Source organism: Antennarius striatus, chromosome 3 (genome assembly GCF_040054535.1).
Source record: "Antennarius striatus isolate MH-2024 chromosome 3, ASM4005453v1, whole genome shotgun sequence".
Lineage (NCBI taxonomy): Eukaryota > Metazoa > Chordata > Actinopteri > Lophiiformes > Antennariidae > Antennarius > Antennarius striatus.
This window is the reverse complement of record NC_090778.1, coordinates 10,809,818-10,953,996: the sequence shown is the minus strand read 5'-3', so window position 1 is coordinate 10,953,996 and position 144,179 is coordinate 10,809,818. Positions and strand designations below refer to the sequence as shown.

Sequence of the window (144,179 nt, the reverse complement as noted above, 5' to 3'; positions counted from 1 at the left end):
TAGTTTATTATTAGCCGTGAATTGAAAAGACTGAAAGTAAAAAAAAACAAGAAAAAGAAAAAGAATTGATATTGCCAGGTTTTTTTTTTTTAAGTTAGGTGTAATTTTCTTATGAATACTTAAAAAATGACTTGAGACATACTCAAGGAAATGCGGCCGCAGGAACATTCTGATTCTTGACTCGACTCTGTACTGAGAGGACATGCTCAGTTATGACTTACTGCTCTTCTATTGTGTCTTAATTTGTTTCTGTTGATTTTACATTCCTGTAATCTAAGTGACATAATTAGTTCACCATCTTCACTTCCGACGACCTGCTGCTCCTTCAGCAGAAATATGGGCATGTGCATTGTCACAAACTAAGTATTTCAGGCTATAGGAGTAAACAACAGTGTTTACATTCATTCATAAGTTTCCAGTGTAAATATGTTCCACTTGTGTGTTGTTTTGTTTCGACAGACTATCACCAAAGTGTTGCTGCAGTACTGTGCCCTGTTGGCCAAGAGCTTCCCCTCCTACTGTGATAAGGAAAAGATAGTGAGTCCTGCTGCTTCGCTCTGCTGCCGCTTCACTCTGAGCTCATCTTTGATTTAGAGAGGCTTTGAAATGTAGCGCAATCTGTGCACACCAGATTAATATTTTATTTGCTGCTGTCCTGTTCCTTGTCTCTTTAACGTCTATCTCTATTGTTTTCTCTTTGCTTCTTTCATCTTCCTGTTGTCTGCATTTTTTCCCTTGACCATTTTCTTGACCTCTTTCTTTCACTCTTGCTCTTGTCTTTTCATTTTATTTGACTTTCCTGACTTTCTCTTCTTGAAATAACTTTATTTTTCTGCCCTTTCCTTGACTTGTGTCTACCTGTGGTCTCTCTCATCCACCTTCCTCCAGCCTTGCGTGCTGATGAACAACATCCAGCAGATGAGGGTCCTGTTGGAGAAGATGTTTGAGTCCATGGGAGCTAAACAGGTGGGTAACAACATGTGCACACATACTGGACTAACCCTAACCCTGGATTCATGTCTTTAATACACTCACAGATGAGTGTTTTCCATGCCAGCATGCTGGTATAGATCTCACTGCTGAGGTCTTTGTCTGTGACTCAATAAAAACATGTTTGAGTTTTTATTCTTTACTATTATTATTGTTATCCCCGTATCCATTTTCTTGAACATTGAGACGACAGTAATCGTCTCGTCTTCAGCCACTTATCCGCTGTGCGGTCACGGGTATTGCTGGAGCCTATCCCAGCATACTACGGGTGAGAGGCGGAGTGCACCCTGACTGTGTCGCCAGCACATTGCGGGCGTTATTATTAGTAGTAGTGTTGCTGTTGTCTAAACATATAACCTGTTTGGTCCAACCCATCATTCTCCATGGAATTATTACATACATATTTTTTAGGGGTCCGTGTTGAAGTCAGAGAACTAGAGTTGAAAGGATGCAGGTGTATTTCATATTTATTTTGCTTGAGCAATCAGAATAAGTGGGTGTCTTCCTGTCGACAGCTTGCTGCTGAAGAGGAGAGGGTATGTGGAGGTTTCCCCCACTCCCCTTTCCCCCGTTGCCCCCTAGAACACAAACATTGACAGTAAACATGTTCATCAAACCCGCTCTTCCCTCCTGTCAACTGTAAAGACATTTCCCTCCAATAGCGTGTCTAGTTTCATGTTGATCCCAATCTACTCACAGATTAACTGCTTCACCTCCTCCCTAGACTCCCATTTTTCACTCCCATGTTTCCATTGAATGTGTGATGTTTAAGGAAAAAAACCCACTGTGCTTTCTGCTACTGTGCTGCTTCTCATCAAAAGCTTGAGAATGAAGAGGAGCCTGAGGAGTTTGATGAAGAGGTGGGTCAGCAACCTCTAACCTCATTGATTGGCTTGAATACAATGACTTCAGTCATTTTATTCACACAGGAAGCACATGGCTTTCTGTTTTACGTTTCATCATACCTGCTACCTGGGCTTTTCCTGCAGTCCAGTACAAACATTTGTTCTAATCAGGATTTAGTTGAATATCAGGCTTTTTGTGTTCTGAGTCTGTTTGTAAATCGCAACAAATCTCACAATCTGACATTATGACAGAACTGCTACCGTCTCCTTCCTCCTGTGCGGCTGAGAGACGTCAAGAACGCCTTCATTTTGAAATCTTGGTTCCACTAGGAATACCGTGTATTTCGAAAAGAGAATTTCAACAGTATTATGGAGTACCTGTTGTAATGTTTTTCTATGATGTTCAGTGAGATGAAATGTTGCCAAATATCAGTGTCACAAGAGTGTGATGGGCTGTGAACTGTCATTAATATTGATAAGATGTGAGCGTTTGTGGTAGAGTACAGAGAGATTTTTTTATCAGTATTCATATGCATTACAACATAGCAAAATGCATTTTTGTTAACTTGCTTGGCTAAGAACAAGGCCTTTGCATGTCGTACTTGGGCTTTTGTTTTTACTCTAAGACACATCCAAAGCCAGTTTTTATCCCCTGTTAATCCAGAACATGTCCTGCTACGGTAGTAGTAATATTAGTAGGAATCAAATCATGATCTCTTTTTTGTTCAGATTTTCTTTTGATTATAGTTTTTATGATTAGTTTTCATTTTCTTATCGTCTCCATCAGGCAATCAGTGACAATGAAGGAGAGGATGGCATGGTGGGTAGACTGCGTCAGCAGAAACATGATGAACTTATTAACAACTGTTAAATACCCTTGTTTTTATATTTTAAAATAACTGCTGTTTATTCGGGGGTTTTGTGGTCATTTTAATGGCTGCAGTCAGAGGAGACAAAGGTGAGAGGAGTTCTAGAGGTCATTTCCTCCAACATTTCAATCCATGATTTATTATTTCTAAACATTTTCTTGTCTTTTTTGTCCATTCCGTCACCAGTCTGGTTGTTCAGACTCAGATGGATGCGAGGTAAGACAAAATTAGGAAAGGGTGAACAATTTAGGCAAAAATTCTTTAAATCCATGACATCTATTATTATCAGCTGTACTGTTACTGTGAACTATTAATGTTAATATTTGGTATGAAGATAAAGAACATTTCTCAACTTTCTCATAATTAATTCGCCAAATGGCGATCTTTCTATATATCTCTGTATGTATGTATGGTCAGAGGTTACAGGACAGGTTTCTCTTATGTGCACTTTTGCACTAACTGTGATTGTAAGTATGTAAATTCAGATTTGGAATGGACTTCAACAACATTTTTACTCTCTAAATTGGAATTAGTTATTTTTTTTTGCTTTCATGCAAGCTTATGGCTTTAGTATAATAAAAACATAAATAAATGATCCACCTATACTACTTTGAAATTTCTATCTGCACATCCCCAAACACAGATGCTTAATCACAACATGCCAAAATGTCTATGAAGGCTCTGGTACCACATGCCAGCAACCTTCTTAACACTTTTACAGCTGTGTGCTTCCACAGCCTCCAGTGAGTGCTTAATAGACTTGACAGTGGGTTCCCAGATAATTGAATCCGATGATGCAGAAAGATGTTGCATTTAGCTGTCATTAAGAGACGTCTTCTTATGGCTCAGTTTGCCAGCCGACTGTTGGGGGTCAGAGAACATGTGGTACAGTCAGATTTGGAGCGAATCAGGAAAGCGTTGCAGAGTATCGAGCGTTGTGTTAATGGACGGAGTTATGATTCACCTTAACAGATGCTAAATGGGATGTTATACTGAGAATTCACATACTGTTAGGAGCTAGCTGAAGGTGCTGCTCCTTTGCTTTGGAAGATACGTCCTGTCTGAGGGTGTGTGTTTATAGACCATTTTGTGTGTGTTTTATTACAGCTATGGCAGAAATGTGGAAGCAGACAATTAATTTTGGCCAAAACTGATTTCCTCTCTTTAAGATCTTTTCCTAAATGTAGGGCAGTGTAAGCAAACACAACAATTAGAAATCTAAGATCAGTCATGCTCCTTAATTGATTGATTTTTTTAGCTTGTGGATAAATGTAAATCATCAGTGTGGGACTTTGGAGGTCTGTTTCAAATAATATTCCCTGAAAAGTTGTATGGACACAATTATTTTTGCACAAAGCCGTTGCTAATGCTCCCTGCCTTTCCCGTCCTCTCTGCTCCCGTCCTGAACTACCTGGTTTGTTCTTAGGTTGACAACAAAGACAAGGAAATAAAGGTCAGTTGTTCCATTAGTGACAGTTTGTTTTGTTCTAGACATCAAGCCTTTTCATGCAATCAGGACTTTGTTATTGGTATATTAGGCTGTATTTCTGAACTGCTCTCTGTCATAGAAAAAATAGTAAACTGCACACTTCACAGACTCGGTGTTGAATATAAGTTAAGATACTGTTTATGTTGCATTGAATTGTAATGAAGGCTGCACATTGCTGCTCATTGTGATCACATATTGTGATCAAAGGAAACAGTTTAATGAAATTGACATCCTCATGAGTCAAGTTAGTCTGATCACAAGTCAGAACCAAACTGAATTTAAAGGGCTGAACTTCAGTGTTCTGATATATTCTCGTATTTTTCTTTTCTTTTTTTTTACATGCACTGTTTTCTCTGGAAATATTGCCTGTTGAAGCTTTAGTTATTGGTTTTGCAGGATATGTAGTTGATTTATTACATCGGCCTCACACTGCTTTCATTCCAGGGGTCTGTCACTCAGTCTGTTAGCTCGCATCATTAAAAAGATGTTTCAGGGAGGTTCTAGGTGCCACATCGCTCCTGCTGTTACTCTGGGAAGATAAGAAATGTTAGACTAACAGACACACTAGTATACCAGATATTCTGAGAAAACGAAGGTGGCTCAAACATACAATTGAAAAATTGAAAAAAATATTATTCGAAGCAGGAATAATATCTCTGTTAATGTAAATGTTGCTACAAGTAATCCGTATAAAGTAGATGTTTTATTTTGTTTCAAGCTTTGTTTCAGCTGTTTAGTGTTTGTACTCCTGAAGTCTTCAGACAACAATGACAGTCAGGAGAAGAGGAGAATTACATTGAGGTTCATTTCTAAACCTAACCTCTCCTCTACTGCTGGCTGTCATCTCTGGACTGACTGAAATCTTTAAATGTTACCATGTTCACAATTTGTGTCTAAGTTTTTGCATCTGTGCTTTAATACTGTTTTTTCTGTCATTACTAAGACCAGTATGTTATGTTTCCCCACCTTCTTTCAATTTTTTTCTGTGTTTTATGTCTTAAAATCTTTCCAAAAGCTTGATCAGGAAAAGGTAGGCCCTCAGTCAACTTGTAATTCCTTTGAACTTAAGAATTTAACTTGCATTTACTTTATGTATTATCAGTGATTTGATTTGTCTTTTTTTCCTTTTCTGTCTCTCAATCACCATACTTCAGGCCAAGAGTGAGAAGGTGTGTTTCTGTCCAAGCTGTGTGTGTGTGTGTGTGTGTGTGTGTGTGTGTGTGTGTGTGTGTGTGTGTGTGTGTGTGTGTGTGTGTGTGTGTGCGTGTGCGTGTGTGTGTGTTCAAACTAGTTTTACTTATAAACATACTGTGTTGATGGATGAAGGTATGAAGTGATCATTTTCAAACAAGGTGATGAACTTAGAGAAACCTCAACTCAACATATAATTTCAACTCATTATTTGGTGTCTGAGCGTCAGCTTTGCTGTTTTTACGATCTTGTTTTCAGCAGCAGGTATTTTTCTCTAACCAAAAAAGGTCCAAGAGCCTACTGTGCACTCCCTGCTGAGAAGCAAATAACAGACAGACACAAGTAGAGACTAACTGCTAAACACAACAGAGCATTCAAAACCAGACATGGAAATAAGAAATTCAGTGTGAACAAGTTTGTCAAAACTATTAAAAAAGTGCTATTTGAAGAAAACTAAACTTGACTAAAATAAAGGCTGACTTTTCGTGCAGGATGTGATCTGAAATTTGCAGTCATATTAGAGTTGTTGGAGAAAGCAGCAGCTTGTCTGCTCCCTCCTCAGAGTGGCTGTTAGAGTTTGTAATAAAAAAGACCCAACTGTGAGAAGCAATGCTGTTCAAAAATGGACGAGGAAGGGAAAACTACTGCCCCAAAAATCATCAGGAGTCAGAGAAGCATAGAGCTACAGTGAAAAATGGATAGATATTAAGTATTTAATCTAAATAAAAGGAGCCCCCCCTTTAAAAAGTTTTCTTATTCCCAAAGGAGTTCTCAGTCAGATATTTGTCTCAGAGGAACAGGCATATTGCAGAAAGTCCTGTTAGCTGTTTTTACATTACCTTATGGTAAAAACACCAAAGATGCGCGCCAACTGTGAACGGACTGGTGAGTAGACACACAGGTGTAGCCCCAAAATATATCTCATTTATATTCGTTAATATCCCAGGGGTGCTGGGAGTGTGCTTCAAAGTACACTGAGTAGTAGCTGAAATTACACACGTCTTAGCCTAATGCGCGTCCGGACACTGTCTGCTTTACACAGAGATATGTCCACCCTGTTAATGTCAAGGTTTTATTTTAGTTAAGTTTTACGTCTCCTCAGAGGACGATGTGAACCTCCAACCCAGAAATAAAAGCTGAGTATAATCAAAACTGGACCTACAGGGCTCTCATTTTAAAGCACAAATATGCTTTTATATTATATTAGAAACTGTTAAGAGCAACTAAAGCCTGACAGATGGTGAACCTAAAAAGTGTGCCATGAATAGTACAGCTGTTACAAAAAGTGACAATCGTGAAGTTGTGTTTGCCCTCATGCTTCTCACATTGCTCGTAGCACTTACACGTGTGTGTGTGTGTGTGTGTGTGTGTGTGTGTGTGTGTGTGTGTGTGTGTGTGTGTGTGTGTGTGTGTGTGTGTGTGTGTGTGTGTGTGTGTGTGTGTGTGTGTGTGTGTGTGTGTGTGTGTGTGTTCTTGCAGGCTGAAAAGAAAGATAAAGAGAAGCAGGTTGGTTTATTGTCTCTGACATCCCTCTTGCTATTTTCTGCTTGTCAGTTTCTGTTGTTTATCAGTCAAAATGAAGAGAAATATCTCTTTCACTACCTTCACTATACACTCCGTGATTACAATTCAGTTAGTGCTTTTCTTAAGATGTATTAAAAGGAAAGGATTGTTAGAGTTTGTTAACATTAATGGGGTTGCCTTTCTATTGAAATTTTTCTTGTGTTCCTTTGTCCCAAGGAGGACAATCCGAGCAAACAGGTGGGTACAGAATCACTGTCACATTGAAAAGCTTATGATCAGCGTAGATGATTGCAAATAGAGGTTGGTAAACCTCTACAAAATCTCAGTGGCAGCTTAAATTAAAACCCTTGTATTTATCTTTTTTCAACTTCATCCTCTGTGTGTATGCATCGAGTAATTGTTGAAATTCTAGCAGAGCAAAAGGAAGTTTAGAAATAACATCAATAATCTAGGAAGCAGTGATTCATGTATAATAATCAGATTGTATATAGCTTTTAAAAGCGTTTCGGGCACGGGTTTCAAACTCACCAAGGGCCGTATCAGCATAATGGCTGTCCTCAAAGGGCCAGATCTAACTTATAAATGTAACTAAATACAACTCAATGTAATGTAAAATAAATGTAACTACTCCGTAATGTTAAGTAACTGAATTTAATACTTATTCAAGTTCCAAACATGACAGTAGCACAGAAATATGTAGACTTGTTGCTCTGTTATAAAAGAAATCATTTTAACTTGTCGGGCAATGAAAACCCCCCACAGAACTCCATCAATCAACGATCAAACCATCCAAGTGAATTAAGAAAAACAACATCAAACTAAGTTAGGACTTTTTTCAAAACTTTTTTTGTCCGAGTTAAAATGGGTTTAATTACTGCTTTGTGGGAAATTTAGCTTCGGTCAAAACACAATTTTGACCTATTTGGGGGCAGCAGTGGCTCAGTGGTAAAGTGGGCGGCAGAGCAGGTCGTCCAATGCTCTGTGATCGGCGGTTCGATTCCCGCTCCCGCCCAAAAATGACACCCGGAGGTGAGCTGACAGTGGGAGGTGTCAGCTCACCTCCGGAGCACTGCCGAGGCGCCCTTGAGCGAGGCGCCCTTGAGCAAGGCACCGTCCCCCCTCACAAGCTGCTCATTTGGACACTCCACAAAAGGGGCTGCCCGCCACCCCACCTCCCTTGCATGCCTACAGGCCCCCTTGTGTGTGGTTGTGTGAATTACAGGGGCCTGTACACACTAATATGCATGTGATTGATAAGACTAACAAAAAACTAGAGTGTGCATTCTTAATTTCCCTTTGGGGATTATAACAGTATATAAAATTAAATTAAAAAATTAAAATTATTTTTAGACTCTTTAATGCTCTTGCAGGCCACATAAAACGATGTGGCGGGCCACATTTGGCCCACGGGCCTTGAGTTGGACACATGTGATTTACAGTCTCTTCTTTATCATTTTACCCTCTCAGAGTTCAGGTACATGAGGGGAATAGCAGTCAGTATGACAAAATTTAGTTAAATAAATGCCAGAAATTTTTTAGAAAAATTCTGGTTACAAAAATTGAGATGAAAAACATGCAGTGCTTGTATTCAGTGGCACATTAACCTCCGTTTAACTTCTCCTCTCTGTCTGCTGCTGCTGTTGACTCACACTTTTCCCAGAAGCTAATTTGGAATAATTCCCTTTTATCAAAATGCTTAAAACAGACATATTACCCCTAAATTCAAGTTAATGTGTGTTTTTTTCTCTACTGTAAAACTTTTTTGTTCTTTTTTTTTGTTACATTTGTTATATTTGATTTAAAATCTTCTCAAATTAAATTGCCAGCTTTTCCCTTTCCTTGGCGCATTGAGTTGAGAAAGAAAAAAAATAAAGTACAAAATCTCACCAGGGAGCAGCTGTCTAATTTATATATTTTGTTTTTCTCTCCAGTCAAAGGAGGAAGTAAATAAGGTTTGTTTGTTCAGTCATCATCATTTCTCTTTTTCCCTGTTGAGATTTTCCCACTGATCCATTTTGAAATCCTAATCCTGATTGTAGATTGATAGCATGATAGCATAACGCTCAGGTTAGTACATAATATTATACATAATATTATGTGTACTGTAATAATGTACATAAACCTCTGTTTAGTTCAATATTATGCACACAGTAGTTTTAGGTTGGTAGAATCTGTCTTGTTAACGTGAACTGACTTTGGTAATGCAAAACAAAAGGAAAATTAGAAAACATAGCAATTGTGCTGAGAGCAGTGATATTAGATTTTGACTTCATTCTCAAGTATTTTATTGCACATTTACATATGCAGGTGCTACTAGAATACAAACAGCAACAGTAATAATTCTAAGCTTAAATAAAAGGATTTTCTCTGTATTTGTCCAATGATTAAACTGAGATTTTGTCAAGTCAGTGTGCAGCAGTGTTATATTAGACAGCACAGTCAATCAATTCAGGTGATTTCCTTATTTTTTACACATAGCATCCATATAAATTAAGATACAGTGCACCCTCATTCTTCGCGGTTAATGCGTTCCAAGAACCACATGTGATTAACAATATCCACGATAGAGTGACAAAATATTTATCTCATTATTTATGGTAATTTAAATGTTTATGAACCCTTCCAATACTGATATTAAACCACCTACTGTATCTGTATTACCTTTTCTCACACTCTTATTGACGGTTTAAAGCACTTTTGTGTCTCACGTAAGTCCGAGACTCACGGAATGGAGCGCACTTCCGAATGCCAATAGAATGCGCATACAGTATCATGTGACTGCCAATCAAAAATTCACAATAAGGTGAAGTCGCGAGCATTGATGCGCGAATGCCCGAGATCCCACTGCAATATAAAGCAAAGACAATAAACAAAAGATTTCATCCAGGTAACCTAGTCCTCAACTCATCAGACAATATCACAAAAACCTACCCAAAATAAACTATCATATTATTTTACTTGCTGTACACCATAATACCCATCCCCATGTCCTTCCATTTTCCAGTTTGTTTTAATCATTGGTATCCTTCCCAGTACTGTTTGACTTCTCTTTTTCTTTTGTGCCCTCGCCCATCTCTTCTGTCAGACTGAAGCTGTTGTTGCCACAAAGAAGATACAGTTTGATGCTATAGAGAAGAGAAACTTAGAAAAAAACTGATTAATTAAAGGGCACTTCTAATTTTCAAGTGAGGAGAGAGTGTACTCGCAGGCTTTATTTTGTGTCCTTTTCTGTCTTGTTTTTCGACACTTTGCTGGCATTCTCCTCCAAAGTCTTGAAAAATGACTGAACCAAAAAATTTGTATTGTCTATGAAGGTCATATTATAAAGTATCTACACGTACACATGAATGAGTAATGCCTAGTACCATCTTAGTGTTTAGGATGAAGTTATTGGATCCAAACTATGGAGGCTGACAAAAACACAATATACAATACTACAAAATGTCATGTCAATACACAACATAATGCAAAACGTTATGTTGTGTATTTAATGTGGATGTTTAAGTCATGGTTTAAAACTGAAGCTTTGCTTATAGTCAAAGGAACCATCTTGGCAGGAAAATGTGATGGAAAACTTTTCTCATATTCAACAAGATGTAATGTTTACCAGTAAATTATCACCGAGTTTCTCAAGGGTCCAACTGGGACCCCCAAAAGTGAAACCCCAAACTTGTGTTCACGTAACACATGTAATTGTTGTCTTCTTCTTTTCCTTTTGGCTTTTCCTTCAGGGATTGCCACATCAAATCAGTTGCCTCCATCTAACCCTGTCTTCTGCATCCTCTTCTCTCACACCAACTACCTTCATGTCCTCTTTCACTACATCCATAAACCTCCTCTTTGGTCTTCCTCTAGGCCTCCTGCCTGGCAGTTCAAAACACAGCATCCTTCTACCAATATATTCACTATCTCTCCTCTGGACATGTCCAAACCATCTCAGTCTGGCCTCTCTGCCTTTATCTCCAAAACCTCTAACATGTGCTGTCCCTCTGATGTACTCATTCAGGACAAACGTCCACCTCTCTAGCTTCTCCTCCACCTGTTCCCTGCTCTCACTACAGATCACAATGTCATCTGCAAACACAATAGTCCATGGTAATTCATGTCTAACCTCGTCTGTCAGCCTGTCCATCACCATAGCGAACAAGAAGGGGCTCAGAGCTGATCCCTGATGCAGTCCCACCTCCACCTTGAACTCCTCTGTCACACCTACAGCACACCTCACCACTGTCTTACAGTCCTCATACATGTCCTGCACCGTTCTAACATACTTCTCTGCCACTCCAGACTTCCTCATACAATACCACAGTTCCTTCTGGGTACCCTGTCATAAGCTTTCTCCAGATCTACAAAAACACAATGCAGCTCCCTCTGGCCTTCTCTGTACTTCTCTGTCAGCATCCTCAAAGCAAATACTGCATCTGTAGTACTCTTGTTTGGCATTAAGCCATACTGCTGCTCACAAATGCTCACTTCTTAGTCTAGCTTCAACTACTCTGTCCCATAACTTCATTGTATGGCTCATCAGCTTTATTCCTCTGTAGTTACCACAACTCTACACATCTCCCTTGTTCTTAAAAATGGGCACCAGCACACTTCTCCTCCATTCCTCAGGCATTTTCTCACTATCTAAGATCCTGTTGAACAACCCAGTCAGAAACTCTACTGCCACCTCTCCTAGACACTTCCAAACCTCTACAGGTATATCATCAGGACCGAGTACCTTTCCACTCTTCATCCTCTTCAATGCCCTCTTCACTTCATCCTGACTAATCTTTGCTACATCCTGGTCCACAACAGTCACCTGTTCTAGTCTTTGTTCCCTCTCATTTTCCACGTTCATCAACTCTTCAAAGTACTCTTTCCATCTTCCCATCACACTACTGGCACCTGTCAATAGACTTCCATCCCTATCCTTAATCACCCTAACCTGCTGCACGTCCTTTCCATCTCTGTCTCTCTGTCTTGCCAACCTGTATAGGTCAATCTCTCCCTCCTTACTGTCCAACCTAGCATACAAGTCATCATAAGCCCCTTGTTTGGCCTTTGCTACCTCTACCTTCACCTTACGCTGCATCTCCCTGTACTCCTGTCTACTCTCCTCAGTCCTCTCAGTGTCCCACTTCTTCTTAGCTTGTCTTCATTTCCTTATCTACTTTCCTTCCAGATGACACACCGAGTACTCTCTTACCTGTCTCCCTGATTACATTAGCTGTAGTTGTCCAGTCATCTGGAAGCACCTCCTGACCACCCAGAGCTTGTCTTAATTCCTACCTAAAAGTCATGCAACACTCTTCCTTTTTCAGCTTCCACCATTTCGTCCTCTGCTCTGTCTTTGCCCTCTTCATCTTCCTCACCACCAGAGTCATCCTACACACAACCATCCTATGCAGTTTGGCTACACTCTCACCTACCACTATGCAGTCAGTGATCTTCTTCAGATTACAAGATGTAGTCTACCTGTGTGCTCCTACCTCAACTCTTATACAGTAGGTCACCCTATGTCCCTGCCTCCTCTTGGAAGAAAGTATTCACTATAACCATTTCCACCGTTTTTGCAAAGTCAACTAACATCTGTCCTTCTGCGTTCCTCTCCTGGATACCAAACCTGACCATCACCTCCTCATCACCTCTGTTACCTGCACCAACATGTCCATTGAAGTCTGCACCAATGACAAATCTCTCACTTGTAGGTATGCTCTGCATCACTTCATCAAAGTCCAACCAGAATTTCTCCTTCTCCTCCAGCTCACATCCTACCTGTGGAGCATACCCACTAACAACATTGAACATCACACCTTCAATTTCTAGCTTCAGACTCATCACTCTATCTGACACTCTTATTACCTCCAGGACATTCCTAACAAACTCCTCCTTCAAGATAACTCCTTCTCCATTACTCTTCCTATCTACACCATGGTAGAACAACTTCAACCCTGCTCCTAAACTTCTAGCCTTGCTACCTTTCCACCTGGTCTCCTGGACACACAGTATGTCTACCTTCCTCCTCTGCATCATGTCAACCAACTCTCTACCATTTCCTGTCATATTTCCAACATTCAACATCCCTACTCTCAGTCCCATACTCTTGGTGTTCCTCTGCTCTCTCTTCCTATGAACACACTTTCCTCCTATACTTCTTCGACCAACAGTAGTCCAATTTCCATCAGCACCCTGTAGGTGAACAGCACCGATGGCGGTCATTGTTAACCCGGGCCTCGATGGATCCGGTATGGAAGTCATAGATTTGATTCGCATATTTAATTTGGCAAAAGTTTTACATCGGATATCCTTCCTGACACAAATTTCTGTATTTATCCAGGCTTGGGACTGGAAATATTTAAAGTGAAAAGTTTTGTTGATGCTGTAAAATATGCTTACAATGCTGGAAACAAAACAGTAAGAAACTAGTATTTTTGAATGTTAAGCATAGAGAACTATGATAAATGTAATTGTTTAGTGCAATAGATTGTATTTGATAATTATTATGTCAAAATGTCTTTTACACTTGTAGACCAGTGATTAAATTAAAATAGTAAAAAATAAAATAAAATAAAATAGTAGATTAAGTTATATCTAAACCAGTGGTTCTTAACCTTGTTGGAGGTACGGAACCCACCGGTTTCATTTGCTCACTCACCGAACCCCTCTTTAGTAAAAAAAAAAAAAAAAAAAACTTTTTTTTTTTTCAAATTTAAGACATAGTTATATTTTTTTCTGGTGTATTTAATGAATTGTGCATTAACGTCACCTTTTTCAAAGAACAAAACCAAGACAGTGTATCAACTCACATGTTATGACCTACCTGCAAATCAGTGTGACTTCTGCTGTTGTTATTGAGAGACCAGCTCAGACATGCGTGGTTTCACCTTGGCAAGTGCTATTCTTATGTCATTTTCACAGCAAAGTCTGTTTCTGTTGTTTTTCATGCAGCTTAAGGAAGTGTTCCTTTATTTTTGCGAGACTAGAGTTGCTCAACTTGACATTCAAATCATGCAGAACGCTGACTCCCATCACGTTCCATGATACAGTACATGTAAATTCTCGTTGCACATATTCGTCAGACCATTTTCTTTTTTTAAAAAGGGCTAGAGGAAGGCCAAAGAGAGGGTGGATGGATGTAGTGAGGAAGATATGAGGGCAGTTGGTGTTAGAGAGGAGGATGAAGAAGATAGGCTGACATGGAAAAGAATGCTGTGACACGCTGTGGTGACCACTAACAGAAAGTCGAAAGGAAAAGAAGTAGCCGGTTTGGATATCAGATATTAAATCATGTCACAGGGCTCTTATTCATCTTCCTGTCAATTTTCTAGAGAAGAGTTTCTCCCAGATTTCTACTTATCTCCCAAGGACACACCACACACTTGAACATTGCTCTCTAAATTTTGATGAAGATCTGCAACATTTCCAGTTCCCATAAACAGAGCTATACATTTCATTCTTGGATTCAGACCAAAAGCAGACATGGTCTGAAAGGGTGGAGTGGCCAATCCAATCTTTCACTTCACCCACTGCAACATTTCCCAATTAAATTCCAAGATATTAAAACACAGTCACTTGAAAGTCATGGCCCTCCATTAGTACAATTATATGTTGTGGCTGTTTGCCCAGTGTCCTCTATTTAATGCCATAGTTGCACACTTATCAATGGCATACTTTCTGCAAACCCTGATCATTCAGTTGTCTAGCCACTTGACTGGTGTAACGTGTGGTCCCACATACTAATGAGCTTCATATTTATTGGATGTCTGTTACCTTGCTGCTCAAGGCCAGTTCATCCTGTGGAGTTCACAACTAAAAACTGCACTTTGTTGCTTTAATGCTTTTTTACTTGGGTGATTTAATGTCTATGAGAGATATGTATATCATATAGTTGAGCTCCTCCTAGTGACAAAAGGAGCATTGCTGGCATTTAAATCCCATAAAATCCACCAAAACAGTCAAATTATCCACAAAGCACTAATTCTTGGTCTTATCAAATATTACATAAATGCAACTTATTAGTTATGCTGTCATTCTGCTTGATTGGCGCATTAAACTGTATTTTGAAATGTTTTTTACTTCTAGTTACAAAATTCAAGGCATGAGTTGACTGGGGTCAAGATGTTGATGTAATTTCTTCATAGATTCTCTAAGTCATGTGACACTGAATACAGACAATTCAAAGTGAAGTAAAACTAAATTCGTCAGAAGCTTACTGAAACATTGTTATAAGAAACATTTATAAACAACAAATTTGTACTTGAAACATTTTCTCAGACCTATCAAAGTCACAAAACCAAAAACTTTAACGTTCGTTCATTTAGTGTGTCCAAAACCAACAGAGGCCCTAGTTCAAACAACACTGCAGTTCAAAACCCAATCAAGCCATTGAAATTATAACACAAAGGCAGCCTGTTGCATGTTTGGGCTGAGGGCGTTAGCCATTGTAGTCAGATGCTGAAGCAAAACTGAGAAGTACTTCTACTGCCTGATAGATCAAGAGCTGTGCTGCACCTGATCCCGAACTCTCATCCTAGTTTAGACTTCTCTGTCAACTTTGCTCATAGAAAAAAACCCAAAAACAATTTAAGTTCTAACTAAATTTCAAAACACCAGGATCTTGACATGCCTCCAGATATAAATTCCCTTAAAATCATTCATTTGTAAGCAATGGCTATCTTTAGATCACGTTTTGCAAAACTTCACTACGACATCTACGTTCAACATCCGCTTCCTTTCGGGGGTTATTGCCCAAAATTATACTTTTTACTCGCAGATGTATATTAAGAATGGGTGCAGGGATAAATCTTTGGGTTGTCAAATTAGTTTCAATTAATATGAATAAACGTCGACTTCAGCCTATTGAGGTCTGTCACTAAAATGTGGAGCTTCATCTTTAAGCTATTGTGTGGTTAGAACTTCTCTTTTCAGACACAGCTGAACGGTTTAGGAGATGCATGAATGGTTTTGTCACCTGTTTACTCTTCGTATAATCTTCTGTAGTTACGACCTTTGCAATCTGCGTCTAAATCTGCTTTTCTATCCTGTTCACTCATCTTTGTGCATTCATCATCCTGCAGCTTCATCACACAAAGCAAATGTTTGTGACTCACACTCATTGTATTCACGATATCTCATTCATTGACCCTGGCAGATGAATCTCATGTTACAAACTCTCATTTTGTCTAAGTGTCAAAATATCATCGTGCTCGGGAGTTGTGCTCAAGTACTGAGTAAGATTTTCCTTTTCAGGCACCATTCACATTTGCTTCTTACATATTAATTCTGCTGGGAACTCTCTGCACCGTTCCGCTTCATCTGAAATGCACTGAGAAGCGCTAACAAGATGTTGCTATTGATTTGGCCACTTCAGTGAGATTTTATGTGGGAGTTTTCTATCCACAATACAAAAATGTATCCCATGAAAAGACAACACCTCTGGCTTTGGTTATTTATATTTACTGTGAATACTACTAAGAGTGTGCAATACTTTCATCACCCTGAGTCTAGGTGTTTATTTGCCCTGGTCCATAGAGACGCACCTAATGTCTCATGACTTTTACTACAATGGTGGTGCTGTTATCTGCTGAAGTCCAATGGAAACATTTTTGTCATGCACTCCAGTGAGAAAAAGTCACACCATGTCCCAGTGTGAATCAGGACACTATCGCCTTCTGTTCTCTGATGTGATACGTTCAGACAGCCCCTGCCTCATTTAGCAAAGCATGTCCCTGTGCACAGGAAGATATGCACATTCACACCTACGGTGAATTTAGAGCCACCTCTACTAAATGCCTTCTCTGGCAAGAATCAACATTGACACAGGAAGAAATCAACCCCCCAAGTCCCAGGTGCTCAAGTGGAATTGAACCGCTGTAGTGCAGCCCATGGAATTATCGTTAGCTCAAATGTGTATAGTAAATGAAATATGTTATTTTCGGTAAAACCAACCTAAATCAGCCTTAATAAATAATTTCCTACTCAAACAGGTGAATGTCTTTAACAGATCCTCCTCACAGCCTACATACAGTTAAGAAAATACACTCTTGCTCTGCTATTTTCTGTCTTTTCATTTATGTAAATATCTCTCTTTATTCACATTTGAATTTAAAAAAAACTATCAAGCACTAGAAAAACTGAAGGTACCAAACATCAGTGAGGCAACATTTCTGTATGTAAGCAGTAGTTGAATAATTATCGGTAAATGCTGGTAGTAGCCTGACGTCCCCTTTGTCCTCCTGTTCGTTCATGTGTGTGTTTCAGCTGGATACAGAAGCAGCCAGCATCCTTAATGAGCTGCAGGTGAAGCTCAATACCATCCTTGACAACTTCAGCACCGTGTTTGCCAAGAGGTAACACACACACACACACACATGCACAGAGAACGCCAGTCATCCAGTGTGTTCTGGGAACAATCCTCCAGCAACCTTGCAGAAGTTGCTTGTCAAAATTTTCCCCTTCCTCCATCTCCCTCCAGTTTCCAGACTCGTATTAACGGCTGCATGCGTCAGATGGCTGAGACCCTCTACCAGATCAAAGGCCCACCCAACCACAACACTGCAGAGGCAGATGCTGACAACATGCTGAGACCCCTCATGGAGTTCCTGGATAAAAAGTAAGCCAACGACTCCTCTGTTGTTTTATTTTAACATTTGCCCAGAATAAAGATGGTGTGACTATTGTTCTGTACTGTAGCTATATATAATAGTTAAGATACTTAAGCCAACAGTATCATATTAAAGAGAAACACTGAACTCGTATGAAAATAACCCATTGGATCTGTGTAGAGGTGGTATATACTGTAAGCTCAGGATGGATCAATACATTAGCTTGGAAATATTGAATCATTTATTAGAAATTTTCTTCAGAGATGAGGTTCAGAATGCTGAACAGTGATGCAATAAGACAAATGAACACACCAGGAAACCCACGGGCCGACATCATGAGCCTTCTGACACACGCATCCCAGACTTTGTCTGGTGTCTATTGGTTCTCGGCTGCAGAGGCTGCAAATTTCATTATTATTTCCTCTGACAAGGAGGTTATGATTTCAGACATGTTTGTTTGTTTGTTTGTTTACTTGTTGGGTGACGCACCAGCAGGATTACCCAAAATCCAATGAACAAATTTCTTTAAAAAAACCTGGTGGAAAGACAGGACCTCTTTGGAAAGAACAAATCAAACCTTAATGCAGACTCATTTTTTGTTTTTTGTTGTTTTTGTTTTCCCCTTTTTGTTCTTAGGTGTTTTTAAATGCTTAAATCTGGCCTCTACAATGACTTCTACTTTACAGGAGATAAAGTTCACTGTTTTGATGTTTGTACTTGATCCAGTCTCAGTATCTTTGCTGACATCTGTGAGAAGACAGTCCTGAAGAGGATCCTGAAGGATCTGTGGAAAATCGTCCTGAGCAGCCTGGAGAAGACCATCATCCTGCCTCAAAACCACGACAGCCTGGTTTGTCAGAGAAATAAAGAGAAAGCCCCAGTTCAAAGAGTGCTGTTCTGATTTAGCGTCATGATAACATTATATTATTCTAACATGATAATAGTGGTGGGGAGCTACAGTGGTCAACAACCCCTGATTTTTAAAAATCTGTAACCATAAGGCCAAAACAACCCTGATTCAAGCAACTTGGGGCAATTTTACCTGATCAGGTAATTTTTACCTGATCAGATTTACCAAAGGTCTTTAAAACTTCATTTGATATACAGTATTCATAGATAGATAAACATCTTAACATTGGCTGCCAAACATCAAGATGATGCAATGAAACAAGTGACTGAATTCAAATCCATATGTATTTATATTTAACATTTATTTGTGTGTTTTGTGTCTCTGATTGAGCCTTGGAGCAGCAAAGATGATGAAGTTAGACTGTGCAGCAATCAGAGTCTCTTAAATTTACTAAAATAATTTGTAACTGCATTAAGTGTGACTAATCTATTGTTTAGATTAATTATAAACTTGAACAAAGTCTCACGAAGTTGGTCATGACAGCTGAAATAATATAATTCAGGGTGTTTTAGACGAGCAGATATCCTGTGCTGCCATCTAGTGGTGAATGTCAGCTAATGAATTCACCACTAGATAATAAAATGGTGAAGACGTCTTCTCAAGAATTTGTTCTAGTTTGATTTTATCCTGTGGTTTATTTTATCAAGTTAAATTAATGTGTTGTTTTCAGAGTATCAAAACATAATATCAGATTAAGAAATTTAACCTCTGTTAATCTCCTTCCCTTCCTACCCCTTAGGGCTCCCAGCTCCTAACAGCAGCTAAAGGACTGTCTAATCTCAAGGTAACAAACAACATTGTTTCTTTTAAAAATCTGAATTCTGGTTTACTGAAAGAAGGTCAGAGACTGAATGCTAAAAAATACATTTTACTTCAGTGGTCAAACATTATGTGAAAGCTGACACCATACAGTAGAAAAAATCTAGAAATTTTGCCACAAGCAGCCAATAACAATCCACAAACTGCTTTTTAATCTGTGATAGAAAGAAGCTAATGATAAAGTTCCTGGGTAGTATCAATGTAACGGTTAAAATGATTAATAATAATGTAGGATTCACTTAATTTGAGCATATACAACTAACAAACATGAAGACTGCAGCTATGAAACAGGACAGGATTCAGGATTATCCCAGACTCTGTTTTGTGTTTATTCACTATTTTTGACTGCTGGTCTTTTCAGGAGGATGTGTCTCATGTCATTTCACTGTGGTTGTTGTAGGGAGGTGGTGAAGCCAAAACATTGACGCCCAAACAGTGTATAATTATTGATGCAGGGCTGGAGTCCATCAAGGTGGGTGAAGACATAAACATTCACGTCTGAGTCTTACCAGTTGAGAAGCAGCCCGTCATTTCTAATTCATTTATAACATTCTTGTATTTTAAATTGTTAATTTACGACTTTTAGGCTGAAGAATTTTGTTTTATTCCGAGGTTACACAGGAATCTCCATAGACTATGATGTTTGCAGATGACATAGTGATCTCTAGTGAGAGCAGGGAACAGGTGGAGGAGAAGCTAGAGAGGTGGAGGTTTGTCCAGGATGGATAGGATCAGGAATGAGTACATCAGAGGGACAGCACTTGTTAGAGGTTTTGGAGATAAAGTCAGAGAGGCCAGACTGAGATGGTTTGGACATGTCCAGAGGAGAGATAGTGAATATATTGGTAGAAGGATGCTGAGTTTTGAACTGCCAGGCAGGAGGACTAGAGGAAGACCAAAGAGGAGGTTTATGGATGTAATGAGGGAAGACATGAAGGTAGTTGGTGTGAGAGAAGAGGATTCAAAGGACAGGGCTAGATGGAGGCAATTGATTCGCTGTGGCGACCCCTGAAGGGGAAAGCTGAAAGGAGAAGGAGGCAGAAGAATTTGTTTTAGATGTTTCTCTATACTGATGTGTGATAACCTGGACTAAATAAGAAGATAGCCGAGACAAACTCTTACTGACTTAGTTCTTTTTTTTTTTTTTTTTACTTTGGCTCAAAATTAGAAAGTCTAATTTATTAGTGTGAATTTTGAATGCCCATGTTTGCATTTTCTCAGCAGAATCTCAATAATAACTGGATTTATTGGAATAAATGTTTTTAATTAAATCAAAAAAAGAAATTAAACAATATAAATGACTCCAAACAATCAACACAACAAATATAAAGATTCTCTCACAATCCAAAACCACACATATTATATCTTTGTTATGAGTGTCATCCACTAATAATCAAGAAAAGAACAAACGCTGCCAGACAACATAGCATTAGGACAACTTACTGAGTCCACCTATGAACAAAAACAGGGCTGTTATCAGTGGTAAACAAGGACGGAAGTTTTCATTCATTGCTTTTTTGGTTTCTCTAAGTTGTGTTTGTTGTTATTGTGTATGGATAGTATGGAAATATCTCTCTGGCATCAATGAAGAACTCTTAAGTATGTCGAAGGATTTATTTCCCACCTTCATTAATTCTTTTAGCAATACTTCCACGCTGGAGGAAATGGATTGAAGAAGGCGTTCGTCGAGAAAAGTCCTCAACTGGCTTCGTTACGTTACGCCCTGTCCCTCTACTCCCAGAGCACCGACGCGCTCATCAAGACGTTTGTTACCACACAGCACTCCCAAGGTGATCCGTCTCACACACACACACACACACACACACACACACACACACGCACACACACGCACACACACACGCACACACTCACACATACACTTACATATATATTTCTCATGGTTTCCTGAGCCGCTCTCATCTTTTCTTAGTGCACGATGGAATGGGAATCAGAATCACTGGGAATGAGAAGATTCAACCTGACAGAGGTGAGTTTGATCTGGGAGGTTTTGTTCTCTTTCCACAGGGACTCTTTTAAATGAGTCACAGTATATTTGTCATTATTTGTTTGTGGATGAAAACAGGCATGACATGGTGATGTTATTAATCAGTTATTTCTTAAAGCATTCTCTGGTTCCAAGTTTTCTGTTCTCAGAACTTTGTACACCATCGTTTGGAAAATTAGACCAAATTTAATTCAACATAAGAGCACACACCTCATTCTGTGTTACAGCACAGATTTCTCTTCTGAAATTACTGTCATCAGTCTAATGATAAGAAAAATACAGCAAGGAAAATTAATTACTCTAGCAAAAGTAAGGCCGTTGTGTTATCTGTTATGTTTTTATGCTCTGCAGGTTCAGGGATAGAGAAGTCGATTGGAGAGGCTGTTTTGCAGATCGACATGATGCTCGGCAAAGAACGTAAAGTCAGCGTCAGAGGTGCGACGACAGACGTTAACATGCAGCACAGTGTTTCAGATTTGACCTCTTCTTCATTTAACCCAAGGCCAGATTTTGAATCAAGCCTTTAAATGACCCTACAAGCAATTTTGGAAGTTTCCGTCCATTAATATTAGTTCATACGTACAAATGACCCATTACTCATCATATTATCACGCTTGTTCCAAGTTAATTTATACTGATGTTTGTCATAATTTAGCTTGCTGTTGACTTTAAAACCAACAAGGTAGTCTGTTATATTAGTTTGTTTGAATTCCTCATTTGTAATGGTATTACCATAAATTAAGATAAAGGTGAGTAAATGTGGTGATGAAGTGTCAAGGATTTGAAAGTATTTCCATGAACCATAAATAAAAATAGTCATGGACAATGTTTTGTGATTGTATGCTAGACTTTTGCACAAAGTCAGCGACGCTGAGCGTTGTCTCACATGCTCTCTCCCTCCTACTCCTCTTGTCGTCTTGCAATCCTCCATACAGTCATTGCAGTGAACGACATGAAGTGGCAGACATCGGGGATGTTCAGGCCCTTCGTTGAGGTCTGCATGGTTGGCCCCTTCCTGACTGACAAGAAGCGCAAGTTCACCACAAAGTCTAAGAACAACTGTTGGTCAGCAAAATTCAACGAAGCATTCCAGTTGTGAGTCTGAAAACTGAACCTTTTACTGATTTATTTTCTGATCTTTGTGGTTGTGCTGATATGTGTGGATCTGTTTCTGCCCTCTAGTGTCCTGGGGAAGGAGTCTCCCGACTGCTATGAGCTCCAGGTGACGGTGAAGGATTACTGTTTCGGACGGGCGGACCGGGTGGTCGGCATGGCCGTGGTTCAGCTCCGTGATGTCGCTGATCGCAAGACCTGCGTGTGCTGGTGCCCGATCGGGCCCCGCATTCAGACCGATGAGACGGGCATGACGGTGATGCGGATTCTGTCCCAGCGTCCTGCCGATGAGGTGGCAAAAGAGTTTGTCAAGATGAAATCGGAAGTTCGTCCAGTTGAAGAGGGAAGATGAGGAGACACGTTTACTCAGGACTAGAGATTTTTAGAAAAGATCAAAACGATCTCTTTTTTTTTTTTAAATTTGGAGTCAAAGCTTTGTGTCGTTCACGACTTTGTCTGACGCTTATTTGTGAACAATGTCATCTTCATTCCAAGTGAACACACACTATCACAATAATCTGCATGGAGAACATCCAATACTTACGAGATACATGCAAGTTGACTGTCAGTCACACTAAAATACTGTCAAAAACATGAAAAAAGAGAACTTAGTTATAACAGCCCCTGCATCGAGCAACTCATTCATCCCACTGGACGCAGTGGACAAAGGTTTAATTAATCACTTGAGCTTATGATTCTAATAAGTCCCAGTTTGGTTGTCTATGGAAGATGGAATCTGGGAAAAATGAAACATACATGTCATCTGTTTGCTATTAACAACACTAGCCATCAGTGTATGAATGCAAAAAAGGAACTAGTTTTAAAAACTTATATGAAATGAAAAATGCCGACTGCTACTAGGTTGCTGTTTAAGGTAATAATTTATCACATGGTGAGGGTGCACTGGAAGGAAATGATCTATGAGGGCTTTTGACTGCCACCAAACATCCTGTGATTTTGCCCCTCCAACCCCCACACCAAAAACACAAACGAACAAAAAAACGAACACAACATATGTACCAGCATGAACAAAATAGCAAGTCTGTTGGTGGGTGAGCAGTGTTTCATGTAACACAGAGACAGACTAACAGAAATCTCACTGGCCTCGTCACATGGTCATATTTTGATGAACTGAACCAGGAAGTGTGCGAAAATGCTGCTTGTGTGTTATTTTAAACAGATTTAACATAAATGCCTTGAAAGAAGAAGGTGAAGCATCGTAAAAAATTCAGCAAGCTGACCGCAGGTATTCGAAGTCAGAGGGATACAAAACATGAATGTTATGACAGCAATGACTGTTTATGTCAGAGGCAAAGGGTTTTGGGAATTGTAGTGTGAGTCCTGTGTCGGACTGATCTTTGACCTGTCTGCTGAACAAAATGCAGCGATTCCACACAAAGTTTTAAATTCAGCACTTTTATTTTTATCATCCATCAAACTAAGACTGTTAACAATGTTTACATATCTGCCTGCTCTGAGGGGAAACAACAAAGAGCCAACAAAACGTATCAACACCTTTCTGGGCACCAGAAACATTTACTTTAACAGTTTGGAACAGGAGAACAAATGTCTTACAGACATGCCAGCGCACCAGAAACCTGAATTGGAAAGAAACCGTGTTGGCAGGTTGCTCAATTATTTGAAGTGAGTTTGGGTTAGATCCAAACTCTTGCGTGTTTACTTTTGTGCCAAGGAACACAACAAGCCCTCTTCACTTGTGCCCTACAAAGGCAAAGTGCAGTATCTGCAGTTTTTGTGATTCCTTTTTTACCCCCTAATCTAAAGTGCCGTAACTTATCTCCAGTCTGTCAGTGTTGTTGTTCTACTGCCACATTTTCCAGACATATTAGTGCTTATATTTATATTCTGATGCTCATACCAATAGATAGAAAACTATAAAAGGCTTTTTGCAGGTATTACACTTTGGCTTTGCAGAGCAGACCTATTTTTGTTTGTCTGCTGAGATGTGGCCATTGTAGATGGCCAGGCTTTATCTGCATGTCTGCCAAAATCAGATAGACTTTAGCTCTTAAGAAAAATAGGATCTGCTGGATTAAATGTAGATGAGATTTTCTACTAATTAGTTTTGTCCTTTGGTTGTACTATTAACGTGAACAAACATTTGTCTGTAAGCAGGCTATAAGTGTGTGGGTCTTTTACAATGGCCACAGCTGCTGTGCTGACTGAACTCTTTCACTGTTTAAAAATAAATGTAAGTTTGTAAGAAAAAGAAAAGAAAATGAAAGCCTATGACCAGAGCATGTATTTATTGTACACAAATATAGTTAGACTTGTGACTTTTTTCATGTATGTATGTGAAATATGAGGACTGATCAGATGTATGTAGTTATTCTCATGTGACATATGTTAAATATAATTCTAACAAATTTTGTATATAAAATATTTATTCATCAAAACATTGGGTTGTGTCCTCATTGTAATTAATTTGTATCTGTGCTTTTAACAGAGACAAAAAACTAACCATCAGGGTGAAGACGTTCCTGCATTCACTGAAGGTTAAACTTATTTTTGCCAAAGTAAGTTGATGATACTCAACAATATTAAAGCATTACTTTTATTGTTGAAGTATAAGATCTAAGTTGTTTATGCAATCAAAAGGCTTGATTTCCTCAAATTTATTTCCCAAGTTCACAGATTTTCAAATTGTGAGCAAGCTAAGAGTAGAGCCACTGCATTGGTCAGAAATGAGTGAGATGTGGTTCTTGCAGGACACCTCCAAACCAGGCAGGTCCAACTATGGGGAGGCCCTGGAATACATGGAGAATTACTGGAGGGATTGCATGTCTAGTCTGCTCAGGTATCCCCCCCGATGAACTGGGGAAGGACAGCTTTTCAGCCTGCTGCAACCTTGGATAAGAAGAGCAAGTTTTCAGGAAAGAAATATGTCATCTGAAAGCATAATGAGTTTACACTCTTAGGATGGAAGCTGAATGAGTCCGTAAAAACATGGGAAATTTATTCCTTATGTCAAAACCAATAGAAACAGGACTTTGAAAAAAATAATAAAAGTCCAATTTAGAAAAGGTTTGGATAAAGATAATCCAATAGACTGGCAGGACGTCCAACATACAAAAGGCTAATAGGAAGTCTAGCTAGAGCAACTTACAGCTTACCAGGGGCCAGAACAAACTTTTCCCCTCGATTTCTGAAGGGCCTCATATTTGACAACATTGTCAATGACAAAGATTATCTTTTGGCCCTTAAATCAGTGGTCCACAAACCCCAGGCCATGGACCGGTACCGGTCTGTGGGTCATTTGGTACCAGGCCGCACAGAAAGAAAAAAAAGAATTTACATCACTTTTATTTACTTCGGAGTTTGAAAGATGTTTTATTTTGAAAAGTGACGTTTATGCAGAATGACGCACAGACGAACGCGTGCGTCTGTCCTGCTTCACAGGTCTCGGTCACGTGACAGGTTACCAGCTTTTACCCCTAAATTAAGCGCCCACAACTGCACCAGTGTTCTGGATTGAAGTCAAGGCAGATTATCCTGAGATCACCCAAAGAGTATTGAAAACCCAACCTCCTGTCTTTGTGAATCGGGATTTTCTGCAGTGACCATAAAGAAAACCAAACTGGGAGTAGACCGGACGTCCAGAACACACTACAGGTGTCATCTTCTCCCATTACCCCTAGATCAGCGGTCCCCAACCACTAATTCTCATTATTGTAATTATTATTTTATTTACTTGTTCTCTCTTTTATTGGAAATGATCAGTATTTCTCCTACGTTGAATGCACTGATGGTAAGTCTCTATATTTCAAAATACACCTCATCAGTGCAGTCACTTGAATCGAGTTTTTATATATTTATTTCTTACAATTATTTCGTTTACAGAGATGTTGATTATCATTTTATGAAAAAAAGATTGTTTATTGTATGTTCATGTCTACGTTTTACATAAAACCACTGTGGATAATTTACAGTATTTTCCGCACTATTAGGCGCACTGGGCTATAAGGCGCACCTTCAAGGCGCACCTTGTATTATTAGACTAAAGCCGTCCTGGCATCAATATTGATTATCAAGCAAATGAAGGCCGGTCTGTGAAAATACTGTCTTAGATGAAACCGGTCCATGGCGCATAAAAGATTGGGTATTGCTGCCTTAAATAACTTGTAATAACTTGTAACTTGTATCTTAAATGTATAATGGTACAACTGTGAATGAAGCTGCCGCCTGTGTCGCATGAGTTTATCACCCCACCCCACCCCACCCCACCACCTCCACCACCCCCATAACATAAAATCCAAATTTCAGAATTCCAGTGGTACATTTCTTTCAATATACAGTGATACCTCTACTTACGAATGTCTCTACTTACGAAATTTTCTACTTACGAAATTTCTCAGCAGGAAAATATTGCCTCTACTTACGAAAGAAATTTCGACTTACATAATGTAAAAACACAGTATCACTGATACTCAAAACTCCCACAGGTTCCTGAACGCAACATTCTCATAGCTGCTCTGCCATTGGCTATTACCTATTATGTATCTTCGTGGCATCCCATTGGCTAAGAGGGATGCCACTCCACCTCTGTGTGGAGCTGGATCAGTGTTTATGCAGCTTATGCAGTTTCTTCGGCATTCGGCACTCGACCCATGAGGTAGTCTGATAGTTTTGAACAAATATAATAACTTTGTCAGTACGTATTCGCTATGGACCCCAAGAAAGGAGAAAAGAGGAAAAGAAAAGACGAAGAAAAGAGTTTTTTTTGTCCGTACAAACAAAGCAAGAGATCATAGAAAAGCATGAGAAAGAGATGCGTTTGGTTGATCTCGCCAAAGAATCTGGCCATAATGCATCTACAATCACCACGTTATTAAAACAAACGGAAGTTTAAGGAGTTTAAGGCATCGCGTGGGTGGTTGGAGAAGTTCAAAAGGAGGACTGGAATTCACTCTGTTGTTCGGCATTGTGAGATAGGAGCGCATGAACCAAAGAGGGCAAAAAAACAATGGGGACAGCAGTTAAAAGGTAAATGACCGTCATTATTATTCTTTACTATGTTCTTTGTTTTTTACGTTATGCACAACTCTCATTTATTGTGTAATAATCTAATCGTAACATGTATTTGTTACATGTTTTGATGCATTTTTATGCTTTATAAAACATTTAGGTCGGAATTGTTGTGGGCTTGGAATGAATTAGGGCATTTGCATGGAAAATGCGTCTCTACTTAGTAATTTTCTACTTACGTAATTTCTTCCGGAACCAATTAATTTCCTAAGTAGAGGTACCACTGTATTAAATTACATTTTAAAACTCTAACTGCACACTAATTCTTTGGACATCAAAAAGGTTCAAACAAATGATCACATATTCCAAACAGCTACATTCTCTATGTCACAGATATTTATCATCCTTACAGTCAAAGCTTTCACCGTGTCACATGACAATTCAGGCAACACAGGCCTGTACGATCCTCCCAGCCTCTGCAGGAACACCTGACAGGCACAGGAGGATTTTTAACGCTGCTGTAAGACTTAAAGTGGTGCAACATTCACATCTCTCCTCGTCATCAATGTCATCTTTAAGAGCACTGGCAGAAATGATTAGCTTCACACGTCTGAGAATGAATACCTGACGTCATTTGAGGGTGCTGATTGTCTGTGTTTGGAGGCATATATGTCTGATACATTCCCACAGGAGTTAAATATTTTCAAGTTTTTGCAGCATAAATTTGCTTCCTGATACAATCAGGTTTCTCAGGCTGTGCTCGACCTGATACATTGACTCCTTATGTTTGTTACCATCAACTTCCACATGGTTCTCCACCCCCCCTATTGGTCTGTAAGTGGTCAGGGAGCAGGACTTCAACTGTAAAGCTGATTCTTTTGGCCTGGAAGATGCTGTAAGTGTTGTCAAATCTCAGAACATCTGGGGAAGAAGGAAAAGAAAATATTTTCTCTGCTGCTAGAATCTGATCTCACGTTGTACATAATCAACATTTTCTGAGTACTGTTATAACTGCAGCATAAAGCCCTATGAACACACGGCTGAGGTGTACTCACAGACTCCGGGTCGCTCACAGGTCAGAGATCCGTCCTCAGGCACCAGGTGAGCATTGTAGCGCTGGCTGGGCACAACTTCTCGCATTTCAGCTGCCTTCTTCCATTCACCCTTTCTATCCTTCAGAAACACCCCAAAACCAATGTCTGCGCCCTCAGTGGCAAATTGCCACCTGTAAAGATGGGAAAAAAAGATGAAATAACTTGGAAAATTTACTAATTTTTTAGGATCTTTTTTCTTTCTATAGTACCAGAAATTTGTTCATATAAAAAGCTTTGTGAATATTCAGTATATGGGATAAATCTATATAGGATTAGAAATATTTTGTTAACAGTATTGCTGTGATTTTCACTGTGCATTACTCTATCAGTTAATACTCTTACTATAACTTGCTATTTTAATTTTAATTTACTTTTCCAAAGTCATATTTTATAATTGTTTGGTTAGCCTAGCCAACATTGATATACATCCTCTTGAACCTGACCTTAGAACGCAGCCCGGGAACAGAATCTCATAGTCAAACTGTTGGGAAGAACCTCGTTTGACAATCATACACCGCTCGTAGTCCACCTTAACATGGTCCCGCACATAGTAGGAGGGGGGAACTGGTCCAACATGGTTTATCTGCAGCCAAGATCGTGCATGAACATGATTAGGATACTTGTGTTGAAAATCGACAACAAATATATGAAATATTCAAGTCGGGGTCAGGAGAAAGGAAAAGAAGAGAAAGCAATCACTTAACTGTGACATTCTCTGAAGACTTGTAATTTTTTGTCATTTGCAAATAAAAGTTCATCCTTTTACATCATTCCATTTCATTTATCATATAAATAAAAAATAAAATAACACTCAGTACATGAACCAACAAACAAAGCGGACTGATTTCTTCACAGAAAAAAGAGTTTACAGTGGGATGAGTGGCTTATCAACAAATATCACAAGGTCAAATACTGGAGCCGCCAGTTCCAGAAAGACTCGTCTCAGACTTAAACACATCTATAAGGAAAGCGAAAGCCATCTGAAGCCACACCCCTGGAAAGAATCTGACACTGAATCTGATGGAACCTGATGGAAATCCCACCCTCTTTTACATGTATGATGTTGGGACAGAAATTAAAAAAGGAATTGGGAGTACTCTTTTTTCATATCACGTCTTTCACAGATTCCACCATGTTACAGCTCCTTGACTTTTCAGTCGTTCAAAACATTCTTGACTCAGAAGCCTTTTGAAGGTTAGATATTCTAGCTGCTGAAGCTGTTCAGCTGGTTACATTCTGCATCTGTACTGACTTTCAAAAGACCTGTCCGTCGAGTCAAACAAGATTGATATTTTCATGGAGTGCATACAGCCATCTTCATGCTGCTCCATTGTAGCCAGGCATTATCCACACATTGTTCCCACATTTTATTCTGATATCACCCATTTAAATTATGAAATGCTGTTTTCTTGTTTACAAATTAAAAGTATATTAACACTCAACAACAGGATGAAATGTCACACAGTTTATAATCAAACTTCAGAACATCATAAGAACATCATAAGGGAAAAATTACTAGTACAGAATAGAATAGAATAGAATAGAATAGAATAGAATAGAATAGAATAGAATAGAATAGAATAGAATAGAAACATGTTACATGTTTCTACAGTTGAGTGGACAAAGGGAACAATGACTCTCGAGAAGTGCTTTCACTGTTTTTGTGTTTTTAAAGCCTCCACATGGGAGCATAAGGAAGAGGAACAAGCTGGTTCCGCAACTAATGCAGTGCATGAAGAAGCAATCAATGCATTTGAGGAAGAAAGATTTGGACGTATGCAGATGCAGAGCCTTGTTTCTCTGAATTCTATCAAACTCTTTCATGAGCACACTATTCAAACAAACTATTGTATGTATACTGATAAACAAGTCTTTATAAAGGATACGTTAAATTACAATTTGACATTTTGGGAATTCTTGATATGATACAAATTAGGTCATAGACTGGAAACTGGGGGAAAAAGCTAGGGTGACTTTTAAGTAAAATCCATGCGCCAACAAGCAAAAGTCTAACAATGGATTAATGGTGAAACAGTGAGACATCGCTGGGCAGGTTCTTGTCCTGGCTAAGTGACAGCTCTTGAGGCTAGTTGTTATTCCCTGCACCCCACACTTGTGCAAAGCTAAGCTAGTTGCTACCGGGCTTTAGTTTCTTATACAGTATAATGTTCTGTGTTATCAACCTTTCATCCATCAAGTCATTTATGCAATAAATATTTCATCCAGTCAGGTCTTAATGGCCAAAAAATGGATAATTGCCTCGGAAAAGTATCACACCCAGCTTTGCACACACCTATTAAAATTTCAGTTATATTTGCATAACCAAACAGCAAACAGAAAAACGGTGCAAAAAAACACTGGAATTTTTTCTTTTTAAAACTCTAGATTTAGATTTTAAAATCTAGGAACACCAACATCCACCCTAATATATATACCACAGTGTTTTCACACATTTTTGGCGATCGGTGTATATTTGGATAATTTATTGCCTTTTGCAATAATCAATACTGAGTGATTGCAGAATATTTTTCAAAATACTGTACTCTACATAAATTTTTCAAAATACAGACCTCAAAATAAAAATGTCAAACTGCCTCTTTAATAAGACAACTCAGTTCCTACAAACTTTAAAAAAAAGTCAAAAACACATAGCCAGCTAGCTAACAAATGTGTACTTTTTAAAAAAGTAGAAAAAATGCACTCTTTTGATTAAGAATCTCAATTCCTTGAAACTTGAATTTCTCTTCCTGTTCATCATGTGTCCCGGGGCCAATTATTTATCTACAGAAAAATGACAAAAACAGGGTCAGTCTAGCATTTTATCCGCAATTACAACTACTCTGGCACCTATGTTGCTCGACTCTACAAAAGCATTTCAGGTCTGACTACTTTTTGAGGCCATTTCTACAAAGCGAGGTGCGTTTGCAGCGGGTACAAGGTGGCAGCTTTTTAAAGGAATTAATTTCCTTCAATTTGTGTGTTTGTGTTCACGTTCTTTTTACCTCAATTTAACACACAACCATCTGATGATTGCGACACACAGGCTGCATCAATTAACATCAGTTCTTGTTAGTACAATTATGTTCATAATAATAGCAGTGTGTTTAACAAGGTGAGTAAACCTCAAAATTCTTCAAGTACACAAATGCACTGGGGACACTGCACATTTAATTTCAATTCAAGAAAACTGTAAAAAGTAACGAATTTGATAATATCTTACTGAAAGTCATGAAATATTTATTTACAAACTCAAAAATGTGCTGTATAAACTAAGAAATGCTTGAAGATTCAACTTTTCCTGAGAATCACAAATATTTATTAAATATATGCATAGCTGAATAAATAGTTTTCAAAATTATTCGATATTGAATAAATATTATTCAATATTACTGTGGTTATGCTAATATTTATTTGCATTACCACAGTTTCTGATAACTGCTTCACGTCTGTGGTGCATGGAGTCGACCAACTTCTGGCACCGGTCAAAAGGAACTCCAGCCCAGGACAATTGTACTACGCTCCACAATTCCTCTGGATTCCTTGGTTTTGCCTCATGAGCAGCATTTTTTATGTTAGCTCACAAGTTTTCTATGGGATTCAGGTCCAGGGATTTGTTGGTCGCTTCATTACTTGAATTATGTTTGTCTGGAAACATGATTTTGCTCACTCACTGGTGTGTTTGGGGTCATTCTCTTGTTGAAACACACATTTCAAGAGCATCTCCAGTCCAGCATACAGTAACATGACTACTTCCAGTAATTTGATGTACTCAAACTGATCCATGATCCCTGGTATGCAATAAGGCCCCGTCCACACGATGCCGGAATTTTTTGAAAACGCAACGCATTGAAAACAATTTGCGTCCACACGACAGCGTTTTCAAAAAAATCTCCGTCCACACGTAAACACATCAGTGCATTTATCAAAACGTGTATTAGCGGTCCACTCCGAGAACGACAGGAGAAAGGACCGGGACGTGTGGAAATTCACGGTGTTCCTCCTGGAGGACGACCTCCATCAGAGTTCTCCCACCAGACAGCACGTCCCGGTCTGACCCAGAACTGGCGTCGGCGTCTTTGGTGAGAAACGTGAATGAATGAATGAATAAATAAATACATATATAAACTTTATGACACATAAATAAAGAAACAGGTGATCAAATATAATAAGTGCAAAGCATGTTTACTGACGCATCTCCGACGTAGAGCTGTTATACATCAGAAAATAGCCGGTTTTAGCTCCGTCTGTACATGTAGACACGGGTCACATGCATGATGTCACAGCGGTTTTGATCCCAGGGACACGCCCCCCGGATAAAAAAAGTTGCAAATAAACCGTCCACATGACAACGCAGACCCAGCGTTTTCGAAAAAATCCACCCTGGCCAGCGTTTTCAAAAAAGTTCCGTCATCAAGTAGGAGGACCAACACTATAGTATGAGAAACCTCCCCATATAATGATGCACCATGATATAGGGAGGTTGAAATTTAAGTTGAAATTTTAACAAAAGCTGTGATTTATCTTGCTAATGATATGAGACTGCTATTATTTCGTATTCATCTGTATATGTATGCAGAGAGAAACAGTACCCAGGATGATTGGAGTTGTATTGATTCATTCCGCGACAGACACCCAGTCCAGAGCTGTCCTTCAACTCTCATTGACCTTGTGCTGATTCATATGTAGCAGAATCCTCAGTGAGCCACGCTTACAGCCTTAATGTTTCCTGATCCAGTCTTTTAGATTCATCTCATTCATTGTGTTTTGTTTTTAACCAGAATATGGCATTAAATCATTCCTGTTAAGAGAAATTATTTCTCCCTGGAAAAACTGGTCAGCTCGCATAGTTTGACATTCAAATTAAAAAACCCTCGATGTAATAAGTGCGCTGTGTGCAAATTAGCCAGCAAAAGCCAAGCCCTACGCTCTAAACCCAAATGAAGGCTACTGCAAACTGTTGTAGGAGCAGCAGAGCAGGAGAACTGCATGAATAGATCACACACAAGCTGCTGCAGGTCTAACCGTACAGAGGCGACTGTTGTTGGAATCAGACTGTTATCCATTGCAGGACTGTTGGTACTTCTGTCTGACTGGTCCATTCATCAAAATTGGAAAATTCATCAAAACAATCCCGGTGTAGTGAAAAATAATTATATTATTATCATTACATTATTATAGATTTCCTATGAAAGGACTAGCTACCGGTTTTGTCCACTTAATAACTTTCGAACACATTTTAATCGCATTGGATATTAGGATTATCATGTTATGTGATTTTTCATACATGTTTAAAATCACAGCATTTATCAATAGTGGAAAATTATCTTGATTAATTATTATCGTGACACTGATTTCAACCATGTCATTGAAAGAATGTGTCTGCAAATCGGGTTTTTATCTGGTTGGTGGTGGGAGTCAAAGAAATCATATTTCGGGTTAGGTAAACATGGCTTTGTAACACTGAGCTCAGGCAATAATTAGCAGCTAAAAATGAATAATGTAGAAATGGTAGTGATCCAACTGCTCAACACGTGGAGTGTGTGAGGATTTGCAAAGACACAAATAACTATGAAAATGATGTCTGACAGTATTCAAAGTTAGAAAGAAAGATTTGATATTATAAACATCTGATGGTAGATGTGTGTTCGTCTACCAGGGCTGTCTTTAATCATTACAAATTCGATATGGTACAATAAACCCAAGGGAGCACTGCTGTGAATTTGTCATCTGCAACAGAGAAATGTCTGTCCCAAGTCATCATCAGCCTACTTTTAGCATCACAGCACCTACAAGTCTACGTTTGGATGCCGACTAACTCACCTTGGTGCGACAGCGAGGATCTCCATCAGGATCGGTCATCTTACCCCCGTATATCACCGGTAGCTGCTCAGCATCAATGTACTTCAGTAAGACCTCCTGCCAGTTAGCTGTGAAACCACAGAAACAGCAACTCACTTCATGAGAACAATGACAGAAGGAGAAAATGAGCACACTTTAACAAACTAGCAGGGCTCTTTAGCACCCATAACTTCAAAAAGTCTCAAAAGTCCTGCTTCACCAAATAGCAATCTTATCTAAATTTTTACATTATACCCGTGTATAATCAAAGTGATTAAATTAAAGTCATGGGGTGAAAAAAAAAAGATGGAATTATCCCGTCATCAAGATTTACTCTTCATTCAACCCATCTACTACGTAGGAAAGACTGTAGTGTCATCCTGCTAATGGTGACACGAACAAATCAAACCAATCTCTACGCCTCCTGGGTGAAGGTAAGAAAAAGACACCAATGAAAACAATCAACTCCTTCACGGTGTTAACAAGACAAACCAATGTGTGGCCTCTCACCCCCGAGGATGTGGATCTTTTGTCTCGTGTTCTCACATAGAAAGTGCTTCACTAGGTTGTAGGCCACAGGATAGAGTTTGGGAGCTGTAGGAGAAGTCAAAACTCTGATGTTTCAACAGCATGATACAATCATTCAGAAAAGCAAAGATGACCATAGCAGAGCAAGTAAAATTGTTAAATAACCTGTCTGAACCAACATTGATTTACATGTAAATAAAGGATTAAATTCACCTTTAATGACAAACAGTCTTTTCAAGGCTTCTGGATAGTTGTCTTCAAACATCTGGAGGATCTGGTGACAAACAGAACGTTGCGTCAAGATGTCGATCAGTCCAAGTCATTGTGTGGGCTGTATAGAATGTGAGCCTCCGTACCTCTCCAAATGTTTCTATAGCAGGCTTCCATATATGCTTCAGACCCAGACCTTCGACATCGTAGACCATGGTGATCGACTCCACGTTTCTCCCCATCTGATGGAAAGAAAAATAATCTGTTAAATTAATAATCTGTGATGGAGCAGGCTGGTCATTTTTTGGAGGGTTGATGACTCATTCTTGGTTCCTCAGGTCAACTAAGTGCCAGTTCATCACCCGAGCACCGCCGAGGCACCTCTGAGCAAGGCGCCATCCTCTTTATAGGCTACTCATTAAGGCCGCACCACGAAGGAGCTGCCCAACGCTCATCTGCCCCATCACTTGCTGCCTACAGGCACCTTGTGTGTGTGCGTGTGTGTGTGTGTGTGTGTGTGTTTGTGTGTGTGTGTGTTAGTGTGTGTGTACTCGCATGCAACTAATTACCAGTGTGTGCAAGAGTGGACTAATAATTTCCCTACGGAGATCAATAGTTAATTATAATTAAAATAAATTTTAAAAAGTGAAATCCAGAATGTTCCTGGATGCAAAGTTGTTCAACAAATATAAGTCACTTTGTCAAAATGTTTTAAGTGATGGATTCATATGACATCTGTGACATTTAATATTACAAGGTTTTTAGCTCTTAGGACTTGTTTATCAGTAGAACGCAGATATCCCACCTCGCTAAACAAACACATTTGTACAAATGTGTATTTTTGAGTTTGTTCACTCAACCTGAGGAGAGTAGATAAAGATTCATCAATGAGGGGAATTAGCTTGTTGGACGTCGTCTAACAAACTAATCGTCATCTGAGTAATTTTTAAAAACAAGAAGTAAAACAATATACGGTATTTCACTAAACAATCTATAACAAAGGTTTGCTAGCTTAGGCGTTAATTCTTTTTTTCCTAGCCCATTGATAAATACTAGGGCTGTCAGTTTAACGTTTTAATTAGAATGATTTATTACACTGCAAATTAACGCGCTATAAAAAATAACGCAATTAATCGTGAGTGGCAAGTCAATGCGCAAGCATTTTAAATTTGGCCCATTGAGGGACCCGTAGGCTGCAGTGACGTCACTTCCTACCTGCGCCACTAGTCAAAAGCAGAGTGACTGACAACAGAGATGGACGCGACACAGGAGAGCGAGGCAAGCCCACTCGGACCTTTGGAGGGAAAGTTTATTTATGAAAAGAACAAAGACGGGACTATCAACAATAACGCCGTGATTTGTACCTTTTGTAAAAGCGAATTTTCATATCACCGAAGCAGCTCCAGCCTAACGTATCATTTAAATGCAAAACATGTCAAGGACATAGTGTTGAACGTTAGTTGAACGTTCCTTTTAAAGGAAAAGCCTGTTGGCATCTTGCTATTGATGCTGCCTTATTTAGAGGAATGTTATACTATTCATTTTGAATTGCTGTATTGAGTCAGCTTTAGTATTCATTCTGATTGAGAGTCTGCTTATGTGCCTATTTGAGACTCAGCCTTATCTTATTTCTGAATTTTATTTATTTTATTTAACTATTCGTAATGCATTTTTGAGAAATTCCCCTGGCCTCATTGGTTTGCTGATGTGCTTGGCCTTTTTTCTTTCGAGATTCATTTATAAAGCACACTTAACCAATAAAAATGTGGATTTCAAATCTTCTCTTCTTGGTGTATTCTATTGATTAGTCATGCACTACGATTTTGTAATGTCCTAGAATTCAAATTCTTATTTGGGGGCCTTTAGCAGGTATGAGATTAAAATGTGATTAATTAGATTAATTTATTACAAATTCTGTCATTAATTTGATTCATTTTTTTAATCGCCTGACAGCACTACTAAATAGGGATAAATATCTGGCTTTGATAAACCTTCAGGCCAAGGCGGTCTTTCAGTGTGAGTAGGTCCACAGGACGTCTGTCCTACCGGTGTCTCTGCTCTTACCCTCTGTGACTGCAGGACACACTCCTGCTGCAGGACCTCACAGTCTCTGATCTTTGACTTGATGAAGTCTTGTTTGGAGGCGGACAGAAAGAGGCCCTTCGGATCCACGGGTCCGATGACATCGTACCAGATGGGACTGCCCTCACGGTCATAGCCACACATCCCTCCTGACAGATACTTCTCTATCACCTGAAAACAGCAGTTCTTCACATGTCAAACCCCTTGTTCCAGCAGTACACAACAGTTATTTTTCTGTGTTTATTTCAAGTATTATCATTAAAAAAAAGTAAAAATGAAACCCTTGCCTTTGCTAGAAATGCAGCAACGGAACAACAATACTCAACCAGACTAAAGAGAAGCTTCTGCACATTGCTTTTGTCAGGTAGATTTGTCGACCAGAGAAATCAGGAGGCATTTTTAACCTGAACCTCTCGTAGGCTTTTACCTCTGGTGGACGCCAGTCGGAGACGATCGTGTCCACTTTCATCTGTTTCCTGAACTCCAAATGCTGAAAGAAAATAGAGATTCGTGTTAACATATAAATATTGATATATTGTCAGTAGCTCTAGATTAGCTTTACAATTAATCAGTGTCAGACTGTTTGGCTAAACTCATTGTAATAATAATTTAAGTGGTTTAAGATTTTTGATATAGATGATGATGTAAAGCCTGTCCCGTCTACTAGAAGGGGGTCAGTTCTTTACTAGTGTGTGCACGTGTGGTGAAAACAGAAGCACCTCAACAAACAGGAAATGGTCATAACCGCCTCGAAAGACACTTTGACACACATCATGAGTGTGTTTTTTCTTTCGCCTAATTAATTTAAAGGCATTGGTAGAACAACGGGATATCTACAATTAATTGGAATTAGAAGAACTATTCAAAGAGTTGCAGCAATAGCACTTATTTAGTGACTTTGCTACATCGCATCACATGACTGATCCATGCCATCAGTGTGTAAACACTTCCCTGTCAAGCTTTTTTCCAACTCATTTATGTTGTCAGTCTCCAGCACATGATCTGACTCAGCGTCATCTCTGTCTCAGCTAAGCTCCCACAAACATTGTGTTTCATAGGGGAAACAATGACTCCTCCGTCCACCTTCCCTCTCTGAATTTCTTCTTAATTCTTAATAATGAGTGGAAACTACAGAATGTAATGAATTAATAACTACTTAATTTGACTGCATCCTAGGCTACAATCGCCCAAACTTACTTTCAATTTTGTCCAATGGTAACAAATTTCTAAGGACACCTTGAACTCTAAAAGTAAACAGTTATGACTCTTTGGATTCAGAATGTTAGACCCATGGATGTTTTATTTTCATTATAATATGAAGTGTATATGTCAAATTTGGACCTCCGTGGCGGGGCCAGCGGGACAACTACCTATCTTATCTCCTCAGGCTGTTATGAAAAGTCGTTGCCCCCTAAATGAACTGTAAGCACAGAGCTCCTATCTAATCATCATCCAGTCTGAGCTGATGGGCTGAATAGTCTGCACTGGAGCTAACATCTCTCTCACACACACCATAGATTAGCCCTTGAAAACAGGAACCATTGTGGTTGGCTTTCAAACCTGGATTACAAGAATATGTAGCAAATAGGAACAACAGAAAGGACCCGAAGCGGAACATATTACCTTTCTCAACATGGCCTCAGACTTCTGGACATTGAAGTTTCTGGCTGAGAAAGTAAAATAAAGAAAAGTTAGAAAGAATAATGATGAATACAGACATCCATGGCTCATAAATGTTAAATGCAAACTGATTTTAACCAGAATGCACACAGGGACGATTAGAGTGTGATATCACATTTACCAGCATATTATATATAGATATTATAGTAAGACCTGTTATAAAGAAGCACACTTTCTTCATGAGGCATTTTTCTTGACTTAAGTGTATCAGAGAGGCAGAAAGGGAGACAAATTCACCATTGATTAATAATCAATTAATAACCAAATCAATTTTATTATTATTATATTTATTATTATATTTATTATTATATTTATTATTATCATCATCATCATCATCATCATTATTATTATTATTATTATTATTATTATTATGAATAAAATAATAATATAAATATGTAAACACAATATAAAGAATCCAAACTTGCTTTTAAAATCAGGAACAAAATAAATTAACACTTTATTATATAACTTTCAAAATTCATTCATCTTCTTGTTGATGAGACAACCAGAATCATCACGTCTTCAGACACTTATCCGCAGTTGCTGATCACGGTCTGCTCAAGCCTATCCAGTAGACCCCTGGATGAGACTTCAGCTCATCACAACTACGGAAAATTTAGAGTCATCAATTCACCTAAATTGCATGTTTGATGAGGTGGGAGGAAGAACCCATACAGACACAGAGAAAACACACCAGCTCTGCACAGAGAGGAATCAAACTCAAAAGCGTCTTGCTGTGAGGCAACAGGGTTACCCACCACCACTGTGCTGCCCTACATTCACAATCATCTATCTCTGTCTGTCAATAAAAGTTATAGGACAATCAGAATAACCGTGAACCATCACAGCTGTGATAAAACATGTTCTGTACACACAGGGTTCCGCAGAGAAATCATAATTGATGTGTTAACAACTCTTTGGACGTTTTTATAGGATAAAAATGATCACAGATAAGATCACAGGTTGGATACTGGAGGAGGAATACCTGAAACACCAACAATACTGCAGAAAATAACAACAGGTATTTGAGGGATGAAGTTTGAGTAAAATAGCTGTAAGTAAAGCTTTTAAGAAACAACTGCAATAAATGAATAATGCAATAAAATCTGCTCTTTTTGTTGAATAAGAGTGCTGATTTTAATTTCAAAAATATTACACAATGGTTTAAATCCACAAATAACAGAAGTATAAATAAATTTAGAGAAACCTAAAAATACAAACAATATAAAATAATCCTTAGCTTGAGGGAATAAACGTGCATAACATCTTATCCAAGCCCACACATTCAGTCTAAAACAGAGTTCACACACACACACACACACACACACACACACACACACACACACACACACACACACACACACACACACACACACACACACACTGTAATACTATAAATCTGAGGTGATTAGCTCTGCTAATGACAGTCCAGTGGACAGGCTCAACAGCGTTGTTCCTGTGAAGTGAGTCTTAACTTAAACCTCAACAGTGGATTACGCTTTATGTCAGGCTCCATCCTGGAAACACAACTAGAACAAGCACAGATTTAACATTCCAAAAGCAGAAGGCAGAGTGTGGAACATGATCAGACAATGATTACTGTCAATTTTCATGATGAGGTTGCCTCACCTTAGTAGGCTTTATATATGTTTGAAAAATAATAAGCAGCGCTATACGGTTAGAAGAAAGGCTCTTCCTCTCAACATGCTGGTATAATGTGATTACACTTGATTGCTGGTTGGAGAGTGTAGGATGATTTTAAGAAACAAACCAAAAGAACAGTGTTTATGATACAATCTGAAGGATGTTTCAGGATGTTTCAGGATGGATGTTTCTGTCTGCTGCACTGAACCCTGTCAGCACATAATTCAGTACATCTGATACTGTATGTCAGTTGTGTGCCACAGACATTGACCCATCTCCATCGTCTTTAAGGTGGAGCTCCTCAGAGATAATCAATGTACAGCATGTATCCTGTCAGCGAGTGGCTCATCTGAGACTATCTGTCATCTGATCTACTACACAATATAACGTTTTAAACTGTAATTTTGTATTTGTAATTCCTGTTTGAACGCCCTCTTCTAAAAGCTAATCTACAAGTAGTTGGATCTCAATGGAACATTTTTATACCTCTCGAATAAACAGAAGAACAATTCACAAGGAGACCACAACCAACTGCATTTACACCAATCCACCAAACTCTGTTTTAGTTTATATCTAATTTAACTTCAACATCATTTTAAACCAAACTCAAAGTGGTTCTGGTTATGAAACCAAACTGTTCATTCTGTGTCACCTCAGGGTAATTGATTCCATTCCAATTTTTAGACTGTATTGAGTTATTGCAAGCACTTGAATCTCAGTGATCTTTTCATCCAGGATTAAAGGAACCTAACTTGAACCATTCAAAACTTACACCGACCTAACAGACTCTCTTTCTCCACATCCAGATCCAGATTTGTTCAGATGGAGCAGAAATAATGACTGCAACCCTTACTTAGTATCACTGTGACAAAGATGCTTTGAATTCTTGTTATGAAAGGACTTTTTGAATAACTTGAAGAAAAGGACCAGAAACCCAGCTGGAGAGTGTCTGCTGGCAGACAGGCTGTCGTCCCTCGCAGTGTGCCTTTAATGCGATTACACAGGATTAGTCCGATACACCGAGTGCCAGACTGGTGCTCTAGGACAAGTCAGTACAAGAGATCCACAAAGCACTGCTTCCCTTTTCTTGAGCATCCGAATTTGTAGCTCCAAGCAGGCTATTATTCACCCATCTGGATCTAAGACATTTGGTGACCAAAATTACACCTATTAAAATTCAATACCTGAATTATGGTTCACATGATTAAGTGTGACTATTTAGAGGAAGATCAAAGGAAAATTAAAAAAAATTGCTGACTAGCACGTCTGATTTTTCAAACATCAGCGTGTTTGGATGTATTATACATCCTTAAATATAAAAATCTGCTGGGTCTGTGAGTCCTCAATTGCACTGTAAAGATTTATCTACAAATGGAAACATCCGCAAGCAAATAACTTACAATAATATAGAGGGAAGATGGGAAAGGGTTTGCATTGCAAGAAAACTGACTAGCGTGTGCCGTCAGATATTTCGCTCACCTCTGAGCCATCGTAACAGGAAATGGTCGTGCTGTGCTGGAAGTTGCGTAAGGATGTCTTTTATCCTCTCTCGAAACTTTAGACAGAATAAGGAATGAAGAAAGATGTCATCAATGTGCTGAAGCAAAATTTTATACTGATGTTTACAGTTAAAATTCATGCCTGGAGGTTTAAAAACAATACAGTGATTAGAAATACAATACATGTCTTTGTCTACAAGGATTTAAAATTTCACTGATCCATTTCAAATGTGTTTATTTCTTTCCCTAATCCTATCAAAACTTGTGACATGACCACTAATTTGCACACATTAAATGGTTTAAACAAGGAGTGTATTCAATAAATTATGAAAGGGTGGCATAACTCAGATTTCCAGGTCAAAGACCTCTGGTTTCAGTTGTTTATTTAGTTCACAACAAAACAGATAAATTACTTCTATGATCTGACATAAAGACAATTTCTGCCCATATTAACCCTGTTCTACTTTGAAGTTTGAAAGATGCCACACTTTCAGATTATTTTGAACAGGTTCACAGGATTTGGGGTTTAGCACACCACTCATAATCCTATTATTGAAACACACTTATAAAAACCTTCAGTAATGGGTGCATAAGAACCTGTTTTGCTTCAAAACTTGAAAGTGAGTAAGCTGATGCAAAAGTAAATTCTTACGTCAGTTTGATCATTTAAGTTCAATTAAATCTAGAAATGCAAAAGTAAACAATCTGAAGAAACCAACAAGGCAGTCAGAGACTGCAACATCCCACATCATCACATTTTTGTGGCTCAGGCTTCCTGAAAATGTTGCTTTATGTTTTGTGATTATATCTCATCAGGTTTCTGAGAGGTGTAACTAAAAAGGTATAAAAGTGAAATTTTGACCTTAACCTAGATTTTCAAGGTCAAGGTTGTGAACTAATTTTCATCCCCTTGCCTTCCTGAATATAAGGCCTTTTGTTTCGTATTTCTATCTTATCCGGTTCCTGAGATATGTGCAAATTTTTTTACAAAAGTTGAAATTTGACCTTGAACTAGTTTTCTCAAGGTCAAGGTCATCATATCATTTTCATCCCTTTTGTCACCCGAGTAATGTGCTTTTTTTCTCATCTTTCTATCTGCTAAGGTTGTGAAGATATTTGGTGGACGGAAACACACAAACACTGAAAATGACAATACATCACCGCTTTGCAGAATGTAACTATGAAATGCTCACCTTTATGACCCCATCAAAGTATATATGAAATTTTGTATGGCGCCCAACATCTTTGGGAGGAGATCTGGATATACTGTACTATTACCTGATGTGTAAATATGTATTTGGTCATATGGACAAGGACTAAAGTGAAGGTGTGGACCCCCACAGTCTAAAATCACCTCTGGATCCCAGCACAAATTTACAGTATGAAAAGCTAGATTATTTTCCTTTGATTGCTGGACAGAGAAGAAAGTCTGATTGTAAAAAGCTTTTTAAATTGATTCTGAAATTTTAGAGAAAGCCATGAAGCTGATAAAGACTTTCATTATTGACTGAAGATGAAGGTCAGTTGCATCCCTAAATTTTTTAATGAAGTGGCAAAACAAAAAATTGTCATTATATGTGTTCCGCAAACTCATCTGCAAAACATTACGAAACTATTCAGAAAGCATAAGGCATTGTCATCATTTTTTAAATTGTGGGTTATTTGACGTGACAGCTGACACCATGCCATTACACTGTAATCCCAGGGATGCTCCAGTGCAGCGCGCAGGACCATTACAGAAAGCGTATCATCATCTTTCTGATGCTAAACTTACGTGATCCAGTGCCTCGGCCTGTTTAGGACTGAGGTCTCCGACTCTCCCGCTCATGTCTGCACCACGAAATGCAGCACAGATAGGTGCTGATCGCCAGGTGTTCAGCCTCCGACGCCGCACCGTTACGTGACCGCGAAGCCCCGCCGCCCTCTCAGCCTCTCTGTCAGGCGCCTGCTGCTGAAACGATAGTCTGCCGGGGAGAGTGTGCGCGCGACGTCGCCCCGCCCATTAGAGGACCCGCCCATTAGAGGACCCGCCCACTCGACCAAAGATATTAGACAAGAGGATTACCCGCCATCAAAACGTTTTAAACTTCAGGCTAATTAAAATCTGTGAAAACAAATGAGTTTCAACATTTCCTCAACATGAATGTAGTAGTAAATACATTATAACAGGACGCGGCAGCAATGGTTTGAACGCGGTATATATCGGCTACCGAAAGTACACTGGTACTTATTATTTATTATATAGGGATTAGTTTGAGTCACAGGTTTAAGCGAAAGAGGAAGTACTAAAATTACAATCTTAATATTCTCTGGTTGTATGGTTGTAAGGAAATAAATAAAGAATTTACTGTTGAAGTGTAGTTTATTCTACGATAATTGTCCGAAATAATAATAATCTCTCCTCTTCCGGTTGGGGACGGAAGTTGTCTGCAGTTGTTTACATTCTCCGGGAGGTCCAGCTGACTGGAGAGCTGGAACGCTAGCGCTTTTCTCAAATAATGGTGATTGGGTTTGTGTGTCTAGAACCGTTTGAAGTGCACACCAGCCTGGTGCTGTCCGGGCCATGACTGCTGCTCGCTGCTGGTTCTTTGTGTGGGTAACGCTCCCCCTCCTGCTGCTGCGGTGGCCGTGGCTGCTGCCGGTCGAGGCGGAGCAGGTCGCTCTGGTGGAGGTTTTCCTGGAGCAGCGGTCGGGTGTCAGCTCTCTGCTCCAGGGGGAGGTGGTGGAGTCCAGTCGGGGCAGCAGAAGAAAAGACCACCGGGACGCGGATCGAGAGCAGCTGGAGGGAGAGCTGGTGCTGGTGAGGAGCTCCGACGGCGTTTTGCTCATTTATGATTAAAATGACATGTTTGATGAGTGGATCATGAAGGAAAGAGAAGGTTTTTTTAGTAGACGTGAGTAATTACTAAAAAAAAATTAAATATTACATTTAAAAAAACGACAGTTGCCAAAAAGAGCAAGCAAAAATATTTTGTCTGACAAACAGCGTTCCAATCAAAGTTATCAGATGACAGAAATGATGATAGAAATCTTTCTATACATGTAAAGTAAATGGTATTTGCAATTCTGTTATAATAAGCAACTGTTAAAATATAACTCACTACAGACCTCTATGGTAGTATATAAACATGATTTACATTGAGAAATAAAAAAACAGCGATGAAGTATGGCGTTTTGTTTAATAATAATACTGTCAGAATTTTTATGCTGATTAGACTCATTTTTTCATCCATCCATCCATCCTTCCATCTCCTCGTTGACAAGATGATCGCAGTAATCTTATCCACAGCTTCTTATCCACCTTAATGGTCACGGGTCTGCTGGAGCCTAACTCAGCTAGCTATGGACAAGAGGTGGGAACACCCCAGACAAGATGCCAGCTCATTGTGGAACAACACAAAAGACAAACAACAACTCACGCTCACTCACAAGCACCTACCGATGATTTGGTGTGACCAAATCACATGAGCATGAGGGGTTCTCTGTATTTGTGTGGCTCTACGATGATCTGGCTTTGAGCATGAGGTGTACCCCACCTCTTGCCCAAAGCCAGCCTTTTTCCCTTCAGGGAAGATTTCATTCACCTGACAGTGAATGTTAACACCCTCCTACAGTGGGACAATTGACTTCTAACAGTATTTAGTATGATTGTATAATTTTCCAGGCCAGTGTCTGATGTTTTATCTGTTTCTGTCCTCAGGTTCAGGATGAGGAACTGCAGATAAGCAGGGGAAAAGGAAAAGAAGATACCAAAGAGCAGAAGGTATGGATTGGGGTGGTGCCTGTAGAGATGGATGACAGCAAAGCCTCAACCGCAAACCAGGAGTCCTTTGCTGATGCAGTGGTCAATAAAGTAAGAAGTTCACTTGTCTCTGAATATATACAGAATTGTCTTCATACTGGCATTGACTGAAACCATGCATCCCCTTTTGTTGAAGATGAAGCGAGCACTGGTCCTCGGAGCATCTGCACTGATCATTCTGGCTCTCAACCAAAACGCACTCAGTGAGGTAAATCTGCACAAAGCTTATCGCCAACATGACCCTTGATAAATAATAAATTGTCTCTTTTTGTAATGCTTGTAACCTGAAAATCCTTCACTTTCTGTCATAGACCGATCTGTCTCAGGTGCTGTCCAAGCCCATCATTGTGATCCAGACATCTGAAAATGTCACCAAGTTAATTGGAGCTCTGCTTAGGTAGAGAACATTTTATTACAGATACTGACATCATGGGAAGAGATGTTTTCCCATGTGTAGCCGTTCGTACTTTGCATTGTGTTTCTTTTTACTCTTTGGATGATGAGTCAGCTCATGTGTCATCAACCTCCAGCAGTTTATCCATACCTGGCAATACACAAACCCTGTGCAAACGGAGATCATTATCTTCATACAAATAACCTATTGAAGGAAAAGACTAAATTAAACAGTCGTGGTGAAGCATAATGCTAGCCAAGCCATCACGACTGCCACTGATATTTTTCTAGCCTTATTAAGAAAGATTCTGATCCCACCTGCTACGAGCATGCAGCTCTCTCAGTCACAGACTGATGAGAGGTTCAGGTATGCACCCCATCACCACCAGGGTCCCATAGGGGGATCGCTAATAAACTAACAACCAATGACAAGTGGAAATAACAAACTCATGCATCTTTTATTTATGCAGTTTATGCATCAAAAGATTCATAAAACTTTCCACATGTTCAATCAGTTTTAGGCTTTTTCAAAAAATTATAGAACCTTCATTTATTCATTCATTCATCTTCGGAATGGCTTTATCCGCCGTAGCGGGTCAAGGGAATCTGGAGCTTATCCCAGCTGTCTTAGGGCGTGAGGCGACACCAGTGCGCGGCGAAGCCACACAGACAACCATGTACACACACACTCACTCCTACGGTCATTTGGAACTGCCAATTAACCTGAAGCACGTGTTTTTGGAGGTGGGAGGAAGCCAGAGAACCCGGAGAGAACCCGCGCAAACACAGGGAGAACATGCAATAAAAAAGTCTGTATTACCAGTGTATAACAAGAAAAAAGCTTAAAATATATTGAACTCTGACAGTTTTTGAATTTCAAAAGGTCCATTGCCTGTTTGTTGGATTTAAAACACAGGGAACATAATTATGAATATTTTATTCTATTTGTGCCTCTAGATCAACACACTGAGCCTTTTGAGTTCAGAAAGTCAGCTTTAAGTAAGATCCTTATTCTTGTTTACACATTCTTTCATATCAAACATACAGAGAGAGAGAGACACACACACACACACACACAGCAGCAAAATAGGAGTGCTGTTTGAATTTATATATTATACATACGATACATTTATTAATGTAGTGTTGGCACCAGAATTGTTCAGTGGTAGAGATATATATATAGATTGAATCAATTTGAAAATAAAATCCACCAATCCTTGCAAATTTATGTTATATTGTGATATTAACATGTTGCTTGTTGTCTCATCGTTAACAGTACAGCAAACGTGTAAAGTTTATTCTAAGTATTTCATGGCATGTCTACCTCCTGCTGGTTACTGACAGTATCAGGGTAGTGTGTGACTCAGTGTGGTGATGGAAGGTGCATTTGCGCTGAATGACTCTTTCTCTCTGTAGGGGCCTTCAAGCTACAGCAAAAATCACATACAGGACGATTCTACAGGGCAACCTGGTGAGCTCTTCGCTCAATCAGCTGACAGTGTGTTTCTCACTTGTTAGCACTCTGTGGTGAGTGAACAGATGACTGAGCTGACAGTGAGTGCATGCTGCTGTGTGTTCGGGCAGGGAGCCACACTCACACTGTGGTCCAGCTGCGGTCGATCTAGAGGAGGTCGCTACGGAGAGTGGCAAGGGGTCATCTGCACGGGGGAGACAAATTCTCAAGTCCAGGTAAGCCCACACCTGATAACACAGGATTCATGTGTTTCTCTAAAGCTTTAATCAAGTGATAGTGAACTTTTTTTTTTTTTGTAGGCATCACAGTGCGTTCACAAACAAGATTCTTTTTTTCTGAAAAACACTGCATAAAGTCGGATTAATTATCACAAGACTACTACTAACAGGAAAATTAGAAACATAAAAATCTCATTCCCTCAGAGTAAGGGAATTATTAATTATTAGTATTATTATTATTAATTATAAATACACCAAACATTCATTGGATTATATTTAGAGATTATTCATCAATGATTATCAATGGCAAAAATCGAGCAAAATTTTATACAATGGAAAAATAAGAGCAAGCCTTCAATTGAAAATGGACATTTTCCTGCAGAGGGGTTTACGCGATAAATGGTGGTCTTTATCCACTAGCTGTGTTTGTGTTTTTGTTGTTGTATTATGTATTTTGTTTTTTTAAGATCTAATGTGTCAGGTTATGTCCTACTCAGTAACATAATGGAAACTAAATAAAAAGTTTAAAAGAAATCTAACTACATCTAGTTAAAGTACATTATGAAGCTTAATTTGCTGCTTAGTGCTTATGTACATTTTCTCCTCTACAAAGGGAAGCATGTTTCATGTGTGATGCAGACTGATGATCAGTATTGTTTACTCTCGTACTGTCTAGAAGTACCTGCAGCAGCTGTGGGACACCGTCCTGCTCGTGGCTCTGATCCTCAGCACCGGTGTCATCGTTCAGGCTCGCTGGCAGTACCAGGACCAGCAGCTGAACGACGCCTTAGAGGTAGAGTACACCCGGGTTGTAGAGTTGTACAGTTGTAGATACTTTCACAAAGTATTTAAATTTTCTGCTTTACTTTATCTCATATTGTACATTTTACCACAATTTCTCCTCCTTACTCTGCAATTTCAGATTTGTATTTTAAAAGAATTTCCAGTTTATGGTGTTTACGAATTATATGCCAAGATGAAATGAAACAAATAACTTTACTTAGTCAGGGAGGACCCCTGCCCCATGATGTTGTTACTGCTTTTGCTTAAGTAGAGAATATGAGTACTTCTCCATTACTGCTTGGGATTCGTCTCAGTATTCCTCCTATCATGTCTTGTACTATCATAATGTTCATCCACAGATGTGGTGGGAAACCACGTACAGTGTATGACATGTTATGTAACGTTGTGCTGTGTTGTATTCCTCAGCTACTTCCTAAACAAGTTGTTCTGAAGAGAATGTCGTCTCTGAAGACAAAAAGATACCGTCAGCCTGAACTGTGGTGCGACCCGTCCCAGTCGGGAGAGACGGACAACTGTGCCGTCTGTTTGGAGCCGTTCAACAACAACCAAGTCAGCCAGCGCTCTTACCGGTGACGTATTTAAAGCAGTTACGAAGGCAGTGATTTGATCCAGACTGTCTGTGTGTGCCTCAGTGTCTGCGGGTGCTGCCGTGTCTCCATGAGTACCACAGAGACTGCATCGATCCCTGGCTTCTGCTGCGGCACACCTGTCCTCTGTGCAAACGCAGCATCCTTAGTGAGTTCACACAACCAGGAACAGTTACACAACCCTGTCTGTTGATGTTTGACTCGAGATTGATAAGTTAACACCGGACTGAATCACAGTAATCAGATTACTTCACAGCAAGGGGGTGATGGTTGGATGTTAATACCAGGAGTTGTGTATGTAAGCTGTCATGTAGTTAATCGTTTATATTTTAATTTATTTATTTTATTTCCATGCAGCTACAAACATCATTGGTAATTCCTTCATCTCATTCAATGAGTTGATGGAATTTTATCCATTTTATCTAAAATGAAAAGCTAAAATGCAATAAAAAGAAAAATGATTCAACCCCTGTTTTCAATGAACAGATCAAACAAGAATAATTTAAATAGGTACATTTAATATAACAGTTATTAGACTGGGTTTTTGAATTATAACATGCATGAAATTTTACTACTAGTGTCTGCAGTCTCAAAGTTTGTTAACCTCTCTTGAAGGGAAACTTTTGCTCATGATATGTGGCTTTTTACCAGCCTCTGGCAGCAACCCAAAGGGATCTTAGCTTATTCTTAACCCACAAAGGCCTCCAGTTCTTTAACATTGTTGGGTTTATGTACAGCAACTGCATTCTTCAAATCTCACTTGAAAATGTCTATGGGAGTAGAGTTAAAAAACTGTGACAGCCTCTCAGAAAAGTTCCATGGCTTCCTGTGGAACCAAACCGTGGTACACACTGCAATCTGAATGAGATCATTGTTCTTTATGAATGCCCAATCACAGCCAAGCTTCAGCTTCCTCACAGATATTCAGATGGTTTCTTCTCGGATTTCCCGATACTTAATGGAATCCATCATTCCCTTTACTCACTGCAGATTTCCAATGATCGAGGAATCAAAACAGCCTCCAACCACAAAAGAATCATAGCCAGAATCCACTGTCACTGTGTTCTTTTCAGCATACATGTCATTCTTTCTGCTCCAGAAATGCTGCTGATCCATTGGCCCAAACAGTTTGGATATTATTTCCTTGGTCCACAGAACAGCATCACTAATTTTCTGTCATATCTAGATTCGAGCCATGAGCCGTGTGTGTGTAATTAAAAAAAATTTTTGAATTTCTTTCCAGGTAATGTGTGCAAAGACAGTTAACAGTTGCCTCCTTTTCTGGGACAGCGGGTCTGGAAATCAAGTTTCATCTCTTCCTCAGTGACACAATAAGCTGTTCTTACTGACCTCATGCTTCCACCTGCCAGCACTGCATTGTGGGACGTATATAAACTTCTCACAGCAGCTAGCTGGCTGTCTGGGATGTGGAGCCGTAAGATTTTTACAAGTACAGTAATGGTACTGTCTTGCGTGTGAACAGTATTTCTTCCTGGGATCATGTTACTGTACAATTATGGAAGTGGTTGTTAGTATATGTTATATTCAGCAGTGAATATGTGACCAATGACAATTCTGCTCAATTTGACTTTTCACTCCTGCTTTTGTGGGGGGGGCAACAGTGAGGAAACGAGACCTTTGTTTTTTAAGCAGCAAACACTCCTGAGTGAGCAGAAAGTCAGTCATTGCTTTTAGTAGCATGTAGGTCCAAATGATGTCAGTAATTCTCTTACTGGATTAGCAGAGTATAAATGTGACCAATTTCAACCAGTGTCAAATGTCATACTTGTTATTTATTAGTTGTGGAGGTTTTGTACTTGTGGTCCAGATTTAGCTGCATTGGTCGTTATCAGCTGTGGAGTGTTTACGCTTGGCCTTACAGTAATAATGAAGAGTGAAAGAAAATTATATCACAGAAAAACTCAAAAATTATACTTGAGAGCACAGTTGAATGATTGTCCTTTGATTGTTTTTATGTTCTTCCTTATAGCTCTGTGAAGTCGAAATCAGTTATATTAGTTTCATATAAAACAAGAATTTATTTATGTCAGCTAATTCCACATCCTGTGATAAAACACGTCTTTATACTTCGACTTACTTCCTGCTCTTATATTATTGTATCGAAGCACAATTGATTACAATCTTATTTGGGTTGCAAGAAAACGATACCATTCTCATGTTTGTGTGGTAGAACGCAAACCACCAGCCAGGGATAAATTAGGTCATCTTTGTATTAAGACTGAAAATGGACAAACAGCTAGTCAAACTGTCCAAACCTAATAACATAACAAGACTCAATAATGAATAAAATGGTGGGTAGTAGTTGAAGGGCGTAGGTCCCAGGTTCTCCCTGTAGACGGACAACCTCCTAGGGTCTGTTTCGGTCAGTATTTTTATAGCCAATGTGTCCCAACATTAGGTGAAAATAATTCTCAACACTGATGAAAATAATTTTATTCAAATTTTGAATCCAAGCAGTGCAGACGTACATACAAGCATCTCCACTTAATAATATGAAACTAAAGTCAGTCAAATCATAGACTCAGGCTTTTACCCGAAGAATGTTAAAACCTCATTTATTTTTTGCCTTTTCTTTACTGTCAAATGTGAAAACGTGCGTTTTGTTTCAAAATGCTCTAGTAGATCTTTTGCCTTTGAAGAAAACAATGTGCATGAAAACAAATAGAACTTCCTGGAGCCATACTGAAAGACCAAAAGGCCTCTCTGTGCACTTGCTTCCAGACACAGCAGCATTATTATGAGATGGTCATAGTTGTTTTATTCCTCTCGACCTTTTTAAGAAGACTGAGAAACTGGTGTGAGCACGGTGATGACACTGAATGCCTGCACATGAATGCACCATGCAAGCAGTCTGCACACTAGTTTCTGATAAAGGACAGTCTTCCACTGATGTCCACACTTGATCACTATGTCAGCAGTTGTTCTTCCAGCAATAGAGGGAAGCTCAGTCTCTGTAAAATTCTGGATGTCACTTTATTTTATTCCTGTTTCCTCATTATGATGATGTCAAAGATCAGTAGCTCTGGATCTTTATACACCATTTTGTTACTTGGCAAAAATAAAAATCTTATTCTTGTCCTCAGTCTCTGGCTTTGGTTTTTATGGAGCTAAAAAATAAAATCATTTGGGTGACGAGATGAACGTCTCCTGTGCTCATGAAGTAAAACAGCTGTTCATTCTCAACAGCATTTGACAAGATGTTTGGCAAAGTCTGATGACAGAAGGCAAACATGTGGCCTTGACAAACAGAACTGTGGAACTCTTCAATTCTTTACACCTTCATAATTCAGAATGATGTTAGAAGTTACGGGTTACAGGACAGACAGCTGGCCCCTTTCTTCTTTCTCTTCACTCACACTCTGCTGTCTTCTTGTCATCCCTCCCTCCTATCAGTCCCGTCAGCGCCTTGCGTTCGGGAAGCACGGCACCACCCAACGGGTCAGGAAGGTATCATGCCTTTGTTCCTCTTGCGGTCAGCCATCGTTCGGCGGTTGTGGTTTGACACGCGGCTCTTGTTGGCCTCTTTTTTGCGTCGGTCCAGCATTGTTTCCAGGGTTTGCCCTTGGCCTTTGGGTTTGCCCGCCACGTTGCTGGGATGCTCGGGTCGAAAACTGGAAGAAGAATGAAGGGACGTCAACAGGAGCATCAGGAGCCAGCAGGTGAACATTCTACCTGTGCTTTGTCACCAATTCATTTTTGATAAGCATGTGTATGTTCATACAAAACACATTCTGTTTAAACCTTGCTGAGACCAATCCAAATTTGTTTTCATCTGCACCGTATATTACATTGTCTCAGACTAAATACATGATATATGGAAATCATAGATGCAAAAAAAGTTATTTTTGGACTGAGAAAAGGGAAAGAAAACAACACAGTATTTTATTTTTATGAAGAATCTTTAGAAGAGAAAGAAGCTGTTCAGAGTGAGAAATAGATTATTTACCCTTTCCTTTGTTGCATGGCAGCTCTTCTAGCTTCAGCCCTCTCCCTCAGCAGAGCCGGATCCTGCACAAACTGGTCCCTGTTCACGTTGATCTGAATACAAATGGATTAAAGTGTCAGTACATTGTTGAAAAGTTATAAGGAAGGCGTTTCATTTCAAGAATTAATCAGGCACTGTTTGACAAACAAATGCTGGACTAAAATTTATTTGGAAGAACAGTGCTTCGCTTGTAACAGGGCCAGAAGATACCATTGTAATGCATTACTTTTGGAGAAGCATGCACTTATTTGTGGCTGTAGATCACAGATTATCAAGAAATCTTTTTAAGTTTTAAGAAATGTTCAATAATTGCTGATTATTAAAACAATTACAAGTTCAAAATGAGTCTCATCCATTAGGTCTCAGACAATCACTGAAGGTAGTCAACATGTACTGTATATAACATGTACAATGTATCACTTTCTGTCCAGTGCTTTGTTTCTCTGTGATGTCAATAGCTTTTATTTAAATTAAATAAATAGGATACTGTAAGAATGGACTCCAAAACTGTTTAAATACAGAAAAATCAAGTTCATGTTTAGGATTAAAACCCCATCACTGAGCTTAGGGTCAAAACTATCTTCCTTCTTAAATGCTGAATCTGCTGTTTGAATGGTTTTAAGTACCGGTAATGTTTCTTCCTCCCCTTCATCGTCATCCTTTTCATCATCCCCCCTTCTGTTTGTTTGTTTGAGTACCTGTGGGATTGTGAAAGGTCTGCAAGAAAATAGCAAATGACATTAAAACCATTTACTGACATATGAAAAGCTTTTTTCAAGTTCTGCTTCTGTAAGTGTCTGATTCACCTTCTGTTCAACAGACTGTCTCCATCTAGGTCATTTGCGCCCACTTGGTTCATGTCGTAGGTGTCGTCGTACTCGTCATCGTAGTCGTCCAGGCTGTAGGTAGCTCCATTCTCACCCGGTTCAATGACAACCTCATCCACCACCGTCTCATAGGTCTGGTAACGAGCTCTCTGCTCTGCGACGTGCTGCTTGTCATTCAGCATCTCTCGAACATTCTCACCTTTCCTGAATGAGGACAAAAGTAACACATTTTCAGATAAATAATTTCATCAAGTCGGCACCTTTCCTGGGTTTTAATGTACTGTACACAGATATCAATGAGATAAAGAGTCAGTCTTGTCACCAGGTTTTTTTATTACCATTATTAAATCTTCCATTAAGAAAAACGAGTCCTGAACTTTAAAACATCTGATCAATAAGTGTATCCCGGCTTTCTCACCTCCTGCCCTTCCAGATGCGGGACATGTCCACCTGGTCCCTCCGAAAGACGTCAAACTCGTCATCATCAAACACGTTGGATCTGGTGTTCATCACATCTGGAAGCTCCTCTTTCACTGGCCTGAAAGGACACAACAGGAACAGAATGACATAAAGCATAAACCGAATGCTAACCTCATAAGCCAAAACTCCATTTGCTTCAAAATGCTCTGATGAACAATAAATTAAGGATTTATACGATTCCACAAGTTAAAAATACTTTTGATCAATTATTTATCAGAGATTCTAAAGAATGTGCTGATTTTCTCCTTTAATATTGATGTGAAATGTCTTGATTAATATTTCATTCTATATTAAACACATTTGATTGTGACTCAAATAATCTGTGGTTATTTATAAAGATAAATAAGCATTTTTACAGCCTTTTTGGTTTATTAACATCCAAAATATTCAAATCCTAAGCAGGATATCAATATAAACTGAAAGATGTAAATGTGTTTATTGCTTTTTGAGAAATATGCAAATGATTCTGCAAATTGTTACAAATCTTTTAGAAATATTTACAGGTCATGAAACAAAAACGTTTTTCAACAGACAGTGCCCGAGAATGCCAGGAATGTAACCTACATGGTAGAAAATGTTGCCTTTATACGAAAAAAGTGGTCCTGTATTTGGAATTACCTCGGCATAGCTCGGTCTAGTTTGTTCAGGCTGGGGGCCAAACGGTCCTCGAGGATGTTGTTGATGACCAGCTCAGAGTTGTAGTCGTACTCCTGCAGGCAGGCCAGCAGAAAACCTTCACCCAAATCAGGCAGCAGGTCCTTGATACATGACAGCAGAGATTCCAGCGCAGCCCCGCTCACTGAGCACACTGCACCCTAAAATAACAACATCAAAGTCAGGCCTGCTCTTTCGTTATGAATTTTATCATCCATTACCACACAAACTAACTTCATTGATCTATGACCCAGCACCCAAAGTGGTCCTACTCAGTCATTTTCTTTGCTACATTCAGTCCCCAGCAACTAAAACTACTACAGCAAAAAAATAAAAAAATAAAATCACACAACTTTTTTAAAAAATCCCTGGCATTTCTCAGTTTGATCCGGAGGTGTGTGTTTGATGTTCGGTTTTATTGCTGTGTTCGGCTTTGTATAACTATCCTGATATTTTAAAAAACTCCTTTTGCATTTTACGTTGCCCATTTTTGTGTTGAATGTCATTCGGGTGTAACTAGTTGATGTGAAGTACTGTACTCTGATCTGTGACAGCTAGCACAACAAAGGCTGTTCACAGCTTTGCTCATTTTCTATTAGGCCCATCAACATATTAACAGACATGGAAATACTGGCCGAATGATCAGTCACCTCCAAAACCATGCAGCTTAGGTGAACCTATCACACCAAATAGTCTGTAGGTTTGAGTGTGCGTATGAATAATTGTTTTTCTTTCGTGTGGCCCCACAATGAGCTGGCATCTCATCCGGGTTGTACCCCGACTCTCACCCACAGCCAGCTGTGATAGCCTCCAGCAGACACGTGACCCACGAGGTGGAGAAGCGGCTATAGACGAGATGTTTGTGGTCATACAGGAAGACTGATGCATTCATTCATCCATCTTCTTGTATTCGTACTAACAAGGAAACATTCTCGAGGCAAACCAGGCATTTACGTCTGCTTTCAGTGAAAAAATATCGCAATTTTCACCTTTCCTTGAAATCACGGTCTTCGATGCCAACATCCCATTTTCTACTTGAAGTATTCCTTACAGTTGAACTATCAGCAAATTTCACAAGGCATAGGCTGTAATTGGTCCAATATTCAGTCTTTTTCTCTGATGGTTTACGGCAGTGGACAGACGTGTGACACGATTCTGCCCTCATGAGTTGATAAAAGCAACTGCATGCTCAATTTGTGTGCTGTATATCAGGCCAAATATAACACATTTTTAGACAAAACGCATGGGCCATATGAAATACAACCATCAGCCATGATTGGCAAGTAGAGCAAATTTTGGACACGCTGGTTTTTGATACTTTTGTTCATCTGTGGAAGTTCACATGTGCTACAGGAAACTGTAACACATAAATGACAATATATCCATCCATCATGATAATTCTTCAGTAAACAAGCACATGACATCTGAAACTATTTGTGTAACCAGTGGTGATTAACAGGTCATGATAAGATATCTTATAATAATATGATTACTCACATTGTGTCCTTTTTGGGGGAGATCCAAGATGGCCGCTGCTCCCCTCAGGTCATCTCCTCCTTCTGTCTCTTGGTCATCCTGAACTTTGAAGCCATCTGTGAAAGCAGCAGCGCCGACTCCTCCACCCTGATAGTTAGAGGCTGAGGGGACCTGGTGCTGAATCTGGTTCTGTGGTCTCCGTCGCCCGACGCTATCCCAGGCACTCTCCACCCCCTGGAGCAAGTAGGATGTTCGGGTCTCATCGCTGAGAGAAGCAGACAGTAAAGGAATGAAACCCCTGAATGCAGCAGTGAAGCTTTGAGATGTCTCTTCATGTTGGATGTCTGTCCATGACAGCTGGCTGTCAAAGGCAGAGACACTAATGACTTATAGCTCTGATTTCCAGTTACAGTATTGTTTTATCAGCTGATTATTATTTTGTGATGAATTAATCAACCATTAGGTAACACTTTACAAGGAGAGAAAGATCTCTAAAGGTTGGCCAGATGGAGGGATCAAGATGGAAAAGACATGCAGCAGGTTAGGGTGATTAAGGATTGAGATGGAAATGTGTCAACTGGTGCCAGCAGTGGACTGGGTACAGTGTACCTCTTATCTTTAAGAAGACACTCTAACCTATATGTCATTTTTGTGTTTATGAAATACAGGCCAACAGTTTTGTCTTGATTTGCTATGATGGAATTTTTTATGTAGGACACGAAACAGGATGCTATCTCAAGAGCCCATTTGTACTGTTTTTTGCTTTCAAGCTAATAAGGATACATGATGGGGAGGGCCTGCTGCAGGAGGCTGATGTCATCTACAACAGGGAACAGCTCATCGAAGTCTGACAAGAACCTAAACAAACAAACAAACAAACAGAACACACGTTTTTATAGTAACAAAAGAGCGTTGAATACCCCGACTATAAATAGCTACCTTTTCTCAGTTAAAAAAGATGTGTAAAGTTGAAGGAGCTCCTCTGCATCTGTTTGCATGTTTTCCCCACTGCAAGATGACAAATATCAAACAGCATTAAAACACTTCAATGTTAATCTTGCTGACACATATTGAGATACAGGACATCTCACCCCTCCAGAATTGGCTGTAAGCATCTGTGATGCAGCAGCAGGTGAGCCGTCTCCACCATCTTGCGACAGGAGTGTGACAGCCTCTTCCACAAGTCCTGCTGAAGACTAAAGAACAGGGTTTTTTTCTTCAGAAAGTGGTTCTCATTTTTCGCCTTTTGCACTTATGTTTGCCTTTTTTAGAAAATAATAGATGCAGCATTGATTCACCTTTTATTATCAAAGTTTCTTTTCCTCAATGCTTTCTCGAGGTCAGGCACAGCAGTTTCATAAAATGAGGCGAGTCTGAAAGGAGGAAAAACAAAATGATCGCGACATTTTTGAGAATACGTGGCTCGATGTAAGCACAGGTAATACCAGTCTAGGTCATCTGTCTACCTGCTGAGGAAGCCATGCTCATGAAAGCTGGGGCAGCCAGCAGGGAAGATATCCAAGAAAGTATGGATGGTGGTGGTTGAGTCACAGAGATACAGAATAAGATCTACAAACTCCTGTAAAATAGAAGAAAACACATTCCACTAAGCATTCTTGACACAACAAGAAAATCACTTCACTGAGTATTCAGAGTATTAGGTCCAATTTTAATCAACCATAATTTTATTGTCACTCAAATGACGTAATGATGAGCAGATGTGTGTCTGTCTGACCTGTTCCTTCATTGTCATTGGTGTGGGTTTGTTTGCGCTCAGCTTCATCGGCTCAGCGGCGGTGGCTCCTTCAAAGTCAAGGCCACACTTATTCAGGATGGTGTCAAACACCTGAGGGCGATAAAGAATTATTTGCATTCTCACAGATGAGACATTTACAATATCTTGTAATCAGAGTGTTATTTTTTGTCTGTTGTGTCATGAACTCATTTTGATGCCCTACTAAACACAAAAATCCACGACTATTATTATTAGAATTATTTTTGAACCACTTCTCTATTATTATTTATTTATTATACTTTCCATACAGATAATAAATATACTTAATCTGTCTTTTAAGTCTTACCTCTAACACAGTGGGCACCGCCTCCATAAGGTCACTGTAGTATGATGGTTGCTGTGTAAATATGTTCTCTGAAAAAATATTATTGAAGATATTATTTATACTGTAGATAAAGAGTAACAAACAAAAACATCTATGTCACACACACACACACACACACACACACACAAATAAAAATTACTTTGCAATGACTTAAACAACCTCCTAACATGCAATTTACCGATCATCTTATGCAGCAGCTGGCTGTTTCCCTTTCCAAAAAGCACACATAGATCCAAAATTTTGGGAATGTCAAACAGGAAGTTGTTATAGATTATTTCTCCAAACACAGCCGGGGTGATGAAGTGCTCCTGCAAAATAGAAGCACAAGACAACAGGTTACATATATGATGTCACTCCTCTATGCAGTAAATTTATCAAAAGTATAACAGGTATTTGGACAGATGAGTGCACAAATTCATTGTCTGGGGTTCATATAAAGGTGCTGCTACTACCTTGGATTCTTTGTGTGTAGCCATCCTGACGAAGATAAAGAAAACTGCCCTGTGAATGGAGCGCTGCATATCAGTCACTGCTGGAGAGGAGGGCAGGGCAGCAAGGTCGAGGCTGCGGGGAGCATGATGCAGGTATGAATCAAGGCATCTGTGTAGAGACTCATCAAAAACCGCCTGATGAAGAAAACAGACCAAACCAGCGTGGAGGGAGAGGAAGTTCATGTGAAAAAAACAGAAAAATCCTAGCAGCCATTAATTATGATATGCTGGATTTACATTTTAACTGATGTATATCTTTGTGGTTAATCATACATTAAGAGGTCTGAGTCTAAGAGAGGTACTTTTGTTAACAGTTCCTCACCTGGCACCAGAACTTGTCATGTGGCAGTGAAAGCAGCCACTCCAGGTCCTCTGTGATGAATTTGGCATGTTCTAAGAACTCCTCCACATCAGCGGGAGAGCTGTCTTCAGGTGGGGGCTTGTAAGGCACAAAAAAGCGTTCCTCTTTCCTGGCTGGGTGCTGTTGTTAACAAAGACACCAGATTCTGTTTCTGATTAAACGTCTGATTGTCCATGGAGTACCACTGACTGCTGTTTGAAAGTGATTTGGGTACAACTGAATCGTTTGTCTCACCAATGCAGGCAGTGTACGTTCCTTTCCTTGTGGGTCTGCCTCTGTCACCTGTTGCTCGTCCAATGGCACCCGGGCACACGCCATTGCTTCTCCTTCTGAAGATCCTTGTACCAAATTTTCAAGTTAACAGAAATTCAAATTTCGTTTTACTCTTGTATATTAATTATTCTGTTAATATGTTATCTCTTATCAGGGACATATAACCCAACATTAATAGTTACACACATAAAAGGCTGAACAGGTTATAGAGTTTATTTCATTTTACAAGCTTAGCCTTCACCTTTCCCGTCATGCTCTGCTGTAAACAATGCTGTTGTATAAATGTGGCATTAATACAATAGGATACTGTTCAGAGTTCGCTCTAAATTTACAGCCTTTATTTACAGCTCAGTAAACAACATCGGCGCATTATTATTCAGAGTTGGATCCAAGCCTCCAGCTAGTGGACAACCTCCCCTCTGCACAGCACGCAAAGCTAGCTATGTATGCTAGTTTGTATGAATCAACGATAATTACTAGTTTCAATTGGTAATAATGTTGTAATTTGTAATTCACTAACGTTACAGCTCCATATATTACTTTAGCTCAGCCCCCCCCCCCCCCCAAAAAAAAAAACAACAGTCTGAGATAAGCTGCTATCTAATAGTTACCTACAATTTCCCCAAGTTCGCACAGCTGACAGCTCGTCAGTGAACTGAGACGGACAGATTATAACGCGGCTAACAAGCTAGTTAGTGTGTTAATAACCGGCCTTATGTCACCTGTACAAAACAGGTACACATGAAGACATTACTCAGTTCTTCTCACCACTTAATGAAGGTGTTTTGTTTGTTTTTTTCAAGCCATCACAACAGAATCGTCACGGTTTTAAAGCGTTTCAGCATCCAAGCGTCTGCAGATCACCCGTTCTGGTCCCGGAAGTGACGTTTATATTGACCGAACGTTGCGTCACTAAACAAGGATTTATGAATGTCGGTAGCGCCCTCTTGTGGCCCGTTGTTTTACCGTCATAGTGATAGTATAACTTGGTTAAAAGTTTCAAATAAAGTAGATTTTTTTTGGAGAAGAAACCGGATTCATTCATCCATCTTCAATAACAGCTTCTTCCGGTGTCGCGGGGTTGCTGGAGCCTATCCAAGCTGACAGGGTATACTCCAGGCACGACGCCGGTACACCACAGAGCCACAGACAGAGAAACAGACAGAGAAACAGACAGAGCGACAGACAGACAGACACACACACACACACACACACACACACACACACACACACACACACACATACATACACATACACACACTCACACCTACGGACAATTTGAGATCAAACAATTCAACTAAATTGCATTTTTTGGAGGAGGGAGGAATCCGGAGATCCCAAGAGAACCCACTCAGACACATGGAGAACATCTCCCTCTTGCTGTGCGGCCACAGCACTACCCACTGCACCGCTGTGCAGTGGTACTAACTGGTTTTAAATTGTCATGGATCCCTGAGAACACACAGAAGACAAACAACCACCCTCATACAAACCCACACCCACGAGTGACCCGGTAATGATCAACTCACCTAAGGTGCAAAGCGGATGTGCAGGAAAATAGTAGGATATGGTGGTGCTCGTTTCTTCAAATCTCCGAATATTGGGAAGTTGAGGACTACCTGTACATCTAATTGAGTGGTTTGAAAACAATGGGCCAATTTCTGACTTGCTTTGATTGTTCATTCATTTATTGCTTTGATTGTTGGTTGACTTTAATGTGTTGTTTAGTCCCCTTTCTACAATACAAACTGATAACTGATCAAAAGATGAAAGGATGAAAAGAACGTCAAAGGTCCCGGATGAAAGAAAAAAGATCCTGGTATCAAAGGAACCTGGACATCATAGCTGCAGCTCTGTGAAGTTTAACGGCAGCACCTACTGTTGGAAGTTGAAAAGTACAGACAGAATGACCGTCAAAGATTTTATCAAGCCAAAGAAAGCACAGAAAGTTGGAGGGAAAGCTAAGAAGAGAAAGTTGTCTTTAGAAAAGTCACCTCAGGCTGCAGAGGAGAATAACAAGAAGGAAGAGATGATCACTTTGTCTCTGACGGTGAATGGATTCATTCTCAGATCTGACACATGAGGCATTAGGCTTACTAAAAATGAGCTCCCATTAGTTATGAATCTTCAGCCTTATGTCAAATCCGAGCTCCTGATACTAAAGTTGAAAAAAAAAAATCATGTTTTTGAAACAGGACGAGCTTAAGATGGAGGAGAGGAACACCGTTGTGAACCAGCGGGAGCTGAATGAAAGCTGGAGGTCCTTTCACCATCAGACTCAAGCCGCCAAGCTGCGTAATGATGCCACAATGGCCAGTCAGAGGCTCCAGAACCAGATAGACCACGTGGACAGCATCATAGAGGTAATCCTCAATCTGACCCGCCCCACTGTCCCACAACATACGTGAACTCTCAGCCTCACTTCCTGTTTGCTCTGCAGAACCTGAAGATCTGCTTGCAGGAGGCGAATCCCCGGTCGGATCACATGAGGCAGCTTCACCTGCAGAACATGCAGCGTGTGCAGACTCTGTACAGACAGCAGCTGATGTGGTTGAAGCGGCAGTATGAAAACCTTACCACCACTTCCAGATCTGATAAGTCAAGTCTGAGAACCTGAAAAGTCACTTAGCAATCACACCTGACACACAGGTGACGTCAGTGCCCGAAAATGTCCGCCAAAAAACACGTTTGACACTCGAATATTTATTCTTCTGTTTTTTCTTTATTCGAGAATATAAAGAAGTTTATATATTGTATATGTTAATTAATCACCCCATCTCTACTTTTGTTGCTTTTGTTTTTCTTTTGTTACAAATGTACCTGGAGGGATTGTCCTCATCTCGTCCACGGAACCATGTTTTATGTACAATGACAATAAAATTAATTTATTCATTCCCTCATTCATTCATTTTTTCTAAGTGGAGGGGGGGGGGTTCATTTTTTAAAATACCCAGCGGCATGTGGACATGTGTCAAGACGCGGTTGGAGGTCTGCTGATACAACAACATAGTGATCATCATCCTTTGGCCTAGGCTGTCCTGGTGCAATGTGCACTTATGGACATCCCTGTGCTCAAACAAGGTGTTCGTTATGAACAAACTGAATAGCACAGAAGTCCAAGAACAGAACAACACTTGTGTTCAGAATAGAGGAGCCTGTTCCCAATCACCTCTTTCTAGCCTCACGCCCTGAGTCCGCTGGGATAGGCTCCAGCAACCCCGCAACCCGCGACAACAGAAAAAGCAGGCATAGAAGATGACTGGCTTAAGCCCTTTGCTCCTTTAGGGTGCATAGGCCGTTCACAAACACTTTCCATTTCACTTGGTTTGTTGCAGTTCTTTTGAGGTCTCCCCATTTGAGCCCACGCTGCCATTCTATATAGAAGGTTATAGAAGATGTACAGCATGAATGTATGTAACATCGTGTCAACAGTTAAACAAGATGGTGGCAGTTTGATGCACATGCTCCTGGTCTTTGTGAGCTTGTCTGTATGATGTCTACATGTTCCTGTTTCTCTCTATGTAAGTATGAGGCTTTGCATTTATACATGCAGTGTTGAATGATGTGTTCAAAGGTGTTCACTGGCTTTGTTTTAACCAATTTTTTACCTTTTTATAAAAAAAATTCAGATCAGCTCACGTTTTCAGATGAAAGTGTTCTAAATAATGCACATGTGAAAAGATCAGAGAATGTATGAAAAGTTAGGCTGTTTTGAGGGGTATATATACGGAAGCGTACGGCAGCGTAGAGCTGCCAGACCAAGAAAATAAAAACCGGGACGTATCACGTTATTTCGTGATACGTATCACGAAATAACGTGATTTGACGACATTTGAAAATATGGGGCTATACCGGAGGAAAAACGAGTCGGACCCTCTTGAGGTAGCGTCGTTCCTCATTGATGAGCTGGAGGGACACGGCCGGCTGCATGGATACAAGCTCCATCATCTCAACATAACATTCATTCATTCATTCATTCATCTTCTAAACCGCTTAATCCGCAAACGCAGGTCGCGGGGTCAACATAACATTTTATCACGAAATAACGTGATACGTCCCGGTTTTTATTTTCTTGGTCTGGCAACTCTACGCTGCCGTAATATAATGTCTCATTGTATCAATCTGAAAAAGTTATTCACTTTACTAATGGGTTTTATTTTGTTTACCAAATTGACAAGGGAGTCCAAAATGATGCCTAAAAACTGAAAGTCACTGAATTGAAATCTGATAAATGTAACGTAATTGTAAATGTTGTGTCATTAACAAGTACTGTGTTTTTATAATAATATAATAATGGATTCGATTTATATAGCGCTTTTCTGGACACTCAGTCGCTTTTACATTGGATCCATTAAGCTTTCACTACTCATTCATATTTGCTGATGGTGGACTACATATGCAGCCACAGCTGCCCTGGGGCAGACTGACGGAGGCGTGGCTGCCACTTTGCCCCTACGGTCCCTCTGACCACCAGCGGAACAATCACACATATTCACACACCAGCGAGTGCCTCACTGGAAGCAAGCAGGGTAAAGTGTCTTGCCCAAGGACACAACGAAGAAAAGGCATTGAGACTAATCGAGGGGTAAAATGAGTCCACCTTCTGTTTGAACAAAATTTAAATGACTCACCTCCTGGGCATAGATCTGTCCTTGATCACACAAAAAGATCACTTTTTTTTTTTTACCAGACATAAACAGTCCGTGAACATTCTATGTTAAAAGTGATATTTTTAACTTCTAATTTACACAAAGGCCACAAAGACCATGTAGTTTATAGAATTTCATTTATGCTAAAACACTAAAGAGCACCATTATAGGTTTTTTTATAGAGACAAAGTTTGTTACAGCGAAGTGATATAAAACATGGAACAAATTAAATTTCTCTTATTTGTACCACAAGAGGAAGACTCAAGCATTAAAAACCACATTGGCCTTTAGATGTACTGTAGTCGACGCTAACCTGGTTAACTAAAGTAACTGAACACTGAAATACATTCTATTTAATAAATGCTGCTCTTTTAAATGACTGGATAGAGTTTAACAAGCACACATCCAATTTCTTTTATTTGTTATAGTTGAATAAATTGACAATGCAACACACCATTACAGAATGACAGGACGGAATTTCTTGGAAAAAGATATTTATTTAAAAAAGGAAAGGACTCCCATAATCACATAAGTTACAGTATTGTTCAAAATGATGCATTGAAGGTGTGACAGTTTATCCATACATTCTAAAACTCCCCAGAGAGCCTATTGCTGGTCTACTTATCGGTTGTACAATACTAAAAATCTTGAACCAATGACGCAGTCTTAAGTCTCTGTGCTTTTGAAGGTGCAGACTTGCATTGTAGCTTAACCAAATGTTTGCATTAATAACTGGCCATAAATGTGTGAATATATTCTTTAGCATACGGATGAAGATATGCAAAGCAATAAAATTTAATTATATTTCTGCAGCTTTATTCAGCATTAAACATGAGAACAAAGACAAAACAACAAAAAGACTGCCTTCATGGCTGGTGTTGTAAAGCTAATTTGAATACCTTTTTTGTGTTAAAATAAATATTTTATGGCTCAAACAATCATAAATAATTATACATTTCAAGCAGCTATAATACTGTACCACATGGTATCATGTCAATGGCTTGCTTTCTCCATGTAGAATTAAACAAATTTATAGTATGTCTAAATAATAAGACAGCTAATGCATGTTATCTCACTAGTAACTGCAACTCTGTTGTATCGACAAAAATATCTATGTATTTCCTTTTAGTGCATCACTCATTTTATGGCGAGTGCAGAAAATTTTATGGAGAAGAGTCAGTATATGATGTTGGTAAAAGTGGATCAACAAAGACCCACTGAACATTACAACGTTTGTAGAAAAGAACCAAATGCTGTCATGTGTCAGGTGTAGATTGTTTCACCCATAACAGTAAGGTAGTGTGGGTCCAACTGGAACTAATCAAATTACAATATGAGAGACAACTTGTACCTGAACAATCAACATAACACATCAATAACCGTTTTTTCACTGTTTGTTCACACAGGCCAAATATGTACAAGGCCAAAAGTATGTGGACACTAGTCATTGGCTTCTTATTTCATTGCTGAACAGCTTCCATTCATCTAGTTTCTGATGCTACAACAAATTGGGAACCATTTCTCAATGGGCTCGCTTTAATATAATGGGACGCTTAATGTGATGTTCAAACTTAAGACCTTCGTAAAATACTGCAACACAAGGTTTGTCTTACATACGGTATCATTTCATTGGATGTAGCTTATAAGCATGATTTCTAAGACTACAAAAAATAATCACAAATAATCTGTTGATTCGTTTTTTCACTTATAAATGTTGACATCTAGATAACTAAAGGATTAATTAGGATTACATTTGTTTTGTCTAACATGAGAAAAACCCAGAGAAATAACCAAAGACAGCCAGCAGGAAAACTCACGTAAGTCACTTATTTATCATCACATCTCCTGAGAATTCTTTTGAATGAAACTTAAGCTTTAATTGAAAAGTGAGATCCAAATTGTGCTCCAACTTGAGAGAGTTGCAAATTCTTTTATTTTGCAGCAGAAAATTATACTTTTCAGCCAAGTGGTAAGAGGCTCAGAATCCACTTCAGACCTTTTAGAACGGATGTGTAATTAAATCATGTCTGGTCTTTCAAAGATATAGAATATTTATATATTTTTTCTCCTATCCAGCTCTGTGGCTAAGTTCCATTTGTAATATTTTGAGAAAAATCAAACTTCACCTTTTGTGAACAATGTAAAACAAAAAAGGTGTATAAAGACAGGGAGACAAAGCCGAGCCTGTCCAGATACTTTGGACCATATATAACTTAATATTTTATCATCTCTTCTGATAAATATGGATAAGATCACAGACCAGCAAGCAAGTGCGCACATTTATATGATTCATCTTACAGTATCATTAACAAAATATTCATTCTCTGTAAAACAATAAATTGCTTGGAAAACAAATAGATGAGGGAAAGTGCATAAAGAAAAAAAAAAGGAATAGGAATTCAGTTGAAAATAATAATAATTATAGGCTATATTAATAATGAAGGGCACAGACGGTAAACTACTGATCTGGTTAAAGCCGCTGATATCAAACAATGCATCTGATCCAGGTCTCATTAGAAATTTCAAACTGCACGCCAATGATGCAGGCAAGAGTGGATGTAGAGATGAATAATAAAAGTGTGCTCCTTGCAAACACCACTGTGTAGCCCTTCACCATTCTGAACGGTCAGCCCATATTTGGTCTTCAGAAGTCTGATCAGTTTTCACTTTTTTCATGCATAAAAAAATATACCACCAGCACACAAATAAAAAAAGTCCAGTTGGACATTAGTTTGATGCTGAAACTTCAAATTCCAGTTGAGGTCCGATTTATCATTGGGTGAAAAAAGGGGTTGAAGTTTGGAGGGATTCCATCTCAAGATTGACGACAGTACAGATTCTGTTCCCCAAATGTACTTTATCCAGGTCCTGCTGAAGACCTGCTGACATAGGAAATTACCAGCTCAAACATTTGATACAAACTAAATGTAAAATAGTTGAGCCTCAGTGATATTCATAAGGACAGAGGAGGGGAAAAATAGGACCAAAATCCACAACAGCTGATCAGTTCTCTTGGGAATTGAGAAAAACAAATTGTGTGACTGGTTGAGTTGAGTTTCCACATTCGTTCAAAGTTTGGTAAACTGGGTGCTCGTCAGGACTTATATCTGTGGGCTGAACACTCCTTTGATTGATATTTTTGGACTGATAGAAGCAGCTGTCTAGAAAAGGCTAATGAAAAAGACAGTTGTCACCCCCTCCACCCGATATCTACTGCATCTTGGAACTGCACTTAAATGGTTCCTAAAATAATTTTAATGGTTTTTGTATTTGCTGCCCAGCAGCCAAACTCCCAAAAGCTCTAGGGCGCCTGAAAACTGACGATAGGAAAAAGACGAAGAGAAAAAGGTCAGTTTACACCAGTACAAACCAGCAGTTTCATTTGTACTGATCAGAGTTTGGTGCTGGTTCAGAGGAGCCCAGAGCTAGCCTATCTGTATCTGCCCAGAGTAAATGGTAAGGAGGAGCATGATGAAGAAGCCTGTCAACAGGCCAGCGTTTTGGATTGCAAAGGTGATGACGAAGGAGCTGCCGCCGGCATTCTCGTCCTCACGGCTTATCTCGTTCATCTCTGGAAACTGAGGAACATAAAACAGAAGGATAGAGGTCCTTTCAGATTGTGTTTGATGCACTTATTTGATGAAAATAGAGCATGTTTTATTTTTAACATGTGTAATGTTTAGGAGTATTTTCTTTTTGCCATTAAAAACATTACAACTTTGTTTTGAAAAATGCTATATATACAAAACCCATTAATATGTGATCAAGAATAATCATTATGATATATATTTTCAGAAGGATTTTCTTTCTCCTGAGTGAAAAAATCAGTACCATCTGGTAAAGAAGGACAAACTTCTGCAGTTTTTCCACATACAAACAACCTCTACCCAATAGCCAGGCATGCTGGTAAAGTCTTTTAATGAAACTCATACATGATATTTACTTCATCTTAACCACGTACTGACCATGTCGGCCAGAGAGATGTAGAGGAACATTCCCCCTGCCAGGGCAAAGATCCAGTTGGGAGAGAAGCTGTTGCCAGCCAGGATGCCAAAACCCATGCCCAGGTAGCAGCAACAGGCTGACAGGAAGTTAAAGAACATGGCCTGTTGTAGGCTCATCCCAGCATTCAGCAAGATGACAAAGTCTCCTGTTTATTTCAAGGGGGAGAATGATACTAAGTGTAGAACATGTATCTAGGAGGAATTCTTCAAAAACAGCTAAAACAGAAGAAAAATGATTCTCATGCTGAAAACACATCATTTGATACAATAACAATGACTTTGAGTGAGATTTTCAGCAAAATGATCATAAGAATCATCTACTGGCTCAAAGCCCATCCCAACTCACCCAGCTCGTGGGGGAACTCCTCACACAGGATGGCCACCGAGGTGCTCATGCCCTGGAAGATGGAGACGGTGAAGGAGGCACCAATGGCCAAGCCATCAATAAAGTTGTGCAGGCCATCACTCAGCGTGATCATCCAGGCCAGTGTGCCAATGTCAGAATAAGTTGTCCCTTTCAGCCAATAGCAGCCTCCGCCACTGGCACCAGAGTTCTTCACACCCTCTGGGCTCTTGGAGTCCTGGCAATTACAGGCAAATACATGTAGAGAGAGCAGCAAGAGGCAAACACTGTATGAGCGAGATCATCATGAAGTCAAGCTAACATCAATAAGAGACAGATAATGACGCTATTATATAGTAATACAATTTACTGTAATAGAATTTTTGCCTGAATGTAAAATGCATTTACATTTTATAATACATTTTGTAACCTCATTTTCAACAATGAAAATTCTATTACCAGGACAATTAAAGTTTTAGGAGTCTAGTCATGTCCAGTGATGTAAACTAAATACAAAACAATTAAAAATAAAACAAATCAGGCTTTCCGTGGTTCATCCTCTGTGTCCACCCTCACCTGAGGTGTCTGTGCAGGGCTAAGCATCAGCTCGCCTTCGCCTGCATCCACCTTGCCCAGAGCCAGACTGGCCTCTCCGTTCTGCTGCAGCTTCTCCCTCTCTCCCTCCTCCACATCCCCATGAGCTGTGGAGTAATTATCTTCTTTGGGGAAATGACTGTGGCCATGGCCCTAAGAAACATGCAGACAAACAAACAGATAACATGATCTATAAAGAAGAGATTGGAATATAATAACTTTATTAAATTAAATATAGAGGAATATAAATTCTGAACCTGAGAAATTTAAATGCAGCATTTTCCTCAAGATGTCTTGTGTTAATTTTGTGGTAATAAGCTATTAACACAACATGTTTGAGCCGTTTGCCTCCATGACAACTAGTTAAAATAATGGAAAGGAATATATTTTTTCAGAAAAACTGACTTACATCCCATCTATAATTCTGCATTTTTACCAAGATGACAAATTTCCCTTGTCGAAAACGAAAACAACTGGAATTACGCTACTAATTCTGACAAACAAGACACACTCACCCAGAGGCCAGTAGTAATTACTCACAACTAAAACTTTCTTTCGTGAGTGAAATGAGTGAATTCCCCTCTTAGGCAATGGCCAGAAGAAACAGAAAAGCACCATAGCAGGACACTTTGATGTTCATTGGTTTTTGATGGCAGGCTATGAGTGTGTGTCCAAAAACAAATATAAAAGATAAATGTCAACATAACTGTTGACTTTGTTGTCAAACGTCATATTAATGATTAAAAAAAATGAACGTGAATCCCACTCTGCGGGGCATATTAGAATGCATATCCTTTTCAATATGCTAAAATATTAGACTGACTGGCGAATTTTGTGCATTAGCTGAATTGTAAACTGCTGAAAGCCGTGCTGTTTACAGCATCAGTGCCTCAGGCTTAAACTGCCCGTAGCAGTAAAAACACCGAGTCGTGTCACCTGAAGAAGCCTCTTGGATGAGAGGTGAAATATCTCCAAGGAACTTCTTCAAGTCCAGTGGATTGATTTAAACAGCTTTGGATAACCATGACCTGGATGATTAAGAACCTACACAGACATCGTGTTCCTGCTTTTTTATTCTGTTCCCAAACGTCTCAGTGGGTTTTAACCCTTGGATGTAGCAAAGATACCCTTGAAAAACAACGCTTGGAATAAAATAGTGACAGGGAAGGTTAATTGGAGAAAATGTTCCACTTACCCCTTGCTTCTGTCTGAGAAGTACTCGAAGGACCTTCTCAGTGAAGAAAAACAGGTAAAAGCCTCCGAACACCACAACAGACTTGAACACGTAGGAATCCGCCATGGGATCCAGACCAAAGGCCTAGCATACGTGAAAGAATGTGGCATTAACTTTTAAGGAACGATGACAACAGTTGTTACATCATTATTATTCAAATGAAAGATGTGGTTTTAATTCTGCTCTCACATGGAATAATCACTAATAAAACTCTCAACAAGTAGTTGACACTAGTGGCTGTCAACTACTTGTTGAGAGTTTAATTTCTGGAGAAGAGTGGATGGTCAAATAGATTTTATTTTTGCAGCTAAAAAAATAAAATTTTCATTTGAGGTTATTGCTGTAAATTGAGTAGTCATGTTTATAGAATCTTCACTTGGTAAGATCCCAATGTCACATTTAGTGGTATCTATTGCACGCACTGTGATATGGGTCTAAAAGTCCCCTGGTGTTTGTTTATTTAGACATAAGAGAGATAATAGATTTCAAAGTTTTATAAATATGGGATGCATTTAGTAATGAAATGTTGGACTCCATAGAGCAAAAAATTCTTAAAATTGATTCTGAAGAATGAAGAAACACAACAGTTATTACTGGGTCATTGTTTTCTACTGAAATCACAATTATGAATAGAATCTTTAACTTCTTCCCCATAGACTTACATACTGGCTCTTAAAGGTCTTGAACAATTCTGTTTACCATATTTTCTGGACCATAAGACGCGACATTTTCCTAAGTTTTGAACCATGCGGCTTATAAAAAGGTGCGGCTATTCTGCGTATTTTTCCTCCATTGCTAGGGGCGCTCTAACCGGAATTAAAATCAAAATAGACGAAAAAACAATTCGAAGAAGAATAGCCTACGTTACTTTTTCTTTAGCAGATAGAACAGGCACGAGAAATTACCAATTTGTAATTATTATCAAATCCTCGCCCCTTCATCATGGAAACCACATGAAGAAGTTCGTATGATGCAAGTTTTAAGTTGAAGACCATCGAGCTTGCTATCCAGGAAGAAAACCGTGCTGTTGCACAAAAGCTAAGCGTCAATGAATCTATGGTGAGACGTTGGAGTCGGCAGCGGGAAGGGCTTATGCACTGCCAAAAATTGAGAACAGCTTTCAGGGGACATAAAAGCAGTTGACCTGAACTTGAAAATGTGCTGGAGGACTGGGTGAACACACGGAAAGCAGGTGGCCGAGGTGTATCCACTGACTGAAGGCAAAAACAATCGCACCCGAAATGAATATCAAAGATATCAAAGTTGGGCCATCATGGTGTTTCAGATTTATGAGACGTAAAAAACCTATCCATCAGGGCACGGACCACTGTCTGTCAGCAACTTGTTTTTTTACAGTACAAAATCGTTCTGTACATGCAGTAAATATCAAATTTTTCTACATTGATATCTGCGGCTTATAGCCTGGTGCGGCTTTTATATCTTTTTTTCTTTTTTTTTAAATAGAGCGGATGCGGCTTATATACAGGTGCGCTCTATAGCCCAGAAAATACGGTACAGTGCACCCTCATTCCTCGTGGTTAATGCATTCCAGGACCCACACACGAATCACAAATTCCAAAATATATCAACGTACTATTTACCTTATTATTTACGGTAATTTAAACATTTTTGAACCCTCCCCATACCGATATTAAACCACCTTCTATCTGTATTACCTTTTCCACCACTCTTATCGACTGTTTAAAGCACTTTTGTGTCTCACGGAAATGCATTACGTTCCAAGAATTGTGGAATGAGCGCACTTCTGGATGACGTCAGCCAACAGAATGCGCGTACGGTATCATGTGACTACCAACCAAAAATCCACAGTGAGGTGAAGGCGTGAGTCTTGATGCGCGAATGCATGAGGGTGCACTGTGCGTATTTAACGGAGTCGAGTTTTTAGATCACGGACTACAGTTATTTTATCTACGGTAGTTTTTCCATTGCAATTTGTGAGAGCAGTCCTATACTGTAGATGTCCAGCATTGTTTTTTATTTCAGCACCTTGGGCAGTTGCTATGATAATGCTCTGTTGTGACATGAGTGGAGCAGCTGATCTGTAATGTTTAGCAGTATAAAAAATAGTCTAATTAAAAATATGCTGATGCAACTGGGTAGTGTGTTAGCTTAACAGTATGCACAATAACTCACCATACTTACTGTGATTAATATAAAAGCTATATATTAATGTAGTTTTCAAAACACAGCACTTCACTGAGGCTCTGCAGCTAAGTGAGTCAGCATCAACGCTACCTCTGGGATGAGCTGAAACAGGGCGTTGGAGTACAGCGTGCCAATGGCCAGGGCTATGAAGTACAGCAGCAGTCGCTTGTAAAAGGTTTTCTTCATGAAGGGCACCACACATGCCCCCACCAGCGAACACAGAGAGATCAGTGTCACACACAGGATCCCATAACCCCACACTGATCATTGGGGAGGTGGTGGACAAACAAAGGAAGGGGAAAAGTGAGAAAAGGAGACAGAGGTAACTGGTTTAGAAGGATTTTCATTGATTAAACACCAGGACAAGGAACAAAAACAATAAAAACTCCTAAAAAGAAAGGAAGAAACAGTGGAATCAAACTGAAAAGAGAGATGTCAATGATGCCTGCAAGTATTTCAAAAGACAACAGGATCATTTGTTCATTGAAACAGGTGACTAGAAGTAACACCTTTAAATTCCTTTTGAAAACAATGTGTGGTCTTGGCATTCCTCTGTCACACACACACACACACACACACACACACACACACACACACACACACACACACACACACACACACACACAGTCCTCATACACTTAGATGCATCTATACCCCTACGAATGCCTCAAGCTTCACAATCATTGCTACTGCAGACAAAACAGGGGGCAAATGAACTTTAAATAGTCTGAGAGAGACAGAACAAGTCTAACAAGCGGTCATATTTCAGTCTGAAGGACGCTTGCAGGGTGCTGTGCTCCATTTCTCTAGGATTGTCTTACACAAAGTAATCATTCCCAAACCCACAACAGTGAGACACAGTGCTGTACATGCTGAGGTGGTAGAAGAGTGGGCTAAACCATCTCTGAAAAAAAACCAACTCATGGTTGTCCCAGATGTCAGTACTAAAGAAGGTACAGACACAGTAAAGCATTGATCAGATGATCGGCGATGCAGTCAGGGTAAAGCCCAACGAAAGCCCATGCCACAGCGGTCATTAAAGCCTCAGGAAACCAGTGGCAGGAAACAAAGGCAGGAAGAGGAAGAGGTAGAAATGACCAAAGGACAGACAGGCGAGCACACTGCAAACAGCAGCTACTAATTCAGTTCCAGACAATTGGCCGTGCAGTGAAGTGAAACACAGAATTTTTGGCGTTTGCGCTACAGAAACTAAAATGAGATGTTTAAGGAATGTGAAAAGGTGCGTAGATGGTGGATTGATAGCAAACCTCTGGCAGGAGCTGCAGAATGGAAGTCGTATACAGCGTGCCAATGGCAAGAGCGATGAAAAAGGTGAAGACGTACTTCATAAAGCGTGTCTTCATTACAGGCACAACTATTACTCCAGTGAGGGCGAAGACATTGATCACTGTAACACTCAGGAAGGAAAAGCCCCAAACTGGCGGTTTGAGTAATGAGAAAATTGGAGGGAAGAAAGAGTAACATTAACACAAATTCATATGAAAAATATGAGGTAAAGCAGATGAAAATGGAACAAAAATATCCAGCAAATGCAAAGCTACTGGCCTCACATCACATCATCTGTATCAGGTTTGTTCAACTGTGAGAAAATTGATTATTTATTAGTTACATTTCCATCAAAAAAGAATCCAAAATCAAAATTACAACAGATGATTCTGGAAGCAAGAAAGTGACTTTCTATATAAAGCAGCAGATTCGTAAATATGCATTGAAAACATTATTAGTTTGATAAGAAATAACCACACCATTTACACAAATATATATTACCTACATAAGCTTCATACATATTTACACATATCTTTTTTTTTATTGTGTTGTATAACTTTTTGGTTGAACTAAATCACATCTCAGCTTTCAATGAACACAATTTATCTTTTTAGCTTAAATTATTATTTATGTTAAAAAAAATTCTTAGTTAAATGGTTGGAAATCAATGTTTTAGCTGAAACTTGTAGAGAAGAAATAAGCTTAATGCAAAAGTTCAATTTTTTTGCTGTAAGACCTGTAAAATTTCCAAAAAACGGTGTGAATAGATACATATTTATGGTCTGATCTTCTTTAGTAATTGGTGACTTTGTTCTTCAAAAGAAGTCAAAACTAAAGCAGTTTGTAATTCAAAAATATTTCTTTCAACAAGCTACCAAAGCCAACGAGTGACCTCTGTTAGGCACCAAAGCAGATTACAGTGTAGATATCAAAACCTCATCAAAATCTTTGGGACAGTGAAGAGGACTTTGTTAGGGTATGTACATAGGTTTGACTTCAACATGATAAGTTCAGAAAATATGCCTTATTGGGTCTCTGAAAACAATAGCTAGAGATGTATGACATTGACTGGTGAGAATACAGTCAGGATAAATCGGGGAATAGACGTGTGACCTGAGGCGCCCCACCATCAGCTGACCTCCACGGCTTCGGGAAAGAAACAGCCCTCGAGCCAAAATAAGCTGCCCACAGGGGGAAGTGTACCAAGGTGAGCAATGAAGGAAAACAAATATTTCCGCGGAGACACAGAGATGGCGCCAGAGCTCTAGGGAATTAAACAATTTCTCCTCTTTTCCTTACTTATTAAACTGGGTTAAAAGTAAGAAAATAAATGTGTGAGCTGACTCAGCACAGAGTCACAGCATGAAGAGATTGATCAGTCATAAACAAATAGGAAGGCAATGATGGTTACTGCAGTTACTTTCTATTTTTTTCAGTGAAAACTTTACATTAGTGAAACCAGAATTGTTGTTTCAGTTGTGATGCGGATTCCAGGGCAGAAAATAACTTTAGTACGTTCTCAGAGACTGTCATATTCATTCATTCATCTTCCGAACTGCTTTATCCACCGTAGTGGGTCACGGGGAGCTGGAGCCTATCCCAGCTGTCTTAGGGCGTGAGGCGGGGCAAATTGTAGGCGCGACGCCAGTGCGCCGCGGAGCCACACAAAGACAGACAGACAACCATGCACACTCACACTCACACACTACGGGCAATTTGGATTGGTCAATTAACCTGAAGCATATGTTTTTGGAGGTGGGAGGAAGCCGGACAACCTGGAGAGAACCCACGCAGTAATGGGGAGAACATGCAAACTCCACACTGAGCGGGACTCAAACCCGGACCCGCCTTGCTATGTGGCGACAGCGCTACCCACTGCGCCACTGTGACGCCCAGACTATGATATATTATTTTTATTTATAGCTTCCATTCAGCTAGAACTCAGTGTTTCTTAATTCACACTCCACTCTGGATCTCTTAGTTTAGAATTTTTATCAAATTTAGAATAGAGGCAAATGCCAAAGGTTTGTCAAGGACATGCAGCCGGGCGTGAACTGTCTGCAGTCAGCACATTGCGTCCACAAAAGAGGAAAGGAAAGAGGAGGACATTTGCAGATTCAGTGCTTTCCTGTCTCATCCTTGCATACTTGTGGTGTCTAGAGAATTTGGAGGCTTTCCAACAAAACATAAATGTAGTGTTGAGCCTTGGCTTCTGAGCAGTCACTTTCATTTTAGGACACATTTTGAGCTCACATTTGATGAGAGTTGGTGGAAGTTATATGACCAGCCACATCTGTCTGTGTAGTATACATTCCAATTTCTTGTCAACCTTTTGAAACAGCTATGTGTTTATCATGTAAATAAACTTATTTTCATTTGAATTTAACCAAAATCTTTGGTAATACAACTCAGCTAAATGGCTGATCCAGGATTTTGTTTGTTTGCTTAGAAACTGTTTCTTATTTTTCAGGTTTTAATAATGTTTGCAGAGGTATAGTATGTTTCCTCCAAGGGCTCTTTTCTTTCTCAGTGCATTCAATTTCATTAGTAATTTTGTATCTAAGATCACAGTTGTGTGAAATGGGTGGGCACGGGGAAAAACTTGAAATTAATTCTCGACAAATATGATGATGTGCACTCTCTTGAGAGACCCAAGTCATTAAAAACGGGTAAAGAAGCAGTAAAAAGAAGCACAGAGGAACAAGAACAGGTTAAAAAAATACAGACAACCCTCAATATTCATCTCAAAAACAATTGAAACAATGAAAGGATATGGCAGTATTTTTATATCGCCAACAAATGTATTATAGCTTCAACTTAATAACTCCTTATAGATTATTAGGCAGTGAAAACGATTATCAAACATCTTTATTTTAAATTGCTTTATTCCTAAAAATGTAGCAAGTAAAAATTGAGGACATGTAAAGCAACATGAATTAACACATAATACCAATTATAGATCAACCATCAGTAACAAATCTGCACACACCTTCGCTGTCTGAGGGCCTCGGGGACAAATCTTCACTCAGCTCCTCCTCCTCGTTTTGTTCCCGACAGGAGCCAGCATCCAACTGCTGCAGCATGGTGGGACACAGCTTCTGTAAGGCCTGTCCATCCAGTCGCGACTGCTCGCTGATGCTATAAAGAGCCAGCGTGTCTGGAGGCAAGCACTGGAAATGAACATAACGTTCAGTCAGATAGGCAAGAGAGGTTACCACTTCACTAGTAACAATCAGCTGCATTCATCAGGGTCACATCTGAGTGCATTTCCCTTAAAAAAAAAAACCATTTACACAAAGACAAGCAGGTAAAAGGGAGAATGGAGAAATCTTCAACCTACACACGAGATTCAGTATCAACTCTGGTAAGGGGCTTCGCAATCAGCTGCAAAGTGTGCAGCTGAGTGAAGAAGAAGGAGAAATGTACTTTAATAATCCCCTGGGGAAAATTTGATTTTCCGGGTCGTCAAGCTCCTCAACTGTTCTCTCGGTGAGTGGCGAGTTCCCCAGAGGTCAGGGCCACGTCCTCCTTTCAGGCTGAGCTCACCCTGACTCCAGGGTGGGTGTCAGTATCATCATACCCGGCCACTTCAAAGACCTTCATATCCTCATTGGAGCATTAGAAGTTCTATTAGTCTGGCTCTTCACCCAGGCCTGTTTGCCATGGGAAACCCTACCAACATAGCTCCTGGTATTAATCAAGCCTTCAAACTCCTCCCCCACCACAAGGTAGCAATTCAAGGGGTTGTATAAGTATATAAAGTCTAATGACGTCTAAACTTCCCTTTGAAAATCACCCGAAATATTTAACATCAAAAGTCATATGAAAAGTCAACTACATCAATGGTGACGAGTCATAACTGGAAAAATAAGCCAACTGAATTTTATTTTGTGAGGACAAATGTTAACCATTTAAACATAGGTGGAGCTTTGGTTGGAGTCACTCCAGTAACAAAATAAAAGAAAACCCAAACAAATATTTGCACTCCGGGGAAGCAACAGTTCTTGCTATGAGTTAACTGTCAAACATAATCTCTTAAATATATTGAACAAACATAAGAGTGACACGTGTCCTTCCTTCACAGCACCATGCGTTTCACCAAGGAGGAGAACACTGGGGGTTATGGGCCACAATTTTACTTTGGTTTTCTGAGTCACACTCACACCATCTGCCTGGCAGTGAACACAAGAACCACATATGATCTCAGACTCCCAGTATATAATTTCACACATGTGCTTCACAGTTTTGTCAAAAGAGAAAAATCAGAAATACGTTCAAAAGCAGACTAGAAACTGAGTTACTTTTCTATGACACTAAGCACGAGAAACATGCTAAATATTTCAGCAATGTGGTACCAGTGGTTCCTGCTTCTTTCAGCCATGAGGTGAATCTCATACCAATCTGTCAGTGCTATGAAGAGCGACACTGATTTCTTCCATTCATAGATTATGTTTAAAGTTAGCTTTTCACTGTTTGTCCAACATATACTACTTGTTAGTGACGTCAGTCAGTAGCCAAACTTGAGGGGAGCTACATGGACGTGCACTCCTCTTTAGCTAACTTTGACTTTTAAACCATTAAGCCAGCAATAGTAGTAATAGTAATAGTAAGTACTGTAGTAGTAATAGTAATCTATTTTAAGCTAACAAATCCTTTTTTTTTAATATAGTACAGAAAAAAATCTAAATTAAGTTACAATTTGGTGATGTTTACAATATATGGTTGGACGGCATGACAAGCATGGAGAATTGTTTTGGATCACCAAAGCAGTCTTTGTGTTGTTTTTATATTTTATGGGTGGCAGTAGCTCAGTCCACTGAGTCTTGGGCTGGGGGCCAGAGGTTGGCCAGTTCAAGAACCATGTGGACCAAAAAGTTTGAAGTGTGAACTGGCTGTGGAGAGGCGAAATCAACTAACCAGCCACTCAACTAAGGGTCACAAGTCTCAGAACCAGATACATTTTGGTGAAAAAGCTTGCTTTGCTAATGCAGTGAACTTAACTGCACAATACATCACTGGTCACTGGAGGAAAATTTTAGCATTGAGACTGGATACTGGAGAGGGGATCTAACTTTGGTCGCTTGTTTGGTTGGCTGTTTTGTCAATAAACCAACAAATCCTGCCATTCTTCCAACTTTTATCAATTCTGACGTTATGGTAAAGCCAGCCTGCCCTTACCACTAAAATGTGTTCATTATTATAGTCTAGTATATTCCAATTTATTTTGACATTTTTCCTATTAGCAACATGATCTTATGTATCAATGTACACAACACTATTTTCAATTAGTCATAATAATTTCAGTAGGTTGCTCCACATGGTCAGCACCTCCCCAAACATTTGTTTGCTCCACATGGCCAAACCTGAACATTAAATCCTGCTAGGCCAGCTATGCATCAAAATCGTTTTCAGTTTGTGGCAAAAAATTTTTACCCTATATGTATATTTCCTTTGGTTTACAAAAGACACACAAAGTACCCAATTTAATCATTTATTTTAATTCAAGTCAAACAAATGCATGTAATACGTCCTGTTCTGGCATAAATTTTCTAAAAGAGTAACACTTGGTTTCAGTGATCATTTTATAGTCTTTTATAGTGGTTGGATGTGAACTTTTGTTGTTGACATTTGTGATCACCCCTGCTTCAAATTATAATATGTTAACTGAATATCAAATGTAAAGTAACTAACCGATAACTCAGTAGTTACTTTTCTCAAGTTGCTTATCAGCTGAGGTTAATCGGACTTTTCTGAAGTTTTTCAGCCCAAAGATGACAAGTTCTTGAGCTCTGATTTTACAAAATATATTTAAGATGTGGGGGAGGGCGACTGCAGGAATTACTGAGTCATAGTCACATTACCACATGTTTGTAATTGAATGTGCTACGATGGTTAGTTCATGACTCTGAGTAACAATGCAGTGTTCCTAATGGCTTGCAGTTCTGGCGTAATCAGCTTTTATTTTAAAGCGTTAAGTGTTCAGAACACATAAGTTTGTACAAGAGAGTATTTCATCAATTTAATGATTCCAGCAGTAGTCCGTTTAGCTGACAGCAATGTCTTCTGCTGTCGGCTAAGAGACATTGCACATTATGAGAGATGCCCCCTGCAATATCTCCACATAACCAGCAGCCATTTAATGATTCTGCACAACCTGAAACAACCAACCAAACAAGCGACCAAGGTTGGATCCCCTCTCTTGCAATGCGTATTTTTAATAGAAGTTATATTGGAACCACAAGACATCCACAACAGGAGAACACTCTGTGGTCTGATGTTTGAAGATGACTGAAGTAAAATTAAATGGAATACTCAAAGAAAATGTATGTGTGTAAGTGGGATGGGAAAGCCAGGTTGACTGTTTTATAGATCTATTAGGGTTTTATATACAGTAATTGTTTTAATGACTGATTGATTTTTATTCACTGTAGTATTAACTGGCCATGTTGCTGAGGTGGAGAACTGTATGAAACCTTTCACACATTAAAACCTGGCAGGAAAGCCAGCTGTTTTCAGAAGCACTCGTTTCCCTGCATTTGACCCACGCCAAGAAGCGGTGGGCATCCTTTTCAGCGCACAAGAAGCAACTTTAAAGAAGCTCTAAATACTCATACAGTATATTCAAGTACATACTCAAAAAGCTGTAACCAGAGATCCATATAAAAGGATCCTTCCAGACCCAAGTAGCCTGAATGAAATTCAGACTTGCCAAATCCAAAAATTTATTTGCAATGAAAACCTAACTCATGACGGGACAGCCTGCTGGAGGCTAATGTCAGGAACAATGATAGTCGTTTAAGAAGTAGTTTTAAATTTATATTCAATGGGAATTTTATATGAAAGATTTAATATTTTTTGCTAAATTGGTTTTGGTGTAGTGAGTCTATTTATTAATAAAAATGTTTATCTTGACTTTTCTTTTTGCTTGTGTGATACACAGTTTAGATACACAAATCACAGTTTAATCTAACATTAAACTCTCTTAAAAGCCTGCATAACAATGCAAGTATTATTCTTGCTGTGTTTCTCACAATTCTTTACATCTTTTATATCTGAGGCAGAGCAGAAACAGATGTCAAAAGCAATGTTGCATTCATGCCAACCCTGACATGTAACTTTCTTTATTTTCTCTTCATGATTCCTGAATTTCATGAGGCCAAAAGAAAGAACTTTATCAACATGGATCAAAGTGTTCTCACCTTGGAGCTGTTAGATTTGGGGAGAGCGGTTGCAGGCGTCTCCGCCACACTGCTGCTGTCGCTGTGGCCATCACCCTGACCTAGGCTGAGGAGCGCCAGCAGTTCTCGAAGCTGTGGCACCGTGATGGTGCTGTTGTCACCATGACGGGACAGCAGGTTTTGAAGAACCTGGGCTGGGGACTGTGTTTCATTCTTCCCCTGACCGGTCACTTCGCCCACTGGAAAGATAAGCCCAGCGACAGCCAGAAAGAACATAAGTTGTGTCTGGAGGAGGGTGAATGTCATCGGGGCACGGCCATGATGGGACCAGATAAGCATGGCTCCTTTACTGGCTGCAGGACGATGACCTGTGGGGCAGGGGGAGACAAAAGTAAAATACATACTTCAAACAAAATGCATCCCTCCTCCAAAAACCCACTCTTTTCTTATGGTAATATTTGTGTTATTTTCATGAGCAAAAGCAATTCAGTCAGAAGTGAAATCGCGGCTCGAGAGGAAAAAAATGAAAGTGAGGGAAAAAAACACTGAGCAAAGACATCTGGGTTGCTCATTCTAAAATATGAAAGAAATTTTTAATTTACTGATATTTTCATTTTTCCTCAGTTAATAATCAATTCATTAAACATTGACTGAGAATGACAAAGTCCAGAGTTTGGGATCAGACTCGAAATGAATTTCAGCCAATCAGAGCTCACTAAAGTGGACTTTAAACCAGATTAAATTAAGCTGTGTACATTCAAACATTCTAATCAAGAAAAAGAACAAGATCAAATGCAAAGTAAACTAGTTTTCCTCTTTCCTGCATCAACATGGCATAAATGGCATGTCTTTTTTTTTTCATTTGAATTGACAGATCTATCCTTGTGTCATTGTTATGTTTTAAAAGGTGTAATGAGAAAAATTTGCAAATAAAACTTCAAAACTTTCAAAACTGAGCCAAAACTTTTATTTAGAAAAAGCTTAGTGAATCATAGGGTGCATTATTTATTCCACTGCATGAGGTTTGTCTTATCATCCACTTGTGACAACCTGTGGGGGTTTCACCACTGGCAGCACTGTGGAGGATTGTTTTGAGAAGCAGGTCTCTTTGGCTGGTGCTCTTGCACAATAACCCCCATGCACATAAACAGTGTTTATTTACAAAACGACCCTACATGAACTCTCAATTACAAGGCCCAGCATTTCAAAATCATGTTCAAACTTACTTCATAAAATACACCTAAAGAGTGTAGTAAGAACTGGTTTGCACACAAATCAAACAAACAAAATTGTGACTGAGGACAAAAATAATGTCACAACAGGAAAACCCCCACTTGTGCTGACAACAACTACAACAAAGTTGTTAGATAAATTTAGTACAATTTAGTAAAAATTTTCACAACTGCAGTGCATAAATCATCACAAGAATGTTTGATCCAAGAATGTTTGAGATGTGAACAGATGACACACTCTGCTCCTGTAGTGGGCCGTCACGAGTGTGACCAGCTTTCATCAAACAATGTGTGATCACATGTGATTCAGCGCCAAACTTTAATATCCAATAGGATAATGAATGTGGGTCAGTCATCGATATGTGACTAAAGTTGTCACTGAATTTCTGTGCCTGGTGTAACAGTTGTGTCGATGTGTAGTTATTCAGAGGAAATGACACCAGTCTGAACGATTATAATTGAAGCACAAACATAAAGGAGAACACAAGGAATCATTCTTCATCAAAAACAAACAAGGAACAGGAAGTCAGCGTGGTAAACCCAACTGCCAGTTGATGATACACACAATATACTAAGTACAGTGTATGAATCAATAAAGAAATATATGTAAAAGGCCACAATCGAATAATGCTTAACAGCTCCCACAACTACCAGTTTCATTCATTTTGACTTATAGTTTACTGCATGACTGCTTTCCCAGTTTTACAAAAATGAATTACAGAAAACATTAATTTTCAATTTGTCCACATATCTAGAAAAATGGCACATCAATAAGTTTACTCCATACAAATGAGTTTCTCTTCTTTCCATCTTACTACACAAACCATACATAGACCACTGTTTCATTTCAGTACACCCGCACAGCCTGGATGAATAAACAGACCCATTCATTTGTTAAGGAACACTCACCTTTTCCTACAGAGCCTCTAATGATAGCTGGTGCGTAAAAGCCCCTGGGGGTCAGTCTTTAGGCCCTCAGGCCCTGAGAATTCTAAGTGATGCAGGTTAGGAGGAAAAAGAGAAGGAGCACGGAAAATAGAAAGAAGTGGAGTAGAAGTACCCGAAGAGCGCAGCAGGTTCCTCAGGAGTGCAACAGACTGAGAAAGAAACAAAAAGTGAAGGTTAAGACTCCCCAGTGAAGAAGACAGCAACAAGATATAAAGACAGAAGAGAATAAACCTGAAATATAAGCTTATATTTCCTAGATTTACGTCTCCCACCAATTCAAATACATTCCCGGTTTATTCCAAGGTCAAAACGCTGTTGAGGTAGCCAAAAACGGACATTCAGCTGCAGTGAAGCAACATAGCACACTGGAATAAATATGATCAAGGTTTGGCAAATTTTAACGCTTCAATCAGAGACAAGAAAAAAGGAGAAGGCCATCTCCTCCTTCTTTATATGCTGCTGAGACACCCTTGAGCAAGTCGCTACATCCTAGTCGCTAACAACATACATCTGTGTCCATGCTGAGCAGCTGTGCAGAAATGTGAGATAGTACAACTGTAGAACAGAACATTTGTTTTAAAGTCAAGGCACCGTCAAATGACCTGTGATAAAAGCAGCTTTCTCTTACTTTTAATTTGGGTTCAGTCACTGACTTTGTCTCCTTTTTCTCCCTAAGTCTTTGTGGTGAGGAGACAAAAGGAAGACTGTCCTCTTTGATAAACACACCTCTCCAGATGGAGTGCAGGGTTAGGGTTAGCGTCTCTCTGGAATTCTCCTCCTTCACTCGCGATAATGAGGCCTTATTCTAAAGTCCCGGGAAAAGATGTGGACAAAAAAATGTGGACAAATATCGTCTGTGTCTGTTTTAGCTGTGTTTTATATTTCTCTATTGACAACTTCTCTGCCAAACTAACCTTGTGCATGTTTTATGAGCTCTGGACATTGCCCTCCTTACTACTTTTGTTTTTTTAATGAAGCAAAGATCAAAGCGAGGGTTGAATAATGGTGCTGAAATGATTGGATAATCCACCTTTTCTAAATCATATGATTATACAATGATTATTTTGGATTGTTTTAATGTTTTTGGATCTGGATTCAATTGCAGTGGGTGCTCCTTTTGGAATGCTCATCTGTAAAGTTTTACAAGCCAACCAGGCTGATGTTGAAAATACATTTATCAGCAATGACAACATCTGCACGTACTGTATATGGGTCATTCTACCGAATTCGTGCAAATTGCTGTCCCACAATAAAAAAAAATACTTAACAAAACAATTAAGAATTCAGACTTTCAATTAATTAAACTCAAAATATACAAAATCATCATTTATGCTACCTTTAGGTACTTTCTATTGGGAGGTAGTGGTGTCAATCTCTAAACCCTAAATTTCAATCCCTGAAAATAATACTTAAAAGATTTTTTCATTCTTTCCAGTAGTATATTTTAAAATATTTAAATATATGTTTGGTTTCTTTCAAACCGAATGTAAAATATTTAGATTTACTCCGAAGTTTTTTTCTAAATCACAATACAAGCTTCAAAAAATGCTGTCCTATGCTTGTATGCCACAACCATAACACAAGTTGTTTTACCGAGTGGGTAAAACATGTGTGGCTAAAACCCGAATGGGTTTTAGCCACACATCTGAATTTTTGGCCAGGAAGTTACACAGCATCCCTGTCCCTTATGGCTGCATGGTGAGTCATTATCTCTAATCATTTTTAAGTAAATGTGTTCCAAAGTCTGAAAAATCAGTATGTTAATTAGTGTCACAACTGTACACAAATAAGTTAGTACACCTTTAAGGGCTCAAATCAATGTTTAATCAATGTTTTGTTGCGTGTACAACTGTTAAAATATCTCTTTCTAGCCATTTACTTGTTTGTTTGAATTATGCTAGAAATTGTCTAAAAATGTCACAACCGTAACAATTTGTAACGTTATGGCTGTGACGTAAACAGCAGTGATAACATGTAATGTTTCACATATTTAAGGCAATGTCTCATCATTATTGCTACATTATACTCAAACATAGTAATAATAAGTATGTTATTATTTATGTTTATACTGTTTAGTTTACACCTTTATTGTTAACTAGGTTTTAAACCAACTAGGTTTTGAAATAACTAACAAAATAACTAGGTTTTGAACAAATTAGGTGCTGGACTAACTAGGTTTTAAACTAACTTGTATTTTAACTAGGTTTTAATTAACTAGGTTTTGAGTTATTATTTAACATAAAGAGTAATTATTTAATTATTTATGTTTATTGTTTATGTTTACACTATTTCTGTTTACTCAGTATGTTTGCACTCTTACACCTTCATACCAACACATTTAATGCTGCCACAATATGAAGGGTCTTGATCTCTTATTTGTTACACCATTGCACATACCTTCTTATATTGTACATATCTGGTTATTGTATATTTTAATGTTAGTGTTGTCCTTCTGTTTATTAAGTTTTTGTTTCTTTTTCTTGTTTTGTGCACCAATCCTGCTTTATGTTCAATTGCTCCTTGAGGACCAATTAAGTTTTTTTAATAAAATAATAAAGAATAAATAATCTTCTTTTCCTTTCGGCTTTTCCCTTCAGGGGTCGCCACAGCGAATCAATTGCCTCTATCTAACCCTGTCCTTTGCATCCTCTTCTCTCACACCAACTACCTTCATGTCCTCCCTCATTACATCCATAAACCTCCTCTTTGGTCTTCCTCTAGGCCTCCTGCCTGGAAGTTCAAAACTCAGCATCCTTCTACCAATATATTCACTATCTCTCCTCTGGACATGTCAAAACCATCTCAGTCTGGCCTCTCTGACTTTATCTCCAAAACCTCTAACATGTGCTGTCCCTCTGATGTACTCATTCCTGATCCTATCCTTCCTGGTCACTCCCAGAGAGAACCTCAGCATCTTCATCTCTGCTACCTCCAGCTCTGCCTCCTGTCTTTTCCTCAGTGACACTTTCTCTAGACCAAACAAAATCGCTGGTCTCACCACAGTTTTGTATACCTTTCCTTTTAGCTGAAACTCTTCTATCACACATCACACCTGACACTTTCCTCCACCCGTTCCATCCTGCCTGTAAACGCTTCTTCACCTCTTTTCCACACTCTCCATTGCTCTGGACTGTTGACCCTAAGTACTTAAAATCCTCCACCTTCTCGATCTCTTCTCCCTGTAACCTCACTCTTCTACTTGGGTCCCTCTCATTCACACACATGTACTCTGTCTTACTGCGGCTAAAAAAGAGTAAAGAATAAATAATAATAATAATAATATATTGATTTGTAAGTCAAATTTCATTCTTAAGAATCTCAGAGTGCTAAATAATGTATGATATAATAAAACATGAATATAATGCTGATTGGGGGCGCCAGTAGCTCAGTCCACTAAGTCTCGGACTGGGAGGTGAACTGAGAGCGGGAGGTGTCAGTTCACCTCTGAAGCCCTGCCAAGGCGGCATAGAGCAAGGCGCCGTCCCATTAATAAGTTGCTCATTTGATATGCACCATGAAAAAACTAGGTTATCATTTCAGTATGTGAATAACTTGCTTATTAATGTTCTATATTTTTCCTCTTTAATGCACTTTCAAATACAAAACACGTAAGATGTTTTAACGTCATGTTGCAGTAGATGTGCTGCTATGTTGAAGTAATGTAAAAATAGTATGACCTCATTTTACTGATTATAAACATTTGTGTTTGTAAAATTCAAATTGTAAGGCAGGTTATGAGTTAATGTTAAACAATATGGTTGAGGGGATACAGTACAACCTTGCAAAATTAATCATGTGGTCACAATCAAGCAGTACAGTCAGTATACCATAACACTGAATGTTTTATGAAATAAGAATTAAATTAAATTATATGATAGCTATTAGATAAATGTGCATTCACTGTAATAACTATTTAACTCTGACACCTTTAAGATCACTGTAATTCATTTTACAAAAAAATATTGCATTTACTGTAAATTTGGATGAGTCTTGGAAAATAAACCTTGGAATTTGTTTAAAAATTGATTAAATTGTAAAACCCTTCATAATAAATTTCTAAAAATATTCTTTAGATACTGTATGGACATACGATTTTAACAAATTAAATGTAATAGTTTTTATTGCAGTGTGTTGCTGTGTTACGGTAGTGAGACATTTCAGGTGCGGGAAAACATTTCAAGAACAGACAAGGCATTAATACATGAAGTTTAACTGCCCCTTTTCTAGGTTTGTAGAAACATGGCACAATTTATGTATGGAAGAGGTTTTTGGAAATAAACATTTTTTAAAAATGTGTCTCCAACTCTGAACTTTGCACCAATTCGGTAGAATGCCCAATATAACATCCAGTGCAGTACATAAATCTGCAATATACTGGTAAAGCTGGAAAGAAACAGCAAATCTGGATCAAAAAGAGGGTAAAGCAAAAGTTTTGTAGAGGCAGCATCACATCAACCTAACTGAAGCTTCTTGTAGTTTTACCCATTTCTAATATGCACAGTGTCAGTTTTTGGAGACACTCCTCTTAAAAAAAACAACAGCTGCCAGAGTTAAAGTGATCTCTCTTTTCCACATTCATTTTTCATTACATTACGTTACATTTAACCGCAGTGAACTTTCTTACCATGAGCACATGTTGCTAAGCAGTCTAGTTTGGATTTTTTTTACCTTCTTGTGTAATACATGTGACCAAACGAGTTTGCTGTGAACTAGACTTGCAAAACCAGAACACAACACAATCCTGGAAAGCAAGCTGCTGTTGTGCTTCATTCATTGAACTTGGCTTTCAAACCGTCTGGGTCATCCTCATACCTAACGTGTTTGTGGATACCACATACGTCCATACACCTGTGGTAGGTTCAACCACCAATGACAACAAGATATCATTTCTTGTGCAGATATGAACCAATGTTTACTATTGTTACATCATAATATATTTACAATATTCCAAATGAGCAGTAATCAGTTCTCACTTGTACAGCTCATTAACTGATTTTTTTTTTAAGTGCCGGGTTGAGGGAATCTCATCAATTTTATTTTATTATAGCAATGAAGCAAATTTGACTTTCTGAACAAGATCCTCAAAAATCCTGCATCGGCTAAGTTTCCTCTAGTTCACAGTACAATGGCAGCAACTATGAATAGATGCCTGACACCTTGTTTCCTTGACTGTAACAATAACACAAAACCTGGAATAAATTCTATTTTCCTAAATAAGTACTTTTCTGTCTCGGAATCCAGACCTCTGTGAACAGTCTACAGAGAAAGCACCAGACATCTGGGCTCTATTAAGCACTGAAACATCACTACGTTTGTTTCGTGTGTTGGTGTGCACTTTGAGTCCCTGGCCTATTTATGGGGATAAAGAGGTGTTGGGAGACACATCCACCCTACAGCAGAGATGTTAGCCTTCGCAAACCAGATAGCAAAGCCCCAGCTAGCCAGAATGTTAATTATGAGCTGAATAACACAGTCACCAGGGGGTAAAGGAAGGAGAAAAGAGTATAATGGGAAAACTTTTTATCACATGCTGCTGAAGTCTAATCCCAAAGGCTTGGAGCTGAATCCACTTTGCTCATCTTTTCAAGTCTCACTCAGTTCTGAGATTCACCACTCTGCTCTGCCTCATACTTTCCTCTCTGATGATTTGTCGGATTAGAGGCCAGAAACATTCTGGCACAAACAAACCATGATACAAATAAGCAAAACACAAAAAATATACTACATAAAACACACACACGGCTCCAGCAGTTACACAGAGCTCAAACAGACGTTTCCCTTATCGTTATCACATTCATCAGCTGACAATGGTGAAAAAAAATGTCCTGGCTGTAACAAGGTCACAGGAGAAGCTACTAATTGAAACGCCACCCGACAACCAGGTTGTGACCAACTCAATGAAAGAGTGGTGATGAACGCGTGCAAGAATTTGGCGGTTAGATATTTTGCAAGGATTAATTAAGCTGAACACACAACTCAAAACCCACGCTGTCTAGATGGACTTGTGAAACAAAAGTGTGCTGCATCATCAGGAGATGAGAAAAGGGTTCATGTTTGACAGTCAGCTGGAAAACTGTTGCTTGGATTGATGCTAGATTGTTCTTATACTGTAGTTCAGTAATTCAGCTGAAGTCAAGAGGGTTTAAAGTGTTTAAACTTTTTTGGGGGAAAAATCAGATGTTCCAGATTTGTGGAAGGTTACAGTTCCAAAAATGTGAGGCTGAGAGTCATGGCTCACAGATTAGCCCAAAAGAAGCTCTTTGCCACCCAAGAGGAGTCTGAGTCCAGTTCTCTAACTTTGTTGTTGTCTATTGGATCCTGATTTAACTCTTAACTTTATAAAATTATTTCCAAGACAGCCCATCCTCCACTACTTTCGATCATGCAAACAAAAAACAAAAAACAAAAAAGAAAACAGAAAAAAGAGCAGTCAATCCTAATTTTTCAATGTGTGCTACTTTGGTAGCAAATGAAGATCTTGATTTGCCTTTCTTCTTTTGAGATTAACTTTTTTTTTTTTTTACAAAATAATGAGAAGACTCCTCCATTGGACAACATATGTAGAGTAAAAGCTCATTGTGTTACACACTTAAATGATCAAAATATTCTGAGAAACAAGCACTGAATAGTTGATAAAAATGCAGCAAGTTGGTCAATATGAACCTCCAACTACAGATCATTTAGTGTCATGACCCACCCCCCCAACAGAATATGGGAAAAAAAATAATCACAATCAAGATAAAGAGCAGCTTAATGGTTTTAAGTTCTAAATGATAACCATGAACCTGGTAGGTTCCAGTGATCTTCAGCGCTCTGACTTTTACATCCATAACAAAAGCATGTTCTCAAATTGACCTGCAAGACAGTTGTCTGTTAACCAAGGATCAGACAACAACAAAAAGCTCCTACAGACACCCCTCAGCTCCACTTCTGTCTATTTCAAAAGAGCTCCTACAAAGTTGATAACACAAAGGGTAAGGTACCTTTGGTGAATGGAGATGGGGATTCTGCAACCATCCTTTGTCAAAATGGTCTCAATTCAGCAGCTTGTTCTTCAGCAATCAGCAGAGTGGTTTGTCCTCACATCTACACACTCACCTCACTTTATATACTGTTAGAGGGCAGGCCAGGCTAACCCGTGCCGTGGCTCATTAACCTTTCCTTAGGCCTTTAATTACTGTCTCAGCAAGTCCTCGAGCTTCTGTCATCAACCAAGACGGTTATTACTTGAGGTAATGATGACTGTCAACACAATGTTTGGATCACCGCATGCATTGCCAATGTGCTCCACTCATCTGACAAAGGGCCATTTATCATAAAATTACAGTTTGAACATTTCCTGGTATGGCCGATCCCCATACCTGTACCTTGAGGTCAGCTTTGGGGTCAGTGATCAAGAGTCAGAAAGTAACACTGTACGTGTGAAATAAGCATACATTTGAACCAACGGATAATACTTGACATTTTAATAATGCATGGTAAAATTCTGTACCTTTAACCTGACCATCTCTCTATATGTTAAGTGGGTGAATAATTTAGCAGAGGACCACCTGAAATAGAAAACACGTTTTCTATAACAAACCAAGTTCTGGAGTCAACCCTCATGTTAAAGATGATCCTATTACTGATTTGACATAATAGATGTCTCAAGAAAAAGAGCTTTTTGCTGCGTCTCTATATTATTTTAGGCTTATACACAAGTAATGTGGGAGTTCACAGTCAGGCGTCTGGTCGGAGTAGAAACAGCGTGGATGTCAGGGGTGACAGAGCAGCACTGATCGGGTCGTTCGATGCTTTAACAGAAGGTTTGTCATTCCTAGATCCGCTCAGCAGCTCGAGCGACGTTCACACCATCACTATTTTCCACTTTGATTCTAATAAAACAAAACATCACTGAATGAAGAGAAATAAATGAATGAGTCGATGCAACTCTGGGTTAAGTTTAACTTAATTTAAATATTTAGTTTACTTTCTATAACGAGTCACCCCGCAGTGAGCTAAAATAGAAGGAAATTCCGTTGGGATGTAGATGAATGACTTCTCTGTCGATTCTGAGCCGGTTTTATTCACATGCTAACACAGAATCAAGTAGCTAGCTTCTTATTAGCCATGACACTTAGCTTACCCGGTGATGCTGTTCGGGCGAAAAAAGCAGACTTGACGTCAACTAGTCCAAACTATAGCGTCTCTTTCGCTCGGTTTTATCACATTCAGGTACTGAACATGACACATGTGGGCAACAGGATGTCTGGGGCAATGTCATGTTAAATCATTCACAGGTGGACAACATTTTCCTCATGTCGTCTTCCAATTCAAACACTGAATGTAGCGCGTGGACCTTCTGGTGGTGTAGTTCTCCGTGGTGACGTCGACAGTTCGCTGTTTTCACTGTGGCTGTGTCGCCCTCATGCGTTTAAAAGGGACACTACAACACTTTAGCCTAAAACATGATCAGGTTATTATACAGTATTATCTACCACTGTATACCACTCACCATTATTGGTTATTTCAAATATTATTTTCCATTAAACATTAGTTTTGCAAATTCATTTGCAAATTAATTGTTAAAGTTAAATTTGTAAAATTCATTTTAGATGTAATGGTACCAAAGTAGAAAACAGCATTATAAGAAACATCCTCGTAAAGTCATATTTAACTAATGAGGGGTATTCATTTGATTTAAACAGGGTTTCAGATTTTGATAGTAATGCACAACATTTTCTGAATTATCTGAATTCTATTTAAGTATGTAAGCATTTTCCCATGTAAACAATTTTACAAAAGCACATTTCAGAGGTTAATAGCCAGGATCATTGCTGGGAATTCTGAAATATTAGCAGCAAACATGGATAATATTAGTATAGGATTTTCTCCTGTGTCCCTTTCCCCGGCCACATCCACCAGCTCTCACTGTGGGATCCCGCACCAGATGCCCAAACCACCTCAACTGACTCCTTTCCACGTGAAGGAGCAGCGGCTCTACTCTGAGCCCCTCGTGAACAGCAGTGTTTCTCACCTTATCTCCAAGGGAGACACCAGCTATCCGCCTGAGAAAGCCCATTTCAGCCGCTTGTATCCGCGATCTCGTTCTTTTGCTCATGACCCATCGCTCATAACCATAGGTGAAGGAAGGAACAAAGATTGAATGGTAGATGGAGAGCTTTGCGTCTCGGCTTAGCTCCCTCTTTGTGACAACAGTGCAGTAAAGCGACTGCAATACCGCTCCTGCTGCCCAAATTCTCTGTCCAATGTCACGCTCCATTGTTGCCTCACTCGTGAACAGGACCCCAAGATACTTAAAGTCCTTCACTTGTGGAAGGACGTCATCCCCCACTCGGAGTAGGCAGTCCACCAGTTTCCTACTGAGGACCATGGCCTCAGATTTGGAGGTGCTAATCCTCATCCCCGCCGCTTCACACTCGGCTGCAAACCGGAGCAGTGAGTGCTGCAGGTCATAGGCCGATGACTCAAACAGGACCCCATCATCCGCAAAAAGCAGGGATGCAATCCTCAGGCCACCATACTGTAACCCCTCCTCACTGTGACTACACCTTGATACCCTGTCCATGAAAATCACGAACAGAATTGGTGATAAAGTGCAGCCCTGGTAAAGGCCAACAACCACTCGGAACAAGTCTGATTTACTGCCGAGAACTCGAACGCAGCTCTCACTTTGGGCGTGCAGGGATTGGATGGCCCTGAGGAGAGGCCTCCTCACCCCATACTCCCGCAGTATGTTCCACAGTATATCCCTGGGGACCCGATCGTACACCTTCTCCAAGTCCACAAAACACATGTAGACTGGATGGGCATACTCACAAGCCCCCTCTAGGATCCCTGTGAGAGTAAAAAGCTGGTCCGTTGTTCGACGACCGGGACGGAACCCACATTGTTCCACCTCAATCTGACGTTCGACAATCGGCCGGACCCTACTTTCCAGCACCTTGGAGTAAACTTTCCCAGGTAGGCTGAGGAGTGTGATGCCCCTGTAGTTGGCTCACATCTTCTGGTCCCTATTTTCAAAAAGAGGAACCACCACCCCAGTCTGCCACTCTTTTGGCACTGTCCAAGACTTCCACACAATGTTAAAGAGGTGTGTCATCAATGACAGCCCCTCAACACCCAGAGCGTTCAGCATTTCCGGGCAAATCTCATCAATACTCAGGGCTTTATCACTGTGAAGTTGTTTAACTACCTCCGCGACTTGGCCCCAAGAGTTTGACTCGAATACCCCATCATCCTCCAGCTCTGCCTCTGCAACAGAGGACGGGTCAGTTGGGGTAGTTGGATTCAGGAGTTCCTCAAAGTGTTCCTTCCACGACCGACAGCCGTATACAGCTTGGATGGTCCCCCGTGTCCCCCTCCTGAGGTGTCGGACAGTCCTCTAGGACAACTTTGGTGCCGTCCGATAGTCCTTCTCCATGGCCTCTCCGAACTCCTCCCACACCCTCTGTTTTGCCTCCATCACAGCCGAGGCTGCAGTCCTTTTGGCCCGTCGGTACCCTGCAACTTCTTCAGGAGTCCCCAGGGATAACATGCCCCTGAAGGCCTCCTTCTTCAGTCGGATGGCTTCCCTGACCACCTGGTCCACCACGGTTCCTGCCCCTTGAGGCACCTAAGACCTTGAGACCACAGCTCTCAGCTGCAGCTTCAGCAATGGAAGCTTTGAACATCGACCGTTCAGGTTCAATGCCCCCTGCATTGAACCTGAATGCACGAGAAGCTCCTTCGGAGGTGTGAGTTGAAGGCCTCGCGGACAGAGTCCTCCTCCAGATGTTCCCAGTTCACCCTCACTACTCGTTTGGGCTTACCAGGTCTATCCAAAGGTTTCCTCCGCCAACGGACCCAACTCACCACCAGGTTGTGATCAGTTGACAGCTCTGCCCCTCTCTTCACCCGAGTGTCCAAAACACACGGTTGAAGGTCAGATAATACGATCACAAGATCAATCATTGACCTCTGACCCAGGGTGCTCTGGTACCAGGTACACTTATGAGCATCGTTTTGTTTGAACATGGTGTTAGTTATGAACAATCCGTGACTAGCACAGAAGTCCACAGAAGGTCGAATACTCCGAACTGATATTTGGTGCGTACGCACAAATAACAGTCAGAGTTTTCCCTTCCACAGCCTTAAGGCGTAGGGAGGTGACCCTCTCATCCGCCAGGGTAAACTCCAACACAGCTGGGGGGTTGTGAGTATCCCCACACCCGCCCTGCGCCTCACGCCTGACGCAACTCAGGAGTAGAACAAGGTCCAACCCCTATCCAGGAGTTTGGAACCAGAACCGGGCCTATGCGTGGAGGCAAGCCCCACCAGATTCAAATGGTAATGCTCCACATCCAACACAAGCTCCGGCTCCTTCCCCACCAGTGAGGTGACATTCCACGTCCCCAAAGCCAGCTTCTGGTCTGTTGTGACCCCCTGTCGTCACTGCCACCCATATGGCAGCGCGCCCGACCCCATCAGTCTGCCCTGCGGGTGGTGGGCCCACAGGGATGTGCTTGATAAGCTGAATACTGTATTAACTTCCACCTGCAGCTTAATGAGCCTGTATTTTATATCATGTTTTCTTTGATTGTTTCACTGTGTTTCTGTATTTACTCTAATTCTACTGATTGCATGGCTTCACGAGTGCTGAAAAGCTCTTTATGCTGTTTTCAACATTGTGATGTGTTCATTTTCAAAAAAGGTAATAGGTCCGAGGTCAAATGAAACATTAAAGAAAAGTTCATGCTTAAATAGCTGTCGGAGTATACTGAATAGGACAACAACTTGCATACGTACAGAGTAATACGTACTTTATTTGTATCAAAAAAGGAGGGCTCGTCCGGGATTTGAACCCGGGACCTCTCGCACCCAAAGCGAGAATCATACCCCTAGACCAACGAGCCGCATGCTATACTAAGAGCGGTGATAGGTAAATAACAGCGGTACTGCATGAAACGTATTCGGTGAAACGATTTAAATTTTCATTATATACTACAGTATATATAATTTTATTGGTATAGCGTTTTTACACTAGAACCAATCGCTGGATCTCACTGACGTTTTCCTAATTGTGGAAGTGTGCGGATGCTGTATGCGTAACCCACTGAGGAATCTGGTTCATATCAATGTTGTTCTAACTGGATGTAGGTTCACGGGAGATTCAGTTTAATCTCGATTAGGTAAGGATAAAGATAAAGTTATGTTATTTTATATCTAAATCTAAGTGAAAGATATCTTTGACATCTTTTAAAATATCTTTTTATTTTATTTTATTTTTTTTACAGATTTTTCAATGAAACAAAAGCAAGTTTGTTGATGAAGCTGGTGTTCACAAAAATTGCAGGGACAGTCAGAAGAGGTTTGGATAAATGTATTTTTAGTCCAAAATGTACTGTAAATGTAATATACTTTATTAATCACACTCTGGATCACACTGTTGCATATATGGTGTGTGTATACAGTTCCGTAACACATATATGCGTGGGACCTGTGGGCGTGGGGTGGGGTGGCAGGCAGCTCCTTCGTGGCATGCTCTCATAAAGGGGACGGCGCCTTGCTCAGGGGTACCTCGTCAGTGCTCGGGATGTGATCTGACGCCTCCCACTGTCAGCTCACACTCCGAGGTGACTGGGCTGGAGTGGGAATCGAACTGCCAATCCTGTGATCACTGGACGACCCACTCTACCAACTGAGCCACTCGTTGGCAGGTCACCCTAACCGAGATATCTTCGGAGCTAAATAATGGTATCCACTGCGAGGACAACTGCCTGACAACTTCCTCATTCAGCTTGTGCCACGTGTTGTCTAATAAACAACAAACTGGTGTTATACAGTAGAGAGGAGGTTGCAGTAGACGTGCTGCAGCGCCCCCTAACGGGACAAGCAGAGGGGACAAGAAGATGGTTCTGCGCAGGCGCGTCTGTTCGTCAGGCGGAAGTTGTTTTGGTTGCGGAAGTGTGTGGATGCTGTAGGCGCAGCCCGTTGGAGAACCTGCTTAATGTCAGTAATTTAACCGAATGTTGATCTAGCTGTATGTTGGTTCCTGGGAGCTTCACTTTACATCTCGTTTAGGTAAGGATAAAGATAAAGTTCTTCAGGGAACTGCAGCTGCTCAACCCCACAATGACTCGCTGTACAGAAGCTGGTTTGGCTAAATTAGCGCGGCTAACGCGACGTCTTTGACAGGCATTGATTACTCCAGTGACGGTTAGCCAGATATTAAGACCCGTGGGGGAAAATATATATTTATTACACCCAGAATTTGCCAATTGACAAAAATTGAGGACTTTTTAAAAAAAGGTAAGAGGAAGGTTGTGTTACTGTCCAGATACTTGGGCTGAAAAGGGCCACGGCTAAACCTCTGTGACTGGACCTTCTGAGCGGTGGTGGTTCCACCAGGGCCGCTCCGGCACTTCACCTAAAATAGAAGCAACAATAAACAGTAAATAAAAATAGATTAATTATTCATGGTTCAGAATTATTATGAAATTATTTGATATATTTTAACACTCAAAAGTAAACACATCCATCAGTTCCCTTTATTATAAAATATTGTGTTATTATTGCTGACTCGTTTTCTTTTAGCTGAATTCAATTTTGCAGCCAAAATCATTAGTAAAGTTCTTGTGTTTTGTGTTTTAAACTGAATTAATGCATCACATTTCAAAGTAGTTGAAATCCTGACTCTAAAATGAAAACTTTATACCTGTGTTTTATTTTACTTTATTAACTTTAGAAAATGAATTTCATTTGTACAAAATATTAGTGCAAATAAAATGTTCAAAGATTTGCTGATGTGTTTCTCCCTCAATATGATAGTATTGAGTTTCCAGTTTGTAATTATTTCTTTTTCTATAATGACAACTTAACATTGAAGAATATGAGCACTTAAACAAAAGTGACATACGTTTTAGTAAAATCTTAAAGGATGAATGAGCAACTTCTGATGATCAATACCTTCTCTATCCTCTATTGCTTTCTCTAAATGACTCACCTTTGCTTTTCAAAATGAGTTGTGTCTTAATTATGGGGCGTGAGGAAAAGCCACTTCTTTGTGTAATTTGTAAGTGATATATTATCTTAAACACTGAAAGCAATTCATCCTTAGTAAAATGAAATGGAGCTCAAGTCTGCTAATCATCAGAGTTATTAAGAGGCAGTGAAAATGATACGTGATCTAAATAATTAAGTCGTATCGTTGAGTTTGTTATTTGCACATTCCACTGAACACTAAATCCTCTGCTCATCCACCCAGCGCTCCTGCTTGAGCCATCATCATCATGGCAGACCACAATGATGTTACTCTGTCACCAGAGGAGAGAGTTCGTGCACTGACTAAGAAAGGAAGTGCAGTGGAAGTCAGTGATGATATGCATCCCCGGCGCTACTTCCGCTCCGGTATGGAGATGATCCGTATGGCTAACGTCTACACGGAGGAGGGCAACATCGAACACGCCTTTGTACTTTACAATAAATACATTACGTAAGTGTCAACAGTGATGGACCAGGCTGATTGGCTTGTTGTGTGCTTTCTTAAATTGTACTAGGTGCACTAGTTTCCCATTCATTGTAATGGATTTTGTCTGCTTAGTTTGCTACAAAAGAAGTGTTGAATATGTTGTTGGCTAGAATGTCAGAGAAACTAACCAATATCTACATAGTTTGTTAATTTCAATGAACTATAATTGTTAGGCCCCAATGTTGCTCTCAACACTGGTATACATTAATGTTAATTGGGTAATAACATTTTTTCTTTTCACCAAGGCTCTTTATAGAAAAACTTCCCAAGCACCGAGAATACAAGACGGCAAACATTCCTGAGAAGAAGGACACACTAAAAGTATACATGCGATGTTTATATCTCCCTCTAAAATATATCAGAGTGTAACTGTTCTTTCAATGATTTGCTTGAACTTGACATTTTGTTTGACATTCTGTCTTTTCTAGAAATTGAAGGATGTTGCCTTTCCTCAAGCAGAAATTCTGAAAAAAGCTCTTTTGAAGAGATATGACCAGGATTACGCAAAGTATCTTCTCAAAAAGGTAAACTGTCTTCTCTTGACATACTGACTCCTGCTAATTTATTGCATTTATTGCATTGATTAATTCATGTTCAAAATATGCTATCAAATTAAATCAAACACTGGTTTAACATGTTGCATGAATCTAAACGGGATGAAACATAAGCAAAACAGCAGTTGCTGAATAAAGCGGATGTTGCAAACCAATAGCACTGACCTTATAAAGTCACATGTAGTTTGACAGAGATGCACCTTAAATCAAAATTTTGTTAAGTTGTTTTATAGTCATTTTTTTCTTGTGAAAAAGCTGGACTTTGTTAATTTTCTTGTCATGTTTTTTTCTTTTTTTAACCAAACACCACCTGCTGAATGTCAAACCTACATGCATGTGATGTGTTGGTTGTGTGTTCAGAAAGCCGAGGAGGAGGCCTTGGCACGGGAGCAGTCCAAGCAGCGAGCGCTGGACGTGGAACGGGAGCGGGTGGCTGAGATGCAGCGGCGTCAGCGGGAACAGGAACAGTTCAGTGCCTTTGAGGAGATGATCCGTCGACAGGATCTGGAGAAGGAGCGCCAGCGTGTGCTGCTGGAGTTTGCAACACCTACTGCACCTCCGGCTGACACGCCGCTCATTCCAGGCATCCAGGGCCCCTCGCTGGTCCCACCCACATCACCGCAGAGTCTGGGGGATCTATCTGGTGACAATAACCATCAGTACAATCGGCCTTCTGCAACCATCGGCACACCCGCCGCAACCGCACCCAGCTTTGACCGGTCCCTCAAGCCTGGGTCTACGCTGAGCCCAGGAAACAACAGTGAGTTACTGTTTGTGTGACTCGAGGGACTGGCCTTTAGAGGATTTCTTCTTCTGAACTGAGTTCTTTCCTCCTGAGCTGCTTCATTTCCTGTTCACACCGTGCCTCTTTCTGAACATCACAAGAATCTAAGGTCTTTTGTTTATTCCCATCTGTGTAATTTTACAGATACGATGGTGGACGCCCTTCGGCAGCTGGCTGTGCCCGCTGAGCTTTGCCATAGCTTTCTGAGGCTGGCAGAGGCCAACACAAGCCGAGCGGTAGAAACTTGTGGCATCCTGTGTGGTAAACTGGTAAGACTCTGGAAAGGCTGTGATGAACGTAAAACACCATTTTACTCAAGTCATTGTTTTAAAATTGTAATGTCAATGAGAGAAATTCCCTCTTGTATGACCCTTGGGGAGTGTAACATAATCTGACGCTTGTGTCACTGCACCAGATCTGCAGTGAGTTTGTTTGATTTACACATTTGCTGGTTGTGTTAAATAGTAGCTTGTTTCTTTTGTTTATATACATGACTGAGAGTTTTCGCCAGAGGCAAATCAGCTGTTAGTTTTATTTGCAGAATCTTTGGATTACTTCTTGACACAGCTTTGCAGGATTTAAATGACTGCAATGTCAATTTTTGTTGTGTGTGTTGCAGACCAGAAACGCTTTTACCGTGACCCACGTCATCATACCAAAGCAGTGTGGTGGGCCAGATTATTGCGACACAGAAAATGAAGAGGAGCTCTTCCTGATACAAGACCAGTACGACCTCATCACTCTGGGTTGGATCCATGTAAGTAAAGTTGAGGCAGATTTTGGCCAGTGCTGTCAACTAATCATTATTTAACTGAATGTAAACAATAGAATTGTCCTCGAATAGTAACCTATAGCTTGTGAATGAATTAAACTGATGTCTGTGTTCCTTAGACTCACCCCACACAGACAGCCTTTTTGTCTAGCGTCGACCTCCACACACACTGCTCCTATCAGATGATGCTGCCGGAGGCCATTGCCATCGTCTGCTCGCCTAAGTTCAAGGAGTAAGTAGAACCTTCCAGTGTTTGTGATAAACTTCAAATAAAAGGGGACTCGATTTAAGTAATGTGCTGGGGGGTTTTTCATGAAAGTTTCTTTTTCTGACATTCGGTATCAACTAATCAACCAATATACTGTATCTCAGTATAGTGGTTTATTCTCTTCCATTCAATGTTTCTCATGACATGAAGTTGACATGTAGTCTGATAATTCAAAAAGTTTCATGGGAGTTCATTGTGACACCAAAGAACGTAGATGAACACGTCTAAAGAGTTAAACTGTTGCGTTAACTTCTGTCGGTTATTGAATTTAATTTCCTTTCTTAATCATACGCCGATCATTTGCTCTGATCTGTGCTGAAGTGCTGCTTTGTGTTGTGGTGTTTGTTCCAGAATTGGTTACTTCAAGTTGACCGATCGAGGAACAGAGGAGATCTCCACATGTAGACAGAAAGGCTTTCACCCTCACAGCAAAGACCCGGCTCTATTTACGGTGAGTGAGCTTCTGCTTTGAGATTGTTAGAGGAAAGATGTTTTTTTGTTCAATCAAGTAAGAAGACTTGATTTCAACAGTGTACCAGAGTCAGTTTTCACTGTACAAGTGCACAGATTGTCTGATCCTGCCCTGTGTCAATAAAAGTCACAATGTGTTGTCAGCACTGTTTTGCAAAGGAAAACTTTAGAAGAAGAAATTGTATTATGCAAACTTTGAAGTGGATCTGCCTTCAGAAATAATGCATTTGATTTCTTCAACATAAATTTTGTTTTTGTAAACACAAGGGGCTTGTATCTTGTTTTACTCCATTCATTCTGGTCAGTCACTTGGAAGAAGTATCAGCTGAATCAAAATAGACGGTCTGTCAATAGTCTTACTCAGGGCTGGTTTTAAAGCAGACTCTGTAGCCCACAGGTTAGAAAAGTGGACTAAAAGGCTGATCCAGTCAGAAGTAGATATTTGCAAAATAAGAAATAGTTTGTCTCAAATTAAATGTATACAAAGAGTACAACTTTCAATGTAGATTGACTTGAAACACAAAAACTTACAGAAATAATCTAGAAATTGTCTTTGCAGCGGGCCACAGTATTTTTTTTTTGACTCTAACTTTCATCTTTCTTCTCTTCTCAGCATGCGGGACATGTAACCATCATCGATAGCACTGTGTCTATGGTGGATTTGCGGTGATTTATTTTGTCCTATTTCACCAGAACACTTATAGACAGTTTTATCAAACTGCAGACACTTTACTGAAGGAAACACTCGTCGTATTTTTGGGATGGGACTGAGCAAAGCTGGCCATGAGTCAACCATTTATACGGATTGCATTGGCTCTCGAAGGGAGCAACATTGTGAAGTCTTTTTTGTTGTTGTTGTTGTTTTGTTTACTTTCTTTGTTTTACTGTTCAAGAGAAATTATGTCCATTCTTTCTGCGTTCTCCATGCAAACAAGTACGATCTGTTTGATGGACTAACAAACTTCTTGCTCTTCAGCCCCAGTATGTCCTCTTGCTCCTGCTAATTCCCTTTTGTTTTTTGCCATTTGTAGAAATTTGTGTCTTTCAGTGACAGATAACTGTCCAGAAACCCAATGTTTGGGTCTGCCTGATAGATAAAGTGCCATGAATGAGAACATTCACTCAACTTGTTCATTGAGCATCAAGAATTTTGGAGTCTTCAGTTTGTACACAGGTCCTAGTTCTTCTCACTTAGCCTCTTTCCTAAGTTGTTGAAATACTGCTCGTGACGAGAGACAGGAAAGCCAGTTGAAACTCAGGTATGAAGGCAGTGTTGCTGTTGTGTATTATATTTTTATACAAAAACACTATCACTCTAGACTATCCTTTATTTAGGAAAGGTTTGTTTAATGCACTCTTACCAAGCAGCCGCCTTTTTTCATTCTTTCTTTTTATGGAGAGGTAGTAGTTCCTGTAAAACATGTTCTGCAATGAACATGCATACAACACACAATCTGAATGTACCTTCTGCTACACATTACTAACCGCCTGGCCATGTTTCCTCTTCCTCCCCATTTTTGTTTGCTCCTTTCTCTTGGTATGAACAGTAAAAGATTTGCCATAATTGTGTGAAAACCTTTAATGACCTTTAATGCCAAGGTAAATAAAGTAATTGTAGATACATTTATTCTGCATTCTTTTGTCATCTTATTTCCTTTTACTTTTGTGGTAAGGCATAGTTATGGACTACAAAAGTTACTTATGTTTAAGAAAAAAGAATATACAAAGTAATTTCAGCTCAGCCTGACCCAAATGAAATAGGACTTTCGAATATTAGTAATACCTGCATTTACACTCCTGTTTTCTACACTACCCTGTTTTCTAGCTAAATGGCTCCTGTCAAAAGGTCAATCAGTGCCCAAAGGTCTTAATGGTTGTTTGTTTTAGTCCTTGCAACCTGGCCAGGCAATGTCAGCTGAAATGGGCTTCAGTCCCTCGCCACCCTCCATACGAAATGTGGCCAACGATAATGGATCAAGTGAATTTCTTTGTTTTGTTTGTTTTAATGAGTTTCTCCCAAATGACTGATAAATATGTGCTCTCACTTCTCTCAGTTGGTCATCCAGGTCCAAGCAGTACAGTTTAGGCTTAGTTTGTGTTGTAAGCAGCCTCATGAAGAACCTAACAGTACCATTGCCACAGAAATCAGTGTTTCAGTGTGACTTTGGGTAAACTATGCAAACCAGAATTGTTACTCCAATTTGTGCCAATGAAAACATTTTTAAAAATGTTGCCTGCAGGTTTTAGTCCTGGCAAAGGAAAGTACCCTGTGCTGTATATTGTCGGGATCCTTCAATACGTCCAGTAGGGGGCGGTACAGTCGGTGGTACAAAGGCTTCTCTTAAAAACCGGCGATCAAGAACAAAAACAGGAAGCAAAATTCAGGTGGTTAGTCATATTGTGTGTAAAAGTGTGTTGTTGTATCACAATTATTCCCTACGACCCTCACAAAACATCAACATGGGGAAGCGACAGCACCAAAAAGATAAAATGTGAGTATAAAAGTGGTCTTGAACGGTAAGCTGCGTCTCAGAAACATTTTGTTGCTAGCTAATGCACGAGGAGCGCTAAATAGCTAACGATAGCTGCGTAAGTTACGGTAGCGTCTCCAGTATGAACGGGTGAAGAAGTGAAAGTAGTTTCACAGTCAAGGAGACATTTCAGTCCATTAAAAGTAATGTTTCATAAGCATGGACATTAAAATACAGCAAACGTTAAAGTACTGCTGGTAAAAGCGCACACAAGTATTAGGGTATCAATTATTGGTTATATACGTGTGTGCATGTATGAATGTATGTATATATACAATATATATATAATATATACATATAAAATAAATTTTGTATTTGTATATACTGTATATGAATCGTTTCACATACACACGAGTTTGTTGACAAATAGAAGCTACGTTTTTATTGTACATTACATAAGGATCTGATAATGTAGCCGCAGGAGGGCAAAAGCCAGTGTCTTGTGTTAGAGCGGTGCAGGACATGTATGAGGACTGTAAGACAGTGGTGAGGTGTGTGTAGGTGTGACAGAGGAGTTCAAGGTGGAGGTGGGACTGCATCAGGGATCAGCTCTGAGCCCCTTCTTGTTCACTATGGTGATGGACAGGCTGACAGACGAGGTTAGACAGGAATCTCCATGGACTATGATGTTTGTAGATGACATTGTGATCTGCAGTGAGAGCAGGGAACAGGTGGAGGAGAAGCTAGAGAGGTGGAGGTTTGTCCTGGAAAGGAGAGGAATGAAGGTTAGCCGCAGTAAGACAGAGTACATGTGTGTGAATGAGAGGGACCCAAGTGGAATAGTGAGGTTAGAGGGAGAAGAGATCAAGGTGGAGGATTTTAAGTACTTAGGGTCAACAGTCCAGAGCAATGGAGAGTGTGGAAAAGAGGTGAAGAAGCGTGTACAGGCAGGATGGAACGGGTGGAGAAAAGTGTCAGGTGTGATGTGTGATAGATGAGTTTCAGCAGAAATGAAAGGAAAGGTGTACAAAACTGTGGTGAGACCAGCGATGTTGTTTGGTCTAGAGACAGTCTCACTGAGGAAAAGACAGGAGACAGAGCTGGAGGTAGCAGAGATGAAGATGCTGAGGTTCTCTCTGGGAGTGACCAGGAAGGATAGGATCAGGAATGAGTACATCAGAGGGACAGCACATGTTAGAGGTTTTGGAGATAAAGTCAGAGAGGCCAGACTGAGATGGTTTTGACATGTCAAGAGGATAGATAGTGAATATATTGGGAGAAAGATGCTGAGTTTTGAACTGCCAGGCAGGATTGATTTATTGGTAAGTCACAGAAAAAAAGAGAGATGTTGATGTTTAACACAATATTTAGCCAAAAGTACTAAGTTACTAATGATTTACTAGCTTATTTTCTAAATCATCTTTCCTTGTGTGTGTGTGTGTGTGTGTGTGTGTGTGTGTGTGTGTGTGTGTGTGTGTGTGTGTGTGTGTGTGTTGCTTACTTGCTTTACAGGTACATCACCTGTACAGAGTACACAAACTTCTATGGTGGAAAGCGAGCAGGTTAATTGTATTTTTTATTATATTCTAACATTTTCTATTACAGTCTTTAGTGTCAGCTTGTTATATTTTGATTGGCAGATTTTTTTTTTTCAATTTCCCATCCTGTTTGTAATCTTAAAACTACTTTTCAGTGCCCTCAACCCAATGTTTGAAACAACTTTGCATTAGATTTAGACGTCACTGGAAATTTTACAAACAGCCAACTGAATTTAACAGGATCCAGTAAAACTATTTTAGTATACATGATTTCATTCATCTTTGCCATCAAAATGACTGGTCTAACTCTTTAAAAAACCAGGCTATGTATTCGACTAATGTCATTTAAAGCTTAATTCTGCATCTTTTCTGATTCCAGAAATCCCACAGGCAAACTTCAGACGACTTCCATTTGACCATTGCAGGTAGGGAAAAACATGTTATCAACTATAGAGGAGGAACAGTGGATCTTTCTTAATTATAATCTGTAAAAATAAGTTTGTTTTTTTTGTCTGATATCTAATTCTGAGCATACAATTCCAACAGTAGTATATAGGTTTATTAAACAGTCTTTTGCATGTCAGGTAAAATACTGTAAACAGAAAACTGTCCATGCATCAATGATAATGTATACAATTTGTCTCATTTTGACTTAACTGTATTCTCTGAAACATTTTAGCTTGTCTTTTCAACCATTTGAACATCCTGTCTGCACTGCAGAGGGAGTTGTCTTTGACCTACTGTAAGTAAATTATGTTATTTAAAGATGAACTGTACATTTTCCACACTGGTGTGTCTTATAGTATTGTTGTTTGCCTTTTTATTGTCAAATTGTATTGATTTAATAGTCATACCCTGTGTTGTGCCAATTTAAGGGATGAAATGAAAGATTCAGATGGTTTAACTCTTGTGATTTCTCTGTCAATGACACTTCCTAATGTTGAAATGTGTCTGGAATTGTTCATACTAATCCGGGTGTCTTTTCTAAAGATGTCAAGCTAACATATAGGAAAGGTGTCAAAGGAAAATAAAAGGAAGATGTTTGCTGTTGAATTCATATTGTAACTTGAATGTATTATGCCATTTTCATGTCTCTGGTTTGAGGTAACATAAAACATTTCTGCATTTTACTGCAGGAGCATCGTCCCATGGATAAAGAAGTATGGCACTAATCCCACATCTGGAGAAGTAAGCAACACAAGACACAAATCTTAGACACCTTCTCATTCACTGTACCTTTCCCTTTTTTGTCGTGCCGCGTTGAAAATCGATGGTTAAAATCATAAAATTCATATTTTTACACGTTGAATATACAGAAACATAGTTTTTCAGAAGAGTGAAGTGAGAAAAGAGACGAGTGGTGTTGTTTGCATTTGTTTCAGGCTTAGCGACTATGTTTCATCTTTGCAAACGATGTTACTACTGCTAGCCGCAGTAAATAGAGATACAAGTTCAAAGTGTAATTTGAATTCATTTAGCCGACATACAGTACTGTAAAAGTTTAGTACATCCCACACAAGTACTCTCGATGCCACATACTGGTAATCCTCAATTTATGAACACAGTTGGTTCCGAGAGGCTGTTTGTATTATTATTCATAAGTCATTTATTTAATTTCAATCTATAGTATACTTTCTGTGCGGAGTTTATATGTTCTTCCTGTGTCTGCATGGGTTCCCCCTTACCTCCAGAAACATGCAGTACAGGTGGATTGATCATGTCAAAATTGTCTGCTGTAGCAAGTGTGTGGGTGAATGGTTGTTTGTCATTTGTGTGGCTCAGCGATGCAACTTAGATAGATATAGACTTTCTTTTTATGTATTTTTCTAAATGCAATTTCCAGAAGTCCATCGATATTTGATATTTACTGCAAGCATTTGTCAGTAAAAATGTCACTACGACTTCTGACAGACTCCACCAAGCTGATCGCTTTGAAGATTTGTGTAGTGACTTTTAAGGAAGTACATGTTTTTGTGAAATGATTTTAGGGACTGCAAATTTTCATCTCAATGTTCTCCTTTGTACCATAGAAACTGGAAGCAAAATCACTAATCAAACTGAACATCGCCAAGAACAATGATGGTAATTATGCATTTGTTCAGTGGACTACTACCACAAAAGATTCATGTACAATTTAAGGGTGTCGTTGGTTGGTATACAGTATTTATCTTACTTTTTCTTGCTCAAATCACCAGAATCTATCCAGTAGTTTAGCAAGGTCAAATGTACAATTATCATACTGCAGTGCGGTGTGAGATAGCAGCTTGAAAATTAAACGAGACTTTGAGGGTAATTTTTCTGACGGGGATAAAAGCAAACGAATCTGCTGGAGGAGAGATGACACTATTTAGCAGAGAGCTCATTATGTGGGGTACATGTTGGCTTCTGGAGGCGAGCTTTCATTCTGTGGAAACCTCTGGCTTTTTATCACCCCCACCATGAATGACATGAGGAAGACCGCATTGGGAGGGATTCTGTCTGGCTTCTTCTCCTCATTCAGTTTATGGTGCATGACTTAAAACAAAGTCAGAGTTTTAAAATAAATACTGAAGTTGTACATTTTTCGATTTAGGATCTTTTATATTTTGTGTTATTTTGTATTTGTTTTCATGGTTGCACATTTAGCTCAGGTTAATTCTGTGAGTGGGAATTGTTTCACAAGAGCAAGAATTACAGGGGGAATAACATAAATAACTTGATTTTAATTGTGTTTCATTATAATGCATCTGTGGTTGAGGATCTTATTTCATGCTTCTTTTGTTCCAGGAAAGTATCACTGCCCTGTCCTTTACAACGTCTTCACAAATAACTCTCACATTGTTGCCAACAAGGTTACTGGCAACGTGTTTTCTTATGAGGTAGGTAACTTTCCTGCACTGATGTAATTACAAAATGTAGAAACTCCGCCTACAAGATGCAGCTTTTCATCACACCAAGCTGTTTCTGTGCAGCTATTGGATGTGGATGACTACACTGTACAAGATAGATTCTTCTATGTTTACATATACATTTTGACTTGGGCCTATTTAAAAGCATTTTTTATGTATAATTATCCAATCAAAACAAAACAAACCCCTAATATCATACCATGCAAAATTTTAAATTAATACAAGGAAACACAAATTTTCCATTTCCTCCACATTAACATTATTGTGTTTTACTAGGAAGAGACTTTTCATAAATGTTTGTTTTCTGTCAGGCTGTTGAGCAACTCAACTTCAAGACCAAAAGTTTCAAAGATCTGCTAACGGACGAACCTTTCACCAGAAAGGATATTATAACACTTCAGGTGGGTTGCTGTTAGTTTTTCTTGCCAAGGTTATATTTTGTTATTTTTTGGAAAGGTAACCAAGTTATGTCTAAATGTGTCTGTACTGCAAATGTCAAGGAGCACTGATGCAAACTTGAACACTACATCACTGCAGCCACTATGGAAGCTGAATGGCCTGATGTGAGGCTGTTGAGTCGCTCTTTAATTAAATGGTGACTTGTGTATTATCTTTGTCTTTCTAGGACCCCACAAACCTGGATAAATTCAATGTTTCAAACTTCTTCCATGTTAAAAACAACCTCAAGGTTTTAGACCCAGGTTAGTTATCAAACTTTCTTGTCATTTGCAGTTTCATTTCTTCCAGCTGTAATCAGTCATTTGGAGTTAAGTCTTCATCGAGATTAGAAATGTCTCTGATTCAGTTGTTTCCTCCCTCTTGCTCTCTTTTCCCTGGCCTGGTTCAGATGAAGAAAAGGCCAAACTGGACCCGGCGTACCACCTGAAGAGCACCAATCTTGAGACCAGGGAGACCTTAGCTGAGCTTTACAAGGAATACAAGGGGGATCAGCTCTTGGCTTCTACTTCGAAGGAGCAAGTGGCCAAGAAGACGGATAAATTAAATGCTGTGAGCAAAATCATTTTGTTTGTAATAATTAAAAGAAAACCAAATAATAAAAAAACAGGTGTTTTTAATAGAATTTTCCCAGTCAAATATAAAGGGACCATTCCACTATGTGACTGTTGAAAAAAATGGTGGAAGATTTCCAGACTACATGCATTTTGAGATCCTTAAACTTACAGCTAATGTGGAATTGTATGTCTGGAAGAAAACAGGAAAGGTCTTGTGAAGTTTTCATGATGTATTTGGAAATATTCTCAGTTTATGGTTCACTCAGTGACTTTTTCCGGAGCTTCGAGTAATCCCACTTGCAGTCCAGGCTTCTTTGTGATTGAATCAGAAGTATTGATGGAAATGTAATTTCCATCATCAATGTGAACTTTAATGAAACGCAAATAAGAATATTTCGCCATAAATAATAGATTAGTCAGTTTTATCAATTAATGTATATCTGAAGGATTTTGAGAGCGCATTACTTTGGTGTAATTTCTTTGATGTACACTGGAGCGCACCAAACACACAGTAATGCCCTGGCGGTGTCAAAAACAAGACAAACAACTGCCTCCAAAAATAGAACCAAAAGCCTGCATGGTGCTGTGGGGATGATAATGCTCTGCTCACTTACACTCCAGTGATATTATCAAGTATAAGGCAGCTGGAATATGTTGAACATTGAAATATTACCTGGGATTAAATGTGAAATTGGTGCAAGAGTCTTAAAATGTGTAGCAGGTTTATGTTGAGCCACGGTCACAACAGTAACTGTGTCCTTGAATAACCAGGAAGAAGAAGTGTAATTCAGTGTAGCATCAACAACAGATCCTTGGTGTATCTAGTATCTGTGTTATCAGCCCTGCTTTGATGCCACGTCATGTGTTGTTTATACTCCAGCGCTGTTACTTGGTTGCTCTGTCTTGAGTTCACTGTTGAAGTGATGCTCTGACAGCATCTGAGGGAACAGAAAATATAGGTCAGACAGAGCACACAAGGTAAAGTCTGTGCTCTCATGCACCTTCTTAAGAACTAGAGCAGAAGAAATCTAAACCAGAACTAAAGAGTTGACGAGAGCTTCTCAAATCCATTTTCACTTCTCCACTTTCATCTCCATCAGCTGTTATTGTTTTAACTTAATAGCTTCCCCAATCTTACCACATTGTCTGGTGTGTTGTTGTTTTTTAATGTTCAGACATTCAGTGAGTGCATTCTACTGTGAGTTTAAGTCAAAGATCTTTGGACTATCTCTTGTGGCTCTTTAATTATCAGATGTTAGGAATCTCTCCAAGCTGTGGCAGTTGGGCTCTGAATTACACAGAAATTGTAAAGGCTGTCATTAAACTAGTTTGCACTTTAGAGTAGAGTATAACTTTATGCTCCACTTTGGGCAAAGGAGAGAACATGCCAAGTTTGTGGCTGGAAAAGAGGTGTGGTTGAGTGAGAAAGGTTATTCTTCAACTGAAGACTGAAGTTTCAGGCTCCTTTGATCACAACTTCTGCGCAGTTGAAGGGCCTCCGAGCAGAAAACCACCTGGTTGTATCGAGCTAATCCTTACCTCCAGACGGAAACACATGCACATAATGTTTGTTTTTATGTGGGTTTTTTTCTTTCATCTTGAGATCCCCAAATACAGTAATTATTAAACAAATTTAACAGCATAAAGCATTATCTCCAACCAATAAATGAGTTGTTAATTTTAAAAAAAAATCCTAAGTGAGAAGATGACCAGTTGTCAGAGGCACCGAAAAGGTTTCTTTAAAACAAAAAAATGATCATGTATATTTTTTAGTTACGGTTTTGTGATGCTAGGATTGGTTGTTTTTTACAATATGTTCCAGACAAAAGATGATTACAGGCATACCGATGAGTCTATTCCCCATCATTTTCATGTTGGGGCAGTACTTTTGCCAGTTGCAATTTAGAGTCCAAATTTAGTGAATTTATAGCGAAACGCATTACCAAAAAAAACCAACAAATCCTCACAGTTCAGAACATTGAATCAGTTTAGACCAAACAAGCCAACGAGTTATTTCACTTTAAAATAGTGTAAAATAAGTGTATTTGAAAACTCTTTGGAAAAGATAATAGATAAAAACTCCTTTTTTGCCCAGTTTTCACTTTTATCAAATATGTGAAAACATATTCCCTAATAAAACAATTAGTGTCGTTAGGGACCGAATGGTTAAGCAATGAATGGTTTGACCATTCACAGGTTTTGAAAATGAGAAACGTGTTTATTGGTGTATTAACTTGATATTATTCATCTATTATTTTATTTGGTCTTTTTCTTTTTTCCCATAGGCCCACTATTCCACGGGGAGGGTTTGTGCTTCCTTCACTTCCACAGCCATGACTCCTGTAACAACACATGAAGCAGGCAAGTCAACAGTTTACACAAACACACACTAAAAAACCCCTCTTCAGACAAAGCATTTCATTCTATTTGTTGATTAGTCTTTATTTATTTGGCTGGGCTTGCGCTAGCCATTCGGCACTTCGCCATAGGCAAGGTAAATTCTAGAATGTCTACAAGGTTTTTAGACTGTGTAAGCCACAGTGGCGTTCTTATTTTTACGGAAAAAAGGCTAAAACCTTTTTGCACGCTAGCTGCGCTTGCTATTTCCTCTAGGCTATTTCCGCTAGCGCCGCTACTTCTGCTTGCAAGCAGCGCTAGCACTATTTCCGCATGCCGACAGAAATAGCTGAAGTGACCCGAACGCTCCTGATCCTTAAATATGCACTCGGGTCATGACCTCCTCTCGTCCAATGAAAAACGAAAATATTCTTTTTTTACAAGCTGAACCCGCGAATTCGTGTAAGACAAGGCGAGGACGATTGATCAAAAGAATCCAGTGTTTTGTAGTAGAGTTTGTGTTAAAGTCCTCATTAATAAACAAATGGTGAATGCTGAGAGGGGGGAGGAGTGGAGACAGACCGATCAGAAGGTAAATGAAAGATATTATCAATACTTGTTTGTAGTCTTAGACTTTTGTTCCCTATGACCAACAGGAATAACCGGCGATGCATGTAAATGTGTATTCTCCTCATTTGCTATTTTTTATGCCTTTTTAAAATGAAAAGAAAAATCATGTTATTGAATTTAAAAAAAACAAAAAAACTATGGCATACCAATGGTGTTGGTGGTGGTCAAAGTTAAAATGTCTTCTAGTCTAAGTAAAACTTACAAGTAAACATTGAGTAATATTTTGTATGACTATCTTCACGTAGTGAATGGAAGTTTTCAATTGTTGAATCTCACATTCATTCCTGCATAAAGTAGGACAGAAATAAAGATAGTTCAGCTTGAACTGTTGACTTTAGTGTATTTTTGTAGGTAAACTGAACAGAAGATTTTGAATGCGTGAAAATAACCCCATTTTCTAAAAAATTTCCCGGTGGAGGCCCCCCGGACCTCCCCCCCCCCGCGACGAGCGTTGGTCATCCGCGCACTGCGCCACTGGTTTAGTCACAGAGTGTGGCTTTTTGTGGCTTACTCAATTCTTTTACACTGAGCTACAGTGGCTTAGTCATACTAGCTCCTAGTGCAAGCCCAGTGTAGGGAAGACTGGCTAGTCAGTTTTTCTCTTTTGCAGCGACATGCATCTCGTGCTCAGACTGTGGAATGCAGCACCAAGCTGCTGCTCAAATGAAGCATTTTCTCCTGTCATCTTCTGAGCTGCTCCATGGGAGAGATTTGTCATTATGCAACTGTGTAGTAGGATAAGATCGCTTCAGAAGAGGATGTAAACGCTTGGATTTCATGACCTACTTCAAGTGTCTAAAAAATGATGATATCTCACAATTTATAAATTTGCGTAATAAAGTTGTAGTATGAATGACTTCATGGTGGGCCTTTTAGACACTGTGTTTGATAAAGAATTTGATTTAAAAAAAACATTTTTAAGTTGTCCAAGGGAGAATATTGTGAACATAAAAATAAATACCTGCCTGCACAGGAGAGGCCCTGAAGGATGTTAAAGGTCAGAGATCTTACCTGCAGCAAATTCAAGCTGAGACTCAAACAATCAATACAGTTTTGTATTTCACAATGTGAGAGTTGATGTGCCCATCCTAATCTCAGATATTGTCATCAATAAAAACACATTTGAAAAACATTCACTATTTTTGATTTTTTTTCTTCTTCTTTTTTATAGATGCCATCTCAGATGACGCTGTCCGTTACCAGTATGTGAAGAAAAAAGGTTATGTCCGTCTGCATACAAACAAGGGGGACCTGAATCTCGAGTTGCACTGTGATAAAGTAATAACAACTTCACACGTCAAACAAAATGCCACTGACCAAACAAGTGATGGGAAGTGATGCTAGTTACACCCCGCTTCAAAGCGGTGATGTATTGTAATTGTCAGCGTTTGTGTGTTTGTCTGTCCGTCCGTCTATCTGTCTACTTTAGTCCACCAAATATCTTCGCAACCGTTGCAGATGGAAAGATGAAACAAAAAGCACATTACTCAGGCGGCAAAGGGGATGAAAATGAGATGATGACCTTGACCTTGAGAAACCCAGGTCAAGGTCAAATTTTAACTTTTGTACACTCAAGAACTTGATAAGATAGAAAGACAAAAGAGAAGGCCAGTGTGAGTAAGATCATAGATCAAAGCTAGTGCTTTGATCAAAGCTAGTGCTTTGATCAATGACAGTAGGTCAGAGCACTAGCGTTGATCTTTGACCTATGCAAGTAGGTTAGGATCAAATTTTGAATTAAGGAGTGTCGCGGGATGTTGCAGTTTGTGACTACATTGGTTCTTGTTTTGATTTTGTATTCCCGAAAATGTCTTGAGGGCCTTCATTTCAGTGTTCTACTAAAGAAAAGATTACAGAACTCAACAGCCTTCAGTGTTTCTGAAGGAAGCTGTCAGTGTTGTTTTTATGCTTTCATATGATCACTGCAAGATAAAACAAGAACCAATGTAGTTGGACTGCAACTTCCCGCGACACCCCTGAATTCAAAACTTTACCCTGACCTACTTGCATAGGTCAAAGATCAAAGCTAGTGCTCGGACCTACTTTCATAGGTCACAGCAGTAACTCTGATCTATGGTGTCACTCACACTGGCCTTCTCCCTCGTCTTTCTATCTTATACAGTTCCTGAGTGAAATTTGACCTTGACCTAGTTTTTTCAAGGTTAAGGTGGACTAACGGACGGACGAACACACGCACAGTGGCAATTACAATACAACACGACTTTGAAGCGGGATGTAATTACAATTCACTGCTTCCGTACTATTCAGCTCTTGGCAGAAGTTGTAATGTGAAATATTTGTGCTTGTGCTCAGAAAATGTTTGGATGTTAATGAAAGTTATCATCTTATGGGAAATCAGTGAGTAGCCCAGCATCATAAAAGATATATGGATTTATAAATTAAGGCTGTCTGCAGCACTTATCTTCATTGTTGGTAATCTGCCAATTACTTTCAAAATTAATTGATGAATGATTTAGAACATAAAAATATATAAAAGTTAAAAATTTGTCACTGTTATTTACCAATTCTAAACTGATGTTTGGACAAAAACAGCAAAGAACCCTCATTATTATAATTAAAAATGAAAAGCACTAAATCTCAAGATTTATAATGTAGAAGCCAGCAGCTGGAACACTAATAAATGAAATCAACCGATTTATAACTGTGGTTATCTCTATTAAAAGTGAGGTCTTGTGATTTTGATGCTGCGGCTTTGATTCAGAATTTACTGACTGAATTTTCTGGTCTCAGATTTTTCAGATGATGTGATGCATTTGTCTGGCCTGAGCAGGTGGCTGAATTGTATTAAGGGTGACTCAAACACTGAAATCAGCCTTTTGCTGTCTGTCCTCCAGGTTGCCTAGTGTACATCTTCACAAACAATGTGTGTCTTGAATGAGTCATTTATAAGGTTAGATGTGTTGCTATAGTGTGTACCAGGAATGTGTTTCTGCCCTGGTTACTAGGGGCTTCCTCTGCTTGGTTTTCATTGGCCTCTGTGCTGTCGAATCAGAATAATGAGGGTAAAGTTGCAGCGGTTAGACAACCTGCCCTCTGTACCCCACATCGTCATCTTTTTCCTCCTCCTCCTCATCCCTGCCTTCCTCCCCAGTGGTTTTCTCATAAGATTGCAGCTATATTCGTGGCCTGCTGTTTATGAATTAATGAGGGCTGTTTCACTGTCACATACAATCAGTCACACAGATCCAGAGCCTGCAAGCCTGTTATGTGTCCAGTTGTTCATTCAGCTGAATGTTTGGTCAAATGCACAGCGACAGGTGTTAGATATAGGAGTGGTGGACAGTTCCTAAGTCATTCATCGTTTAGAGGACAGTACAGCATGTTTTATTCAAAAGCTCTGTAGGGACAGCAGGATGGCTTCACCTGAGTGGGATGAAATAGGAATACTCTGTTAGATGTAAAGTTGTTTCTGGATGACTAAAATTTTAATTTACTTTAGATATTATAAAACTTAAGCTATCCTAGTTGAGACCAAACAGATTACAAAAACAGATTACACACAAGTAGAGGATAAACCCCAAAGAACTCACTCATTACCTCTATATGAATAATATACTGTAGAGGTAGTAAGTGAGTATCTAAGGGTTAACTAAAACTTTTTTTTAGTTAATAAGAACCCATTTTGACAAATAAGATGCTACATAGGCTATTCTAGTGACTACAGTACAGTGACACAAGATTTTTATTTTTTTTGCGCTCTGCATCACTAAACACTGTTTCCATGCTAACGTCACTCATTACTGACATTTTGAGGCACCTAACTGTGTTTCTAAATCGGGTTGCATCTTAAACATTCCCAGGCTTAAGCTCACACACACATAGGCATGCATGTTCACGCTAAATTAACCACCATTACAGGGCAGCAGCAGCGTCTAGAGGCATAAGAAGCCAGAGGATTACAGATAGAGATCTCTGATTGGAAAAGTCTTGGGTTACAACCAAAAAGGATTAAGATAAAATTAGTAGACGGCTTTTGACTTGTAATGGCTTTTATTCAAATATGCACTGTAAATCTGTAACAGGCTGTTTTGAATTAGATAAAATGTTTAAAAATTATTTTCCATTTCAGAAATTCATTTTATAACTTAAGTGCTTAATGTCAATCCAAAAGAAAAACAATGTGTCTCTTTGTACCAAATCGCTTTAAAAATCTGGGATTTACAATAGAGGAAAACAGACGGGGCTAAACCTCAACAGCAAAACTGAGGCATGGTGGGAATTAAGACCAGTAGAGCTTGGAAAGACCTTTCACTTACAGCGAGACCAGTAAATCAAAATTAGTCTTTGCTTAAGCATGTGGTTACTTTTGGAAACCAGTGTTGCCAAAAGGGAAAAGTTAGTTTCTTATTCGAACATACACAGAGGAGTTCCTCAGGTGGTTGTTTTTAACAACAGTCCAAAAGCTCTCAGTAAACACCATGACTCCCACTTTGGGGACAAATACCAGGTTATTTCAGAGTGTCAGCTTGCCATATTTAGCTTCTCTCCATGAGTGGTTTTTACAATGGTTTACATGGTGATATAAGAGAAAAGGCCCAGATGTCTGTTTGTACTCTTTGAATTCTCCTTCACTTTTGTATTGCTTATATTTATGTACAGAAAACACCTTTTAGGAGTTAAGGCAGTGTTATAAATGTGAGTCTTTGTTTATTTAGAAGTTCTGAGCTATCTACCAGCTCTAGCTGAAGAAGTCCTTGACAGTCTTGTGACTAAGGGTAGCTATATACAAAGATGATGTAGTCCATTGACTTTATTTCAGTGTTTATATGCAGCTGTGTCCTGTTTGATTGTAACATACATCCTTTGGTATTGTTATTTAATCAGATATAAAGGAATTTCAAGAGATGAATGCCTCTGGCCATTACGCGTCCTTTTTTTCCAAGGTTTATTTATCTGTGACAGGTTGAAGGCAGTCAGGAAGATGAATTAAGTGTTACTTTAGCAATGGCTCTTGGGGTTGCATTGGGCATACAAAATGGACTTGGCTGCTTTGTGTTTGAAAATAGTCTATTTACTTTGTTGAATTAGTATTACATCTGAATTAGTTTTTTTCACATACATTGATCATCCAAAACATCATGACCACCTGGTTAATATCCGGTAGGTCCCCTTTTTGCTGCCAAAACAGCCCTGACCTGTCGAGGCATGGACTCCACAAGACCCCTGACGGTGTGCTGTGGTATCTGGCACCAACATGTTAGTAGCAGATCTTTTAAGTCCTGAAAGTTTTGAGGTGGCGCCTCTGTGGATCAGACTTGTTTGTCCAGCACATCCCAAAAATGCTGGATTAGGTAGAAATCTGGAGAATTTGGAGGTCAATACCTCAAAGTCATTATTGTGCTCCTCAAACCATTCCTGAACCATTCCTGCTTTGTGTGCATTATCCTGCCGAAAGAGGCCACTGTTATAAGGAAATACCATTTCCATGAGAGACCATACATGGGCTGCAACAGCGCCTGTTTAGGTGGTACCTAGTAAAGTATCATCCACATGAAAGGCAAGACCCAAGTTCTCCCAGCAGAACATTGTCAAAAGCATCATCATCTTCTTCCCATAGTGCATCCTGGTGCTGGGTGCTCCCCAGGTAACCAACGTGGCTGACAAGGGTCAGCATGGACATGTCCACTAGTCTGCTGCTGTGCAGCCCCACACACACCCAGCTGTGATGCAGTGTGTACTCGGATACCTGTCTGAGCAGAAGCTCATCTGTTGGACTCATTCCTTCATTCCCCACATCCAACATGGAGCCTTGGCGGCCCATGGCCGTGTCACTTGTTCCTCACTTTTTCTGCATTGGACCACTTTATAATCGATACTGACTGGGGATGACTCTCAAGAGCTCCAGTTTGACATGTTCTGATCCAGTTTTCTCGCCATCACAATTTGGTCCTGGTCGAAATTTGCTTAAATCTTTAGAACTGCCAATTTTTCTAGCATCTAACAAATCAACTTCGAGGACACATGCTGCCAATATATCCCACCCAGTAACAGGTGCCATGATAAAGACTTATTTAGTGCGTTTCACTTTATCTGGTAGTAGTCATAATGTTTTGGCTGATCAATGTAATTTGATACATACGCATCCACCTTAAAATTGTATTTATGTTTTTATTGTGATGTCCTGCGATCTCAATCCAAGACAATTTTCTCCCATTATAAAAAAATGCAGAAACATGAGTCATTAATAAATTCATACAATAACCTCTGTTTCGTGAAGTTAAAGGTATAGTTATCACTTGACAGTTGGTTGGAACGAAGCACGTGTGTATTCAGAATTTGAATTTTGTTTTAATTGTTGGTACTTTTTTGTCTCTGTGTGATCATTCCCCAGGTTCCCAAAGCTGGAGAAAATTTCATTCGTCTGTGTAAAAAAGGTTACTATGACGGAACGATCTTCCACAGGTCCATTCGGAATTTCATGGTAAGAAGTTTGACCAGATTAAAAGACTTTTCTGTGGTTACTTGCATCTACTACACTTTCAGTTACTTTGGCACATTCTCATTCACTGGTTATAGACAAAAGTGTCACTCTGGGAATTCATTGCTGCATTAAATACAAACACTATTTCCAAAACTACTTTGACATAATTTTGTTTGTTTGTTGACAGCTGGATTGCACTGGACAATCATTACATATGTGAATCTCAAGATGAAGGTCCCATTCACATTATGTCTATTGAAAGTGTGATTAACAGATGTACGGCAGACTTTATTTCATAGTCACAGATGTTTACTAATCATAAATCAGATGACAGAAAAGATTGTCTGCCAGTAAGAAAAGATGCAGTAACAGTAATTCCATGAATAGGTTTTGATTTATTTGTTCATTTTTCTCATGCCCCAAGGATTGTCCAATTACTGGACATTCACCAGGATGACCTTTCACTTCATTGCTGTATTTTTCAGCATTATTGTGTTGCATTAAAATGGGTGAATGAGGACTAATTTTTCTCAGATTTAACATCCCTGTGTCAGAAAGTTGGTGTCCCCTTTATCCCTTTACAGTTGAGATAGTATATTAATATCCATTACATTTAATTCACCTGTAAAATGAATTCTATCGAGAAATAATCCTAAACTAGATTTGGACTGATTAATATAATGATGAAAGTCACTTACTGACTGAACACAGAATGTAATACAGTGAATTAATAATCACACATTAATAATCCACCGTTGGTACAATTGGTATTCTGTTGTATTGTTGCTGACTCAGAGATGAGTAAACACAACATTTTTTTCCATCCTGCTCTTCAAATGAAGCTTTTTGTCACCCAGGCTGAGAATCTGAAATGACAAGTCTCTGATCAGCCGCACGTCTGTTTATTTTCAAAGCCAACCTTCCCATAAGTGGTTCTGAGGGGACATCTGGCCTCAAGAGAACCCTTACCCTTTTCACTCTATCCTGTGGTTTTCATACAGAGTGGCAAGCTGTTAATTGTTTACCCATAATTACTGTGCCACTTGCACCTTTAATTTATTCTTCACAGCTTAAAAGAGGAGGGTGGCCTTGGAGAGATTAATTTCATAGCAACAAACACACTTAAATCAACATTAATGGAAGCAGAGCCCCGGCCATCACTTCCTTGTAACCAGCGCCTTGTGATTGTACTGAATGTTTGAAGATGATACTTGACAGTTTTATACCAGGCTGCCACCATCAGGCTCAAACAGTGAGATCTGTTTAGCACTGGTATGAGGTGTTTTACACACATCGCATTCGTTCCCACAAAGCATCCTCCTGAAGCCTTGTAGGTTCTATAATTCTGCTGTGTCTATTCAGTCAAACCACAAGCTAACATTGACAGACTGATTATTGTTTGCTGAAACAAAAACAGATACTTAGAAGCGCAGTTTTTCTGTTGATGGAGAGTGGAAGTGAAAACAGAAGAACGAGACTGCTGTTCATTCAAGTACAGTATGTGAGAAACTGTAGACACAGATTAAGAATGAGACGGTCCTAATTTTAGTTGTGAACATTCAACATTAAGAACTTCCCATTAAATGTTCTCATAAATGTATGTAGTTCTGCGAATATGAATCTGACAACATGCCGAATTTATTTCTGTACCATGTCATAAAACCATGAAAACCCTTTTTATGCCTGTTTTAAAATGGGCATTGTTTCCATTTATTGTTTTAAAATTTGTAGTTACATTCTGTGGTCTTTCATTCAATTTAGGCACAATGTGATAATTATAGTTTCTTGAAATTGTTTAAATTCACTGTAACTAGTTACAATAAACTGGCACAAATTAACCAAGTCAGCCTTAAAAAGAAGTGAATGAAGACTTAACTAGTGCAGTGAAAACAGAGGCTGTCATTCATGTGTTCCTTTCCAAAACCAGCCTCATCCCAGATGTGAGCAGTCAAACACTTTCAAGCCAAAAAGTGGAGTATTGTTGGCTAAAAATAGTATTTTGACAGTGAGGTGCAGTGTTCACTCAGGATTTAGTCAATAGGAGTTTCATCCACAGCAGCACTGCTGGTCAAACCTCTGTGTATGTTTAAACAAGAGGTCTAAAGAAAGCACAGAACACATTTATTACACTCTGCAGTATAAACAATTATAAAGTTTAGCCCTAACAGTGAACAGTAGAGGCTTAGGGAGGCTTCTGTTAGGGAGCACTAGTACCTACATGGGACATGCATTCAGGGTGGACATGTGGACATGCAGAACTATTTTAACCTTAATGTGACTGAAGTTTAACCACAGACATGAGACCTTTTCTTTCTGTGAGGATTTGAATTTCAACGTGCAGTAGCTCAAGTCAGCCAGCTGTTTTTGTTTTTTTCACCAGATCCAAGGAGGGGACCCCACTGGCACCGGCACGGGTAAGATGAGCTACACTAAAACCACATTTTAAGTTGCATAACAGCTCCCTTTTAAATTATTAACAATACCCTCCTTTTTGGAGGCTCTATGTAAATACCGCTTGCAACTCAAGATGCAAGTCAAAGACATTGCTAAATATACTCCAGAAGCACAGACGACACAAACGCACATGCACACACACACACACACACACACACACACACACACACACACACACACACAAAATGAAGTAGCTGGAAGACGGCAGGCTGTAGGGTGCCGACTTGGGGTGTGGTGAGCAACCCGTCAAGTAGCACTTGGTGTAATTTTCCTGTTTTTAAAAGGAGCTCAGTTTAATTGACTGCAAGGCTCATACAGTTTGCTTCCCTCTTTCATGTCGTCTGCGCTGCTCTCAGAGTTTGCAGCACAAAGTGTGCTTTGTGTCTCCTGGCGTCTCTGAACACCACACAAAATGTGAGCACCACGACAGATTTATGGAGGTGCAGAATTCCTGACCTGTGGGTAAAAATCTCATCACCTGGACTGAACAAAGCGTACACACAAACCATGAACAGACTTTTTTAAAGCTCTTAAGGTGGATTTCTTCCACGCTCTTAACCCAACAATTCTTATTATACAGTGTTTGTGTCGCAACTAACACATAATTGTGTATGTCATTAAGTATAACAACTCCACACTTTAGTTTTGGGCAAATTTAGTCAATTTTTTTAAAATTTTGTTAGACCCTTTTTAAGGGGTCATTTTTGTCCTCACGTTTCATTATAACGATATGTTTGTTTTATTGAATGCAAAAGCATTGACATTGAACCATAATGCAGTTGTCGGATTTCTAAGATTAAAGTGTCAAGACAATCCTCCGTGGTTCTGTAGTTAATCCTCTCTTTTATGTAAATTGGAAATGGACACATCAGGCAAACTGTTTGCTGTAGAACTTTCCACAAGTTCAGGAGAGCCCAATTAATCTTTTGAGGAAGAAATATTTTAAACATTGACCGATGAATGAAACCCCAGACGAACAAGAAAGATCGAGTATTTTTAAATACAAATACTCAAATGATGATTTTATCAGTGGAGATGCTTCCAGCTGTCAGTCACTGATGGATAATTTCATCAGTGATCATCTTTCTTTCTTGTTGAGCCTGTTTATTTAGTAATTGAAGGGAATTTTTCCATTAACCTGAGAGGCAGTGTAGTTTCATTTCCCATTTAACTCGAGAATTAAACCGAAGTTCATTCTCGTGTTGTTCCTGGAAAACCCCTTTAACTTCTCTTCCAGTTGTTTTGAGGGTAAATGTCAGGTAGTCGATGGATTTTACAAAAAAGTCACAGGAAGGTTGAGTACTGAACACTGAAGAGTAGATACGTTGGTAGTTTGAATTTACACACGACATTTGCTGTGTCTGAACACTGTTAAACACTATTCATGCACGTACACCAGCTGGCAGGACACAGGACAGTGAAACACCTCAGGCTGACAGACACCTCCCTGCTGGGAGCCTGTAAGCCCCTGCAGTGTGTATTCCTGTATGATGACTCTTAATCATCATGATGAGTATACAGTGAAGTCAGCCTGAGTCATGATTCACAGCTGAGGGCTCTAAGCATGGCTTCACGTTCAAGGACAAACTGGTCTTTGGCATGTTGTGAAAAATACATGGTTGCTTATTTCTGTTTTTTAAGGGAGCATTTGTTTAATTAATGGAGCAAGTAATCATATTACAATCGCATTATATTACATTTTGACAGGTTTACTCACATTTCCCTATATAAAAAATGTAACATGCGTTAAATCCTTTGTGTAATTAAATAACAGAACACAATAAACTTTATTTCTACCAGCAAAAAAAAAAGTTTTTGAGAAAAGGTTGAGATTTACAGACAAATGTGGGTTCTTTGTCTTAAAAAGATCTTATTCATCACGAATTGATCATACATTAGAGGCACCCTGTAGATATTGCATGTTAATAATCTCAAAAGTACATTCACTGTCTTTTTTTGTATTTGAAACCTGTGTTCACAGTACAGTAATGTTTTTGCCATCATGCAGTCTCATATCCCCCACTGTTCTCTGGTGTTTTGCCTCAGTTTAGAGATTATAACTGTTAATTAGTGGAGTTGTCAATCCTTTAACATGAATGCTGTTGAATCCCTACATTGAGGTGACATAGAGCTCAAAAACTTGCTTATTTTTATTGCTCCGAGTCAGTGTTTTTGCTCTAATACAGTGCATGATTCTAAAACGACAGGGAGCTATTTATTAAAGCATTGATCTGTCTGAACTGTGTGCATAATACAGAGAAATGGCTTCACATAACACCCCCCCCCTTTCCACCCCCGAGAGAATCCATAAATAAATGCCATATTTTTTTTAGAAGAATGTAGCCTGTGTATTGGACCGTGAACTGGAAATTGTATACCACACACTGAACTTGCCGTGTTTGGAAACGACCATAGCATACCATGACTTTTTGACTTGTAACAACAAGGCCAGTCCAGATGTTACTAATGACATTATAATAGCTCCAGTTAGCCAGCATGAACAACAAGAAGCCCTGAAGCTGCCTCATCATTGGTGTTATGAATTATCCATGTGCTGAAAGAAATGTCAAAATACTCATTAACAAGGTTTATAGTGTGAAAAAAATTTTAAGCTTCGTCAACTGGATGTTTATTACCAAAAAAGACCCAGTTCTGCTAAAATAAGACTCAGTTTGGAGTTTGCTGCTTTGATTGATCACTACAAATAATGAGAGGTATTACTTTGATTCCCTTTCTTCATCTCCAGGGGGGGAATCTTTCTGGGGGAAACCTTTCAAGGATGAGTTTCGACCCAACTTGTCCCACACTGGCCGGGGGATTCTCAGCATGGCAAACTCTGGTCCCAACACCAACAAATCCCAATTGTAAGAAATGTTCAAAAAAAAATTGGGGGGATTTATGTTTCTTTTAATTGTAGTTTTTATTAGTGAAGGACAATATAATAATGCAAAAAATTTTTTTTAATTAATTGAAAAAGGATTTGTGTTCAAAATGGATACTTTATGCTGATGACCACAGATTTATTTTCTGTGTACTGTTGTATTGCTTAAAAATGCTCCTTAATGGATATGAGGGTTTGTGTTGTCCAGGACAGCAGATGTCATCAGTTTGTGAAAAAAAGAAAACTAGTAAATATACTTCAGAGAAAACGTGACAGGTATCTTCAACTGAAAAAAATACTCATGATTTTATAATACATATGCTGAGTTTTGTTTGTGTTTCAGCTTGAAATGATCCTAAACTTTGACCACATTTTGTTTTATGTGGCCTGTCTCTCCCTGATTCTGTGTCAGCAATAATTGTTTTTCAAATATTAAGTTATCCTTATAGATTTTGAAAGTTTAATGCCAACTGTTTTTGTTTTGTGGCAGCTTCATCACATTCCGATCTTGCACCTATCTGGACAGGAAACACACAGTATTTGGAAGGTAAGTGGTTTTTTTAAGCCTGTGTACCCTTGATTTAATGTTAATTTGTCTTTTTAAACTGGATCCATTGTCCCTCAGTGACTATTTTGGGTTTTATCTGGTGGATGGCACTCAGGTGACAGCGTGGACAGACCCTGGTTTAATGCTCTATAAGCAGTACGTTGGGTCAGAGCCACATTTTTTCTGCTGTTTCCATTCTTATGTATGGACATCTGCCCCGTCGCTGTTTCTGCTTCACCCTCTCATATTATACTTTGATACGTATTTAGCTCTTCGGAGCCCCACACAGTGTGTCTGTGTTATCTGACCAACAGCAGTGAAACATTAATAGATGCTGAATCTAAAGTGATGGCTCTCTTGCTATCTCTCTGGTGAGCATGATCTTAAATGGTTGTCTTTCTGGAGAGAGCTCTGCTGCTATCTAAAAATATTCAGACCACTTCCAACTGACTGAAACCTCACATGGTCAACACACTTAAAAAGCTTATCTTCGACTGAACAGCTAACTTTGGACTCTTTTTTCAGACTGCAGTCCTTGCACTTTTACTGGGACTGGCACTGTTATTGCACATCTCCTCATCTATACATAATGTGAAGTCTTTCACAGAAGAAAGGTTTTTTTGTGGTTTTTTTTTTTTTCCTTTTTAAATCTGGGTGATGGGCCAGGTAGTGTGGATGAGGTTCTGTAAGCTTAAGCTCCCTGTCAGGACCAGGGGACATACAGAGCATGAACTATCAGCATTTGTATGGAAACTTGATGATATTCAGTTATTACTGTTTTCTATTAATTACTATTCCCAAAGTTGGTTTGACATAAAGAAAAATACAGATCACCAAGACATTAGCATCCAATTTGATGCTTATGTCTTGTCGTTTAAAAATATAATAGTTTAGAATGTTTTACATGGTTTTACATGGACAGTTGATTCTGCATCTGCAGTAGATTCCCAGTAGGACCCAATAGGTGACATTATGATTCAGGACCCGTGTCCTAATAACCTCAGACTCCAGCAAATGTATTTTAATTTTATCCGTCCGACTGAATAAACAACCAAAATTAATTCTGTATCTTAATCCTCACACAGGTTGTGTGAATGACTTTTCTGACTTGTGATATGATAATTTCTTGCTGCAGGGTTTACTGTGCAAAGCACTGCTGTGGCCATAGTGGAGCTGTGACTGCTTTATGCAGTGAAAAGCTCCAGAGTGCAGCTTGGTCATTGCTCCGGTATCTGAAAGGACTTTTAACCAGTTATTTTTGTATGATTGTTGGTGCTGAACGGCTGTTTACCCCGTCGGTTGAACTTTTGCAGTCATCTTTTCAAAATAACCAATTTTTCCCTGCAATTTTGAAAGGGCAAAATTGATTACCCTTTGTCGAATATGATCATCCATTTAAACTTGAGTAACTTTTTCTTGAAGGTGAAGCTTTTTCTTTCACAAGTTCTGAAGGGGTATTGTTAGTAACTCTGCAAAGTAATAGTAATAGTAAGAGTGATGGAATACTTTCTGTACATTCCTGTTTTGTTATTTTGTCAAGCAGACATTTCACATGATTTTCCTCCAATTATGACATCACAAGTAATCTCACACTTATCCTTGAATGTTTGGGAACTTTTTTGCTTTAGTTAGGGATGTTTTTGATTTCTTTTTTAGATTTTGTCAGTCATTGAGTGTTCTTGAATTTCTATACACTGCACTGCCAAAGAAAGTCATCCCACCCGGATTAAACAAAGATAATAGGTGAGAGCCTTTCATTTGATAAATATCAAATGTGTGGCAGAATCAACTTGGAAAAAAAATCAATAGTGGAACTCATTGCTTATCAGAGAGTTGACACAACCGTTCACCGTGCAGGTAACCATGATATTGTTGGTGTTAATCACGTCTAGAATTGCATTGTTTCTTATGGCTGCTAAGCTGTGTTTGGCCCCAGTGACGTATGACCCCCACATGACCACTGAATGCGGAAGCTGCTGCGGCGCAGATTTTAAGCTTTTTTGACCAATCGGATGATGCTACACATATAAAATGTATTTATTCTTCTATTTTTCATAATGTTGAATAACATATATGTCACTTAAAATTAACTTTACTGTCCCTCTAAGGGTTTTGCTCATGAAATAACTGTTAACCATATAAACTGCCAGCATTACACAATTAACACGTGTTCCAAAATTCTAGGCTATCTTGACCGCTGTTTGTAGGGTCTGCTAGAACTCATTAAAGAATCCTTTATATTAGAAATAACGGTGATCAAGCTCAAGCTTCAAATTCTGCCATGTTGGGCCTTAATATTTGATGGAAAATTGCATCTTTAACTGCTTGAATGTCTTTTCTATAATAGTGCTCCAGGATAACTTAAAAGTAAAAGGCAAAGAAAGATGGAAGCTCAGCTTTGGAAGCTCTAAAGTATTTTCTGATGCAAAGCCATTTAATGTGGGCGCCAGTTTGTCCTTCTGAACATCTGGAAGCAGCACACATGTGGCAGGAGAAGGCCCCCCCCCGCTTGCTGTTGTTTATCCAAGCTCTCACGTTACACAAGGTAACAGGAAGCCAGCAGAAAAAGCAGGTAGAGAAAGGCTTAGTTTCATAAGTAGAGAACAACTTCCTCAAGTGTTGTGCACCAGGAGTCACCAGTGAAACGCCCGTGGGCCCTCAGCACTTGTCAGACTAGATCTTCATCGCTTGTTTTTTTCTGCTGCATTTATGCCGCGGCTCCAATGTGCCGATAATAAAGGCCATAAACATTTAGTGGGACTCGTGTTCACCTTTGTGAGGGGATTATTACTACGTCTGCACAAATCCGTCAGCTGTGAAATTATATATGAAAACATGGCAGGTTTAGATGGCTCAAGGGAACTTTAGCATGGCAGATGTTCAAAGGGATTTGAACTAAGATTCACCCTTCTCTTCAAAACCAGCCCACAACCCTTTTATCATGACTGAGCACATTGGTCTTTACACAGAATGTGTAAAATATGATAGACTGTGCTGTGAATGGATATGCTGCCCTCAGTTTATCTGGCCTGTGAAAGATGAAAGTGATCCGGACCCAGTGTGCCGAGCCCAGATCTCTTTTAATCCTCCGTAGATGAATGGTAGCACATTTCTCTTTATGAAGAAAGAATGTCTTGTGTTTGTCTTGTGCAGGATTGTTGGTGGATTTGAGGTGCTCACAGCCATGGAGAACGTGGAGAGTGATCCCAAAACAGATAAACCAAAGGTAGACGCTAAAGATCTGGGTTGTCACTGCAATCAAAGCTATTCCTTGAAAGTCCTTTATTTCTGTACCTTTTTATGCATGAAATGTGGCTGACACTCCTGTCTAGTGCAGATTGGACTACAAATGTAAAGTTGAGTTAAGGTTTTGCATAGCGAGTTAAAAAAAAACTTGTTGAGAAGCACTTTTTCATGCAGCACGACTGTTTTTTTGTGCCAGTCATCTACTGATGACAAACTGGACATAAAATATGATGTTGTTGTTTTTTTTGTTTGTTTGTTCATTTTCCAGTCAGAGATCAAGATCATCAGTACAACTGTGTTTGTGGACCCGTATGAAGAGGCTGATGTTCAGGTTTGTTTCTCTGTCTGTTTACATTCATGAGTTTAGTTTAAAACACCAAGTGTGCCAAAGTTCTTATTGCTTCACGCAGAGCAGAATGTGTGTGTGTGTGTGTGTGTGTGTTTGGATTACTATAATAACAAGTGATTCTAGTCACCATGTGGAGTGTTAGTTCAATAGTGACTGAGTTTAAACAGCACTGAGGATGTTTATGCGGTTTTCTGTTATTTGAACATTATTGAGACACAGTGACATCATTTTTTTAAAAATCATTTGAGAAAACATTTACAGATGAAATGAGAAGCGTGCCTTCGGTAGGAGGCAGATTTCTGCCAGATGTCTCTGGGGGGTGTGGGTGGAGGAAAAGGAGAAGAGGCTCCAGCTTAGTGTTGATAATAATCACATTGGTCATGCATTTTTTTTTTTAAATCGTTCTAGATCCCCTCCAGACGTGCTTTAAATATAGAATATATAAATATAAAACTATTTTGATATTTGTCTGCATTTTTTTTTTTGGTTAAAAAAATAACCCTTCTACCCTGTTGCAGTTTTTTTTTGTTTTTTTTTCATGATGTATAACTGATCAATACAAAAAAAAGCCCTATCGTCTTCTGTCAGTGAGGCTTTCAGTTTCCACATCTGTAACCAAACGGTTATTCATGCCTTTCTGTAACTGAGATTCATGTTCAGCGCAACTTTTACCTTTCAACAAATAAATATGAAAACAGCCTTATATTGGCAGACTCCGTTCATACATCATTGTGTACAGAAACAAAGACAAATCAGTAAAATATATATAATGGACACACACATCTGTGTAGAGGTGGGCTTTGAAACAATCTAGAACGTGCAGTTTTCAAATTAAATCATGCTGATGAAAATATTCTCGTATTCCAATACTGTATAGTCTTTCGTGTTTTTGTCCAATTTGGTTTTAAAATAAAGCAAGTTTTCCATCATGAACCTCAGATATTTATCATCATCTTATATCATTGTGTTCACCGGCTGCAGTGAACCATGGTACTATTTGTATAGAATCTGTCTGCTGTTCACACTAAATCTGAAGCTGGAGGTTTACATAGTGTCCCTAAAAATACGATAAACCTTTCATTTGCTGCTCTACCCACATTTTAAATACTGATTGCATCGAGAAGAGTCAGCATGTCGTGTAATGCCAGCACACCCTCCGTATCTTCAGATCTGTTGTATTTATGCAGGAGTTGTGGGACTTTACTTATTTTGTGTTGTTCAGATTGCTGCTGAGCGAGAGAAGGAGCTGGAGAAGCAGGAGGAGGAGAGGCAGCAGACCAGCATCGCTCTAAAGAAAGCAAAGGAGGAGCAGGCGCCAAAGACCTTCAAAGCAGGTGTAGGGAAATACATCAACCCTGCCACAGTGTAAGGACACACACACACACACACACACACACACACATGCATATTGATTTATGATTCATCAGACCACACTTTGCGTCTGGATGTGCATCATCTATAGGTGTTACTTTGATAAATAAAAACTAGATATTCGTTTCACATTCTCGACCTGTTTCAAATTGTTTGGTGTTTTAAAATTGTGATTGAGGACAACAGCGAGTGGATTCTACAACAAGGCCATATAATTATGCTTACAGTAATGTAATATACTGACATAGAAGTAGAAAATAAATCCATAATGAAATGAATTCATGAAATTGGAAAAGAAAAGTGTTTCTTGAAGCATAATGAGGCTCATGATTTAATGATATTCACAGTAAGTCACATCTTATTCTACTCCTGCCATCACACCCTCATTTAAATGTATTCAGTGTACATCATTACTAATGCTTCGAAATAACAGTTCGTCCATTTTCCCTGACCGTTCCAAGTACAAATGAGCTACTTGTTGAAATAATGTAGTGTAATATCACAAGTTAGCCTGTTGAAATAAAACAGCCTGAATCCTTGATTTTGGCTTTAATTGTAACTAAAATGGTTTTTTTAAAATGATTTCTAAGTTTGAGAAAAATAACAAATATTTTGGATGTTGTTTAAAAAAAATTAACACAATGAAGCTGATCGTCTTTTAGTGACTGGGTAACAGGTTTGGTTTATTAACGGCACATTGACTCTCACTGCGTGTCACTACTCTCACTCTCCTACACAATAAAAATGGCATTTAATCTAGAACTGTATTGACTAAGTATTTCAGGTATAAATATCATATTATCATATGTTTGGGTGATGACGTTACATTTGAGATCATGAGGTAAAGTGGAGGTTTGTTTGAGGGTTAAAGTTTGAGATTTAACTATAATATGTTTTCTTTTGCCCTGATTTTGACGATGGATGCAGTTTTATTGCTTTTCTAACTGATAACTCCAACCATTCTGTGGTTCCAGCTTCTCCAAAAATGAGTCTTAACTGCTTTATATCAGAAGAAACTGAATGTCTTTGATTTTTCAGGCACCTACTTTTTTAATACTTTTCATAGACTGTCTGATTCACTTAAGAAAAACAACAGATGTATGACCATAAAAAAAATTCATGTGTCGCCTTACAGGTCAGATTAATAGGAAGTCATGCACTCCTGTGGTTTCATGTTAATGTCTGATTGATGGTAGAAACCCTCAAAAGTAGTTTCTGTCTCATGCAAATCTATCTGTGACCTTGTCACCACAAAGATGGATGTCTTGATGACTCGGCCAGACTATAGGTTCACTTTCAGTTAGAAGAGAAGTAACCTGAACAGGTCTTTATATCGCTGCATTTTACAAAGACTAAAAGCGTCTTTCGTAAAGAGAAAATGAAGAATCCGGATGCCGACTCTTGGACTAAAGAATGGATGGTGTAGAGGAACTTGTGATCTATCAGGAACAAGTGACACAGATGATTATGATCTTATTTTCTCCCCCATCAGGAAGCGTCCGGCTGCTGCTGATGAAGGCGAGCCATCCACCAGTGGAGCAGTGGTCAAGAAGTCCAAAGCCAAGACTGGCTTTGGAGATTTCAGCTCGTGGTAGCACCGACACAGCCAGGCTGAATGTTGGAAAAAATCTTTCCCATTTATACTTTTGTAATTGTATATTTACTCTCAGTAGTGTTGTCAAGTGAAATGTGAAAATAAAGTGACTTTTATCAAATATGCTGTCATTATGTCATTTTCTACATCATTCTTCAAAGATAGTGGCACATTGAAGCATTAAAAAATAATAATTCAATACTGGGAAATTCTAATCAATACAGAGAGTCATAAACCTAAAACCATCTAATCAATATATTTGGTCCAGATCATTTCACTTGTGTTTTCTCCACACAGGTCTGGTAAGTGACTGGTATTAACTGGTGTGTGAACATCATTAAGTGCCAACATCAGACTGCAGTGGCTGTAATGAGAGGATTTAGGACATAAGGCTTCTTTTCATAGTGAATGATGTCATGCAGCATTTGGAGCGCTGCTGTTGCTGCTTTGGCTCCACTCCCAACCTTTTTAATGGTTTCGCTTTTCACGCTTCAACAATTCTTTGCTGCACTGCTTAAGAACCTTGACTTAAAGATAGCATCCAAGTCAAGGTGGCCCACACATAAAAAACTGATTTCCAACATGGTCATTGTCTGGACGGGTGATGACTCTTCTCACTCAACATAAACCCTTTGAAAGTTAGATGTGTTTTTTACTGCTTCTAATTCACTCCAGATCTATTGTAAGGGTTTATTGACTGAAAAGGTGTTTCTGCCTAAAGCTTCAGGGTTTGTCTGATAAGCACAAAAGAAAATTTTCAATGTTTGTTTTCATAACTCATTCAACATATTCAGACATTTAAAAAAAACCTACATGAAAATATCTTTATCTCAGCGTTCACCAAGCTACAATAAAACAATGAATAGTGGTTGCTGACAGACATTTTTAGAATCGTAGTCTGTATTGACTGGCACCATGCCCTGCCTTTAACAGCATTGGTCTTATCTGCTGTGGGGGTGAGGGGTCATTTAAAAGACTGTCATTGTTTTGCAGCCAAGGCGATAAAGGTTTCAAAATGTAAAAGCTGCAGGCATTTACACAAGGAGATGATCCTGAACATGTTCACTGAGTAAACATGAAGTGTAGACTGTTGACAGTCTACACTGAAATCTTTATATTTTACCAGACAGCACAGAAGAATAGATCTAGCTCATGGGTCTCCAGTGTTGAAGGTAAACGGTCCACTGTGGACGTGAAGTCCATCCTCAATCCATCCTGTGTTCCTGGAAATGTTATATCTAGAAATGCTTCCTTGAAACAGCAAATCTGGAGGATTATGTAATAGGATAGTTGAATCTGCAAAAACAGGGGTGTTGTTGAATGAAGCTGAGAGTTCTTTCCTCTAAAGATCCTCCTTGCACTGGTAAAAGAGCACGATTGGACATCGCACCCTTGTGTCACATAACACATAATTTATTGAATGCTCGGTGATCGCCCTAATGCTGCTCTCCTCCAGCCTCATTATATATCCTCGCTCTTGGCAGCCTTTGCTGTCCTTTTTTTTGGCTTTCACCTGAATGAGTACACCCTTGAGTGTCCTCGGTGTACCCTAAACACCCCCAACCCCACCCCCTCCCCGCCCGCATTAACAAGCTGAGGTTTTGTAAATTGAAGAGATTGAAAATGAAGGTGAAGACCTCCAAAATTTAAGTTGCACACTTACACGTTTATCCTTTTCACAGGTGTGGTGCTAAAACGGTGGTGATGGGAGAAGTCGGGTCGCCAGCAGGCTGAGTCACTAATTGAATGAATTATTGATGTCTGCCGTGACAAGCAAACTAACTTTAGGAAGTGACATGTTCACAATATACACTCAAGTGTTAAGGCATGACATGAAAAATCACCTGTGTTACGATAAGTGTGCACGGCTGTGCACTTGTTTGAAACAACAGGGGATCAACAATCAACTCTGGAATGAAATACGTTTTTTGTGCTTGAAAACTAAAGTTTGCCTGAGGTAAAGTGTCTGTGTAGAGTTTAACCACATTTTCTTTACTAGTGAATAGACAGCACTTATATAGCCAGCATTCACCCTTTCGCTCACACTCTCTTACGCCATCACTCCAGTGGAATATCCACTGGGAGCAATTTGGGGTTCAGTAACCAAGGATACTTCCACGTGTGCTGCAGTGCTGGGGATCGAACCGCTGACCATCTGATAAGCAGACGACCACTTTACCTTGAGCCGCTGTCGTCTCTGTGCAGGTTTCTGACAGTATCTGAAAGGCTAGACTTCCCCGTTATACAGAAAGCAATGCTCTGTGATGTAACAAGGTGATTTTGTTCGTCCTGTTGCTGTTGGGGGAAAATCCCACTTATCTAAGTGTCTTTATTAGACTGTGAGATGACTTTCTATGAATTGTTTACTCATCTGTTGGTGGGGAATCTGATTACCTTGTGGACACATTTGCATTTCATTTGTTGAGCAGCTCAGCACTACTTCCAATAAGCAATATGCATTATGTACAGTGTATAATTTATGATGATTTGTATCCCAGCCAAGAACTGAAGAAGCACATAACCCCATCGTCTTGTTATTTCCAGCAGTGAGATTTGGAAGAGCTCATGTGATCACACAGATTTGTTTGTGCCGCCACACTCCAGTTTAAGTGGAACAAAAATAATAGATAGATGCTTGCTATCTTGAAATTTAGGACAGATTTGGATAAAGCATTTTGTAGTGGCAGATCTTGGAGTAAAGAAGAGAAGACTATTTCCAGGTGTAAATGCAGATTGTGAAACACTTCAACCCATTTCCTCTTCCAGAGGCCATAAATAACCTAATTTTTCTTGGGTTAAATAAACTGAAATGCATAAATGATTGAGATTTAGATCTGGTCTAGAAATTTTCCATTTTTGGCAAAGCTAAAGAACAGGCTATTAGCTCTTTTGATCTTATAATGATTGAGCAGTAAAGAGTGGCATCAATTCTCTAACTGCCTGGAAACAAATGTGTACATTCGTCAAGAAAATCATCAGCTGATGCTTTACTCTTGTCCATTGAGATCCTGTTTTTATCTGAGAGATAAGATAACATGTACAAATTACTATAAGGAATACTACTTCTACTAGTAATAATAAATACTGATCACTGATCCTTATTGGATCTGGTTTCCAACGTCCCTGGATGAAAACGAGGATGAGGTGTAAGACCTCCCAACCCTGTGGTGTTTAAGCCTAGAATTACTGATACTGAGTTGTCGGTGATTTCCATAACACCACTTGACATCAGCCTTTCATCTGTACAACTGAAATATCTGAACCCATTATTGATTGAAATTTTGTGCATATATTTATGGCTCCCTGCAGATGTTCTGCTGATTTTGGATGATTCCAGACTATTGTGAGGTTCAGCAAACTTCTTGAAAACTGCGAGATGTGTTTCTAAGAGGTGTGATATCCGTTCTCCCACCAATGTGAATAATAATTTAGGTGATTCTCTGATGGAGACACAACTATACCTGGAGATTTTAATCTTATACTACATATAATCATGCAAACTTTTCAAACTTTGAACAAAAAAACATCTCAAAGTTCAAGTTTACGTGAATAAATATCATGTAAAAACAAGACTTAACAGAATTTGAAATAAATATATTTTAATTTTCATTAAGTGTTATGTAACATCCAAGAATTCCATATCCTTCCCTAGCATGCAGTATTATATTGAACATTTCAAGCAGCCAGACACCACATTCATTTTCCTTTGACACTAACAGTGAATGAATCATTCCCTCAGCTGCATCTCCATGAAAACATCTGGATTTCATAGAAATGTTCCAATAAGAACATGCAACCATCAGTGTTTGTGGCCCTTGAGGGACCTGCTGTCAGCGCCACCATTCAATCTTTTAATAGCTCGTATTTCCAAAATTACAGCCTTCAGCCACATTTGCGCTTTCATTTGGTTGGGCAGTCCTCCATTTTACAGGCAACAACCATTTCACTGAAGAGCTTCTAAAACCAGTGGAGATCATTTGTTACTCTCTAAGACAAGAAAATGAATCGGCCATCCTGGGGAAGGAGGTCGTCCGTGATCCTCGGCCCCCCCTTCGTGTCTGCACCACAGCAAGGGCAACGGGTTTATTTCAGACCCATCTGAGCAGTAGCGTTTTAATCTGAAACATTTATGATGTTCCACAGTCCACAGAGACCCACTTCAGTCAGAGAAGCTCCTCCGTAGACACGTCAGTGGATGATGTGCTTGTGACAAATTTCTCTTGATTTGTATGCTGAAGTGGTAAAAAGCGATTTAAAGCTTTTATCTGAAGTGTTACAACACAGCCCACCTGTATTAATTCTGCTAAAATTCAGCTAGATGTCGACTGACTGGACCCTGATTCTTTATAGTGTTATCTGTAGGGCTTGTTCGGAGTTGAAAAAACGTTTAACTTATGTTCTCCTCTCCTGGTGACCCCCAAAAAACCACCCAACATCTACATGGTTCTACTCTCTTCTCACAAGTTCTCACAAGTCTACATACGTCTGCTTTTCTGTATTATTTTTCTTTCTCTTGCAAAAATGGTGGGTGATACACACATTTTTCCAATCTGGGAAAATGATCTGACTTCAAGTCTAATGTTCTAAACGCAAAAGTCTTTCTGTAGGAACCCCTGCAGGCCAAATAGAATATACTGTACTTTAAAGGAAGCTGGTTTGCCTAAACTTAAACTTCAGTCTTGCACTTCACAATTTACCTCTGTTAGGCAGAAATGTTTCATTTTTACCTATATATTTATACTGTGTGGAGTCAGAAATAGTTAATTGAACCTGCTGATATAATTTATTAATTCTCTTTGTTTAGTATATGATTAGCATAAGATTTCACAAACCTAGAATCAAAGGCAGTTATTGAAGAAATCACAAACAATGAAATTGAATTGAGTTACTGTTAAAAACTTAAGTAAAAAATCCCCAAAATGAATCACTCTTCTGGTGGGATAATACTAACACGGGGTCACACCCCTCCCACAAAGACTATTTAATCATCCTTTCAATATAACCTTCTTACAGCTTGGTCAGATTTGATCATCTTCATGATTCTCAAAGAAAAACAATTGGACTTGAACTACACACATCTTTCAGTTTGCTTTGCGCTAAAATACTCGGACCTGTCACGGGTGAAAAGCACTAAGATTTGATCTGGGCGATTTCATGACTTCACAGGGACAAAGTGAAATGGTTTAAATCAACAAAGTTGTATTTCTATATTATTTTCCAGGTTTTCCTTTGTGAATGCTACGAACATAATTCGACAGACCTTTCTACGCATCAGTAACAAGGAGATCAAACAAAATATTGTGATTCGACCCACAGCGGGCTTACAAAAATCAAAAGGAATAAATGACCATGAACAAATGGACTTTTAAAGAGGTACAGTCACACAATTTTGTCCAATAAAAACATTCCCCCCTCTTTCACTGGTTGCTAAGATCTCTGCAGCCACCTCCATACATCACCAGTAGATGCCCTTTGGTTTGCTGTTCCTGCGGTCAGGACATCAAGAGCAGCGCCATGGACCGCTACCAGACCCTCGTAGATGACAAAATAAGAGCTGCACACCATGCTGTAAATTAATATTGAGACTCAGATGTCAGCACACTTCACATTTGATTGTCAAAAGCAGCCGGCCCTACCGGGATCGGCTTCTTAAACCAATACCACAGCTGATATGAGCAAAACCAAAAATATTTTTAATCTACCAACAGTACCAGAGCGAGTCAAACATGGCAGGCTGAGGAATATCACATCTTCACCTTGTTTGAACATTGGATGTAGCCTTCAGAGAACAACAGTAGTAAGACAAAACATGGTATTAATATATTATCGCTATCTTGTTAGCAAACAGTACCTCATTAACAATTCTATGAAGCCACATTAATATTTAGGTGTACGATTACAGTAATGTTTGTAGTCACCTGATGAAATCATCTCCACATTAACTCTGGTTTCTCACTCTAGTTTGTTCTCCACCAGCTCCCAAAAAAAAAATCTCTTGGTTCAGCTCTTGAATGTTCCCCTTCTCCATCTGGTGCTCCTGAACACCGCCAGTCTGCTGTCTGGTGCTGGGCAGGTAGCTGCTTCACTGGAAACACATTACTGCTGGAAATGTGGGTGAGAAGGTTATATCATAAAGGGTGGGCCAAAAGAAACTCAAAGGCCCCATGTGAAGATTTTGCTTGGTTATAAAAACCTCAGTATACTTAATTTGAAATAATGTTATTTATTTTAGTTGTTGGTCTCCATATGGATGGTTAAATGGTTGTGCTGGTGCTCAGTCGGGACTGGCAGCAGCTCCACATGGCTGCACTCACCTGTTCTGTCAGCGGTAGAAGCTAATGTGACCGTCTGCTGTGAGAAGTCAGCAAATCAACAGAAGATCTCTGACACTTTGTGTTTGGATTCACATCTCTGCCTCAGTCCTGTCCTTCCAATGACATCACTCACATCCTCTCTCATTGGACAAGGAAACTGTCAGCCTGGCACACAGACCAATTGCGACATCTATGGCGCTTGGTTGTTCAGCGTCAGGGAGTATGGCAGATGCGGTGTTGTAGCCATGGCGACAGTGGATGCTGAGTGCTGCCACAAATTCATGTAGGCAGAGTCTGAATGGGGATGACATCACACAGGAAGACAGGAGAAAAACATCTCCTTCAGTTCCAGTCTCTGTTTTTCTGGCCATCGCAATAAAACTGAATGTTATTTTAAAGGCTAATACAAAATGTAAGATTGTTATGTTGCACATAATTAGAAATTTGATACATAAACTCTGATTATCTCTGAAATATTCCTCTGGAATTTACTGACTTATTTTTTACTGCTATAGGATTGTGTGATTTTTGCCCCAAGGTTTTCAGTTTTCTTTCTTGAATTATGTTGCCGGAAAAGTTTTGATTGCATAAATGTAGAATTATACAAAATAAAATACAAAGAAATGCCCAAATAAGACCTTATATCACAGATATAAGTAATTTTAAAATACAACATGTTAATCATCATTTTATAACTTAATTTAAAAACATGATTGATGATTGATTGATAAACATTTAGAGTGATAAATAAAACTTCAGCATAGGCTGTTTTTGTAGCTGCTATCAGGTAGGAACTTGAATTAAGTTATTATAGTTCCCTATATGACTGGAGGTCAACATTGTCTGTGACACCAGCATGTATTTGATAGATGTCGCTTGTGTTGTACTTTTCCACAGCACGTTCACTCTTGCTGTTTCCCAGATGACAGCATGGAAAACAAACATCGTACCACCATTGTTGTTTTGATGCTGTGCACCTCTTCCTCTCTCAGTCTTCACTCTTCCTCCCTCCCTCTCTGGCTCTGACTCACCGCCCCAGGGACGATGGTTGGCCCCTCCTTCTCATGACATCAGACGGCTAGAAATAGCAGCAGCATTAAAGCTTCCAGTCATGAGAGCCTGCTGCGAGGCCTGAAGCCCAGGGCAGCCACTTCCAGCTGGGGGGGGGGAGCAGGAGTCGGAGGGGCAGACTAAAAAACAGTAACAGGGTGGATAATGAAGTGGCAGAGGCAACAAGTCAAAGGGGGTCACTGGCTTCAGAAAAAGCAGGAGCAGCAGTCTCCTGTTACTGTTTAATTTAAGCATAAAATATCGTGGATACAGATTTAGTTGCTACCATCAAACCTAAAAGCAGCTTTCATCCAAAGTTATATTTGATCAGGATTTTGCCTGGTGAAACTTTACCTTCCTTGTCTTCAAACAAGTATCCCAAAAGGTTTTAGCATGTGGTCAAACCATCTGTGTGGTGAAACCGACATAGATTACAGGCATGGAACACTGCAGGCATTGATACAAGCAAAAAAAAAAATGTCACCAATGAAAAATGATCATTGCTCAGGAAACAGCTCTGAAATGTGTTTAAAGCTGCATGAGTTGTTCACTTGCAAGTTCTTAACAGGTGTCAAGTGTTAAGAAAATCTTTAATGAAGTATTTACGCAAATAAAGGACAAAAAAATATCTACTGCAGTGTGAAATTGATTTTGTAGCTTATATTTATTTTACCATATGTTTGGATCCAGTAAATTAAAGACAAACAGGAACAAGTGTACTTATCTAATTTAAAGATTTATATTTGAATAAAAATGTAATATTTTCCATTTGATGCATTCAGATTCAAAGCAGCATTCCATGATCGTTACAGAAACGTGGGTGACACGGTGGCCCAGTGGGTAGCGCCGTTTTCTCTTAGCAAGAAGGTTCCAGGTTTGATTCCCCTCCATGCGCAGCTTGTATTTTCTCCCCATGCCTGCGTGGGTTCCTTCCAGGTTCTCCAACTTCCTCCCACCTCCAAAACATGCTGCTTAGGTGAATTGATTCCACCAAATTGTCTGTAGGTGTGAGTGTGGGCATTTGTGGTTGTTGGACTTTCATGTGGCCATGCGGCGTCTTGTCCAGGGTGTACCCCACCTCTTGCCTGTAGCCAGCTGTGATAGGCTCCAGCAGACATGTGATCCGCAAGGTGCATGTGCAGCTGCAGACGAGATGATGGATGGAAGGATTACAGAAACATTAGGAGGTTTAATTATGATCCATTGTGCCGGGAAAATGACACGGAAACACTCTCCTGATTGGTGCAGTGGGTAGCACTGTTGTCTCAAAGCATGAAGGTCCTGGGTTCTATTCCAGCCGAGGCCTTTCTGTGCAAAGTTTGAATATTCTCCCCACGTCCAGGTTCTCCAGCTTCCTCCAACGCCTGAAAACATGCGACACAGGTGAACTTGTCTCTCCAAATTCATCGCAGGTATGACTGTGGGTGTGTGCATGGCTTTTAGCCTGTGTGGTGCTATAACAAGTAGGCGACTCTTCCAGGGTGTAGGCTTCCATTCATAGTCAGCTGGGATACGCTCCACAGTAAAACTTGTGACCAGGACCCGAGTCAGCGGCTGAGGACAAGACAGTTTGTTCTGTTGATTTCTTTATTCACATAAATTTGGAACCATTTGTGTAGTTAAGAAAGAAATATTTTTTAAAACAAACTTTTTGGACAGATCATATCAGACGAGTTATTGAAAAAGGTCATTTAAATCATCAGGCGCAGTAGATCCGCCAAATCATATTAAATGATTATAAATTAATAATATAAATTGTTGTAAATTTAACTTGGACACCTGGCAACAACAGGATCATTCTCTCTCAGCTACCCTCTTGTCTTCCTGTGCACGAAACACTTCCTGTTTATCTGTCTCACACTCTTGGCCTACTATGTTAATGGAGTGTGAACAAAAGAGAAATGATAATATGTACAACCAATCTCCAGATGCCTGAACTGTGGCACCCCCCCCCCATAGGGAGGACAGACCCTCTGTTTTGAGGAGACTGAACTGTATGACCAGGTCCTGCAGAGAAATAGGTCAGGAGACACGAGGGCTGTGAGGTTGAGAATGTGTGCCAACACCACGACATCCTGTCTCCATGCAGCCATCACAACAACGATCAGGCTGCTCCTCCTCACCCTGCTGACTGGTTCTGTGCAGGACATGGTCCTCACACGGTAAAGGTTACGTTTGAGTCATGCTGAGGCCTGCCACTCTGAAATATGTATGCACTAAAGTAGCACAAGACGCACTTTATAAAAGTGTCTGCCAACTGGATCTCTCTCTTTTCCTCTCTCTCTTTCTCTGTCCCGAGGCAGGCAGCTGTGCCCGTGGGGAGGGGGGGGGGCAGTGGAGTCGGTAGTTGCAGCAACTTACGTGGCTGTGGCGGCGTCCGGTGCTGCGGCCCGGGATCTGGGGCCGCGGCCTTGTGAGTTTCCGACTCCTTTACCCGCTGGGTCATCGACTGCCAACCCAGAACCGCAGAATAACACGAAGGATACAGGTGACAACGCAAAGGTTAAACAACCGGGGGGCCACAATCCCTCTGGTGTCTTCCAGTACTGCGGTCCTGATTTCACAATCGCAGCCTTGTGAGTTTCCAACTCCACCCCACGCGGAATCAGCGGACATCAACCCAGAGGTCACAGGTGACAGCACAAGGGTTAAACAGTCACTGGCCAACAACCCGGAACCACAGAATAACAGAGGCTGAAGGGGCCAGAGAGACACCCGCCAGGGTGGTAGGATCTCTTCTGGAGAAGGACAAGGAGGATGATGATATTGTGATAGACGAGGAATTATTAAAGATAGCTCTTAAAATGAAAAACACTAACACAAGAATTAATGAAGCGAAGAAAATTGCTGAAGAAACACCTGACAGACCTCCTGATACAAGTAGCTCTGAGAGCGAAAATGACAACAGTCTGAAGAGGCCGGGACAGAAACATAAGATTTGCAAAAGATAAAAAAAATTCCTGCCAGACACAAAAAGTTTGAGGGCAAAAGTAGAAAAAAATTTCCTGACCTCAACATGTTTCTAGATAGCATCGGCTTTTATAAGAAAAGTGAAACAAGAAGTGGTGAACCAGTTTTTAAAGACCAAGAGTTTTATAGTTAGAAAAAACTAAGGAAACAAGTAAAAGACGTGATTGTAGAAGAGATGATTTTTGGAGATAATTGTTTGTTTTTTTTGTATTATTTGAGTGTTTTTTTCAGTTTGATAATTGTTAAAAGATGTTTCACACAGTACTACTGAAAATCCTCTTTACGTGAATCTCTTTTGGATTTTGTGTCAACGTGATTATTTTGTAATTTGACTTACTGTATATGAATAAACGTGATGTTAAAAATCAAAAATCAAATCTCTCTCTCTAAGAGATGATTGTGGAGAACGGATAATTTTTTTTTCTTCTTAATTTTGTGTGTGTTTTTTTAGTTTGGTAAATGTTAAAAGGTTAGATGTTTCTTTGTTCAGAAAGTGCACAGTACTATTGAAAATCTTCTTTACATTAATTTACATTTTGTGTCAACGTGATTATTTTATAATTTGCCTTTTATGAATAAACGTGATGTGAAAAATCAAAAATCAAATCTCTCTCTCCTCCTCTCTCTCTCTCTCTCTCTCTCTCCCTCCCTCTCTCTCTCTCTCTCTCTCTCTCTCTCTCTTTCTCTTCTGACCTGAATGAACGTCCATAGAGGAATATTTTGTTTTCACTCTGACACTCTCAGCTAATCTTTGTTATATCTCCACCATCTCCAACCCTCAGAAAAACATCTGGTTCTTTAGATGCTAAATATAGCATTTTCAGTAACACATTTGTCTTCTATGAGAATTTGGACAGTTGATGTGTAAAGGGTTTATAAAGGTTTCCTTTATTTTCTAGGGTAGCTGTCTATTAAAAGTAACAAGAATACAAGAGGTTAGAGAGAATGAAAGCAAACCCCGTTACAGCTGTAATCCCAAAACAATGATCTGAAAGACACCAACATGGTCAATGTGTACGCAAGAAAATGTGTTATGAGCAATTATAAATCTATGACCATGTAACCCAACCAAATGGGGATTTGTGCTTCAAAACAAACCAGCCTGAGATTTTCTACTGGGAGATTTTTATTTCCAACAACAGAATTAACTCAAGGTTTCATACCAGTCCCTGGGGTTCTCTGAATATTCTATGCTGAAAAAACATGGAAACTATTTGAAGCAATTATTAGTAGCTGTTTCTATGGATTACACTTGCACACTGAGGCTTTATAAGATTTCTGCCTTGAAACATCGTCATTCTAAAACAAATGGTGAATGTCTGTAAACTGAGGCCAGAATAGGAGCTGAATGCCATTTTTAGCATAAATGGAAAAGACGATTATGTCTGCCGGGTGCGTGTAAGCCCTAAATATTTTTCTAATGGCTGTCAAGGTATGTTCATAGGGAAGAATGTGAACTGATAAATTAAAAATGCTGTTACTGTTTTATGTTCATGACAAAATACAGCAGGATGTGGCCTTAAGAACAAGTCAGGGAGGGTGACAGAAACCAGAAGCTGACAGGTGGAACATAAAACACTACAAACCTGCGTTGACGTTAGAAATACATGTACGACAAACGGAACACTCTAGAAATCTTATGTTTACTCTGTCATATTATGTCATATGTCACTGACTCAACATGAGTGAATTCTGTTAATTAGACTCCTGTCTAATTATAGCGGTCATGTTACCATGCAACAAGTTACAGGTTTACTGATGGATAGAAGCCTTAAATAAATGTGTAGATGTGGCATCCACAGTATGTCGGTTTAGGAGGTGTCGAACAAATCTGTCTTAAGAACAGAGTTAAGAAAGCATCCGGACAGTTTTAACTTAATCTGTCTCCACTCTCCGGATTTTTGTCTGTCAAAAAACACTCAAAGTATTTAAATTTATCATCAAGAACATTATGGTCTTGAATTAAATACTTTCTATTTGGAGATTCCCTGTTGGTCAGTTGTCAAACTTTGACCTTTAGACTGTGTTCTGATCCTGCCCTTAAAAAATTACAGAAATCCTTTGGCCTAACTATTGAACACAGTGAACAATCTACAAAACGTCATCACACTCACACCACATATCGCAGTTGTTTCATGACATTTTGTACACATATTAATAGACCGTACAGGATTCATCCCACAGAAAAATGATTACTGTAATTTTTTTAATCTAAAGCAGTGGTTCTTAACCTGGGTGTGTATGTATATATATATATATATATATATATATATATATATATATATATATATATATATATATATATATATATATATATATATACACTGTATATATATATATATATACACTGTATATATATGTATATATATACTGTATATATATAAAATATTTTTTTAAAAATTATATATATATATATATATATATATATTTATTTATTTATTTATTTTTTTTACTAAAGAAGTGTTTGGTGAGTGAGTATATGAAACCAGCAGGGTTCAGTAACTCCAACAAGGTTAAGAACCACTGATCTAAAGTGTGATTGCATCAGGAACACTGGGGAAAGTGCAAAGGCTTTTAGGATCAATTTATCATAGAGAATGATTGATTTTTGCACAGTGCCTTTCTTTGACTGTTCAAATGCACTTAAAATGAAAAACAGTGTGCAATGGGTGAAGGCAGTTGAACTAAAAACCCAGCTGTGAACGGAAGTTCAGTCGCAACAAATTTAGACACTGAAGTTCTTATACCATGTTAATTGAATATCATCAGCATGGAAGTAAAGCTAACCCATGAAATGAAAAATATACAGTATGCAGTAAACAAGTGGAGCTAGTGGACACTTTAGTTAAATAAACCAAATACGATTATACCACTCCAATTCTTAATCAGTAACACTTTGAAAAACCCTTAACCTATAACCTATTTAGTTGAATTATAATTTGGAGAGATTCTTAAAAATGAAACAACAAAATTAGATAACAATTTTTATCTGTTGCACAAGCAAATTCCAGAATGATCCTATTGTACTGTGTAAAATGTTGACCTTTACCAAAAACATATCCCTAGTATGTCTGTCGTAAAGAATGGGATCATTCATTCATTCATTCATTCATTCATTCATTCATTCATCTTCTCATCCCCTTCTTCTGCTGTTACGGGTCACGGGGGTTGCTGGAGCCTACCCGGTCTGACTTACAGGTGAGAGGTGGGGGACACTCCG

General features: G+C 39.3%; 7 protein-coding genes and 1 non-coding gene across 13 annotated transcripts in view; 4 read left to right on the top strand and 4 right to left on the bottom strand.

Moving 5' to 3' along the window:
- The window catches only part of LOC137592608 (protein unc-13 homolog B-like), a 99,184-nt gene extending 74,594 nt beyond the window's left edge, over window positions 1–24,590 (top strand). Inside the window, exons 22-33 of the mRNA XM_068310880.1 lie at window positions 460–537; window positions 889–966; window positions 17,154–17,242; window positions 17,368–17,505; window positions 18,224–18,347; window positions 19,147–19,191; window positions 19,627–19,698; window positions 20,869–21,016; window positions 21,157–21,213; window positions 21,583–21,666; window positions 22,167–22,326; window positions 22,414–24,590. Of these exons, the coding sequence (XP_068166981.1) occupies window positions 460–537; window positions 889–966; window positions 17,154–17,242; window positions 17,368–17,505; window positions 18,224–18,347; window positions 19,147–19,191; window positions 19,627–19,698; window positions 20,869–21,016; window positions 21,157–21,213; window positions 21,583–21,666; window positions 22,167–22,326; window positions 22,414–22,696 (1,356 nt within the window). The 3' untranslated portion in view covers window positions 22,697–24,590. The remainder of the gene's footprint in view (window positions 1–459; window positions 538–888; window positions 967–17,153; window positions 17,243–17,367; window positions 17,506–18,223; window positions 18,348–19,146; window positions 19,192–19,626; window positions 19,699–20,868; window positions 21,017–21,156; window positions 21,214–21,582; window positions 21,667–22,166; window positions 22,327–22,413) is intronic.
- Window positions 24,591–26,604: 2,014 nt separating this feature from the next.
- Window positions 26,605–43,865, bottom strand: LOC137592413 (SEC14-like protein 2). Its single transcript, XM_068310569.1, has 12 exons — window positions 43,680–43,865; window positions 41,886–41,961; window positions 38,706–38,749; window positions 37,510–37,572; window positions 37,065–37,253; window positions 35,147–35,242; window positions 35,004–35,064; window positions 34,773–34,856; window positions 34,245–34,351; window positions 28,868–29,007; window positions 28,386–28,555; window positions 26,605–28,251 (listed from the first exon to the last, which is right to left on the bottom strand). The coding sequence occupies exons 1-12, from the start codon at window positions 43,731–43,733 to the stop codon at window positions 28,127–28,129; spliced, it is 1,209 nt and encodes a 402-aa protein (XP_068166670.1). The 5' UTR covers window positions 43,734–43,865; the 3' UTR covers window positions 26,605–28,126.
- Window positions 43,866–44,267: 402 nt separating this feature from the next.
- On the top strand, window positions 44,268–51,477 carry rnf215 (ring finger protein 215). Its single transcript, XM_068311235.1, has 10 exons — window positions 44,268–44,705; window positions 45,606–45,758; window positions 45,844–45,915; window positions 46,019–46,104; window positions 47,517–47,571; window positions 47,685–47,789; window positions 48,469–48,585; window positions 49,002–49,145; window positions 49,229–49,331; window positions 50,427–51,477. The coding sequence occupies exons 1-10, from the start codon at window positions 44,469–44,471 to the stop codon at window positions 50,447–50,449; spliced, it is 1,095 nt and encodes a 364-aa protein (XP_068167336.1). The 5' UTR covers window positions 44,268–44,468; the 3' UTR covers window positions 50,450–51,477.
- Window positions 51,478–51,622: 145 nt separating this feature from the next.
- Window positions 51,623–60,758, bottom strand: ascc2 (activating signal cointegrator 1 complex subunit 2). Of its 3 annotated transcripts, none has more exons than XM_068311231.1 (19): window positions 60,640–60,758; window positions 59,833–59,936; window positions 59,560–59,718; window positions 59,199–59,372; window positions 58,925–59,054; window positions 58,708–58,775; window positions 58,362–58,472; window positions 58,093–58,205; window positions 57,925–57,999; window positions 57,718–57,822; window positions 57,566–57,634; window positions 57,410–57,484; window positions 56,648–56,891; window positions 55,115–55,311; window positions 54,435–54,554; window positions 53,996–54,220; window positions 53,816–53,906; window positions 53,151–53,242; window positions 51,623–52,815 (listed from the first exon to the last, which is right to left on the bottom strand). In XM_068311231.1, exons 2-19 carry the CDS (start codon window positions 59,914–59,916, stop codon window positions 52,644–52,646), a joined length of 2,304 nt encoding a protein of 767 aa, XP_068167332.1. In that variant the 5' UTR covers window positions 59,917–59,936; window positions 60,640–60,758; the 3' UTR covers window positions 51,623–52,643. The 3 variants fall into 3 exon arrangements, with proteins under 3 accessions (XP_068167332.1, XP_068167334.1, XP_068167335.1); XM_068311233.1 differs by having other exon boundaries at window positions 59,833–59,927; window positions 60,640–60,741; XM_068311234.1 differs by lacking the exon at window positions 60,640–60,758 and having other exon boundaries at window positions 59,199–59,310; window positions 59,833–59,927.
- A 4,240-nt stretch (window positions 60,759–64,998) lies between these two features.
- slc39a14 (solute carrier family 39 member 14) lies at window positions 64,999–91,813 on the bottom strand. 4 transcript variants are annotated; one of them, XM_068311814.1, is made up of 9 exons: window positions 91,632–91,813; window positions 81,348–81,694; window positions 77,138–77,318; window positions 72,952–73,121; window positions 70,657–70,779; window positions 69,444–69,614; window positions 68,871–69,105; window positions 68,486–68,670; window positions 64,999–68,098 (listed from the first exon to the last, which is right to left on the bottom strand). In XM_068311814.1, exons 2-9 carry the CDS (start codon window positions 81,663–81,665, stop codon window positions 67,946–67,948), a joined length of 1,536 nt encoding a protein of 511 aa, XP_068167915.1. In that variant the 5' UTR covers window positions 81,666–81,694; window positions 91,632–91,813; the 3' UTR covers window positions 64,999–67,945. The 4 variants fall into 4 exon arrangements, with proteins under 4 accessions (XP_068167915.1, XP_068167914.1, XP_068167913.1 ...); XM_068311813.1 differs by lacking the exons at window positions 72,952–73,121; window positions 91,632–91,813 and adding exons at window positions 74,130–74,299; window positions 90,490–90,671; XM_068311812.1 differs by lacking the exon at window positions 91,632–91,813 and adding an exon at window positions 90,490–90,669.
- A 3,515-nt stretch (window positions 91,814–95,328) lies between these two features.
- Window positions 95,329–95,400, bottom strand: trnap-ugg (transfer RNA proline (anticodon UGG)). Its single transcript has one exon. It is a non-coding gene; the product is annotated as a tRNA-Pro (tRNA).
- Window positions 95,401–96,433: 1,033 nt separating this feature from the next.
- Window positions 96,434–102,477, top strand: LOC137592628 (STAM-binding protein-like A). Its single transcript, XM_068310920.1, has 10 exons — window positions 96,434–96,568; window positions 97,752–97,979; window positions 98,261–98,336; window positions 98,444–98,539; window positions 98,930–99,329; window positions 99,498–99,622; window positions 99,973–100,110; window positions 100,245–100,357; window positions 100,745–100,844; window positions 101,478–102,477. Exons 2-10 carry the CDS (start codon window positions 97,777–97,779, stop codon window positions 101,532–101,534), a joined length of 1,308 nt encoding a protein of 435 aa, XP_068167021.1. The 5' UTR covers window positions 96,434–96,568; window positions 97,752–97,776; the 3' UTR covers window positions 101,535–102,477.
- Window positions 102,478–103,218: 741 nt separating this feature from the next.
- ppil2 (peptidylprolyl isomerase (cyclophilin)-like 2) lies at window positions 103,219–130,740 on the top strand. The gene is made up of 20 exons (XM_068311032.1): window positions 103,219–103,356; window positions 104,848–104,897; window positions 105,253–105,298; window positions 105,553–105,615; window positions 106,010–106,061; window positions 106,904–106,955; window positions 107,640–107,731; window positions 108,073–108,162; window positions 108,387–108,462; window positions 108,609–108,769; window positions 111,060–111,135; window positions 112,913–113,019; window positions 118,094–118,183; window positions 120,564–120,597; window positions 123,384–123,501; window positions 124,009–124,065; window positions 127,219–127,291; window positions 127,580–127,642; window positions 128,883–129,025; window positions 130,524–130,740. The coding sequence occupies exons 1-20, from the start codon at window positions 103,325–103,327 to the stop codon at window positions 130,624–130,626; spliced, it is 1,578 nt and encodes a 525-aa protein (XP_068167133.1). The 5' UTR covers window positions 103,219–103,324; the 3' UTR covers window positions 130,627–130,740.
- Window positions 130,741–144,179: the final 13,439 nt, after the last annotated feature.

Bases quoted from the DNA above. Each gene is read 5' to 3' on its own strand.
- LOC137592628 (XM_068310920.1), top strand. From the start codon at position 97,777: ATGGCAGACCACAATGATGTTACTCTGTCACCAGAGGAGAGAGTTCGT. The intron at 98,540-98,929 runs GTAAACTGTCTT...TTGTGTGTTCAG, and splicing joins CAAAGTATCTTCTCAAAAAG to AAAGCCGAGGAGGAGGCCTT. The intron at 99,623-99,972 runs GTAAGACTCTGG...TGTGTGTTGCAG, and splicing joins GCATCCTGTGTGGTAAACTG to ACCAGAAACGCTTTTACCGT.
- ascc2 (XM_068311231.1), bottom strand. From the start codon at position 59,916: ATGGCGTGTGCCCGGGTGCCATTGGACGAGCAACAGGTGACAGAGGCA. The intron at 58,206-58,361 runs GTCAGACAGACA...TCTATTTTACAG, and splicing joins CAATGACAATGAAGGAACAG to GAGTTTGTAGATCTTATTCT. The intron at 55,312-56,647 runs GTGAGTAATCAT...TTGTTATTTTAG, and splicing joins TCCCCCAAAAAGGACACAAT to GGTGCAGTGTGCTCAGTGAG.
- ppil2 (XM_068311032.1), top strand. From the start codon at position 103,325: ATGGGGAAGCGACAGCACCAAAAAGATAAAAT. The intron at 108,463-108,608 runs GTTAGTTATCAA...GGCCTGGTTCAG, and splicing joins CCTCAAGGTTTTAGACCCAG to ATGAAGAAAAGGCCAAACTG. The intron at 113,020-118,093 runs GTAATAACAACT...ATCATTCCCCAG, and splicing joins TCGAGTTGCACTGTGATAAA to GTTCCCAAAGCTGGAGAAAA.
- LOC137592413 (XM_068310569.1), bottom strand. From the start codon at position 43,733: ATGAGCGGGAGAGTCGGAGACCTCAGTCCTAAACAGGCCGAGGCACTG. The intron at 41,962-43,679 runs GTAAGTTTAGCA...TTCTGTCTAAAG, and splicing joins AGGCCGAGGCACTGGATCAC to TTTCGAGAGAGGATAAAAGA. The intron at 38,750-41,885 runs GTGAGCGAAATA...TTACTTTCTCAG, and splicing joins CCTGTTACGATGGCTCAGAG to CCAGAAACTTCAATGTCCAG.
- rnf215 (XM_068311235.1), top strand. From the start codon at position 44,469: ATGACTGCTGCTCGCTGCTGGTTCTTTGTGTGGGTAACGCTCCCCCTC. The intron at 47,790-48,468 runs GTAAGCCCACAC...CGTACTGTCTAG, and splicing joins AGACAAATTCTCAAGTCCAG to AAGTACCTGCAGCAGCTGTG. The intron at 49,332-50,426 runs GTGAGTTCACAC...ATTTCTTTCCAG, and splicing joins GTGCAAACGCAGCATCCTTA to GTAATGTGTGCAAAGACAGT.
- slc39a14 (XM_068311813.1), bottom strand. From the start codon at position 90,523: ATGGTTGCAGAATCCCCATCTCCATTCACCAAAG. The intron at 68,671-68,870 runs GTGAGTTGGGAT...TGAAATAAACAG, and splicing joins GGAGTTCCCCCACGAGCTGG to GAGACTTTGTCATCTTGCTG. The intron at 68,099-68,485 runs GTCAGTACGTGG...TATGTTCCTCAG, and splicing joins ACATCTCTCTGGCCGACATG to TTTCCAGAGATGAACGAGAT.